Here is a 144,179-nt window from a genome sequence, read left to right as displayed (position 1 = left end):
ACAGAGACAATACCCCACAAAAATTATTGACAAGGCTATGAAAAGGGCCAAGAACAATCATAGGGGCGCACTCCTGGAGGACAAACTACCAAATCAAGACGACAACAAAAGACCAATATGTGTCACTACTTACTCCACAATATCCAATGAGGTTTCCAAAATTATAAACAAACACTGGAGGATACTGAATTGTGGTAGTCTTAATCTTGAGAAACCGATGCATGCACACCGCCGAGGTAGGAACCTCAAAGACCTACTGGTTCACACCAGACCCAAACCTAGTACGACAATGAGACAGACCACAATAGGGATACAGGGACATTTCCCTTGTGGAAATTGCAGTAGTTGTCATCTCACGCAGAAAAGCAACACCTTAACATTCAGAAATGGTACGACTTGGGAGCAACGACAATTCACAAATTGCAATACTAAAAATGTTGTGTACATGATCACATGTCCGTGTGGTTTGGATTATGTGGGCATGACCACGAGGCCTGTGAAAACAAGAATGGGTGAACACAAAAGCAATGTCCGCTGCAAGAAGTCCACAACTAAAATGGCAACTCACTATTTGGAGAAACAACACAGTGTGAACGATCTAAAATGGGCTGTAATCGAACACCTGCCATCTGAAACTGGTCTTTTCCAGAAATAACAACGGTGGGTGTTCCGTCTGGGCACACATACCCAAGGCCTGAATGATGATGTCCCCTGGGGTCAACTGTCCAGTTAATTAAAATGCCCCCTACAGTAATTCATCGGTCCTGATAATCAAAAGGCCCCCTGCAGCAATTAAGCTGCTCAGCCTACTGACATGCCCCCTCAGCTCTTTGGTTTATTGGAATATGCCGCTACCAACAATCCTCTTGCCCCCATAAACCTTTAACCAATTGCAAATACCGTTACCAATATGAGCTTATTGGAGGCCCACACATTGTGACTCAAGTGCATTATAATGATCTTTCTTAATGCATAGCTGCCAAAATCAACGTTGGTAGAGTAATCCCAATACGTATGCACGTTAGAACACACATCGCCGCATACAGCTCCAGGCGCAGCCGCTTCTCAAACGCGCATGCGCTCTTCAACGATCAGAACACTGAAAATCTAGTTACCACACGCGTGCGCAAGCCGCAGATCATTCGCGCATGCGGGCTTCTACCGTCCACCGCCGCACCTGGCCCATTTGCTAACACTACCTGCCTCACCGGACATACCATGTATGGTGTGTCCACTAAGTGAACGGATTACCCATGTATTGGCATCGGGCACATCCGACAATTAGCCTATGACTGCCGAACCATTTAGGGAATCGTAGCATAAATAGCACACGGCATACATCTCCAGTCACTACCAGCGGAGCAGCGTGTGGGGTAGCACGGAGGCGAACTTGTCCCAAGTCTGAGTATTGGGTAAACAGAAACACCATTTTCCATCCAAAAAGTGAGTAAAAAATACTGAAAACGATCCTTTGTCCCTCTAGATTGCAAAATTAGCAATCAACCCCAGACGTACTTGAATGCTCATGAAGCAAGACATCTTTTTATAATGAGTATGACCAACATGTTTCAAACAGCTTTATGTGTGTTTTCTATGTTGTGTGTCTTGTCTGTCTTTTTCCTTTTCAGGGCCAATATGCCATGTGGTGTTCCAGGTGACTGCACCTGTATGAGCCACCCTATTAAGGGTAACCATATTAATTTTCTTTTTTCCTCTTTGTATGTCATGCAAATGCATGGTCACAAACCGCTGTAGGCACATTATAGCCTTTATTTAGTATTAAATCACTGTATATAGTCCTGCACTTTTGGTTATTTACACAAATTATAGAGATACGTGAGTAAGGTGGGGAAGTTGTGCCCCCGTCCTGAAGAAGGAGCACATGCTCCGAAACATGTCGACGCACACCAGAGGTACTGTCCATAGTCACGACAGTTAACTACCTCACTCTGAACTTCTTTTAACAGTACCAGCCCGGGGTTGTGAATAAAGTTTTTTCCTGTACACCCACGAGCCAGGTACTTTTTAAACCTTCACTATATCCCACCACTCACATTTAAGTACCCCTACCACTTGCATCACACACACCACACATAGTCCAACCTTCAGTGCTCCCGCGTAGTCGTAGGTTGCAGCACGCGGCATCCCGTTAGAGGGGTGCGAAGACCCCGATGATGAAGCATGACACCAAGGGGCCTGTTGGTGTGTGAGGGGTATTTTACAAAACACTGTGTGTCCCCACACCTGTGGTAGACACCTTTTCCTTTCCACTGCGAGTAGGATTCCTTTTGTTTATGTAACAGTGCCCGTGGAGTAAGAATCCTACCCCTATACTCTACCTCCCTCCCATTGTTTTTTTCGTTTGAGTTTAAATGAGGGCAGACCTGTGGTCCACATTGTACTCGACCAAGCTGCAGCCTTTGATACTGTGTTGCACACTATTCTGATCAGAAGTCCACATGAGATAGGGATCTATAGTAAAGCTCTGACCAGGTTTCAGTAATTTCTGACCGAAAGAACTCAAGCTATCCATCTCACACCATTAAAATCTAACGTTGTCCTAATCTCGTGTAGAGTGTCACAAGGGTCACCACTTAGGCCCACACTTTAAAACATCTATATAGCCACTCTACCATGCACAGTGTTCTCCGTAATTATATAATTTGAGATGTAATACGTTTTATTATAACTGCTATGATTTCACATGTACAAGTCAAATATTATGCAAGGGAATAACCACTCCATGGAGAAAGATCGAGTTATAGTTAAGGACATTTTTAAGTTTGTATAGCTTAAGTTGGGCTTTTACAGAAAGAATAAATACATTTTTCCAAACTATAACTTTGCTTTAGCCTTTATTTATTTTTAATTCCTATTTTTTATAAAAATGTGTCCCATTGTAGTGTTGTGTCATTTAATTGATTGTTGTTAAGAGCAATGTCACAGCCTAGTGTTGTAGAGCAGAATGGAGTGGAGTAGAGTGGCGATGCCCATAGTTGAGTACAGCATTATACCGTGGAGTAGCATGTTGTGTTATATAGTGTATGTATGTATTCCAAATTTATAGAGCGCACTGCAACCCCACGAGCATCCTGGCGCGGAGACACAGCAAAGTTGGAATGATCCGCAAATGCTGACTGCCGATTACACTCTGGGGAACAGCCAGGTCTTAACTTTCCTCCAGAACAGCAGCAGCTCCTGTGTTTGCCTAAGTTCCAAGGGGAGACTGTTCCACAGGCGAGCAGCGGCCACTCCAAACGCTCTCCCAACCATTGTGGTTCGCTTGAACCGCAGGATGGTTGCCAGGATAGCTGCAGAGGATCGCAAGTTGCGTACAGGGGCATACCGGCCAAACCTACCCTGAAGTGGCTTGGGCCCGGTACTGTGAAGTGCCTTAAAGGCGATATACAGCGACTTGAACAGTATCCTTTGGCTCACCGGAAGCCAGTGTAGCTCAGCTAATGCCTGGGAAGTTGATGATCCCCGCGGTCTCCTTAAGACCAGTTTTAATGCTGCAGCCTGGATACTCTAAAGCCGCAATAATAGATACCTTGGGGATTCCAGCAGCAAGGCATTACAGTAGTCCAGGCCGCTAAGGATGACACTCCTGACCACTGTCCATCTGGTCTGAGGAGGTAACAGTGGTAGAACCTTTCGGAGTCCTTTGATAAGCATATAGCAGTTCCTGAATACCTTATTAACATGCGATTCCAGGTTAAGCTTATAATTAAAGCTAACCCCCAGATTAGGAACCATGCTCACAGGTACCATAGGGCCATCCGTGGGGAAAGGTCAGAAATCCGATGGTAAAACAGACAGCACACCGCCCACCCCACAGCAGCTCCGTGGATGTGGAGCTGCTGAAGGGTATGGAATGAAGCCAGATTAGGTATGCGGTCACTAACCAGTCAACTAATCACCCTGAGACGCAGGCTCATGAGGTCCTATCACCACGCTTCAAATAGACCATACTAGGTCATTTTTCATGACAACTTTTCATGATAACGCCTCACTAAGGGCCAACTCAAGCCCAGAGGCAAAACCTAGCAGCCGATTTTTGCGGTTAAGTTTTGGGACCATAGGCATTTTACATTTTGTTTAGAATTGAGCATTTTTGTAGGGATCAACAGAGGTCCTAATGAGTAGGCAGGAGGGGTCTGCCTATGAAACATGTCATGTCGACAAAGTAGACTACACTTGTGATTCTACTTACTAACCCCTTTTTAATGTTCCCAGCTTGCGAAGCCATTAAAATTAATTTTTTCGACTAGCCAGGGAATTTTTACCCTTTTTTACACCACTATTCACGTAAACAGGTCCCTACACTCCCTAACACATATCACTATCCTTATCACATCACATAGCCTATTGTCAAAAAATATAAGTGCTCCCGCGTCACTCGTAGTTTGAAGCACGCCCCGCCCCGTAGAGGGACGGGAAGACCCCAATGATGGGAGAATGACACTATGGGATTTATAGTGTGTGAGGGGTATTTTAAAAACACACAGTACCCTCATTCTGCCACCTGCAGAGAGGCCTAATTTTCACATTGTAGTTTTTCACAAGTTTAGAGAATATCACTTAAAATTAGTCACCACTCACATTGATAGAATCCTATTGTTTACAAGTCTAGTTCAGGAGGGTGATTCTATCATCTCCTCTACACTTCCCCAATTGATTTTTTGGGGTGATACCACTGCCATCTTCCAACAGAGAGGCACAACTTCACTGCTAAGTGATTGATTACATAACTGATGAAGCAGTGGAAAGACCTCTAGACCAAGCTCTTTCCAGAATTTTGGGGGGATTGGGTCCAGCGGTGAGACCCCCATAGCCCCCTTGATAAATTCTTCTTCCGAAGGCAGTTCCCAATGATCAAGGGTTATTTCCTGCCTCCGTGACTCAACCCCCACATCCCTGATTTCACTTAAATTAATTGTTGTTAATTCAACACTTTCAGTTGTGACCAAAGGGATATCAGGTTTTAGGCCTTCAACGATCCTATCTATCTTTTCCTGAAAGAAAGCTGCCAATCCGTTACACAGCTCTTGTGAGGGCACGATCGTATTACTTATGCACTCAGGGTTGATCAGCTCTCTCAGTATGTTGAAGACACATTTGGTACTATTGGAGGACTTGAGAATAAGGTCTGCAAAATATGCAGCCTTGGTCGTGACTATTGCTTTTTTGTACTCAGCTAGAAGTTCCCTCCATCTGACTTTAGCCTCACTGGCGTACACACTTCAGCATTGCCTTTCGGAATGCTTACATTCCAGCTTAAGCATCCTCAATTTGTTAGTATACCACGGGGCGGATGGTTTTCCCCGCATCCTAATATTCTTCAGAGGAGCAAGCTGATCAATCAATCGGGTTAAATGATCACAAAAAACAGAATAGTTCTCAGTAACCAACTTCCCAGGTTCAAAGAGAGACTCTAACTGATGAGCCCGAATTGAAGTGGTCCTCCTTAGAAAGGCCTTCCAGTCGCTGCCTAGAAAATACCTTTCCTCAATAGATGTGGGTCCGGTCCTTATAGCGTGGGTAACTCTAAATTCAACCAAATGGTGATCTGACCAGCCCACTAGTAGGACTCTGTCCATTATTATTGAGTTTTCACCGGCAATATGGGTCACATCTTGGACCCATTGTAGAAGGTTCAGGTTGGCACAGGATTGGATAAGATTAAAATAGGCAGTATCCATCCTCCCATTGGGCCACAGATTGAAATCGCCCAATATCATCAATCTATGATGAGTAAGGGCCATGTTACGAATCACGTCGACAACTGTTGCTGCTGTTGCACCGTGACAGTACCCGGGGGTCTATAACAGACAATACCAGTCAGGATGTGCCCAGACGGGTCTTTCATAGAGAACCCTAAAATTTCTATGTAAGCAACCTCATCAATATCTAGAGGGGTGATATCCCAGGAATCTTTAAAAATGATCCCAGTCCCGCCGCCTCTACCACTCTGCCTTGGCTTGTGGAATGCTTTAAATACTACTGGGCAGGCTAGCCCTAGCTCAAGCTCCATCTCTGTCCATGTTTCTGCCATGAACAGAGCATCAAGTTTATGTGAGTCAAACAGGAGTTGTATCTCCGTGGCATGTTAGGGGAGTGACCTTACATTAAGGAGACCACACTTTATTACCCCCCCCCCGTGTATGAGATGTGCAAATTTGTCCCCTCAGAGATCCAAAGCTAATGTACTGACACCGTTTATCTGCTTACCTATGTCGCACAGCTGTACCTGGTATAACTATATCTGGGAATCTCTCCATCTGTACGGTGTAATCCGGCATAGTGGCTGGCGCTAGGCGAGGCCGGAGCGTAGACAGGCGCAGACGGGCTTGCCTTTGGCGCGCCCCCTGTTTAATGCCTTAACGTTTAGGAAATGACGGAGGCAGGGGGAGGAGCCGCGTCCCTCCACTACAATCGGTCACTAAGAGACCGCGGTGGATCGGGGTCCGGCTCTGAAGTGCCATAAGCAACGCAAGTTAAAACAGAGAAAGTACCCCAAAATGAATTCCCATTAAAAGTAAGTAAATTAAAAAATGCCAAATGGTGCACAAAAAGTCGTGGGAGCGCACACTACAGCCGCCTAGCGATTTGCTTACTGTCTTTGCGCCGCCAGACTTCCACCCTGTTTAAATGCCTTACCGTCGACGGAAATGACGGAGGCAGGGGGAGGAGCCACGTCCCTCCACTACAATCGGTCACTAAGAGACCGGGGACCGGCTCTGAAGTGCCACAAGCAACGCAAGTTAAAACGGAGAAAGAAAGTACCCCCCGAAATGAATTCCCATTAAAAATATGTGAATTAAAAAATGCCAAATGCTGCACAAAAAGTCGTGGGAGCGCACGCTACAGCCGCCTAGCGATCTGCTTACTCTCTAGTGGAGTATCGTAGATTGGAGTGGAGGGTCATGCAGTGGATAGGTAGACCATGTCATAGAATGTGAAAAACTATTGTAGAGTGCCATATAGTGGAGAGGTATAGAGTGGAGTACAGTGTTGTAAGGTGGAGTGAGGTAGAGTAGAATAGAGTGTGGTATACTCCAGTAGAGTGGCATAGTGTGTAGTACGGTCTAGTGGTATAGAACGCCGTTGAGTGGAGCTGCATACAGTGGCATGGCATAAATTGGAATAGTGTAGAGTGGCATCCGGTGAAATCGCATACACTGGAGTGGCATCGAGTGGAGTACCGTACAGTGCAGTGGCATACAGTTGAATGCCACTGCACTCTCCAACCATAGAGCTGAGTTTAATTTAATTGACTGTTATTAAGAGCAATATCACAGAGTCAAGTGTTGTAGAGTGGCGTTGCGTATAGTGAAGTAAAGTGTTATACAGTGGAATAGCATGTTGTGGAGTATTGTAGAGTTGAGTAGAGTAGAGTAGAGTGGCGTATCATACAGTGGAGTGGTATGCATGTCATAGAGGTTGGGAATCTGTTGAAGAGTGCCGTATAGTGGAGTACTATGTTGTAAAGTGGAATGAGGTAGAGTAGAGTGTGGTAGACTGTAGTACAGTGTTGTAGAGTCTAATGGCATACGGTGGAGTGGCGTACAGTTGAATAGTGTAGAGTGGAATGGCATCCAATGGAACAGCATACAGTGGAGTACACTGGAGTGGCATCCAATGGAGTACTGTACAGTGCAGTGGCATACAGTTGAATGGCAGAGTGGCATACAGTGGGATAGCGTATAGTGAAGTGGCATACACTGGAGTGGGGTAGAATGGAATAGCATAGAGTGGAGTAGCAAATACTGGAATGGCATACAGTGGAATAGGATAGAGTGGAGTGACGTTGAGTAGACTGGCATAAAGTGGAATAGCGTATAGTGGAGTAGTGGTGAATGGCGTAAAGTGGAATATCTAAAGGGAATGGCATAGAGTGGAGTCAAATACAGTGGCACGTGTTAAGGTGGATTGGCGTAAAGTGTATTAGTGTACAATGGATTAGTAAATACTGTGGCTGTTTGACTGCGCGGACACATCGTCACATGGACAGTTTATTAATGTGCCAGACCAGTCATTTGGTGCAGGAAATGTAATCATTCTATAGAAACATTCAGCCCTCATCCTGCTAAATAACATCCGCGTGTAGCAGGAAGTTTCAGGTGCCAAGTATGAGTGTAATCCTGGGCCATGAAGAAGACGGCGATGAGAAATGATGGAGGATTTATTACCATCCAGATACCATCGCCTGTCTTCTAATAAATCTAAACACATTTCCTTCAATGCTTTTTTAGATGTCAAGGAGCATGAGGTAGGGGTTAAGAAAAATTCTGGATGGCCAATAGAATTACAAAACTTTTTTACATACTGAAGCCATGTGATCTTTCTGGCCGCGGCTAAATTCATGCAGTCCTGTATCACTTCTCTGTTGAAGAATGATTCATCGGATGTCCAGATTTTGTACCACAACATGATAGGTCGTATCTTAATTAGATCTACAATGTGTACGCGGGCCAGTTCACTGTGACAGACAGTAGTAGATATCGATTTTGGGACTGCTAGCAAATACTTCAGAAATGCATTTTCAGTTTGTTGGATTTGGTTGCAGTCACCTGTCCCCCAGATGCCAGCCCCATATGTTGCAGTAGTGACACATTTAGCCACGTAGACCTTCAGCAAGATATCAACCGGTTTGCCACCCAATCTCTTGGCGAACTGCTTGACTGCGCCAATGGTGCGGGAGTACGCCAAGTTGCGCGAAGTGATGGCTGTGGTCCAAGTGCCTCTGTTATTAAAAACAATGCCCAAATAAGAGAAAGTTTTGGTCAGGTCTATCTTTGTACCATTTACGAAAGTTTTACATGCTAGTTTGGAGTTCGGATTTGATGCGCAGCACATCGTGTACGTTTTTCCCACATTAATCTTTAGCCCTCTGGAGCCCATAAAGGAGGAAAAGCCATTTAGAGCCTTCTGCAAGCCCAGCTGGGTTCTAGACATGATAACGGCATCGTCGGCGTATAGTAAAATTGGGACCGACGCACCGTTGATTTTGGGGAAATCCACTTCCAGACTAGACAGATTATCAGCCACTTTGTTTATATAAAGGTTAAAAAGGAAGGGCGCTAGTATGCAACCTTGTCTCACGCCCTTCCCAATGTAAAATTTCTTGGAGCGTTCACCATTTTTACCATAGCGTACCGTAGCCCCTGGATCTCTATATAATTCTTTAATGAAGTTTAAAATAGTTGGGTCTATCCCCAGGTCATTTAGGGTGCTCCATAGTACGTTGTGACTCAAGCAATCGAACGCCGAGCTTAGGTCAACAAACGTCATATAGAGCTTCCCTTTTTTTGCCACAGTGTATTTACTAACGATCAGTGCCAGGTTGAGGCCCTGCTCTACCGTACCAAGCCCACTCTTGAACCCATATTGAAATTTGGACAGTACCCCTTCCATTGTGGCCCAAGTTTGTAATTTGGTAAGAATGACTCTACCCGCTACCTTCATCAGGGAGTCGAGAAGCGATATGGGCCTATAACATTTCGGGTCCTCTCTATTTCCCTTCTTGTATATTGGAATTACAATGGCTTCCTGCCAGGTGGCCGGGAATCCCAATTTACTGTAGGAGTTTAAAACATTTGAAAGGAGCGGGGCCCAAAGCTCCATGTTTTCCTTGAATAGATCAATGGGGATGCCATCTGGGCCTGGGGCTTTACCACTGGCGCTCTCTCTCAAGGCCTGCTCAACCTCGTGTGGAAGGAAGGTGATGTCTAGTGGGAATATAGCAGTGGTGGGTGTCTCTGTAGGAGGTGTAGGGAGGATAGTATGAGTAAATGCCGCGGGGGGACCAGCCGCGGTCAAAACATCGCGTGAGTAGAGCCCTGTAAAGTAGCTGACCCATGTATCCTCTGTGATAACTACCTCTAATAAGTCAGTTTTCCTATCTGTGAAGAAGGGAGCGTTGACTTCTTTCCAAAAAGAGGCTCCATCACGCAAGGAACTAGCCTTAATCAGGGCCTCCCAGGCGTGGGCTTTGATCTCTTCTTTCCGATTATGGATGGCATATCTATAAGTTGCCCTAGCTGATCTCACTACCCCAGGTATTTTAGGTGTAGCTTTTATTGCTTGGAGAAGGTCAGTGTGGGCCTTCCTACAGGCAATGTCAAAACACCCAGTAATATGGCTACTTTTATCGCCATTACTTTGCTTCTTTGTTAGTTTTGTATTAACAGTGTTTACTATGCTGTCGTAGGCTACTTTTATTTTGTGCGGGTCAGGACAAGCTTCTAAGCATATCATAATCTCCCCCAAATGCTCTGATAACACTTCCTTTAGGAATTTTTTAGGGTCTACCTTAGCCCACTTGATCGTATACCCATTTCGGCTTGCCAACGAGATGGAATGACGATATAGTGATTCAGATAATTTATTGTCGTTAGTGGCCATGGTGCCTGTAGTGAAGTAAGCACTGATTGGAAAGTGATCACTCATCGCCATTTCCTCTGTCGCAAAGTCCTGTGCTATGGCCTGATTACTATTGGATATTAGCATGAAGTCTATAATAGTCCCCTGGCCCCTACCATGGAAGGTTGTTTGAAAAGGAACCATCGGCTCACATAGTTTGTTTACAAAACCTAAGTCCCAGGTATGCATAAGTTGGTTCAAATGGGTGCCGAATGGGGTGTGCTCAAAGTGGGTGCTCGGTTCACCTTTTAGATTATAAATGCCACACCGGTCAGCACCACTGTGGGGACACAGATGGCAGTTAAAGTCCCCGACTATGAGGATGCCACCCGCCATCTTAGACCCGTTGTTTAAACAATTGTTTAAATCCTCTAAGAGCAACTCACCCTCATTTTGTATGATGTTATTATATAAATTGATTAGCGTGAGACTCACCCCCTTGCCCCGGAGGAGAAACCCTTGCCAGGGTTTAGACTTGCTATACGCAGGCCACCCGTGGTCTATTCTCTCTATGGTCAGGTTTGACAAATTGGACAGATAGGTACATAAGAAATGCGTTACTTACCTGTAACTGCAGTTATCCAGTATTAGTGTCTTTCATAGATTCACATGCCTGAATCATTCCCCGTCGTCGAGACGGGAGCCTCCGGTATATAAAAAAGTAATGTCCTAGAGACATACATAGAAAAGAATAGGCCTAAGGGTCTCACCTTAGTAGCCTATCCACGTCCTTTTGCAGGAAGGACCAAACAGAGCAGGCCCCAAGGGTCCCACCTTGGTGGCCTATCTGGGTCCTTTTGTAAAAAGGACCAAATAAAGAAAAACAGCCAATCAGCTACTACCTCCTTCTAGAACCTTCCTGCCAGGAGCCCAAGTCTCTCAGATTTTCGTACGCACCAAGCTAGTTAGGCGTAAACTCATTAGAGAGAAAGGTGAGCCCTGCCAGGGGAGGCGGGAGGGTGCATGTGAATCTATGAAAGACACTAATACTGGATAACTGCAGTTACAGGTAAGTAACGCATTTCTTATCCAGTATTTGGGTGTCTTTCATAGATTCACATGCCTGAATCAGAGTAGCGAGCAATACATTATGCACATTCTGTATGGAACATCAGGTATGAGTATGTAGGTAATACATATCACGTGATGAAAAAACACAAAATGCAATGGCATATAAATACAATAAGAGAATGTGCATACCAGTAAAGGATGGAGGGATGTAGGAGGGCTCACCTCACTGGAATAGATGGCGAAGCACTGCTCGGCCCACTGCTGCATCCTTCATCAGCTCAGTATCCAGGCAGTAGTGCCTGGTGAAGGTGTGCGGGGACTTCCAGGTCGCCGCTCTGCAAATGTCCAATATCGGCACTCCAGCGAACAGCGCCGCAGACGTGGACATGGCTCTTGTGGAATGAGCTTTGACTCGTGAGTCTAAAGGCTGTCCGGCCTTGTCGTGACAAAAGGTGATCGCAGAAGAGATCCATCTTGAGATACTCTGCTTTGTCAGGGGCATGCCCAGCCGTGGTCTACTAAAGGCAATAAAGAGTTGGGATGACTTCCGGAAGTGTCGTGTCTTATCGATGTAAAATTTAAGACATCTCTTCAGATCTAGAGAATGTAAAGTTCTTTCGGCTGCAGTGGTAGGATTCGGAAAGAACGATCGAAGCACCACTGGTTCGTTAAGGTGGAAGTCCGAGGGGACTTTTGGAATGAAGCGAGGGTTAGTCCGCAGAATGACTCTGTCCTCCCTGAATTGTAGGAAAGGATCCTGGATGGATAGAGCCTGCAACTCACTGACCCTTCTGGCAGAGGTGAGCGCCAGGAGGAGGGCCGTTTTCCAAGAGAGGAACTTGATCTCTGCCTTATGGATGGGTTCGAAGGGATGCTTCATTAGTTGATGAAGAACCACATTGAGGTGCCACGAAGGAGGAATTGGTCGTGGTCGTGGAAAGGATCTGAATAGGCCTTTTAGGAATTGTTTGATGAGTCTGTCCGCCCACAGAGATGGGCCCGTAGCCGTCCTTGTGAACCTTGAAATCGCCGCTAGATGTACTTTGATAGAGACATGCGCAAGGCCTGATTGCGCAAGATGCAATAAGTATGGCAGCAGCTGCTGTGGAGTGGCATGGAAGGGGTGCAAACCATGATCCACACACCAGAAACAGAATCGCTTCCATTTTAGTGAGTAGGTTTTGTTAGTGCTGTCAGCTCTAGCTTTCGCAAGGACATCTCTGCACTCCTGCGGGATGTTCAGGTGGCTGAATTCGCGGTATTCAGGAGCCAGGCTGACAACTTCAGAGAGCTCAGATTCGGGTGGAGGACCTGCCCTTGGGACATCGTGATCAGGGCCGGAAACTGCTGTAGGCGAAGAGGGGGCCGGGCAGAGAGGCGATGAAGCTCCGTGAACCAGTGCTGCCTCCGCCAAGATGGAGCAATCAGGATCAGAGTGCAGGGTTCTGATTTCATCCTCCTGAGAACCCTGGGTATCAGTGGGAATGGCGGAAAGGCGTACGCAAATACGTTGCGCCATGCAATGGAAAATGCATTCCCGAGGGTTCCTGCGTGGTGATGCCTGCTTGCGAAGCTTGGGCATTTGACGTTCTCCCTGGTGGCGAAAAGGTCTATTTTCGGAGTGCCCCACTCCTCGAAGATACGGTCCTGCACCTCCATGTCCAGTTCCCATTCGTGGGAAGGAGATCTCTCCCTGCTCAGTGCGTCTGCCAAAACGTTGTCCTTGCCCGGGACATACTCCGCCTTCAAGGTTATTCCATGCTGCAGAAGCCAGTTCCAGATCTTTTGCGATTCTCGAGATAACGAGATCGAACGCGTCCCCCCCTGTTTGTTCAGGTAGTGCATCGTCGTGGTGTTGTCCGTCCTGACGAGCACTGGGGAGTGTTGAATGCGTGGTAGAAACGCCTGTAGAGCCAGGAAGACCGCTCTTAACTCCAACAGATTGATATGGAGCTTGGTTTCCTGTGTCGTCCATTTGCCGTTGATCTGGAGTTCCTGGAGGACTGCTCCCCAACCTTCCAGGGATGCGTCCGTAGTTATTACATGTGGTTCTGCTGGGAGCAGGAACGGCAGACCCTTTGACAGATGGTTGAGTGATGTCCACCATTGCAAGTGGTGGATAATGGGTCGAGTGACTCGTATGCGATCCTCGAAAGAACCTGTGGCTTGCGTCCGTTGCTTTGTCAGTTCCTCTTGGAGTGGACGCATTTTCAGGCGGCAGTGGGGAATGAGCAATATGCATGAAGACATCATGCAGAGGAGGGACTTGAACGTGCGGACCGGTAGAGTCCTCCGCGAAGCCACTGCCTTTGCCAAGGAGATGAGTTTGACCTTTCTCTCCTGAGAGGGGAAAGCTTTGACACGCTCTGTGTCCAGAGTCGCTCCAAGGAACGTGATGACCTTGGTGGGTTTCAGAGTCGACTTCTCGGTGTTGAGGGTCAGACCCAGGCGGTGGAAAATATCCAGACAGGCGCTGGAGGATGAGGCTGCGGCGGCCGCTGTCGGTGCCTTTACCAACCAGTCGTCCAGGTATGGAAACACCTGGTGGCCTTGCTGACGAAGGAATGCTGCCACGGGTGATAGGCATTTGGTAAATATCCTCGGGGCAGATTTGAGGCCAAATGGAAGGACACGAAATTGGTAGTGTTGTCCTGCCACCGCAAACCTGAGGAACTTCCTGTGCCCTTTGAGAATAGGTATATGGTAGTAGGCGTCCTGAAGGTCTAAGGACGTCATGTAGTCCCCTTTCTCCAGAAGACCAAGGATTTCTTTCAGAGTCACCATACGGAACGATTGTTTCTTTAGGAACACGTTGAGTGCCCTGAGGTCCAGGATTGGCCGCCACTTCTTTCCTTTTTGGTGGATTAGGAAGAAGTGAGAGTAAAATCCTTGTCCCTTGCGGGCCCGTGGAACTCTCTCTATCGCTCCCTTCTTTAGCATGGAAGCAATTTCCTGAAGAAGTAATCGTAGGTGCCTGTGGGATCGATGGCGAGGTGGTGTCGTTGGGGGAATTGAGGTGAATTCTAGGGAATGTCCAAATCGAATGAGTTGGAGTACCCACCGATCCGTTGTTATAGTTTGCCAATTTTGTAGGAAGTATGACAGCTTTCCTCCAAGTCGTAAAGAATGTAGTGGTGGAGGGGCTAGCCGGGGAGACAAGTCATTGTCTGTTGCCCGCAGGTCGTTTTTGGCCCTTTACTCGGTAATTGGATTTGCCGTAGGAAGACTGGCATCCCTGTTGTGTTTGCCGCTGTTGAAATTGCGGCTTGGACTGTGAATATGAGTAGGAAGACCAATTTTGATAGGCACCTCTGTACGCAGGTTGTCCTCTTCCCCTGTTGCCACGAAAGGACTGGGTCCGGAATTGTAGAGTACCCAGAGCCTTGGCGGTGTCCGTGTCCTTTTTAATGGTGGTGAGGGCAGCGTCGATCTGTTCACCAAAGAGGTGCTGGCCATCGTAAGGCATATCTAATATCCTGGTTTGCACCTCCTGGCGGAAAGTGGTGGCCTTGAGCCAACCCTGTCGTCTCAGGACTGCAGCCCCTGCCAGTTGCCGGAAACCAGTCATGGCGGCATCAATGGCACAGTCGATGAGCTCTGAAGCAGAGGTCTGGCCCTCTAAGAGAAGTGAATGTGCTTCTTCTCTGAGATCCTCCGGCAGATTCGAAAGATAGGGCGCACTGTCCGCCCAGAGTTGGCGATTGTAACGGCCCAATAGTGCAATCGAATTAGCCACTTTCACCGTCATGGCCGACGTGGTAGTGAAGCGTTTGCCAACGGCATCCAGTTTCCTGCCCTCCTTGACAGGTGGCGTCGACAGAGGCGAGGCTGGATTTCGTGAGTTCTGCGCCGCTTGAGTCACCACGGAATCTGCCTTGGGGTGACCTGTCCGGCATGCTGGTGCCGATGAGGTGGCCTTGTATTTTTTATCAAGCCTGGGCACTACCACCTGTATAGAAGCAGGAGTTTGCATGAGTTGTTTGCCCTGCTTCCATATAAAATCAATGATTGGGATTGACCTTGTGGACTTCTTAGTGGGCTCCTTGAAATCGTAAAGGAAGCATTCAGTTTCCTGAGTTTCCATGGACATATGGAACCTCTTGGCAGCCCGCTCAATGATGTTGTGGAATCCACCGATGTCTGCGGGTGGAGACTCCGAGGTCTGTGGATCAGGAGAGGCTGGAGAATGTGCCACATAGTCCTGGTCCGCATCCGGGTCCGATTGGTCGTCATCGACTTCACCTTCCTCCTGTTCCCTCTCCTCTTCGTCAGATGAGGGAGCGTCCTGAATTGGTACCTGTGTCTTTTCAATGACCAGGGGAGCTGGCTTATGGCGAGATAAAGGAGCTGGTGCCTGTGCAGCTGGAAGTGCAGGCGTAGAGTGTTTCTCTGGGAACCTTTCCTTTTAATCCTTTATGAGGAATTGCAGGTCTGAGACGATGGATGCGGGGAGACACACCATAGGAGTAACCTGTGTCTGGGTAGGAAGTTGGACCGGTTGTTGTACAAGGTCTTCCTCCTCTTCCGGCTCCTCATCTGTAGTTTGGCATTTCAGTACCAGGTCAGATGGACTAGTAGCCTGCGTAAAGGAGTCCTCGTCCGACTCCTGACCTTGCAATAGACAGGCCGGAGGTAGTTGTTGTACCCTACCGGGCGACGTCTGAAGTGGCGTAATAGGCCGTTTAGTAATTTTCACCGTGACATGGCTCACTTGCGGTGGAAAGGCATCCATGGCGTGTGATGAGTGCAGACTCCTTCCATGGTCCTGAAGACGTCGACGCTGGAATCGACAGCGCCGTGGCAGGTATTTTCGCCGACGGTAAGTTACTCGTCGTCGACGGTGGTTGCGACGACGGTGTCTTCATCGATGTCATTTTCGTCGACCGCAAGGTCCCCGCCGTCGACGGCGTACCCGTCGTCGACGAGATGTTTCTCATCGACGAGGTAGACTTCGTCGACGGCGTTGTTTTCGTCGACGGTGTCGTCATCGTCGGTGTCTTCGACGATGGCCAAAGACGATATCTTCGTCGTCGATGGAGTGACCGGGATGGTCGACGGCGTAGGTCTACTCGCCGACGACGAAGGCGTCGTCCTCGTCGTCTAGGAAGCCGACGATGCCATCGTCGTCGACGTCGAGACAGTTTTCTGCGCTGAATGAACCATCGACGCGGTCGTCGTCGTCGGGACCAGCGGCTGCTTCCTGGGGACAGGAAGGTCCTTGCCAGACACGGATGGCTTGCCCTCTGAGGACTTTTTAGAAGTCTTCATAGGAGGGGTGTCTGTGGGGCTAGGGGAAGAAACGAATAGTTATCTTACCCGTCGGTGTAGTTTTGCAGCTTGAAGATCTTTCTGGATTCACTATGCTGTGCATTATTCCGCGGTCTTGTGGTTGGGTCCGGATTCGTAGTCTTTTCTTTTTTTTTTTTTTTGTAGCCCAGGTGGGCGTCGGCGTCACACCCCTTTGGGTGTATTTCCGGTGACGTCGGCATGCTTCCTGCGGAAGCTCCCACTCTTGGGCGCCATCTTCGGGTTCTTTTTTTCCGTGTTTCTTTCGTTTCCGAAGTAATGGCAATGTTCTATTCAGGTGATATTTTACCGCTTTGTACCTTCAAAGTCTTTTCCACTTTTCTATTTCCACCTCTTCTCTCTCCAGCCTCATCTTTCTGGCGGAGGTGGGTGGGTTCGCTAGTGAATCCAGAAAGATCTTCAAGCTGCAAAACTACACCGACAGGTAAGAAAACTATTCGTTTTGCAGCGTGAATCTTTCTGGATTCACTATGCTGTGCATAGATTTTGTAGCGGTTTCTCATCTCTGTGGCGGTTGGGTGGAAGATGAGCGTTGGGTATTGAATATGTGCTGTAGCACCTTCTGTCCAACTTGAGCTTCCTTGTTCATCTGTATGTCCACACAGTAGTGCTTCGTGAACGTGTGCACCGAAGCCCATGTTGCCGCCAGGCATATGTCTTGTATGGGTGTGTTAGCCAGGAAGGCTATTGTAGCCCCCTTTTTCCTAGTGGAGTGGGCACGAGTCCCCTCTGCTAGCTCTTGTCCTGCACGCTTGTGGCAGAGTTGAATCGTCTGTGCGATCCATCGTGCAATGGTCTTTTTGGTTACTGCCTTTCCCATGTAACTGTTGGCGAATGACACAAAGAACTGTTTTGTTTTCCTGTGTCCCTTCGTCCTCTCAATGTAGTGCATGACTGCCCTTCTGGCGTCCAGGGTGTGCAGAGCTCGCTCTGCAGCAGTTGTCGGTTTTTGGAAAAAACTCGGTATCTGTATAGACTGGTTCATGTGAAATTTAGATACCACCTTCGGCATGAAGTGTGGGTCAGTCCTCATCACAACTCTATCATTGTGTATTTGTATGTAGGGCTCTTGTAGCGTCAGAGCCTGAAGCTTGCTTACTCTGCGTAAGGACGTTATTGCAACCAGCAAAGCTGTTTTCATAGTTAGCATCTTTAAGGACGCCTTGTGGATTGGTTCAAAGGGCTCCTTCATGAGTTCCGTTAGGACTACGTTTAAGTTCCATGCAGGTGGCGGCACCCGCTTGGGTGGTGCGATCCTTTTCGCTCCTTCTAGGAATCTCTTCACCACCTGTGATGTGAAGAAACTCCTGCAAGTTTCTCCCCTTGTGTAGGCGACTATCGCTGCCAAGTGAACTCTCAAGGAGGATGAGCTAAGGTTCTTCTCTAGCAAGTGCGTCAGGTACTTTAGCACTGTGGAGTCCTTCTTCATTTTATTGTGAAGTCTTTCTTGTCTGCACCATATTGTGAACCTTTTCCATTTCGCAACATAGCACTTCCGAGTGCTAGGTCTTCTTGCCTCCCGAAGTACCCTCAGGGTACTTTCTGGCAATCTTAAATGTGCGAACTCTATGTCCTCAGGAGCCACGCTACTAGGCTCATGTTCTCTGGCTCTGGGTGGAGCACCTCTCCGTTCTGCATGGAGAGTAAGTCTTTCCTCCTGCTGAATCTGTGGGGTGCACACTGTGTCATCTCCATGATCTGCGAATACCATGTCTGCCTCGCCCACTGTGGTGCGACCAGTATCAGTGTCATGTTGCTCGCTCTGCATTTGCTCAGTACTCTGTGCATCAGTGGTATCGGGGGAAAGGCGTAGGCAAATGTCCTTGACCAATCTATCCATAGGGCATTCCCTAGTGATCCTTCCTCGGGCTGCCTGGATGCGAAGTTTTGGCATTTTGCATTCTGGCGTGTGGCAAACAGGTCCACCGATGGAGTTCCCCACCTGTCGAATAGGCGCCTTGTCTCCTGAGCATTGAGCTCCCACTCGTGGGATGCCGATGTCTGCCTGCTGAGCCAGTCTGCTTGTATGTTGTCCTTCCCTGGCAGGTGTATGGCTAGCAGGTCTATCTTGAGAGGGATGGCCCATCTCCATATCTCCTGCGCCAGCGTTGAAAGTGGGGCTGACTGTGTGCCCCCCTGCTTGTTGATGTAGAACATCGCAGTGGTATTGTCTGTTTGTATCAACACCTTGTGTTTGTACAGTCTTGTTTGAAAGGCTTTCAGTGCAAGGAAGATTGTCTTCAATTCTAAGTAATTGATGTGCTTTGTCGCATCTGTTGGTGTCCACAGACCCCTCACCTTGAGCTCCTCCATGTGAGCGCCCCATCCCTTCAGGGATGCGTCTGTCGTGATGGTCACTGTTGGTGTTGGGGGCGTTAGAGGCTTTCCCCTTGCTATGTTCTCCATGGTCCACCATGTCATCTCCTTCTGCACTGCGTGCGTTACAACCACTAGATCCTCCCAACTGCCTGTAGCTTGTGACCATTGCTCCTGTAGCCATTCTTGAATGGGTCTCATGTGGAGTCGTACATTCGGTACCAGGTGGATGCATGATGCCCTCATCCCCATGATCTTGCTCGCAGTCCTCACTGTCCGAGCTTGTCCCTTCCGGTAGAGGTGAGTTTCCTTCACCAGCGCCCTCGCCCTCTTCTCGCTGGGGAACACCTTGCCCTGTAAGGTGTTGATCTGTGCTCCCAGGAAGATCTTCACTTGTTCTGGCTCCATTGATGATTTCTTCCAATGGATGGAGAACCCCAGGCTTATGAGCGTGCTTGTCACTGTATGTGCGTGCAGCTTGCATTTCTGGTATGAGTTTGCTTTCACCAGCCAGTCGTCCAGGTAAGGGTATACGTGTATCCCCTGCCTTCTTAGGTGCGCTGCGACTGCTGCGAGGCACTTTGTGAAAACTCTTGGTGCTGATTTTAGACCGAAGGCCAGTGTTGTGAACTGGTAGTGGCTTTCTCCGACGGTGAACCTGAGCATGTGCTTGTGCTTGTGCTTTCTGTTCATTGGAATGTGCAGGTATGCGTCTTTGAGGTCTATTGTGACCATGAAGTCCCCGATCTGCAATTGTGGGAGCACCTCTTGCAGGGAGGTCATTTTGAATTTTTGCGTTCTTATGAATTTGTTCATGAACCGTAAATCGAGAATGGGTCTCATTGTTTCGTCTACTTTTGGTACCAGGAAGTACGTTGAGTATACTCCTGTGTTTCCTTCCTTGAAGGGTACCCGTTCTATGGCCTGCTTCTGCAGGAGTTCTTTTGCTTCTTCCTGAAGGCACTGCAGCTGCTTGCTTGCTAGTGGCTTTCTTTTTGGTTTTCTGCTTGTTGGCCTCCCCTCCAACTCTATGCAGTATCCGAATTGGATAATGTTGAGGATCCATTTGTCTGATGTGATTTCTCTCCACTCTTGGAGGTGGAATCTTAATCTTCCTCCCACTGGTGTCATGTGGTCGTAGGTGTCTAGTTTGTCTTGACCCATCTGTACGTGCTGCCCCCTGGGGTCTTTTTTGTGGGCGGGCACACGGATTTTTTTTTGAAGTCACTTGGAGGTGGGCTGCTGCCCCCCTCTTCTATTTTGTCCCCGTCCATTTCTCCCTCGAAAGGACTGGCCTCTTTGTTGGTACTGCCAGGACTGCTTCTGATGACCCTGCTGAGTCTGCGAGTCTGCCTGGTGCGTTTGCTGGAAAGCCTGGTGTGATGTACCTGGCTGGTTTCCGCCTCTCCCGCCGGGCCTCCGTGACGGGGTGCCCCTCTTGTTCCCTCTGAACTGCAATGCTCCCATGGATCTTGCTGTTTCGTTATCTTTCTTCAGTTGGCTGAGCGTTTCATCAACTGTTGATCCGAAAAGCGTGCTGCCGTTGAACGGTGTGTTCAGGATGCTGTGTTGCACCTCCGGTTTGAAACCGGATATCCTGAGCCAGGCGTGCCTCCTTTCCGTGACGCCCATCATCATGACCCTGCTGGCGGTGTCTGCCCCATCCAGGGCCGTCTTAAGGCAAGAGTTTGCTGCATTTTTTCCCTCTTCAACCAGCTTTTCGGCTTTCTGTCTGGCATCCTGGGGCAAGTCCTTCACCAAGTGCCCCAGTCCCTCCATGATTTGGTACATGTGCCTGTTTATCAGGGCGTTGGAATTAGCCATGCGCCAGTGGGTCGCGGCATTCCGTTCGATCCTTCTGCCCACCAGATCCATCCTTTTGCTCTCCTTATCCGGTGGTGGGCCCGAGGTAGTGGGTACGTTAGCCCTCCTCCTTGCTGTGGCCGTGATAATGGAGTCTGCGGAGACCGTGCCCTGAATGTAGGCCGGGTCCTTAGTGGCATGCTTGTACTTCTTCTCAGTTCTGGGAGTTACTGCCTTGCATGTTGCGGGCTCCCTGAAAGCTTCCTTCCCCTGAGCCAAGACGCTCTCGAGCATTGGAAGGAACTGGCTCCTCGTTTGTGTTGGGAGCAATGTTTCTAGAAGGAAGTCTGCTTTCTGCTTCTCTTCGTCGAGCTTGAGCTTGAAAGCTGCTGCGGCAGCCTGTATCACCGAGTTGTAGGCCCCGATGTCGTCCGGCGGCGAGGGCCTCGAGGGGTAAGTGTCGACCACCTCCTCGGGGCTGTCGGTGTCGACATCTATGTAATCTACCTCCTGTAGGTCAGAGGGTGTCGAGTCTGCGTCTGTCCTGCTTTCTTCCTCCCCATAGTTGTAACTATCGTAGGGATTCTCGTACTCCTCCTGGTCGTCGATCACCTCGACGTCCTGATCTTGTTCCTCGACTACTTCGGCGATCTCTTCCTCCTCCTCGGCTGCCTCCACCACCGGTGGCTTGGTCTTGTGAGGGATCGTGAAGGCCTTCATCTTTGCATCGAAATCTTTCTTCCGCTGCATGATGTTCTCCATTTCGGCCTCGAGGCGCCTTCTCTTCTTCTCCATCTCTGCCGCGTGTTCCGCGTCGGATGGGTCGGCCGTTCTTTTCGGCGGATGGTTCGTCGCCGTACCTTTCGGCGTCAAAGTTTTCGACGTCGACGTCGGACCGGATCTTGTGTCTCTGGTCGTCGTCGTCAGTTTCGGGTCTTTCTCCCTCGGCGTCGATCGATCCTTTTCGGGGACGATTTTCGACGTTTTCTGCTGATCAGCAGCCCTCGGCGCCGGGGACTCCTTGTCGGAGTAGTCGCAGACGCCACCTTTTTTGGCGTCGGCGCTTTCGGGGTCTTGCCCTCGATTTTTCTAGACTCAGAGTCTCTCGGGTTCTTGGGGGCCGAAGAGTCTCCTACCTTGTCAGAAGTCTTCGTGTAATCGGTCTCTACGACCGTGTAGCTGTCGTCTTCGGCGGCAGCGTTGTCTTCTTCCTCGGAGGACATCCCCAGCTCGTAGAGGGACGGAGTCGGGGCCTTCCCCTGCAGGGTGGCGTGTGCTACCCTCTGCCTCTCTCTCACACGAAGGGTCTTCGGGGCGAAGGCGGAACAGGCGTTGCAGTCTCCGCTTTCGTGGTCCACCGGTAGGCAAAGGTTGCATACCGGGTGCTGGTCCTTCTGCGTGTACTTGTGGTGGCAGTTACGGCAGAACTTGAACGGCGTGTTGTCCATCATCGAGTGTCCAGGGCCTCTCTGGTCGCGTGTTCGTCGACGGTCGTCGATGATCTCGATGAAAAACGCCTTCTCCTCGCCGGCTTTTCGTCGATGAAGTCCCCTTGTAGTCTTCAGATGACTTCTCCTCGTCTTTTCTGTATTTTCTTTCTTATTTCTCCAAAAATGTCTGGAGCCCAAACGGGAACAATCCAGACCCGACCGCGGAAAAAAAGAATCTGAAGATGGCGCCCAAGAGTGGGAGCTTCCGCAGGAAGCATGCCGACGTCACCGGAAATACACCCAAAGGGGTGTGACGCCGACGCCCACCTGGGCTACAAAAAAAAAAAAAACCAAAGAAAAGACTACGAATCCGGACCCAACCACAAGACCGCGGAATAATGCACAGCATAGTGAATCCAGAAAGATTCACGCTGCAAAACCCTTGGCCTCTTCAAAAAAAAAGGAGACGCTCCAGACACACTCTCACCTTCCGACACCAAGTCATCAGTCTTGGTCTTGAGTCTGTTGAGCCATAGTAGAAGTCGACCTTCTCGGTCCTTGAGGGTCTTGTTGGAGAAGATCCGACATATTTTGCAGTCCTTTGCCTGATGGTGAGGGTAGAGGCAATATAAACATGTTTCATGTTTATCCTCTATATGAAGTCTTTTCTTGCTGCATTTGGAACAGGCCCGGAAAAGACCCTTCTTCTGGCTATCAGACATAACTTTAGAAGACAATTAAATTCGGTTTGAGAAGAAAAAGAGAAATTCCTGAGGAGAACTCAGGTGGAGACTCCCTAGCACAACGTGCGGTAGAAAATCTGAGAGACTTGGGCTCCTGGCAGGAAGGTTCTAGAAGGAGGTAGTAGCTGATTGGCTGTTTTTCTTTATTTGGTCCTTTTTACAAAAGGCACCAGATAGGCCACCAAGGTGGGACCCTTGGGGCCTGCTCTGTTTGGTCCTTCCTGCAAAAGGACGTGGATAGGCTACTAAGGTGAGACCCTTAGGCCTATTCTTTTCTATGTATGTCTCTAGGACATTACTTTTTTATATACCGGAGGCTCCCGTCTCGACGACGGGGAATGATTCAGGCATGTGAATCTATGAAAGACACCCAAATACTGGATAAACCTCCTGAGCCCCTCCCCCGCTGCCCTAAACTTGGTGCTGAGAAGAGGGTACTATACCCCTCAATGTGGGTTGGCTCTTGATCCCAACACTCCTGCATACAGATTAGATCAAAGTTGTTAATGAAGGACAAGAAGGTTGGATCCTTTGCATTTTTCGAAAGGCCTGCGATGTTCCAGGATGTTAAGGCAATATTGCCTGTCCTTGCTACCTGTGTCGGGATTTTTGTTTGGGCAGTTGGGCTTGCACTTGCTCTCAGCCTCTGCATCTCAGAATTGTGTGAGTCTTCCCCACTAGCATCCGTATCGCCTAAATGACCTAAGTGGTTGTTAGAGACAGTCTGGCTAGAGGTAGGGAGTTCGTATGAACCTGATAGATCAGAATTAATGCATGGGGGGGGGCTGGCCTGTGCGATCAATGGGGTGTATGCTGATGCTCCCTGTAGATTTACTCGCTATCCTTGTGCAACATGACTGGGAGCTATTAATCTGTAGGGTACTGATTTGGGCCTCTCGTGGTCAATCGACCATGTCGAGGCACTCATATCTGTTTCTAGTGGTTAGCCCCCTCCAACCCTCTGTATTAAAATAATCCCTGCTAGGGGGACAGTATCTCGGTTCCCAGACCCTGGGCCTGTTCCATCGACCCACCTGATTCCAAGACCAGGCCGAGCCTTGATCCCAGTTCGAAATAGCTCCGTGGTCATGGGTGTTGGGAGGTGGGTAAAAGAAAGATAGGCGGAGAGCATCGACCCCTCCCTTTTTCTCTAAACAAGCCCATGAACAGATATAGTCAACTGCGGATGGGTCATCGCAGGTGACTATCACACAATCACCTTGTAGACTTTTCCTGGTGTCTCCAATCCACGGGACTCTGCGTACGGTGGAAATTCTACACGCGGGGTATGAATAGAGTGGTCTGTTAAGACCCAGCCATTGTAGCACTTTGTTTTGGAGTGACCAAGATGGTTCGTCCACGTTGTCTGCCAGTTCAGGCACCCCCGTGAGGACAACAGTATAGGGGGATGACTCTGGTGGCAGATGTATAGGGCGCCTAGGTCTCGCGCCTTGCATACCGCCCGCTGAAGACTGAGACGCTGCGGCATTCGGTGGTAACAACGGGATGGCTTTTTGTGGGCGGCCTTTTAATGCGACAGAGGTTGGCTGAGACTCATTTTGAGGTGTGTTCATCAGCACTTGACTGGCTTTTGGGGCAGCCTGAGGCGTAGCTTCAGGTATCCGGGGCTTTGGCTGCACTTTCGATACCTTTGCAATTTGGGGCGTTTTTTTTTGCAGGGGGGGGGGCAAAATAGGTGGGTTACCTTGGATCTTATTGGATTTTTGCTTGTCCCCCCCCACCTCCTTAGGACCCAGGGTTTTCTGCGTGAATGGCTGAACAGTCAGCTTGGCTAGCTGTTTTTCGACGTTCATAAGGCTTTTCTCTATAGGTTGGAAATAACGTTTGAGAAGCTCCCCCAGTCCTACTAAGAGGGAATTGTTGGCTACGCAAGTTTTACAAGAAGACCCCTGCGCCCCCGTACTGGTTGCTGTTTCCAGCATTTCTGTTGGAAGGATGGGGAGGTTAGAAGTTCTCTTTGACTGATGTGTAATTTGATCAGTGATGTCAAGCATGGGTGATATGATGTTCAAGGAAGTAGAATTAATATTATTTTTCTTTTTCTTGGTTTTTGTTTGTTTTCCATGTTTTGGTATAGCTCCCTCACTACACCTCAAAGGTTGGATTTCAATGTGATCGTTTTGTGTTTGATAATGAAGTAGGTCTGGCGTATTTTCCAGGTCTTCTGTCGAATGTGAATCGAGGGAAAGCTGAGTAACCGAGAGGTCCACTGTGCCAGGAACGGCGTGTATCTCTGCAGTATCGGTGGAGGGCGAAAGTAAAGGCACAGTTAACCCCCGCTGTGTAGGAGTTTGAGCAGCGGCGAGCGGGCCCAATGATGACCTTCTCGCTATTGCCAGAGCTCGGGAGACCCTGCGCTCCAGCAGGATAATGCTTTGGTCAATGACCTCATTGGTTTTGGAGATGAAGTGGTCTAAAGGGCCGGTAATTTGTGCGGCGTTCAGGGCGGAATAATGACTAGCATGTAAATCCAGAAAAGATTCAAGCTGCAAAAAGGGGCTGTCCTTTCTCTTTACATTCAATGGAGCATTGCGAGGCCATGCCAATGACTGTGTGTCATCCACATAACATAACAGAAGCCAACATCCAGGGTGACCGCATGCTGCTAAATGCATGCAGGGCAGAAGTGCAACGCGCAGTATTAGCACTGATGGTGTAGCTCGCAGGCCATGTCCTGAATGTTTAACTTATATTTTATTTCACAAACTCCTGTGGGCGATTGCTTAAGTCAATGTGTTATACAGTAACAGCAAGCCCCGCACCCCCCTAACTCTTGAAGTTGCTTGCTGTCCCAATTCTTCTTCCTCCTGCAAGTCACCAGAAAGCTTCCTGGGTACATCTTTCAGTGCAATTAAGTGTGGTACTACAATTTACCTTTTACTGGGCACACTGCATAATTTCAAAATCATTTGCTATTTCTTCCAAAAACGTGCAAATCATGCAGGAGAAGTCTGTCAATTTACTACCTTCAAGGAAAGGAATTATTAGATGCTAAAAAAATGTTCAATTATTAAAAGTGTGGTCTAAATGAGATGATTTTTCTATTTGCCATAGTAAGTATTAACAACCCGATCGAGCAGTAATGAGCTTATTGTACACAAATACAGATGTTTTAAGGCATCTTTAGACTACTGCGCAGGAGTTTCCAAAATGGTTTCACAATATCCAGATCCATGGCAGACTTCTCACTTTGTAAGTAATAACCACGCAAACATTTTAGAAGTATTTGTACCAGGGGCAGCTATTCTGAAAATCTAGCCTAGCTGCGCCTCATGGACACACAAGCTGGAAATCCTGCCCTATTATTATCCGTGATTTGCAGTGACAATCAAATTAAACCTTTTCCTTCATCATATTATGTTTAGGCTGATTTTGTATTTGGTAAGTGACCACGAGTTATTGGCTACCTTTAAAGGTCTGGCCTAGATACTAGCTTTAGTTTTTCACCAGACTCATGTAATCTTTTTAAAAAAATACAAAAAAGAGGGCAATGGGTCAGCAAACTACAGCAGTTACACCTCTTTATAGTTGCATGCGTACACATCCACCTAGAAAGTAGTCCATTTCAGTGCCAAGAGCTGTAGGCCAGTCTCTGCTTTCATTTCATTTTGCGGTAAGTAATTTTTTAAAAATGTTTTCTAAAAATGTGCATACCCATTTAGACATTTGTATTTTTCTACTTTTATTACTTTTCCATTTTTAATAATATTACAAATGTTCGGGGGGGGAAGAAGAACACAGGTTTGCCAGGCTTATTAGTTTTGCCAATGCTCGTTGTCAGTATGGTACCCTGTAGTAGAAATCCAAGAGACCTCTCTAAAGCGGAAAGCATCAAGGTATTTTTCTAAGAAAACTGGAAAAAACTGAAAATTCAGAAAAATAACAATCAACTTACTAGGAGTATTAATGGGTAACCCAGTGTGAGGGTTAATCCTTAGATGCTGCTCTCTTAACTTTATAAAAGAACGAAAAAAATGAAAGAAAGTTGTAAAGAAAGGAAGAACCGCGCACATTGAAGCGGGAAAAACAACGCCACACTCAAATCCAGTCAGTCATATTAGAATATTTTATTGACTACATAACTTCTCGTTACTGCACAATACAAGAACATGAAAAGTGACATTTTTGATCCCTTGCACACGCAGTGACCCTAAATACAAAACCACTTTCTGAAGTTATTTTCCTGAAGAGCTCTCGGCTGCGTTTAGTTGTAGGTCATGTATCTGGGCGTGGCGCTGAACTTGGCATACGATTTGATGACTTTATTGACAGCTTCGAGGAAGTCCTTCTCGGTGGCCACTTTTCGACGGGCACGAATAGCGAACATTCCTGCCTCTGTGCACACACTTCGGATTTCAGCGCCTTTGAAACAGGAGAAAAAAATAAAAAACACAAAACATGTTAAGTTTAGTTCGATTTCACGAAAATAAAGCGACGGGGAAAATCCATGGATCATAAGCAGGCTTACCGGTGCTGTTGGGGCAGAGTCGAGCCAGCAGCTCAAAGCGAATGTCTCGCTCGACACTCATGGAGCGGGCGTGGATCTTGAAGATGTGAGTCCGACCCTAAGATGCACAAAAACATTGTTTAAGGCACAGAATATTCTGTGATCAAAATAGGTTCCTAGGGCTCCCAATACCACAAAAATTCAGTCATGATTTTTTTCCTAAAGCAAATATATCCGCTTTGTTTCTGACATCACACCTTACATGTCAGTGAAAATCTCAACGATATTAGCAAAGCATACAATAGTCGCAGTCATTGACTATATTTAACGTTGTCCTATCTCAGGAGCTAGGAGAGCATTACAGTTTTATCATTAATGAGCACCAATAAACTAGACCGTAAACATAAGGCAAAACAAAGCATGCGAATTGAGTTTGTTCATGTAGAGGGGGGGAAATAAGACCTAGATGTTTAATTATTCTCTTGTGAGTACTTGGATCTTTAAAGATATCTGCTCTGTGGACTTCCTGTAAGGTTTCTTTAGTGTTTAAAAAGGCTGTGAACATCTCTGATAAAACAGATACAAGCGTGCCCACCACACAAGCATTTAACTAGACAGCCGACCCGTGGAGTCACTTTGCGGGTCTGGCAGCAAAGCGCCAAATCAAGATGAATAGTTCAGTCACTTGACACAAAGATGGCTTGAAAGCCTTGTTGTTTGTTATCCATTTCAAACAATCACCAATGAGAATGGAATTCCTAGTGTTGGTCATGTACCCTAGGTACCAGAGCAAGTCTATAAAACAAAGTATGCACAATCATCTCTGCTGGCAAATCCCTTCAGGATGGGTGAGGGATGCAACAGAAGGTATCAGAAGAGCATGCGCAGAATGCAGAAGAGTCATGTTTTACAGACGGTATCAAAGACAGGTCGCAGTAAAGAGCCATGAAATTAGGCAGGCATGGGAAATTAGTAGGATGCGCCAGGCATCACAAGTCTTAAGCCCTAACGAATAAAACTAAGTACCCAAAGATTTATTAAAGATATGTCAATGATCTTCCACTCTCTTGCTCAGATTAATCTCCAAATATATTCACCCTTTAAACAGAATACTCTCATAAATGCTCAAGGAACTCCAACTGTTGTTTAAACTGTTTGGTATTTAATGCCTTCCTGCGAGCAACAGGGCAGGAAAAAGGAAGACAGTTTAAAGATCCCAGAAAATTAAAGAGGTAACTCGGAGAAGAACAAGTTAGTTACCTTCGGGAAAGCTCTTTGTAGTAGAGACTCTAGGCGGTGGGAGGCGGCGGCATGCAGCTCAGCACTGACACCATTCCGACTTGGAAAGGACCTGCAGCGCCAAATAGGTGCCACACCAGTGTGCGGACGTCAGTTGCTTTCGTAGCTGTCCATGCTTCTAGACACAGAGCTCCAACAGCAAGTTGAGCTTTGGCCAGTGTGTAGATTAATAGACTCCGGATCTTTTTAATGGACAGAGTGCAATTCACAGAACAAAAAAAACAAGCTTATAGCCTGAATGCCCCGCACGTTCTGGGGGTAAGGCACATAACCAAACTGTGTCCAGAATGGCTCCAAAAAAAGGGAGCATCTGAGAAGGAGTCAGGAGTGACTTTGGCACATTTATAGTGAACTCCAAAGATGACAGGAGGTTCGTCATAGTCTGGAGGTGGTGTTCGACTGCCTGGGGCAAGCCTTCATTCAACAGCAATTAACAAGGTAGTGGAAGACTAGGACCCCTGACCTCTGAAGAGGTGCTGCTACCACAGCCAACACTTTAGAGACAACCAAAGGGACACTGGTGAGCACAGCAAACTGCTCCTGTCCCACCACGAACAGCAGGTAGCACCAATGGGCCTGCAGGACAGGTATATAGAAATAGGGATCATGCAAATCCAACGGCACCATCCAGTTTCCAGAGTCACAGGCAGACAAGACCTGGGTCAAGGTGAGCATTCAAATGTGTCCTTCCAGAGGAAGGCGTTGAGAGGGCACATATCTAAAACGGGACAACGGTCTCCATCCTTTCTTTGACACTAGAAAGCAGCAGGAATAATAGCTCCAACCAACTTCTGTCACAGGCAATATCTCCATAGCCCTTTGGCCAAAAGGGCCTCAGTTTCCTGGCTTAAGACGGACAGATGTTCCCCCTTCAGTCATTCTGGGGACAGTGGAATGAGCGGCAGAAACCGCTATGAAGGGTAGGTCGTACCCCTGCTGGACAATTTGCAGGACCCACCTGTCTGATATTATGGCCCGCCAACCCATTAAGAATCACTGAATCCTGCCTACAACCAGGCGGCTATGCTCCTACCAAACAACCTAAAGGAGTTTGGTAGGTGGGGCCACATTCAGTAGACTGACTGGTAAGCTATCCCTGAACTCAGGGGTTGGTAAGTACCATGGCATCAGCACTGCTGCTCACCCTGCGGAGGCTGGTGGTATGGAGCATCTCTACTGACCTGCAAAAGGTAGTGCAAGGTGGATGCGCCTGGGGAAAAGGGGCAGATAAGCCAAGGGAGCGTGTTGTAGCCTTGCTCTTTTTAAGCACTCCAGAGTGGAATCTGCCTGGTCCCCAAACAGATGAGTCCCGTCAAAACGCATGTCCTTAAGAGAGGAGTGGACAGCACCTGAAAAGCCTGTCGACCTCAAAACTACGTCTGGCGACAGATTTCAACACTAGTGCCAATGGCTCGTCCAATGGAAACCAAGGCCAGAATGGAGTTTGAATTTAGCAGCGTCATAGCTGCCCTGTACGGCTTGGGTTAGGACATCTTGAAGGTCCTCCGGGACTTGAGCTACCGAATCCCAAAGGGCATGGTAACAGTGGCCCAGCAGGCAACTGGCAATTCAGACTCGGGGGCCAACCTAGTGGTAGAAAATCCCAAAGGTATCTACCCTTTTGGACTCCCTATCTGAGGGAGTAGTTGGACAAGTATTAGGATTTGTTCAACTGATGGAAGTTGACACCTCCAAGATCTCAAGAGAGAGGTGCTAAGACAAAAAGGTGAGGTCACCGGGGGACAGTGAGCAGCACATTGCAATTTGATGATTTGCTGAGGGGCCACAGCAAGGTTTGGCCAAGCCCCTAGGAGGGTATCAGTAAGCGCCTCATTGAAAGGTAGTAGGGGATCAGTAATGGTTTGCCCCGGCTGGAGTACCTAAATCTGGAAATTGTTTTTGACCTCTAAGGAGGGGTGCTGGAGGCTGAGAACCTTTGCCGCCCTCCGCATTACCATTACAAAGGAAACGTTCTTCAGGGAAAGGTCCTCAGGGCGAGACAAGGCAGGAATCAGGAGGGTATCTCTGAGGTCATCACACTAGTTTTCATATTATTGGCCGATTTCATCTCCTGCATCATAGTTATTATCTGAATCCGTCCCAAACTAGAAATGTAGCGTGTGAGATCTGCCCTGTGGAGGTGGGACACTATGCAAGTCAGATGGAGATGGTTGCATTTCAACAGAAAAAGCGTGCGGCCTCAGTCGAGGTTAGAGCGGCACAGACTCGAAGGTCAGAGAGCACAATGGGCACTTTGTCTTCTGGCGTCAGTGGAATCCATGGTGATGACACTCCTGGAACCTGCGTGGAGCAGGAGTCGGTATGGGGGTAGGGAGCGGCCAAGTGATGGGTTCACAGGATCCACCTGGCCCCAAGGGCGAACTCACCTGGGGTGTCCCTAATGAATGGCTTCCGGGATCCTTGGGGCCCGCAGGCGAGCCAGAGGGAGTTGGAAAGGATCCAAAGATTCAGAGCTTGGTCATGCAGAAATATTTATCTGCCTCAGTGTCACAGTGGGTCTTGTAAACTTGGGTTGGTGCCAGAACAGGCTACAGGATGAGCAACAAAGTACACCGACTTTAGGAGCGCGATCAAGGCATGGTGATACCCATGCTCCTTCTCAGGAGTACGAGAGTGAAGGGAAGCGAGTCCCACGTAGATTTTTTATGTTTTTCTTGGAATCACCTGAAAATTTAAAGCGTGACTATGATCGAACTCTGCAACTTCTGGACTGGAACCGGGACCAAGAGTGACACTTGGAAGTGTAGTCTTTCGGAGCTTAGCGACAGAGTTTCACCTCGTTGTCCTATGAGGCCGTTGGGTTATCACTGCCACTCGCAGAAGGCATTGTCATCGTAACTCGAACCCAGGCACCACAGGCAAGCCTGATGAGGATCGGACACAGACATTTGCTTGTGACAGTTCTTCCAAGGTTTAAAATCTATAATTTAGGGAACTGACTTCAGCATAAGGGAGAGGCACCTATATTGGCTCTGCATGTCATTTGCAGGGCAGAACGGCATCTGTTAAGACCCACAGTGCTACCTAATGGCACGCAGATGTACTGCTAAAAAGTTTTCAGACCCAGTGTGACACCTGGGGCATATGTAAAAGGTAAGGAATCTACAGTTAGAAGCCTCTGTCCCAAATGGTGTTCAGTATTCAGAACACTGGTTGGTAATGCATCAATGCAGGAGAGTCACGTATAAACCCTCTTCTACAAGATGCCAATATGTTTTCCTTTTCATTACGAAAATTTGTTAGAAATCTCTACCCTTACAGGGTGAAGTGTTTTATAATATTTATTTGAGCATTATCAGACATTTATTTACACAGCATTACCATATCGCCTAGAATGCACTTCAGAGTGCTCAATTAAACATGGACAATTGTGGAGCGAGTGTCCTTTGTGAATAAACAAGTGTTAACAGAATTATACATTTGAGGTCTGACTTGGGTACAGTTCAGAAGGTTTCTGACATCCAATAACCTACAAATGGAGGAAAAGTGGTGCATGGCATTTGAAAAGGAAAATGCTACTTACCAGTATGCATCTGTTCTTAGCATGTAGAGCTGCAGGTTCTTACACTGTGCATTAGATCTCCACCTGGTGTTGGGCTCGGATGATTGCATGTTGTTGTCGTCTTGGAAGAAGTCTTTGTAGTCACGAGATAGGAGACTCCTCCCTTGGACGATAGTGCGCATGGGCATCGGCTCCATCCTTAGATTGTTTTTCGCCATGATGGGAAATGATGGAGTTTGTAGAAAGAAGGAAGGATGTCCATGCATGTATATCTAATTAAGATAGAACTGGAACAGATACAGGCCCCGGGGAGGCGGGAGGGCGTGCAAGAATCTGCAGCTCTACATGCCAATAACAGATGCATACTGGTAAGTAGCATTTTCCGTTCGAGGCATATGAGCTGCAGATCTTACACTGTGCAGTGATTGTACAGCAGTGTCTCTCCTAGCGGTGGTCACCTGTATCTGTTGCAGTAGTTTGAAAGAGGGTTTTGAGGACAGCTTGGCCTACTGCAGCTTGCTGCTTAGCTTGCTCATAAACACAATAGTATTTAGTGAAGGTGTATTTTGTAGACCATGTTGCTGCCTTGCAGATGTCTTCTAGGGGAATGTTCCCTAAGAAAGCCATGGAGGCTCCTAGTTTGAGTGTGGAATGCGCTCTAGGAGGAACTGTTAATGTACGTTTTGCCTTGTGATAGCATATTTGTAGCATATTTGTATACATTTAACAATCCACCTTGCAATTCCTGATTTTGAAATGGGGTTGCCTTTGTGTGGTGGAGAGAAAGCTGCAAACAGTTGCTTTGTTTTACGAAAGGATTTAGTCCTATCACTGTAATAGAGAAGAGTTATTTTTACATCTAGTGTGTGTAGGGCTCTTTCTGCTACAGAGTCTGGGTTTTGAAAAAACACTGGTAACTCTACCGATTGATTTAGATGAAAAGGAGTAATTACCTTAGGAAGGAATTTAGGATTAGTCCTTAGAACCACCTTGTTACGGTGTAACTGTAAAAATGGTTCTTGTATAGTGAAAGCTTGTATCTCACTAGCTCTTCTAAGAGAGTTAATAGCAATAAGGAAATCTGTTTTCCATGTGAGAAATTGAATATGCTACTTACCAGTATGCATCTGTTCTTGGCATGTAGGGCTGCTAACATTCATATCTAGTGCATAGATCGCCGCCTAGTGTTGGGTCTGGATGATTGCACATTGTTGTCCTGGAAGAGTCTTCGAAGTATCACGAGATAGGTGGCTCCTCCCCTGGACTACAGTGCGCATGGTCATCAACTCCATCCCCAGATTGTTTTTAGCCATTGTGGCAGAGATGGAGTGAAATAGTGTAAAGGATGTCCATGCTAATGATGAATGCAAGAGAGTATCTGCAGCCGCTACGGGCACCGGGGAGGAGGGCGGGCGATATGAATGTTAGCAGCCCTACATGCCAAGAACAGATGCATACTGGTAAGTAGCATATTCAGTTCGAGGCATGTGGGCTGCTAAATTCATATCTAGTGCATAGAATACACAGCAGTCCCTCCATTAAGGGCTGTTGCCCGTGCCAGCTGCAGAAGCTTGAAAAAGTGTCTTGAGAACAGCCTGTCCTACAGCTGCTTGCTGTTTGGAATGCACATCTACACAGTAATGTTTGGTAAATGTGTGTGGTGTAGACCATGTGGCTGCTCTACAAATGTCTTCCAAGGGAATGTTCCCCAGGAAAGCCATGGAGGCCCCCAATTTGCGTGTGGAGTGCGCCCTTGGGGGTATTGTTAAAGTACGTTTAGCCTTTTGATAACAGATTTGAATGCACTTAACAATCCATCTGGCTATTCCTGCTTTGGAAATGGGGTTGCCTTTGTGCTGTGCTGAGAAGGCAACAAAAAGTTGTTGTGTCTTTCTAAAGTGTTGTGTTCTGTCAATGTAGTACATTAACGCCCTCCTAACCACTAATGTATGAAGCATTCTTTCTGCTACTGTTTGTGGGTTTTGGAAGAATGCAGGCAGGTCAATAGTTTGGTTGATATGAAACTGTGACACCACCTTAGGAAGGAATTTGGGGTTAGTGCAGAGCACTACCCTGTTGGAATGTATTTGGATGAACGGCTCTTGGATTGTGAGCGCTTGCAGCTCACTAACACGTCTGAGCGATGTGATAGCAATGAGAAAAGCCACTTTCCATGTTAGAAACTGAATTTCACAGGAGTGCAGTGGCTCAAAAGGTGGCCCATCAGCCTAGTGAGGACCACATTGAGGTTCCACACTGGAGCTGGTGGTATTCTTGGAGGAATGACTCGCTTCAGTCCCTCTAGGAAGGCTTTAATGGCAGGCACCCTGAAAACAGAGAGGTGCTGCCTATTCTGGAGATAAGCCGCTATGGCGGATAAATGTATCCGAATGGAAGCGTACGCTAGATTGCATTTGTAAAGATGTAACAAATAGCAGATGATGTTAGGAATGGATGCATCTAGCGGGGTGATATTGTTGTCTGTACAGTAAATGACAAACCGCTTCCATTTTGCTGCATAGCAAGCTCTGGTCGTGGGCTTCCTTGCCTCCCGGATGATGTCCATGCATTCCGGAGGCAGGTTGAGGTAGCCAAATTCTAAGACTTCAGGAGCCAGATCGCCAGATTGAGCTGTTGCGGATCTGGATGCTGAATGTCGCCATGGTTCTGCATCAAGAGCCTGGATGTGAGATGCAGCCTTTGATGCGGTACCACGGAAAGTTCTAGAAACGTGGTGTACCATGGTTGGCGTGCCCATGTTGGAGCAACCAGGATGAGAATCATCGAGTGTTGCTTTAGCTTTCTTGCCACCAGCGGAATGAGAGGCGCTGGGGGAAAAGCGTACGCAAATTTGCCTGACCAGTTCATCCATATCGCATTCCCTTGCGATTCCGGGTGAGGGAACCTGGCGGCAAAGCTTTGGCATTTTGCGTTTTCCCTCGTGGCAAACAGGTCTATCTCTGGATGACCCCACTGCTGGAAGTACGGGTGGAGTACTGATGGATGTATCTCCCACTCGTGCATTTGATGGCTGTACCTGCTGAGCAGATCCGCCATCTGATTGTCCTTGCCTGGGAGGTGTTCCGCCATGAGGAAAATGTTCCTCTGAATGGCCCACTTCCACATGTCCTGAGCCAGATGAGACAGCTGTGGTGAGTGAGTACCTCCCTGCTTTTGGATGTAGTACATGGCTGTCATGTTGTCCGTCCGGATCAACACGACTTTGTTGCACAAATGTACTTTGAAGGACTTTATCGCCATGAAGATTGCCATCAATTCCAGGTAGTTGATGTGCAACTTCTGCTGCTGGGTGGACCACAGTCCCTGCACAGTGTAGTGGAGCACATGCGCTCCCCACCCTTGGAGAGATGCGTCCGTTGTTAGGATTATCTGTGGCACTGGCTCTTGGAACTGTCGTCCCTTGCGAAGGTTGTGTGGATTCCACCAAAGCAGAGAGTTGTATGCCCGACCGGTCACCAACACTAGGTCTGTCAGTTGTCCCCGAGCCTGTGTCCACTGATTTGCCAAGCATTCTTGGAGCGGACGCATGTGCAAAACCTCGCGTGCGGGACTATGAAGATGCAGGAGGCCATCATGCCTATCAACTGCATGAACACTCTCGCTGGTAGGGAGTGTTGCGGTCTGAACTTTTGGATCAGCGACTGAATGCTGTTGATTCTGACTGGGTTTGGCTGAGCCATAGCAGTCAGGGTGTTTATTGTTGCGCCCAGATACTGCCGCACATGGTTTGGTTGAAGGTGCGACTTTGGGTAGTTAAGCGAGAACCCCAGACTGAAGGAGTTGAATAGTGTGGGACATGTCTGCGGCGCACTGTTGTTCCGACTCTTTGCTTGAACAAGCCACTCGTCTAGGTACGGGTAGACATGTATGTTCTGTCTCCTGAGGTGCGCCGCCACTGTCGCCAGACACTTTGTAAACACTCTGGGGGCAGTAGTCACCCCGAAGGGTAGGACTTTGAACTGATAGTGCCTGTTTTGAATGGTGAACCTGAGGTATTTTCTGTGGGATGGGTGGAGTGGGATGTGGAAATAAGCATCCTTGAGGTCCAAGGTTGCTAGGAAGTCCCCTTGATTGAGCAGGGGAAGAATTTGTTGCAGTGTCAGCATGTGAAAGTGTTCTGACAGTATGTACATGTTGAGGGGGCGTAGATCCAGAATAGGTCTGAGGGATCCGTCCTTTTTTGGGATGAGGAAGTACAGGGAATAGACCCCTGTGCCTTCCTCTTCCACTGGTACGAGCTCGATTGCGCCTTTTTGCAGCATCACCAGGACTTCCTGCTGCAATAAGTGCAAGTGCTCTGCCGACATAGGACGGTGTCTTGGGGGAATGTTGGGAGGAGTGGATGTTAACTCCAAACAGTAACCGTACTGGATAAGTTTTCTCACCCACCTGTCTGTGGTGATGGACGTCCAGACTGGCAGGAACTGCTGGAGTCTCCCCCCGACAGGTGTTGTATGGTCGGGGGGCAGTGACAGAGAGTCACTGTTTGCTGGCGGCAGAGGAACGGGAGTTGTTGTTCCCTCTGCCTCTGCCCTTGGCACTGTTACCTCTGTAACCCCCTCTACCCTGCTTGGGGTACGAGGATTGTGCACCACCCTTCGTGAATTGTGTTTGTTGACCCAAGTGTCCTCTGGTAACACCACGTGCTCCTGAGCGACGAAAAGTGCTTCCCCTGAATTGTTGTGACTGAAGCGCCCCCATGGACTTAGCAGTCTCGTTGTCCTTTTTAATCTTTTCAAGGGTGGTGTCTACATCTGGACCAAACAGTCTGTCAGGATTGACGGGCTGGTTGAGTATTGTAGTTTGAATGTCAGGCTTAAATCCAGATATACGAAGCCAAGCTTGTCGCCTTAACATGACGCTAGTGTTAATTCCCCTAGCCGCTGTATCTGCCACATCAAGTGCACACTTTATTGCAGCGTTTGAGATAAGCTTTCCCTCTTGTATGAGCATTTCGGCTGCTTCCTTAAACTCATCAGGTAGGTGTTGAAGGAGCTGTTCTAGGGTGTCGTAATGCGCCCTATCGTATCGTGCCAATAGTGCCTGTGTGCTTGCTATACGCCATACATTGGCAGCCTGCGCAGCCACCCTTTTGCCGGATGCCTCAAGCACTTTCGACTCCTTGTCTGGGGAGGAGCTTCACCCGTTGTTTGGGAGTTTGCCCTCTTGCGGGCATTGGCGACCACCAACGAGTCCAGAGGCAACTGTCCACGAATATATGCAGGATCTCCAGGTGCTGGCCTGTATTTTTTCTCGATACGTGGGTTCACCACTCTTGCCCTGGTAGGTTCCTTAAAGATCTCTGGGGCATGTTTAAGGTCACCTTTGAGCATAGGAAGTATATTAACTGTTCTTTCTGAGACAGAGAAAGTGTCAAACAAAAAATCTTCCTCCACCGGGTCAGCATGCATGTCCACATCATGATTTGCTGCTGCCCGTTCTATTAAAGCATTAAATGCTGCAGAATCCTCTGTTGGAGATGTACGTGGCCAAAAACCCTGTGGATCTTGTACCACCTGATGTCCACCTTGGTCCCCAGTGTCGTCATATGAGTCCTGCTGAACATCAGGGTCATTGTCAACTGGGAAATTGTATTGGTCATCTTGTTCATCATCCTCTCCTCCTGATTGGTTGGGTGAAGGAGATGGACTTCTTCTTGGTGGTGGCAGAATAGGTTCAACAAGGGCAGGAATGTCCTGTGCTGGCCTCTTCTTCTTTAGTGGAATAACATAGGATTCCAGTGGTTGGGAAGTGATTTTCCTCTTGTAGAGGGTCAATTTCCCTGTGTGGGCATCGATGTAATGCTCAGATTGTTCTTCTGAGGCTTGATGCTGATCCGAGCGGGCCTTTTGCGTCGAAGGATCCGACGTGTTAGCGATTTTTGGCACCGATCTCGGTGCAAATGCTTTCGGTGCCACCTTAGGTGGCAGAGTGTAGAGAAGCTTGGTCGAGGTCTTTGGAGGTGTGTCCACCGATTTTGGAGCCGATGTCGTGGAAGCCGTTGACGACAAAGTCTTCTCCCGAATACGTTTGAGGGAGTCGGTCACCTGCTTTGTGAAGGAGGCAGAGGGTTTGGTAACCGACGGCCGATGTTCGGTGGCGTCGGAGTCCCCCGGTGTGGATGAGATTTGCGTCGACGAATCCTCGGCTGCAACGTGTCGCGGCTCCGTTGGAGTCTTTGGCGCCGACGCCATTGCTGCAGATCCGGCATCCATGTGCCGATGCGTAGTGCCTGCGGCCTTCGGGTCGTGGCCTTTAGTCGCTTTCGATTCGATTGCGCGTTTACTTGATGGCGCCGGAGGAGCGTCCGAAGGCGTGTCAACAGTCTTAGATGTCCGTGCCGGAGCAACTGTGCTCGACACTTGATGGACGGCCTTCTTAGAGGATGGCTCCTTGCGCACCTTTTGCGACGCTGTCGACTCGACAGCCTTCTTCGACTTCGGTGGGCCTGAGGGCGACGGAGTCGATGAAGGAGCAGGCTTCGATACTTTTTGTTGGACGTCGGCCATTTTAGGTGTTGTCGAATCCGATGGTTTCGGTTTCGATTTTGGCTGGACGTCGGCCATCTTTGGTGCCGTCGAATCCGAAGGTTTTGGTTTCGGTTTCGATATGTGAAATGGCGGCTCCGCTTGAGTGTCCGTGGCCGGGCCAGAAGGCGGGCCGGGGATAGCGGTGCAGGGTCGTGGGTAAGGCCGAGTGGCGATCCCGTGACCTGAGCCTGAGTAATGTAGACTTCGGGGCATAGCTCTTCCTCTGAGCTATCTTCCGCGGCCCCATAAACTTCTTCGTCGTCCCCTACCTCCTCGACGTATTCAAGGTCTTGGGCCTGTCCTTCGACGTGTTCCTCGGGATCGGCCTGGACCTCCGTCGGCGGTGGTGAAATCTGGAGATGATGGCTACCGCCTTCTTCCGCGGGGTCGTCGAATATGTCGTCGGGTGCCGGCGCCGCTCGCTGGGCCTCGAGGCGCGCCGCGCGCCGATGCTTGAGCGTCTTCTTGGACCTGAACTTAAAGCAGGCCATGCAGTTTTCTTCGTTGTGGTCCGGTGATAGGCATTTATTACAGACCGGATGCACATCGATATGTGGATATTTGGATCCACAGACGGGGCAGAACTTGAACGGGCTCCGCTCCATGTTAAGTTCGTCGGGTCTTGCTGCGACGAGAGGGCCTCGATGTCCGAAGAGTTACTTGACTCCGTAGATTTCCGGCTCAGAGAGTCGGACAACGCTCGAGACCGTTCGCAAACAATACCGACGCAGGTAACGAAGGCCTTTTGGCCTTAAGAACAAACTTTTTTCGGTTCCGACACGGAGACGTCGTAACCACATCCGAACCCAATGGCGGAAAAAAACAATCTGGGGATGGAGTCGATGCCCATGCGCACTGTAGTCCAGGGGAGGAGCCACCTATCTCGTGATACTTCGAAGACTCTTCCAGGACAACAATGTGCAATCATCCGGACCCAACACTAGGCGGCGATCTATGCACTAGATATGAATTTAGCAGCCCACATGCCTCGAACTGCAATTCACATTTATGTAAAGGTTCAAAAGGGGGGCCCATGAGCCTTGTAAGCCCAATGTTTAGGTTCCACACTGGAGATGATGGTAACCTAGGAGGAATGATTCTCTTTAATCCTTCCATAAAAGCCTTGATTGCAGGTACTCTAAATATTGACATATGTTGTCTGTTTTGTAGATATGCTGTAATGGCTGCAAGATGTAAACGTATAGATGAATATGCTAGATTACATCTTTGTAAATGGAGAAGGTAACAGATGATATTTTGGATGGAAGCATCTAGAGGATCAATTTGATTGTTAGTGCAGTAAATGGCAAATCTCTTCCATTTTGCAGCATAGCAAGCTCTAGTAGTAGGTCTTCTGGCTTCTTTAATGATATTCATACAGTCTGGTGGTAGGTTAACGTAACCAAACTCTAAGACTTCAGGAGCCAGATCGCCAGATTCAGTTGACTTGGATCTGGATGCCTGATGTCTTCATGGTTCTGCGTTAGCATTGATGGTGTCGGAGACAGTTTTTGGTGTGGAACTAGAGAGAGTTCTAGTAGTGTGGTGAACCACGGTTGGTGTGCCCATGTGGGAGCTACCAGGATCAGTTTCAGAGACTGTTGTCTGAGCTTGCGTACCACTAGTGGTATTAGTGGGGTTGGCGGAAAAGCATACGCAAATCTGCCTGACCAGTTCATCCATATCGCATTGCCCTTGGACAACGGGTGTGGAAACCTGGTGGCAAAGGTTGGGCATTTTGCGTTTTCGTGTGTGGCAAACAGGTCTATGTCTGGATGACCCCACTTGTGAAAGAATGGTTGAAGAACTTGCAGATGTAGTTCCCATTTGTGAATCTGTTGTGTCTGTCGACTTAACAGATCAGCTATCTGATTGTGAACTCCTGGAAGGTGTTCTGCAAGCAGATATATCTTTTGTGGAATGGCCCATCTCCAAATGTTTTGTGCGAGCTGGGACGGTTGCAGCGAATGTGTGCCTCCTTGTTTCTGTATGTAGTACATGGCTGTCATGTTGTCCGTTCGGATTAAGACAGCTTTGTTTTGTATGTGTACTTGGAAGGACTTCAGTGCCAGGAAAGTCGCCGTGAACTCTAGGTGATTGATGTGAAGCCCCTTTTGTTGAGCAGTCCATCTTCCCTGAGTTGTCTGGTGGAGCAGATGTGCTCCCCATCCTGTCAGGGATGCGTCTGTTGTCAGTACTATCTGTGGAACAGGCTCGAGGAACGTCCGCCCTCTGGACAAGTTTTTGGTGTTCCACCATTGCAGAGAGCGATGTGTGCGGCTGTCCACCAACACCAGGTCTGTCAGTTGTCCTTGTGCCTGATTCTACTGATGTGCTAGACATTCCTGCAATGGACGCATGTGTAGTTTTGCATATGGTACAATAAAAATGCAAGATGCCATCATGCCTATTAGTTGCATGAATACTCTGGCTGGAAGAGAGTGTTGGTTTTGAAACCTTGAGATTAAGGTTTGAATGCTCTGTATCATGGCTGGACTGGGATAAGCTAGAGCTGTACTGGTGTTTATGGTAGCCCCTAGGTATTGATGTACATGAGAGGGCTGTAGATGTGACGGTGTGGTTTATTGTAAACCCCAAGTTGTGCAGTGTCTGAATTGTTTGAGATGTGTGTTGAACACACTGGTTGAATGACTTGGCTTTTATAAGCCAATCGTCTAAGTATGGGAAGACATGGATCTGTTGTCTTCTGAGATGTGCTGCTACTACTGCTAAGCACTTTGTGAACACTCTTGGTGCTGTTGTTACCCCGAATGGAAGGACTTTGAATTGATAGTGTTGTCCTTCTAGCACAAACCGGAGATACTTCCTGTGAGAAGGATGTAAGGGAATGTGAAAGTAGGCTTCTTTGAGGTCTAGTGTAGTGAGGAAATCGCCTTGTTGCAATAATGGGAGCATTTGTGGTAAAGTGATCATGTGAAAATGATCTGAGTGTATGTACAGATTGAGAGGCCTCAAATCTAAAATTGGTCTTCGTGTCCCATCCTTTTTGGGTAATAGAAAGTAGAGTGAGTAGACTCCTGTTCCTTGATGTTGCAATGGAACTAGCTCTATTGCATCTTTTTGTAGCAATGAGAGAACCTCTTGTTGGAGCAGCGTTAGATGGTCTGTGGACATTGGATGCTGTCTGGGTGGTATATTTGGAGGGGTAGCTCTAAGCTCTAGGCAGTAACCATACTGGATAATCGGTCTTACCCACCTGTCTGTTGTGATGGAGTTCCAGACAGGTAGGAACTGTGTTAATCTCCGCCCTACAGGAGTGGTATGCTGTTGGGGGAGTTGAAGGAAGTCACTGTTTAGTGGTGGAAGAGGATCGATTGTTGTTGTTACCTCGACCTCTTCCCTTATTGTTATTAACTCTGTACCCCCTCTGAAGTATCCTTTATTAGAGGATGCTTGTGTATTTGTCTTGAAGGAAGCTGCTCCAGCTTGTTTGGAGCCTCCTCTGTAGAAGGAGCGACGAAAGGAGCCTCTAGCTTGGGTGGACTGCCGAGCTCCCATAGACTTGGCTGTGTCAGTGTCTTTTTTCATTTTTTCCAAGGGCTGTGTCTACTTCTGGACCAAACAATTGTTGTTGGTTGAATGGTTGATTTAAGATAGTGGTCTGTACCTCTTGCTTAAATCCTGAAATGCGTAGCCAAGCGTGACGTCTAAGAACGACACTGGTGTTTATTGCCCTGGATGCAGTATCTGCTACATCTAGTGCGCATTTAATGGAGGCATTAGATATAAGCTTACCCTCTTGTATGAGGTCATCTGCTTGTGCCTTATATTGATCAGGTAGATGTTGTAGGAGCTTTTCTAGCTGATCATAGTGAGCCCTGTCATATCTTGCTAGGAGGGCCTGTGTGTTAGCAATGCGCCATGCATTACTAGCTTTGGCAGCTATTCTTTTCCCTGAAGCATCTATGATTTTGGATTCTTTATCAGGAGGTGGTGCTTCTCCTGCTGTTTGTGAGTTTGCCCTTTTCCTAGCATTTGAAACTACTAGGGAGTCTAAGGGTAGCTGTCCTTTAATGTAAGCAGGATCCCCAGGAGCTGCTCTGTACTTTCTCTATCCTTGGGTTTAAGATTCTAGCCCGTACAGGATCTTTAAACACTTCTGGTGCATGTTTAATGACTGCTTTAATCATTGGCAGTATTTGCACAGATTTTTGGGATAGTTCAAAAGTGTCCAGTAAAAAGTCCAATTCTGCCTCATCTAAATGCATGGTGACATTGTGGTAGATGGCAGCCCTATTAATTAAGTGTCCAAACCCAATATTGTCTTCTGGAGGAGAAGGTTTAGATGGATATATATGTGGGTCAGGAATATCTGGTATATCCTGTGGGTTTGGATACTCCCAGTCTGGTAAACATGTAGGGTAGGGAAAGGGTCGTCTGGGTCTTTCCCTCACCCCATGCTATACTGATCATCAGCATCCTGAGGAGGTGTATGTTGTGGAGAATTTTGAGGTGAAATGTTTAAAGGGAGAGCAGGAGAGGGAGATACAGGATAAGAAAGGTGCATAGGAGATGTGGCAGAGTCCTTCTTCTTGACAGGCACTGGAGGTGTAGGTGCTGTATCTGACTTAATCTTCCTGTGTGGTGTGGTGGAAACATGTCCTGTCTCTGGGTCTATGTATATGCTCTTTTGCAGAGGATCAGGTCTGAAAAGCTCTTCTTCAGAAATTGCTTTCGGCGCTGATTCTTTCGGCTCCGGGCCTGGTTTTTATCTGTCTTTAGCCTTAGGAGTTGTTGTATAGTCCTGTGGCGTAGTTTTCAGCACCAAAGGTATCATTTTCGGAGTCAAGGCCTGGTTCAAGGGCTTGGAGGCTTCGGAAACAGGTTTAGTGGGTTTCGGCACCGAGATTTTGGGGTAGAAGCAGGTTTATTGGTTTCGGTGCCATATTGTCTTTAGGAGTCGACGGTTTCTGGGTCTTTTTTGGAACCCGGACTTCTTTCGGTTTCGGTGCCGAGGGAGCTGGTCGTATCGACACGTGCGGTTTGCTCGGTAAGGAGCTACCAGAAGGCTTTAATATTTTTTCGGAGCCGGGCTCGATGGCGGGGCTTTGGAAGCAATGTCTCAGTCTCGACTGGGCCCCGAAGGCGGAGTTTTGACCTTAGCCTTAGGTGGTTGGGCTTGGGTAGCAGCAGTTGTACTCACGCGTTGACCTGATGGTATGAAGTCATCGGAGTCATCTGCCTCAGATACGATCTGGAGATCTGAATCATCCTCGGGGACACTTGGACCTTCATCCAAGATATCCACCGGTTCCGGAGCTGATCTCTGCATGTCGCGTCGACGGGCCCTCTGATCTCGAATGGTCTTCTTGGATCGGAAGGACGCACAAGCTGTGCAGTTCGACTCGTCGTGTTCCGGTGATAAACACAGGTTACACACCTCGTGATGGTCGCTGTGTGGAAATTTTGCTCCACACTCGGGGCATCTTTTGAATGGTGTTCTTTCCATGAGGTGTAGGCCTCACTGCATGGGTAGGCCCGACGGCCCGCGTCGACGACCGGAATCGAAGTGAAGAGGTTGAGTCTATGTATATTAAAGTTAAAGTTAGTTTTAGAAAGTTTTGCGCGTCAAAGTCTTCGAAAAGTCGATTTTCAAAGCGGAGCGGAAAAGTTTCATCCGAACCCAGTGGCGGAAAAAACATACTAAGGATGGAGCCGATGCCCATGCGCACTATCGTCCAAGGGAGAAGTCACCTATCTCGTGACTACAAAGACTTCTTCCAAGACGACAACATGCAATCATCTGAACCCAACACCAGGTGGCGATTAAATGCGCAGTGTAAGATCTACAGCTCATATGCCTCGAACAATAGGTTTACCTTACAGGGATATTGCAGATGGAGTCACGTCAAGGGTACAATGTGGGTTTTTTGATTGGCCGAGGTATGTGTTGTGTTCTCTGCACTCCCTCTAATGGCTGCTGTCACCAATTTTCTTAGCTCTTTGAGACCTGGATGTTTGTTGGTGACCTTACGAGATTTAGGATGAGGTCAGATTGTTGACTAGGCCTGCCATGCGATGGTCTAGTGACTGTGGTTCAGCCAACCCCAATTGTAATCTGCAGGCTGGATTTTGAAAGGGTCAATGAATCCACTTTAGAGCTGGACCAGATATTTTAATAGACTCTTTTTAACTTGAAACCAGAAAGGCTTGGTTCACAGGAACAGAGAGTAGCAGTGTCAAATGACTGCATTGCTTTTAGGAAAATAGGAGGTCCACTGGATTGTTGTCAATATAGTTTCTGTGCCTCTTTTCAGTCTAATACCGACCACCATCTGTGAATGTGATCGAGTGGTAATTTCACCTTCAAGAAATCTGCTGGAATACAGCAAATAGGAGGCTGCTTCTTAGGCCGCAGATACCTTTGCTTTGGAAGAATGTTGGATTTTTTTCCAAAGGCGAGACAATAATTGAATGCTTCGGGGGATAGAGGACTGTTCCCTCAGGTAAGGAAACACTGCCACGGTTTAGGCTACCAGTGGCGAAAGCTGGGAGGTAAAATGAGTACATGCTCTGTGGGAAGCACAACTTCGCTGTAAAAAGGGTAAAGATCTATGTTCTGCACCTCTGCATAGCCGCAGCATGGGTCTGTGTGCCTCCATGATATATACTTAATCAGAGGTTTAAAATCTACATGGTAAATAAGTCAGCACATGGGCATTACATATCAAAATGTTGTGCCAGTCTATGAGAATGTATTACTAATCTAGATGAACTGTAATCTGCCCACGGTCGTATTTATTTAATTATAGGTTTTGTATAGTGCCCATATCACCCCCAAAGGGGTATCTCTGCGCTTCGAACAGTGCTGCAGGAAGGCCGACAGGGCAGATTTGAGAACAGAACGATCTTGAGATGCTTTCTGAATGGGAGATAGTCAGAACATTGTCTCAGATTGAAGGGGAGCTGGTTCCAATAAAGGGGAGCGAGGCAGAAAAAGCTTTCCCACCCAACCTTTATTTCCTGACCCGGGGTACCAAGAGAAGAGATTTGGTTCCTGAGCGAAGAGTCCTGGAAATTCAATGGTAATTAAATTTCTCCGCGAGATAGGAGGGGTCATTGTTATACAAGACCTTGTGAACAGCACAGCAGGTTTTAAACTTAATCCGCGTACGCACCGGGAGCCAATGAAGCTGTTGGAGGAGAGGAAGGGAGGCAGTTTTCGGGGGGGCATTCAAGACAAGGTGTGCTGCTGTGTTCTGAACCACCTGCGATCTGCATAACAAGGAATCGTTGGCTGAGACCAGGCGAGCGTTGCAGTAGTCTAAGCCGCTTAATACCATTGTCTGAATAAGGGTTTTACGTGTGGAATCTGGGAGAAAAGGAAAAACTTGCCGTAACAAACCCAACACATATGCTAAAATAACCATTATTCCTGTTGAACCTCACAGCAAACCAGCATGCTTTGCGAAATAACATAACAACGTATGCCTCAATATCTTTTGCAGTAATGATTAAATCATTGAATTAAGCTATAGACATTCAACCAGACACCCGAAATCTAAACCTCTTTTGCGTGCTGCAAGTCATTTTCAAGGTGCGACTAAGTATAGGATGCATTACTTAAAGCGTGAGCAAAGAATCACGCTCTGACCTCGAGGTCCGGCAGGCTAAATTCAATCTTCCTGTCCAGCCGTCCAGGTCGCATCAGAGCAGGATCCAATGTGTCGGGCCTGTTGGTTGCCATAAGCACTTTAATATTTCCTCTAGGATCAAAGCCATCCAGTTGGTTGATCAGCTCCAGCATAGTACGCTGCACTTCATTATCACCACCAGCCCCATCATCAAAACGAGCACCTAAATGGGATAACAAATACAAGGCTTGTTTCACATCAAAATACTTTGTAGACAAGAGTGTAATCATTCCAGCACAAAAACTTAAGTACACTGCAGAACGAGAACATTTGCTGTAACAAGGTAATTTTACCATGTCATTTATAAGACACTGGATACGAAGGATGTGAAAATAGTCATTTGAAAACATCCTAGAGTACATCAAAAAATATCCCAATGTCCACATGTGGTCCAACTTCCCCAAGGACTACAATGTGCGTATATTAAGCTGCACTCAGATTTGTACAGAACACATCCAAAAACATACTGACAGTGACACACCCTAACATACAATACCACAGGATGGATCCTTAGGTTCAACGAGTTTTGCACTGCCTTTAGAATTCCACTTCTTGACCTCAGATAATAATGCTATGTACTAATTTGGCCTAAGGACAACCTACTGACAGAGTGTACACTTGGAGTCCTCTATAGATTGTGGTTCTCACACTCCCTACTGGCATCGATAACTCCACCCGTTGTTAGGGGGCCATTTTTAGGTCTCACCTAGGCAGCGCTTGCGCCGTCTTTTCGAGATATGCTGTATTCAGGATTTGAATACAAAAAGGGGGGGTTTGGCCCAATGGACAGGACCCAGGTAAGGCCTTGTACGTACTAAAAAGAAGAAAACCTGGTATCCTAATTACTTATATAATGTTTTTACAACAACCACCCTATATTCTTTCGGTGATTAGGTTATTTATTCACCCTATTTTTATCAACTCTTTCTTTGGGAAGGACTGTAGGTATGTTGCGCATATGCAAGTCCCCCGTGATGGCAGCTGTATAATGCGTATAAAACGTGGGCCATATGTTTACGGGGATGTCGATTCTCCCTACAGAGTCAGTTTGCATTCGTGCCCAAAGAAAAGCGGATCATCAGAAACAGCGTATCACCACTATTCGGATTTGTTGAAGGTATGTTTGTCATTCAAGAATAGCAGTACCAAGCCATAAATAAGAGTATTTGTTCCGTTTTTTCAAATTCAACTTTATTATTCACAGACAATCACGAAGAGTAGATCTACTATTTCACATTGAGAGAGACGCATGATCATTGAAAATATAGCTAAAAAGAAAAGTGTTCACGACATTGGCAGGTATGTGCATAAGTTCCAGTAAGGGGCACAGGAAGTAGTAAGAAAAGGGTTTTTGGTCTAATAAGTCCTTCCTAAAGAAAGAGTTGATAAAAATAGGGTGAATAAATAACCCAATCACCGAAAGAATATGGTGTGGTTGTTGTAAAAACATTATATAAGTAATTAGGATACCAGGTTTTCTTCTTTTTAGTACGTATTCAGAATTTGGGCACCTGCCACATACGCTTTGTTAAACATACACAGTTACACTGCTAAACAGGCAGATACAGCTAGAAACACTTAGGTACACATACTGTACTTGCATTATTGTGTGAAATTGTAAAAATGCGCTACTATATGTTTGTACATGAAATGTTTTGTAAAACTGGAGCGGAAGCAAAACCATTTCACTGCCAAGAGATTAAAAAGCTACATCTGTGACTCACTACGAGAACTTGGGTTAGATTTCTGGTCGCTCTGCACTCCGTATAATTTGAAAGGCAATAAGTGACACTTCCTAAGCGAACATGGAAAAATCTACTGCTTCCAAAATAAATGGATACTAAACGTACGTAAATCAGCGAGGGGAGACGTAAGATTGTCTGCACAAGAGTGTAGGTAGCTAAAAATATATACAAACCCATGCACCCATACACTTAAGCACAATAACAGATAAGGTCTACAGTAAAAATTAAATTCAAAGAGGTGCGCTATATCCAAAAGAGCCAAACTAAAAATGCCTTTCTTTTCTTGTGGCTGTGTTACATGTACGTATTTAGAAGGGATGCAAATTAGTAACTGGCAGGAAGGTTAAGCAGAGGGAAGCCTACCCCCAATGGCATCAATTTCATCAAAGAATATCAGACATGCTTTCTTTGTTCTGGCCATTTCAAAAAGCTCCCGGACCATTCGCGCTCCCTGTGTGAAAAAGATTTAAGAGAAAATCAATTAGGGAAGAAAAGTGACATACTGTATTTTAGAGATTACACTAAATGGCTCCTTGGTTTACTGAGTAGAAGAAATACAATCAGATAAGAATGTCTACAAAAACATGGAAACAGGTCATTTTATAAACCGTTCGGACAACTTGTTTTCAGAAAGAACAAAGTATTAATCTGTAGTCTACCACTGGCAAAATTCTGCTAGAAGCAAACATGGGACCAGTGATTATCGACGGGCATGTAGACAAACATTAATGAGTAAAAAGAGTAGAAAAGGTTTTGAGGCAATTTAGCTGAACTGGGGTTTGTTTACTTCCACGATTAAAAATGACATGACATTACCTCACCAACATATTTCTGCACCAACTCTGAGCCAATTACTCTGATGAAGCAGGCATCTGTTCTGTTGGCTACAGCACGAGCACACAAAGTTTTTCCTGTACCTGGTGGACCAAAAAGCAGAACACCTTTTGGAGGTTCAATTCCAAGATTAACAAAGCGCTCAGGCTGTAAAGATACAAGAAATCGAATTAGAAAATAAATAATAACCCACATTTCAACAAATCTGCAGCTGTCCAACCATATCCAGCACATAGCAGTTGTCACAAATGATCTAGCCCAAACCCAACGACAATGAATCCAGTTTCAATTATCTGTGCCCATGGAATTAGGAGCACATCGCTAATAAGACACTGCTCAAACTCCACTTTGTACCTTTAAGTTTTGCTGAGGAGCAACTCTTCCAAGCACCGGAAGATATGCTTCTCATTCAAGGAACAGATCATAGCAAGATGTCAAATTCCTTCTCCATATGGGGCTTTTTAATAAATTACTAATCACAGGTAATGCATTTGAGACTCCAGTATAAGATGATTACTAATGAGGAAAAACGCTGCGTACCTACAAAAATGTTACCAGCTTCAGGCTATTCTAGTTTCACATGATGTGCATCCTCCCATTATCTAGCGGCTGGGTTTTGAAAAACGTCTTGTTATCTTGAATACATAATTTTGGCCAGGCACTGATCATAGGTGAAGTCAGTACAAGCCATAATGAGGGCAATGAGAAAAAGTACAGTGTCACACACAGCAGACATCTACAAAGTCCATTCTCCTTGGCATTGTGTAATGTGTATAGATCTTCTGCAGCAATGACACAGATTTGATTCTTTAGACCAGAAAGTAAATATGCCTCCAAATTTACAGCTGAAAAATTATCTACTGATGTTGTCCACTATGTAGGACCTTCTCGGTTTCTGATCCATGTAATAATGAGTTATGCTGTATCCACTTTCTGTCGACATCCAAAACATTGGATTCAAGTAAACTAAAAGCTTTTCCCAACCACTAAATGGAGGGAAGATGCACAATATGTCAATCAAGAACAGGGTAACAGACCAAACTCTTAAATATACTGTCTTTTATAAAGCTTCTCAACTAGAGGCTGCAATAAAATCTCCACTACCACTCGGTCTGTGCTTTCTTCAAATCTTTTCTTTCTTCTCGAAAGGAAACATTGTGCACTGAACATGTAACTTACATGAAGCAGAGGTGTTTCAACAACCTCCCTCAGTTTCTCTATCTGTTCTTTGCATCCACCAACATCGCTGTAAGTGACATCAGGCTTCTCCTCCACCTTTGTGAAAAAAGGGAGTACATATTTCATCAGTTGTGAAACTGAACTAATGAGTTCCCACCATTGTTACGACACAAGTACAATATACAGGCACTTACTTGCATCATTGTGACTGTTGGGTCAATCTTCGGAGGCAGCGGTATGTGGATCTGATACTTATTTCTGTCTACACTAGAATACAAAAGAAAACAAGGTAAAGAAATGATTCACCCTTAAGACGAAACTACTTTAGTGTGCTAAAAGCTCATTCACAAGAGGTACAATTTCCAAATTATTACTGGATGTGGCCAAACGGGACCCAGTATCTAAATCCTGAAAGAAAAAAGCAATAGCTGCAAGCTCTAAAACGAGGCAATCCAATATGTGGAAGCTGCAAGATTTATCAAATCTTTGTTGTTGCCCCAAGACCTATGACATCCCCAGGAATGCAGTTTAGTGCAAGAGTGGTACAGAGGCTCCTCTTCAGAATCAATGAGCGCTGCCCTGGTGAACAGCATTGCTGGCAAAGAAAGATGGGGAAGACGGGCAGTAATCCTGTAAGTGTTAAGCCACCGAGAAGTAACCCAGGTTCTTCGGCCTGCAGACACCCCAGGTAAATGTGGCACTGCCACTGAAGTGAATGCCAATTTCACAAACCACTTCCCTTCGTCAATCTAGCAGAAATCTAGACTGGACAGGGAAAACTGCCCCTTTACAATTGTTTTGCACCCTCTAAACATTTTTGTGCGTAGGCAAGTATTATTTCCTGGCGCTATTTAGGGGTCTGCAACCATTCAAGGAGTCTGTGTGATTCCAGTGATGCCAAATATGTTCTACTAATCTCTAGGGCATCTTGTGCACTTGTGGCCTTCGTTTAACGCAGACCACTTTTATTTTGAATGCTTCGATACTGCCATTTATTTAAACAGAAGGGAATAATTGAAAATGCATACCAAGAAACAATACCATTGCAAGAACCCAGATAGTTATAAAACATTTGCCAACAACGGTTTGACCAGAGGGGCCAGGTATCCCAAAGCAAATTTAGTAACTATAAGGTTGAAAACAGGAAAATATGAGAGCACCTTTCAAGGCAGAAGCTCCATGTTTACAACTGCATCAGAGAACCAACAAGGAGAGACTGAACAGGGATACCACAATCCGCTAAGTCATCGTTCAGTCTGGAATAGCTATGTGTCAACTGCATGTGGACTCCCTCAGCGGTTGTTCACTCCAGTAGGTCCCTAATCTAGTCTTTACATTTACAGCACAAACCCCTTACAAAGATCTAATCTTTTGCACATGTCAATTAATTAGGTTTGTGAATATAGGGTAGAAAATTAGGTTAGCGGACATTCAAACAAAATTAGTATCTAGCATCCAAAGCTTCCACACAAGCCTATCTCATAAGGCTTCGGTTTTTGGAACGTGGGAGTAAAGAGTTAAAGTCTGGTGTAACCATGACCCTTTGCACAACATTGGTAGGAAACTCTCTACCTCCAGCGGTTAACACAATACAATATTTACCTCTACAAAGCAATTCTTACCCAACTCGCATTCCTTCTTCAATGTCAGTGGGGGCCACCTGATCACTGAGATCCACCACAAACTTGGCAAACTGTTTGACATTGATGATATACTTGGGATCCTCGGAGTCGGCATTGATTATCTTTGTACATCTAAAACAAGAAAAAGAAAAATGTTAAACAAATAAATTAGTTGTAACCGAATAGGAATTTTTCACAGTGTTAATGCAAAATCGGTTTAACATTCAAATAGGGGCAGAGACTTCTCAGGGTGGGTGGGGATAGAGGGAAACTGTCCAGACAGCATTTAACGGTCTCCGCAGCTGGATGGACAGACACATCAGGAGGTTCGAGACAGATAAAAGGCGGAAGCTGCAAATCCAGCAAGCTTCTGCATGCCAATTAGTTCTACACCATGCTCTTAACAAGGTAATGGAAACTAGAAATGGAGCTAGAGGAAAAGCTGTCTGGGAAGAGGTTAAATAAACAACTAAGATGGTTATCAGAGGTGTTTCTAAAGAAAAGAATTTCAAACGAACAGAAAATATCTTTGCGAAATCTAGTTTGAAATGAAGGGAATGTGGCAGGAATTTCGTCAGGTTTCATACTTGAGGTGTCTGAATGTGAATAGGATATACCCAAGCAAAGGATGTTAAGCCCTTTGACCAACCAAAGTTTCCACTGTTTTTTTATTTTTATTTAATTTATGGCAATTTGATCAATAGTAAACCTTAGAGAAAAAACCTAAGCAGGTTGAAAAAGACCCTCCAGCAATGACCTCTTTTATATTAGCAAATGAATGGTTAATATTTACGACTGCTATTAGTGACAGTCTTCACATGAGGGCACTCACTGACCTCTGACTGTTAGTCAGCCCTCATCTCACACACGCTGCATGAGGGATTCATCCGACCTTCCTATGGGTGTGTCAGGGGAGCCAGCAAGAATCGTTGTGGTTTGAAGGAAGGTATGTAGTGGAGACCAAATCTCTTTGGATCAGCTGGTACGAGGTAGCATGGAACAAAAGCAGTCCAACTGCTCATAACAATAGAGTAGATCTAACAGCCAACCTTGGATTGTTGATGAGCGGTTTCTTCCCCATACACATGCCACCCTCCTCTTAGCGAATAAGAAGCCCACAAATGCTAGACGGCACACACCCACAGGGAAAAGGGCAGCGTACCCAAGAAGGGCAGTCAATGGTGAAAGAGATACATCTAGGTCCAACTGACAATATCTGCTTGAATATTTCCAAAAAGTCTGCCTATATCAAGGGACAGAGCCAAGCAAAGTGTAGAAAGTCAGCATGCAGATCATGACATCTCACACAGGTGGTGTCCTCCGCCAACATTCTTCTATGTATAAGTACAGGAATTTTGTATAACCGATGCAAAAATCTGAAGTGGAGTAAACATAACCTATTCTTCTTTGGGGAGTTGTTTTAACTCAAACCGAAGGTATCAGAGCACTTTACATGAGTTACAGACGGACACATACATTTTGTTAGGCACAGGGAGATTAAGTGACTTGCCCAGTATCACAGGATGTTGAAAGTCCCGCCAGACTCGAACCCAGTTCCCCACCTTTGAGGTCGACCACTCTAGCCGTTCGGCCACATCCTCTTGTATTGTTGGGAGAGATTGCTCCTGTTTGAGCACAACAGTAAGGTCTTCTGTCAGCTGAGTTTGGCCATCATGTTCCCACTTTTCATTCGTGCAGGATGTCCCCAGCAGGGTCCTCAGTCTGCATTGACCTGTAGAGCCTAGTGATACCCTTTTCCCTACCCTTACTTCACATAAACAAGTTAAGTGTCTTGCATGGCCTTGGTTTCTGCTGAGAAGGCTGTCTGCATGTTGCCCATAATCTAGTATAGATGAAGCAGTCCATGGACTTGGTAGGGTGCATGGTCTCAATGTCAGGAAATGTGATGAACGAACCCTGTTTGGGATTAGATCAGTCATTGTGAACAGGCCCCATTGCATGAGTCTATCGTGGATCCCCTGTCTGTAGTAAGTGAGTTCAGGGGGGGATAGGACCAAAGACTGCTCCGCTGCTTACAGTATAAAGCATGCTGCTCTCTTATGGAGTCCGTCCCATGTCAGTTGAGTTAAAATAATGGCAGAAACCGGTCCCCGGAAGCTTGTTTCCTTCCCAGTGTAAGAATTGGCTTTTGTAGTCTGGTCTGCCCTGTTCCCATGATGCACTGGGCCAGGGACAGACTAATTTGCATACAGCCAGGTTCTGAAACTGGGATGGTGCAATGAGCTAAAAAACGGTGTTGGATCTAGCCCTGATCTCTTGACTGGGTGAGAGTACTCTGCTTAATTCAGAGACTCTGTCCATCACCACCCCTTGTTGTAAATAATTTTGTCCACCCTAAGCGTGGAAGGGTATACTCAGATGTGAGTCCCTTGCTCATTGCACCATCAGGATTCAAGCAAGCCGGGCCGAAGACGCCTGAAATGGCAGAAACCGGTCCCCGGAAGCTTGTTTCCTTCCCAGTGTAAGAATTGGCTTTTGTAGTCTGGTCTGCCCTGTTCCCATGATGCACTGGGCCAGGGACAGACTAATTTGCATACAGCCAGGTTCTGAAACTGGGATGGTGCAATGAGCTAAAAAACGGTGTTGGATCTGGCCCTGATCTCTTGACTGGGTGAGAGTACTCTGCTTAATTCAGAGACTCTGTCCATCACCACCCCTTGTTGTAAATAGAGTTAAAATAACTGGCACCAGATAATGATCCGGCTTACATAGATAAAGCGTGATGTCATCAGCATATAAGGAAATGACCAAGTTTCGGGAAGTGAAGTTGAGATGTCTATGTGCATGGCACTGCCTAGTACCACAGGCTAGTGGCTCTAATGTCAGTGCAAACAATAAGGATTAAAGCAGGCACCCTTGACAGATGCCTCTATGGATCGGAATCGGGGCTGAGAGTAGTCCATTCAAACGGACTTGGGTTTGCGGCTCGTAAGAGTAATCGGACCCAGGAAGAAAGGAGGTCAGGATCCCCCATTCTAGTTTAAATATCAAAAGGGAAATTCTACTCCAGGGAATCAAAGAATTTAGTAGCATCCAGTAAGACTGCTACAGTCCTCAAAGTCGGGTTTAGTTGATGCATGAGAGCAAAAATGCATTTCAGTTTGTGTGAGGCTGATCTAACCGGAATAATGGCAACTTGATCAGGACGCACCACGTCAGGTATTAGGTGTAACAGATTATTGGCAAAAACCTTTGGCCATGTTTCTGCCATCTATATTTATGAGTCTGTGGTCTATAGGATTCACTCAAATCAGGTGATTTGCCCAGTTTTAGAAGTGTGATGATCACGGCTTCCTTTAAAGACCGAGGGAGGGAACCCGTACTGTGCACCTCTTTAAAGACTTGCAGAAGTCATGGGGTTAGGACAGAGATTGCCTTAAAAAATTTGCTAGGAAACCAATCTCCTCCTGGCGCCTTGCAGGTAGGTAGTCCAGAAATGACTCCTTTAATCTACTCTAGGGCCAGAGGAGGTGTCAAGGTGCTGACGTGTAGCACCGTGTAGCAATATCATAGCATGTCTGTCCAAAGAATTTGGTGACCACTTGGGTGGAGGGAACTGATGTATAGAGATCAGTGTAGCAGGCACTGAACTCTGCTAGTATTTATACAGGGTTATAAAGATTTACCCAATTATTCTGAATCTGGATTACATCGTTGGCAATACCAGCTGGTGGCAGTGTTGCGGCTAATGTTCTGCCCGGTTTCTCTCCCTCACTATAAACTCTGGCCTTGGCGTGGTGACTAAGGGCCATATGTATCAACACACTTCTCCATAGGCACAGAATGGGCAAAACCCTTTTAAACATCTGGCCCTAAAGTGCTTAATCTCCCAGTCTGCCACCTCCATGAACTGAGTGAGTTTTGCTTTAACATCTCCTAGTGTTCGAGTTGTGGGAATCCGTTACCAATCTCTTCAGGTGATCATAAACCATTCTATGAATGCCGTGCTGTTGGAAATACAGGGAGTCAAGCTAGCCGGGCTGAAGAGAGGTGTTACCTCGAAACCGGTCCGGTCCTCGGATGCTAGATTCCGGTCTGGGAAAGATATGGCTGTTGTAGTTCGGACTGGACTGTTCCCATGGGGCAACAGGGTCAGAGCTGATTTGCATAAAGCCATTATCTGACCCAGGGTGGTGTGGAGTGCAAAAAAACGATGGATTTGGGCCCAGATCTTTTGACTGGGGGAGTGTGTGACATTGATCCACATTCAGTCCATCACTTGTTGTTTTTTGCAGTTGGAAATACATACAACACATGTAACTGCTCTAAATGCGCCCCAGAGTAAGCCTGCACTATCCGTTGAGTGTTCTTGGAGCGTAAAGCAGTTACATATCTCAGTCCTTCTCTACTCTCGAAATGCTGCATTGAGTAGGGCCTGGGGTGGCAAGCCCCAGGTAAATGCATGGTGTTGAGGTACAGGCAATATAATGGCAGGGAGCACCGGAGCGTGATCAGAAAGCATGCGGGGAAGGTGGTTTACCTTCACCGTCCATGCACATGTATGATCTGGGAGAAGCGGGTATTCCTGGAATGCTGCCGGGTCCCCCACACATGCACCGGAATCAGCCTGTCAGGTAGGCCCATCTGAGGTGGATGATGGTGAATTTTGAGCCCCGGCACAAGGTACCACACGTTATACCTTCTCTCTTTTCGTACATTCACTGGCAACTGGAGTAAGAACAATGTGGGCTAAATACTCTGGAGTACAAAGTCTTAGGGACACTGGCATGCTAAAGATTTTAACAATCTTTCTTTTGAAGTTTTACTATGTTGTTTGTCTCCAAACCCCACATGACCAAGACACCAATAACAGGATACTGAACATGGCACAGCTCCAGGGCACCGGTTGCAATAATTCAGCTTCATTCTTCCTTTCTATACAAATCGCTAGAGCTCAGTGAGTGTGGTTTAAGGACTGCTGGACAATGCACAGGGATACTAGCAATACTCAACACTTCTATGCACACGTTATTCACGGATTTCTTATTTCCGTGTATGCTGCAGATAGCTTTAGTATGTCATTTTTTTTTTAAACTTTGTTTATTGAGAGCAGTTTGTTCACAAGGATGATACCAGATACAGTGTCATTTTTATAGAACAGTAAACTGTAACTGAACATTCACACCCCCGAAAACCCGGTCTGCACATTCTGCCAGTTAGGACATGTTGCATAAATAACATATACCACTCATGCAAAGCACTTAAGATGTACAAAACTACGATCACAAACGGAACCTCCAGTGTCAATGCCCATGGTGTCCCGATCCTACTGGGCCACAGCTGCATTGCCCAGCTCTTCCTCCACATTGTCCCCTTCGCGGTCACAGCATGCCATCAGATAGTCTCTGAGCGGACCCCATATATCTTTAGGGCTCGAGCTCCTGGGGAGTTCCTCTGAGTATGTGTTTAGCTGCTCTTGGCAGTATACCAAGTCTTTAAGCCACTGGGACGCCCTGGGGTATCGCTTGCCATCCCATGTGAACAATACCCTCCTTTTCGCTAGTAGCAAAGCCACTCTCACAAAGCGGCCCAGCAACCCTTTGGTCTCTGGCACGTGCCCCAGCAGACATATAAGCGGTGTACAATACAGAGTGAGGCCGGTCATGGTATCCAATATATGCAGGACATCAACCCAGTAGGAGTGAACAGCGTGGCAGTGCCACGATAAATGTAGGAAGTCAGCACCAGCTCGTCCACATCTCCTGCAACAATCAGTATCCCTATACCCTATTCGATGAAGTTTAGTGGGAGTGTGATACGTCTGATGTATGAACTTCAGGTGTATAATGCGTAGGTTGCTATTGGGTGATAGCCTAACTGTGAGCGAGCAAATTTGAACCCATGTGTCCTCCTCCAGTTGTGTGCCCAGAGCAGTGTTCCACCTAGCTAAGCTACGGTCCTCTGGAAGGACCAATTCCGAAAACACCACTTTGTATAATCTAGTGAGCATATGCTTCCTACTGGCGGCAGTAATCACTAGTTGCAACGCCTTGGAGGTGAGAGGCTCGCAAGGGAAGCTGGGGTAATGGTCCCTCACAGCCCGGCGCAGTCTATAACAAGTGTATGTGAACAGGGGCGATGCATTGAAAATATAATGCAGATCTTCTCCGGAGATATACGTCCCGTCATTGAATAAATCACCCAGGACGGAGATGCCAGCGTCAGTGAGCAGTCGTATTAAGCCCCGCTCTTGTGCCACGGAAATGGCACCGTGACCCGCGATGCACATGTACGGTGCATATAAAGGTAATCGGTCCGTCAGTCTACCAATCGACTGCCAAGCTGAACACGTGGCGCCGGTCGTATTGATCTCCGACCTAGGCGTGTGTCTCTGCGTATGCGTTAGGATATTCTGCAAAGGAAGATCACCCGCATCCGCCTCCTCCACAGCTACGTGCGGGACAAAGTCATGTGGTCTGAACCAGAAGAACGCGAAGTGAGCGAGGCCACAAATAATAAATGTAAAAATCTGGTGCGCAGAACCCCCCTTAGTCAAATGGCAATGTTAGAGTCGCCCAGCTGATACACGGAGGCTTCGTCCCTCACACCAGACGGAGCAGCTGAGTCTGCAACGTGGTGAAAAAGTGCTTGTTCAGACGAATAGGGATGTTGCAAAATAGATACAAAAACTTGGGGAGTATCACCATTTTAATGACGGCGATGCAATCCGCCAATGACAGAGGTAGAGCCACCCATTTATCAACCTGCTGTACCAGGTCAGCATAGGCCCTTCCATAATTCTCACAAATGACTGTCTCTGGGTCTCTATGAACCCAGACCCCAAGGTATTTCACGGGGTCCACAGTCCACAGCAACGGGTACTCCAGCGTGGGAGCGGTAGTGGCCAGTGTGAGAGGGATCACAACCGACTTTTCCCAGTTGATACACAACCCTGAGAGGAGGCCAAAGCGGATATATTCTCGGATGATATGTGTTAGGTGGGTGTGTGGTTCGCGAACATACACAACCATATCATCTGCATATGCAGAAATACCCACCGGTCTGTTGCTAAAGTTGAGCGCGGCTTCCCTGTGGTGCTGTCGGATTCTACACATCAGTGGTTCAAGTACAATGGCAAAAAGGAACGGGGAGAGAGGACACCCCTGCCTAGTACCACGCTGTATCGATAATGGAGGAGAGGTGAAACAACCAACCCTAACCCTTGCCGAAGCGTCAGTGTACAGAATCTGTATCCATAGGACAAAGACAGGAAGAATCCCATCCTGCGCAAGATGAAAAATATATACCGCCATTCGAGCGAGTCAAAGGCTTTGGCCGCATCAAGTAACACGGCCACAGCTTGTAGATCTGGGTTGAGAACATAGAACATCGCAAAAATCGTACGGAGGTTCCAAGATGTGGAGCGATCGGGAATAAAACCCGATTGGTCAGGCAGGACGAGCATCGGCATCAAAGGGTGGAGTTTAGTAGCAAGGATTTTTGCAAGAATCTTGGCATCAATATTTATCAGGGATAGGGGCCGATAGGACTCGCACTTGGAGGGGGGGCTTATCTTTTTTTAGCAAAGTGATAATGAGTGCTTGACGTAAAGACGGAGGAAGATAGCCCAGCTCATGTGCCTCAGCGTACATGGCCAGAATATGAGGCGCCAGAAGCTCAGCATAACGTTTATAAAATTCAGCTGTCAGCCCTCCCGGACCGGGAGCTTTCTTATTCGGCAGGGATAGTATCGCCTCTTTGATGTCGGCCTCATCAATAGGGATGCTAAGATATTTCCTATGGGCGTCCGACAGCCAAGCGCAGGCAGTGTCCCGCAGGTAGTCGTCTAGAACAGTCAGACACGTCGCCGCGGGACGAGTATAGCTGTCTGTAAAATGCTTGGAACTGACCCAATATAGCGTCGGACGTGTAATGACTGGTGCTGACCCCATGTCTATCCAGGTGAGAAAGCACCTGCCTAGTCTTTCTGGGTGTGTTGAGGCCTCGTACGTTCCAGGTGACACAAGTGTAATTCTCACCCACCATCATAGAGGTTCCTGACAAATCTCGAACCAGCGTCGTCTAACATCACAGTACACTTACATAGTGACATAGTCCGTGCAGTTGGGTGAATGGCATCTGCAGAGCATGCTCTGAGGCAGAAAAAGAGACCAGGCCCCCCACCCCCCACCCACTTTGGCAACCCCAACCCGCCAAAGGACCCAAGGACCTCCCCCCCAACCCACCCAGCACAGAACAACAAACAATTCAGTGAGTGGGTGATACCCATCGGGGGCAGTGGAGGCAATGAACACTTCTGGCACGAGGCAGAAGTGGGCCTCCGCATAGAGCAGTTCGTGCCCCCTGAACGTGCCAACTATCAGGAAAAGAAGAAGTACATCAGGTGAGGTGCATGGCGTGCCGTCTACAGCGTATAGCTCTGTGCATGAGCCAGCAATTGGTCCCATCTCCAGTTATTAATGAGGGCATCATATAGGGAGGAACATCAAGAAAGAGACGACCCAGCCAAGGAACCGTGATAGTGTCCCTCTCCCCCCCACCTCCTTCGCTCCCAAGCTCAAATCCACCAATCTCATCAATAGAGGGAGTACCATGGCATATCCGTGTTCAGTCATCCACGTCAGACGAGTCAGCAGGGGATTTGCGACATTTTTGCAGTGTCTTAGCATATGCCATCGCTTGTTTGGGGGTGGTAAAGATTTTTCCTCCCTCGAATTCGCCGATTCTAAGTCTCGCAGGATATAGCATGGCATATGGAATTTTTTCCCGCTGAAGCAGTTTCTTTACTGAATGAAATACCTTTCTCGCCGCCTGAACGTGAGCAGTGAAATCAGGATAGAATGACAGCTGGTTATTCAGGTAAGTAATCTTGCCCTTCTGTCTTGTAATGCGCAGCACAGTGTCTCGATCTCTGTAGTTCAACAGCCTTAGGATTATAGGTCGCGGTGGTGTGCCAGGTGGAGGCCGCGCCGCTAATGATCGATGGGCCCTCTCGACCGCGAACATTGGAGACAGTTAGTCAGTGCCACAGATCTCTCTCAACATAGTCTCTACGTAATCCTCTAGTCTCCCCACATTGGTCGATTCCGGCAAACCTAGGATGCGGATGTTATTGCGCCTGGCACGCGCTTCAATGTCCTCATTCTTAGCCTGAATTACCTCCAATAGCTTAACCATCTCTGAAGTCTTGTCCGCTACATTCTGTAGACCGCCCTCGGTGTCCGTGATCCTCTGTTCCGCCTCCCCCAATCTCGTGGCTTGTTTATCAAGCTTGGCAGAGAATTGATCCATGCGCGTGTTTAAAGCCTCGATTTTCCCGTCTATAGCCTGGAGGCTCGCCTGTATCGCAACCAGTGTGGTTTCCAGCGTGGAGGGGCCTTGCGATGAGGGATCGTGATCACCGTCAGCTGCCCCTGCGTTTGTCTGCTTGTTGTTCTTGCGGAGCTCAAAGGACAGTTTGGGCTGCAACTTGCGAGCTTGCCCATTGTGAGTCTAGTGTCCCGCACTCCACACACTGCGACACTGGCCGTACGCTCCCACTCAACTCCCGAGCAGACGAGGAGTCTCTCCGCACTGCACACTTGGCCCTCTCCAGAACCACCGCATACCAGCTAGATGTCGCACCACACTTCACAACCTGAACAGCAAGTTGTTATGTCGTCCCGGAGGGTGTAGCCCTTATTTTCTCCGGCCAGTGGTATGAGAGTTCAGCACCTCCCGAGCGCCTCCAGCATGCAGAAATTATCGCAGTTCCCAGCAGGCTGGCTGTGAGGATGGCGCAGATCGGTAGGTAGGGTAGTCAGGCAGGCACAGCACAGCGCGCAAATTCAATGTCCTCCGCGACAGGGGAGCAGCAGCCGTGTCCCTGCGGAAGGTCCCAACCAATCACTCAGTAGCTGTGGCACAAAACAGTTGCTCCCAATGCCCAGCAGGCCACCCCGGTGTCCAGCAGTCCGCAGCCGAGGCCCCAGGCGCGCAGTCACCACCGCCTCTCTGGGCGCCCCTCCACAAGTATCAGGCCAGCGAAAGCAGGGGTGCAAAGATGAGACAAACGCAGTAGGCTTCACAATTGTCTCCCACACACTGAGCCACCGCCTCAGTCCATCGCAGGTGCTCCCGCTGTATTGCTTACCCACTGAGGCAAGAGCTTGGTTCTCCCGGTCTCACGGCCCACACGCGGCCCACCAGCCGCCTCGCAGCCGTCCGCTCGATTTCCAGGCTGCCCAGTCGCCGCTCAGCCCCTCGGCGCCGCGAAACTCGAGAGCCGCTCAGAGCCCCGCTTCTTCTGGTGGTGGACCGGCAGTGGGGGATGGGGCTCACCGGCGAGCGCTCGTCGGCTCCCACAATTAATTCTCCGTCTCCGGGGCTCCGGGAGGGGGGCCAAGCAGGGAAGCGCCTCACCGCGCCAGTCGGGCCGCGAGCTCGGACCTCACCGTAGCCGAGATCGCAGGGGCTGATTCCAGCGGCGTCCGACGTGCGAGATCTCTGAAATTTGCACGGGCGACAGAGGAAGACACCAGCAGCTCGGCGCTCACCGCAAAAGGACTTTGATGGCACTAGAAGGGCAGGATAATGAAGGATATCAATGCGGCGGCCGGCAGAGTAGCTCTACTGTGCTGCCATCTTGCCGCGCGCCAAGCCATGCCCCCCTAGTATGTCATTTTTACATAATAAAAACAGTTCAACCTTGATCTCGGGAACTTGTATGTCTGGCATCATTCAAGAAAAATTGCGAAACTTGCTTTTTCGAGCCCTCTCTTGGTTCAATGAAACAAAGGGTTCTACTTTCCTCCCTCAACTTCTCTGGAAAAGAAGTTGCAATGTCGAATGCACTCTGGTGAAGATCACACCCAATTTAATCTCTGGGACATTTCAGAGTTTTGTACCTTGCTCCCACAGAAATAGAACTGGACATTAGTGTTGATGTGCCCTGCTCAACTGCAGCAGAATTACAAAGCAAGTGCAATCACAAGCCAGTGCTTTACAAAGCAATTACCAGAATGCAGAGAAAACAAGAATTAGCAAAGCCAATTGGTCTGGCATTGACTGCGGACCTTTAACTTTCCTAATGTTTGCGAGTGTTTTTTGTAAAGCTCAATAAGGGGACACCTTTTGTATTAAAGCGCATACAGTGCAAGAGTAAAATGGCATCGCGCAAAGAAATGTTAGCGAATGGCTGACATGAGCTGGCCCTGTACCACGCTATATGCTGCGGTGGAGGGAACAAAAGGAGGAATCACAACTGACAAATGAATAAAGAAAGCAGATCTAAAGACCATATATATGTAGCAATAATTAAAATGTCTAATCTCCAGAACTACAAATCACAAGCAGTGGCAAAGCTAAGAGGTTCAGATATTCAAGTGGTCAGAACCATTTCCTGGGCAGGCTTAAAGCGCTTATCAGCAAGTGTATTATATACACTTTTAGAAATTAAAAAGTCTTGGCTAACATCAGACCTAAAAGACAACGGGAGCTCTATGATAAAATATAGAATGCAGCAATACTAAAGAGCTCCATTAAATGACCCATATAGCATTTTTTTTTTAAAACCTTTATTAATTTTGTGCACAATGAACAAAAGACTCAGTTCCATCAATATGGCAAATGCAATAACAAATGGTGATCAGAAATCATACAGCACAACTCCAAAAAGGCAGCAGACAAGTTATATTCCATGACATTTCGTTATCTGTCCGTACCACCCACCAACCCATGACCAACCCCCTCGCCCTGGATCCACTTGCAATGATGCCCAGGGGATATCAAACGGGCGCTCTCCTCATTGCATGAGTTTGCTGCTCCCATTCCCTTTTACCACTATCAGGCCAGTCCCTGAGCAGCTATACATCAGAGCTGGTCTCTCTCGAATCTTGGTGCACAACTTCGGTAGATGTACCGCCCCATCCTTAGTCGCTCTATGTTTTAAACAGCGCCCAAAAGTTCTTAGGTCTACTACGTGGAGAGAGAAGGTCACTATAATTCTCTGTTTGAGCGCTACAGTACAGCATGTCGTTCACCCACTGAGCTATCGTAGGGGTCAGTCCTCTCGACCAGCAAATCGCCACTGTGTTTGGCTAGCAGCAATCCCTTGTCCACCAACCTGCGCAACCCCCTTAGGTATTGGTTCAGAATAGTCCAGCAGAGCCAATGCAGACTCCAGTGTGAGTTCTAGCTCAATCACCTCTCCTAACTCCTTAAAAAACAGCTCCAAAAAGCTGGCTATCCCTGGGCAAGTCCATGCCAGGTGTAAAAAGTCAGCCAGCTGTTCACTGCAACATTCACAACTCGCCCCATCTCTGAGGCCGTATCTGCTCAATCTCTCTGGTGTATAGTAGACCCTATTTAGATATTTACAGTGAATCAGAAGATGTCTACCATTTTGGGAAATAAGTTTCGTGCTGTTGCAGCAGTACGTCCACATAGTGTCATCTATGTCCCGGTCTAAATCTCTCTGCCATGCTAAACGGGCTTTAGTGAAGTAGTTCTCCCTATAGGACATGGTCAATTTATATATTTTAAACACTATTCATGTTGGTGCATTCGTTTTAATGACGTAGGACAAGGCGGACAACGCCTGTGGTTCCATCAAGTCACCCCCCAAGATACGCAACAACGCTTGTCGAGTCCTGTGCAATTGGAATTTAGTAAGAAGGGTGGGTGCGACATCCCCAGACCCAAGTCCTCCCAGCTTCTTGCTGTGCCGCCTTCAAACAAGTTCCCTATGGCCCAGACTCCTATTGAGTTGAGCGCTCGTGTAACTCCCCCATCTTTACACGGGGTTACCAGTGGCACCAGTCCAGCGGAGTAAGAGGGGAATACAAAATAGCTCCCGACTGTAACTTTAGGAGGTGGTGCCAAGCATGTGTTGTCGTATTGACGGAGTCCAATATCCCCATCCTACGGTCTGCAGGTGTAAACATCAGAGCAGGTAATGGGAGAGAGGAGGCCAAAACTTTCTCTATAAGCAAGTGGGGGTGTCCGGCGAGCCATGCATCCAGTGGTAAGCATGCGCACTTTGTGCTGCCCTATAATATAAATCCAAATCAGGTGCCCCCAGCACCCCATATGGTACAGAAGTGTAAGTATTTGCCATCTGACCCACGCCTGTTTGCCAGCCCAAGCCAATTTAACCATCAATGCTGTGAGCCGACTAAAGAATGAGCTTGGAAATACCAACGGCATATTAGAGAAAAGGAACAAAAAACGGGGCAGTATCACCATTTTCATAATAGAAACTGCCCATCAGGGACAGTGATAATCGGATCCAGCCTTCCACTTCATTCTCTGATTTTTAATTGCTACTCCGTAGTTTTCCCAAAATACAACTTCAGAGTCCGTGTGAACCTGGATACCTAGGTATCTCACCGATTCGGTTGACCACTGCAACGGGTAGTCAGGATCGAATGTAGTCGTGGCCGGGGTAAGAGGAAATATGATAGACTTCAACCTGTTTACACGAAGTCCAGACACCACACCGAAGCGCATCACTTCTCGCAGAACAGGGGAGAGGTTACGCTCAGGATCCCAAATGTATAGGAACGTATCGTCCGCATAGGTAGAGACGATCAGGTCGTAACCTGGGAATCTTATACCCTTATATCTATGGTATTCTCGGAGCGCACAGGGTAAAGGTTCTGCCACCAAAGCATACAATATCAGAGACAGCGGGCAGCCCTGCCCCGTGCCTCTAGTAGTATGTATAGCATCCGTCACCAGATTACGATTTTGATCCTGGCTGTGGATGCACTGTGCAATACTCCTATAAACTGTACAAAGACTTCCCCCAAGCCCATCCTCGTCAATACCTGTTGCATAAATGGCCATTGGACAGAGTTGAAGGCTTTCTCCATGTCGAAAAACACAGCCACCGCTTGAATCTCCGGCTTAGTGTGCGGCAACGCACCCAACTCTATTTGCAAATTAGAAGTTAGGTTTCGACCTGGAACAAACCCCGCCTGTTACGGGGCTACCAGAATCAGGGTCAATGAGACTAACCTGTTTGCTAGGATCTTCGCGAAAATGTTCGTGGCAACATTAAGCAAGGAAAACTAACGATAGGATGCTCACTCATCAGGGGTCATGCCGGCTTCAAGATAGCAACAATGATCGCCTGTATCTTCGAGGGCGGCATAGTGCCTGTCACACACATCTCATCAAAGAGAGTGGCTAAATGTGGCAGCAGGTCCAAGAAAGCCTTGTAAAAAGTTACTGCCTTCTATGCCTGGCGCGATACCCGATTTCATGCTGGTTAAGGCCGTAATAATTTCATCTCTCTCCAGGGGTCGCATCGGGAATTCACGATGTGCGTTTGTTAGCCACGGCAGATTTATATGAGTAAAGTAGTCCAAGATTTCCGCCTCCGTACCCCCGCTATGAGTAGAGTAGTAAATAATATTGTCTAAATCTTTCCGCAATGGCAGCTTCCTCAGTTACTATGTCCCCCTCTGCTGTCTTGATCTCTGCGACTATTGTTTTTTCTTGCCGTTTTTTTGAGTATTTGGGCCAGTACTGGACCCGGCCTTTCGCCTTCTCCGTAGGGGTGAGCAGTGGCATATTCACTGAGGTTCTTTATTTCAGCGTCAGCGGCGTCATGATATTCTTCTGAGTTTTGAACTCCTGTACTACATCGTCGTCAGCTCTAATCTGGAGATGGTCTTCCAGGTTAGCTAGTGTCTTTTCCAGATCTGTGAGTCGCTTTCGTATCGCTCTAAGGACTCCAGAGTGCTTAGTCATGGTCACTCTGCGGATATAGACTATGAACGCCTCCCAAACCACCTGAAAGCTGTCCACCGATCCCACGTTTGTGGCGAAGAACGTTTCAATCGCTTCTGCCAGTTCCTCTTTAAAAACCGCGTCTAGCAAAGAGTAAGGTGGGAACTTCCAAGTAAAGGGGGAGGAATAGTCTTCTGGGGCGTGTCTAGTACTAATAGTATCGGCGAATGGTCCAAGAGCGTACGGGGAAGTACTTCGCAGGCCCGGGTTCATTCATGTAACTGCCTGGTTGCTAGCCAATAGTCTATTCAGTTGTGCAAATCACAATACGCCGAGTAATGCGTGTATCCACCTTTTTCTGGATACCTCTGATGCCACACATTGCACAAGTCTAACTGAACCATTATGTAAGAAAGTGGCTCTATATATACTGGACCAAAGTAAGGTACAGTGTGTATAGAGTCCCCAGTCTCCAGAGGTATGGCAGATTTTAAAGTTAGATATAACCTCACTCTCTAAAGTGGTAGCTTGGCCGAGCAGTAAGGCAGTATCAGAGGATAGTGTAAAGCATTTGTTGTACACACTCAGTCAGCAAATGGTCTCACACACTCGAGAACTGAACTCTAGGCCAATTGTTTTATATCAAAAGATATAGTAGTTTTATTTTAGAACCAACAAGGTATCAGAATATACTATTCTCAATATCAGTTACTTTAGGTATTTACTTTGCAAAAAGGCAATAGACTTTGTAAATACAATAGCTACAGTGGTTGCAGTAGGCAACACCATTTCAAACACAATGTAACATTGAGCTCAATGGGTTTTTCTAGATAAATGCAATTGATTACTTTATAGATTACTTTTCTAACCACAGGACTGGATCCTGGATTCAGTCCCGGGACATAAGCTGTAAACATTTAAGTAAAAGTGTTTTGGTTACAGTTGTGATTTTTAAAGAATATAAGTGTATTTTCAAAGGTGACAGAAACTTTTCAGTGAAACCAAGCAATGTTATCCTATGGGAGGAAATTCAAGTTACTGGTAAGTACACTTATAATTACTTTTACGGTTCAGTGCTGGGCTAAAAGGTGTGGCACTGGCTTCTCTCCTGATCACAGGTGAGTAATTCGGAATTCGTTATTCAGCTGATTTTAGATGAATATTTTAAAGTTTCAAAACTCCACACTTAAAAGAAATTTCAAGTGAAACCAGTCAATGTTATCCTATGGAAGGAAAATGAGTTATCAGCTTTTAGGTCAGTACTCGACTGGTAGAGTTAAGGTTCTGGGCATAGACTCAGGGGTCTCCCAGGGTTGGAAAGGTACAGTAGTTACACCCTTAGCGGCACAAGGGCAGCCGGGAGTAGAGAGAGTAGGCCCAATGCAATCCTGTGGAGGGTAGGGGGCCTTCGGTTGGTGGCTGCAAGCAAGCAGGCCACGCCGTTGTGGGAGCTGAGCTCCTGGTCACTTACTAAGGGCAAGTGGGGAAGTAGAGTGGGGTAGTAGTTGCACTTCCAGCGGCACTCAGGCGGCTGGGAGTGCAAGGTGCTTTTGAGCCGTCAGGCGCTCAATGTTATCCAATGGGAAAGTTAAAAAGTGAACAAAGGCTGCAGGCTCGGGGGTGGAGATTCTTCAGGTGTGACCACCATTCGGGAGGTAAGTTGGGATCTTGGAGAAGAGGTAGGTACCCCAAAGGAAGGCACAGGGGGCCGCAGGGCACCGGGTGCAGGGGTGGCTATTGGCATCCGGAAATCTTACCCTCAGCTGGTTGCGGTTGGAGGAGTCCCTGGTTCTGAGGCTGCAGGCGTCGTCGAGGAAGGTCTTTGGGCACTGGACTCCGGGTCACAGTCGCCAGGGGGACGTCCTCGTGGTCTTGGATCACTCAAGCACAGGCCGGGCTTGGCGGGTACAGAGTGTGCTGGATTCGCGGTTCCTGGCTGGCACCAGGGTTATTGCTGTTTGAGCAGACCCACTGCTTGTGGGAGTACCAGTCTTTTTAGAGGTTCAAGGCAGGCAGGTCCTCTGGTGTTTTCAAGGTTGCTGACCGCAGGAGACGCCGGAGTTTCTCAGGAGCAGGTTCAAGGTTCAACAGGCCTGTAGGGTTCTGGGGCCAAGTCAGTTGGTGCCGTCCTCTTGTTAGCAGCTGCACGGCAGGTCTTCTTGTTTCTTGTTCTTCTTGTTGCAATCGGGATCTGAGGGAGGAAGGTTCAGGATGTCCCTAAATACTAAATTTAGTCTTATGGAGGGAAAGGAGACAGAGGGGCGGGAACTCCATACCACTTGATTGCAGTGAGGGACTCCTCTACAGTATATGACTGCAGAAGCAGCAAACCAAATGGTCGTGGAGCCGAGTGCATACAACAGACATATGATACCCTAGACCGGACTAGGACTTTCACAGCCGTTGCTTGTAGTATCAATGACCATGTGTAATGACTTCATGTTCATGTTGTTAATAGTTACTATATATAAAATTAGACCTATATGTTTATACTCTCTGATAATGACACGCCTGCATAAGTATAATGTGACGCCGCTGCACCTTTGGGTTGGCGGCTCATGGGCTGTGTAATGTCTAAACATGAAAAGTACGTGAGATATGATGGCGGCCGGCCCCAGAGGTTGTAGGCCAAAAGCTGTGTGAATGTGCAGGTGAAGAATAAAGGTCTTTTACAAAAAAAAAAAAAATACTAAATTTAAGGGTGTTACAGGTAGGGCAAGGGCAGGGACCAATGGGTCCCTGTCCTGGGGGAGTACACCCCCTAGCCTGCTCCTCTCCTGTGGGAGGGGGGCAGGAGCCTAGCTGTGATTGGGCAGGGCTCCCCATCCTCAAGATGCCCGGAGTCGTGCTTCACCTCGCCCCTCCCACCAGAGGGGTGGAGTTGGCATAGGCTGGCACACCCCTTTCCCTAATTAGGGTTTCCCGCCGTTCTTACCGCCAGAGTGGGGGTCAAAACCGGTGGGGGCCAGTTGCTGAGTACAGCAAGTGGCCTGGAGAAGCTCACAAAGGCAGTATGCCTTTGAAGCTTCCATTGCCCATCCTGGGGGAGGAGGCTTGGCACCTCGTCCCAGGATGTTCATTGTTCCAGGCCCCCGAGAGCGGCAAGCTCTCGACCCAGGGGTCAAGAAACATGTCTGGTGGTGGCAGCCTCGCAGTCAGTACAGGAGTTGGTTAGGTTTCAGGGGGCATCTCTAAGATGCCCTCTGTCGTGCATTTTACATTAAATTCCACACTGGCATCAGTGCGGGTTTAATGTGCTGAGAAGTTTGATATCAAACTCTTCAGTCTTCAGTGAAGCCATCATGGTGCTGTGGAGTTCGTAATGACAACCTCCCAGCACCATATACTCTTAATGGCAGCACTGCACTTACAGTGCCCAGGAATGGCCCTGGGTACTGTAGGGGGCACAGGGCTCATGCACCTGTGCCCACACCACTGGCATAGGGCACCCAGCTAGAGGGGTGACTGATGGATGCCAGGGCAGTGAGCTTGTGGGCATGGCACACAGGGATGTGTGCCATGTTGACTCTTTGTTTAGTTCTGTACATAGACACTCAGCAAAAGCAGTGCACGGGTGTCTGGGTACTGGGCCTCTAAGGGTGGCACAATAAGTGCTGCTGCCCTTAGGGGTCTTCTCTGGTCACCATGTCCTGGGTACCATTTACTAGGGGCTGACAGGAGGCCGGAGATGCCAATTGGGTTTCAGTTTCAACACAGTTTTAGGGAAGGAGCACAGGCCCTGGGCACCTGGTTGGCAGGAGCCCAGGGCACACTCAGTCAAAGCACATCAGTAATTCAGCAAAAAGTGGGGGCATACTTATTCAAGAAAGATGGCACTCTCTCACACATTACATCTATCACAGTTCGGGCAGCCGCCCTGATGTGTCTCTCTGCCCCCTCTGTGGGTTCATAACTAAAGTGAGGTCTCCACCCCAAAGCTTTTGCCCCTCCCCGTAAATCCAGACCTTTTCTGACAATACAGCATAAAACTTGGGATTATCAAAATTCGGGCCGTATATATTAACTATAAGTAGGTCCATTCTCTTTCCCCTACACCGAGTTATCACAAATCGTCCATCCTTGTCTGTGTCTAATGGTTCGAGTTTGAGAATTGACTTGGGGTTCACCTATGTAAGCACTCCCTGCGCATGTGTGGTAAAACCTGCTGCGTGTAGGTTTCCTTTCAATCCCCTGCTGCGAAACATGGGGCTATTGCAGTAGTGCAATGTCAATGTCATGTCTCGTCAGGTAGGCTAGGACCTTAAGGTCATTAAGACCCCTCACATTACATGTGAGTGCTCGAAGCCTACCATTAGTCGCATCACTATTGGACCTACTGTGGACTGTCTTGTGGGCGTGTGTTATCTGTCTCGCTGTACCTGCCGCTAGAACATACAAACTGTGCAATCACCATGCATGAAAATGCATTGAACAGGAAAATTGTCATGCTTTCCGAGTCTCCATCCCCACCCACCTTCCACCCATGCCAGGCTTGTCCCAACTGTGCCTCAGCAAAATACCATCAAACATTCCCTTTTTTCCAATCTGAAAGTTCAGCAATTGAAAACTACTTAACATTAAACCAAGAGAACCCACCCCCCTCCAACTGTGCAATTACCCAAGTGTGTGTTTCACGCGTGGGCGGATGTTGCTCACCTAGCAGGGTAGTACGTCCAAACCTGACTAGGTATCCTCTCCGCTCACCATCAAACAAATTTAGTGCATCTGCAAAAAGAACATCCCCAGCCCCACATCTGAATATTAAGTCAAAAAGCATTGTAACAGAACTCCCACCAAGAGCTGACCCCTCCGCAGCTAACACCGTATCACAATCGATCCTGGAATGCTCTTCAATTGTCAGTATCACATTCAATCTTGTTCATTCCAAGCGACTACATGAATTCTCATGTATGGCCCCCCGGACCTCCCCAGAAGTAGCATTCTTATCTGTAACTAGAGTAGTCCAGAGTCCAGTCCTGTTCGTCTAGTCGTCCACCTTCCGCTCCCTCCAAGGAACCTCGCTCCGGGCTGCAACACTTCTCTTTAGACCATTCCTTCAGGGCTTTCTGTAGGACTTTTGGATCAGTGAAGATTTGTGAATGGCCCTGCCTATTGATACAGAGTATAGCCGGGTACAGCATGGCATTGTCTATGTTTTGATCTCTTAGTTGCTGCTTCAGTGGAGCAAACTGTCTGCGCGCCTCTTGTACTCTTATCGTAAAGTCTGGGAATAAAGCTATATTGGATCCCTCATACCTGTAATGTCTGTTCTTCCCTGGCTACCTTCAACGCCGAATCTCTGTCACGATAATTCAGCAGCTTCGCAAATATCGGCCTTGAGGGAGCACTAGGGGTTGGGCGAGGGCACAGGGAGCGGTGTGCTCTCTCTACGACAGATATGGGAGAAAACGTTTCACTTCCGAGTAGTGTTACTAATAATTTCTCAACAAATTTTTCCATGTTGCCGGTCTGGGTCGATTCCGGAAGGCCCGTGATCCTTAAGTTGTAGCGACGGGAACGCGCTTCAAGGTCCTCTGTCTTATCCTGTAAAACTTGCATCACCCTTCCTAGTTGCTTGTGTTCAGTGTCCATCGTTGTCTGTGCTTCCTCTATCTCCTTTACCCGGCGCTCCGTCATATCCAACCTTTCTGCATGTTTATCCATTCTCTTTGTCATTCTGTCCATCCGGTATGAGAGGGAGTCCATTTTAGAAGTCTTGGCTGATTTGGCAGGAGTTTAGTTACCTGCACGCCGCAGGAGGACTGTGGCCGCTGCGTTTGAATATCCCATTGTAGATGTGTTGTGCATTTTCCTGACCACGGGCCATTGAGCGCCTTCCTCTTGGAGATTGGATTCATTTTTTTCACCTCCCCGTAGCTGAACCTCTATTCAAACCGGGTCAGAGGACTGTCTTGTATACCTATCCCTCAGCTGTATACATTTAAGGTTTCTGACCTTGTATGTTGAGCTATTCGCCAACCGATCCCTTCACTGCCACTGGCATACCTAGATGCCCCCTGTTCAGAAGCATCTATTATTGGGTCCCACATTTGAACTGACCGCCTTAATGAAGTTGAGACCCACATTGGGTTAGACACCGAAACGTGTGTTGGCCCTGGAGAATCTCGTGCCTCTGTTTAGTTTCCACCTTCTATACCAAGAAGACACAATAATGATTACTGATTATTTGATGTCTACTATTGTAATATGTATCATGAATATGAACAAATTTGAATTTTGATTGTACCACAAATTATGAATTTCCTTGTGTGTGGAGTGTATGAGCATGTATGTATGTGTGTGTGTGTGTGTGTAGGTGTGTATTGAGTGTATAAATGTGGGACCTTATATACATCTTTGTATGTTGATATGGTATCATGTCACATGTATTTCTTATGAATTTTGATGAAATATAAAAAATATATATTTTCCTTATTTTTTGGTTTTGTTTTATTCATTTGGGGGCATGTCTCTGTTTGTATAGCGATGCTTTATAGTATCAGTGACTTTGTTAGCACCTTTGTATCAGTTTCCAGGCAACTTGGGTCTTTCTAGACTGTTGTTTTGGCATATTCCCCTGTCCAACCTGCCTGCCATCTGCCTTCAGGGGCCCTCTTGTGTTGTAGAGGAGCCCATTTTAGTGCCCAGAACAGAGAGACTGCTCTGCAAGCCTTTTTCCATTGCAGCCAGCATAGTGCGGACGTCACAGTCTGACTCCTCTTGGGGCAATTCCTGTGCATTGTCCCCATCTTCAGTAGCATTGTCCCACACCGGAGTCATCCTTTGATCAAATGGTAGTTTAGGCTGAGTCTTATCCACTCGGCCCATCGTGGCCGATCTGCAGCAATAGTCTAGATCCAAATACACCAACCACCCAGGCAGGTAGCCACTGCCACACAGACCGCTCATAGGTATAGTCGGTGTTTCCTCCTATGATCACAGTACTGTGCGGTGACCAGAGCCAGACCATAGCTTAGTGGGCCCGCAGTCGTTCCCCCTCACAGAGCAGCCGCTGTAGGTCACCAAGCCAAAGACGTCATTCAAGCACCTTGCGCTCTTCAGCCACACAGGGAACTAGACCAGCCTCAACCTGCCCGTGGTAGAAACTCTGCTCCAAAGGGCACATTCTGCTAGCCTCTGCCGCAATTGGTACCTCCCTGTGGCTTAATCCAGGGATATTGCTTCCCTCAGTCTCTTCTTGCACAGTGGCACACAGCAGGGGAAACAGAGCCGTTTCTTAATCAATACCACCAGGCGCGGCAACAGTAAGCACCGGCCCGCTGTGCTCCACACAAGATGTCGCCACAGCCTTTCGGGCTCTCCCTCAGACTCTGTTTGGGTAGTGGGTACTCTCCTACACTTGCCACTGGCGACTGCGGCAGTAGGGTAATTCACGGTGCTCCACGCTCCTTCAAGTTCAAAACCACCCCCAGACAGAGATTGCTCTAGTTTGCCATTGGAACCATGCCATATGGCAGGGAGTCCCTCGTACATTAAGGCTTCAAGATGGCCAGCCTCGCCTGCCGCACCTTCACAACGAACAGAGGCCCGTTGCTCAGCTCTGCATCCAGGGAACGCATGCAGTTTTCACTCCCCTGGAGAGCGCCTCAGGGAAACGCAGCAGACAAGCTGCATTGCCGCGTCTTTGCCGCTAAGGAATGCCTCCGTCCTCACCAGCTCCCGATGGTAGTCCCACGCCGGCCCTGCCGCTGAGCGCACCAGGACCTCCCGTGCTTTTCCGGCTTTGCGAGCAACAGGCTCCGCTATCCAGGGGGCAGGGCACACCGCAGTCGCTGCCAACACCGGCCTCTCAAACGGCCTCCGCTCCTACACAAGAATCACCGGAGACAGTGTAGCCGCAGGGTCGTGGGCCGCCTCACCCCGGTCACGGCAGCCCAGGAATCGCGGTCTTATGCAGGAACTTTACCGGCAGAGGCAGACCGCTCGATAGTCCGGGGGAGTTCAGGGACCCGAGACAGCTTCTTTCACTCACAAGCCCTTCCGGAACTAGGAACAGCTCCAGTCAAGCCGTATCAATCGCACAGATGGCGGATTCTTGAAGGATTATGCAATGGCGACGCGGAGCTTTCTGCTCAAGCGGCCATCTTCGTTGTGAGCAAGCTCTGCCCCCCTGACCCAAATACCATTTATCATTCTATTAACAATGATGAAGAAGCCATTATGAGACACAGTCAAATAATGAAACTGCATAAAACCCCTAACCAAAAAAGTGGCCTACTACATAACACACAACCCTCACTAATAATCCTCTCCCCATTTATTACAAGAAAAGAAATGCTTATTTTTCACCACAATAATAATGTGTTATAGCTTTCTTTTTTTTTAATGGTCCTCGTTATTGGTTTCTTTATTTTCATGTATCCACCTCAGAGAAGACATGGGTCAAGCAAAAGGGTCCACATGCCGCGAGAATTGTCATGGGGATGAGATGATGGTGCACACCACAGAACATTTCTCTTTTGCTTACCTTGCTACTTGCAATGGCTGCTCACTTTGAAGTGTCTGCTTATCGGCAGCCAAATCCCAGAGTGCTGGTGGTGCCAGCCCTGTGTCAGACTCCTTAATTCCTTAAAACAGAAAAGCGACAACAATGTAAGCAAAGTACTGTAACAGAAAGAACACAGCCACTTGTTCCTACAAATAACCACACCAACAAAATACACATAAGTATTCAAATGAATTTTCTGGGATGGGAGCATAATCAAACTTGTTATCCCAAGAAACATGCCCTTACAAAAAATAGAATATAAACTGTATACAGCTGCCAGGGTAACACAAGTAATATTGGCTTCTCAATTGTGCTGTACCATCTGAGTAACATTCTCAATTAGCAGTTAACCTAGACTCTGCTATCATTTGCTTTCTGAAGGCAGGTGCCTACGACTCATCTTGAATGGTTATATTGGAGTTGAAAACCTTTTTATACAGTTAGACATGCGAAAAAAAGTGGTTTCACATTTCTCAAAGCACAGGGTAGCTCATTTATAGGTTGGTCAGGACACTAGTACCTATAAATGACACGTCTAAATGGATTTATTTTTAGCAGAATTTATTGGAACATAAACGCTGACAGGATAGTAGAAAAAAGCACAAATCATTAAACATAGATAACTCCTGGTGTCGAAGCAAAGATTCAAAAACAGAACACCTTAATTATTATCTGTGTACTTAAAATGAATGGCAGCTTCTCCAGAACTACGGTGGGAGGTTGGGAACCCAGAATAGAAGGGGGAGGAGGAATAGGAGGGACATAGACCGACACAGCATGTAAAAACCGCCTGGCTTCAGACCAGACAGAGGCAAGAGTCAGCGATCACATCCATTTGGGATTACCTAAAATCCGCAGTGGACAAAAACGGAGTAGACACTCTATTGCTTCTTGATTTATCTGCTGCGCTGGACTGCACACTACTACAAAGACTTCATCTAGACATAAGTGAAAATTCTTTAAAATGGATTGCTTATTACCTCAGAGAAAGTGTAGTTTACCTACTACTTTTCACAACAGCTCCTAAAACCCAACACTTTGCTGTCCCTAGAGGTCCGTCATATCCCCTCTGTTATTCAACATCCACCTAGCCACCTTACTAAACTGATTAAATCATTCAACCTCACCTGCTGCCAACTATAACGAAATCCCCTTACACTTAGAAAAGACACATCTGCTACAGGTCTTGCACATCACCCATTAATGCACCAGCCAGTAAAGCTGCTATGACCAGTTGAGCATGCATGGAATAACAGAAGAAATATGTCCCTGCTCGCTAATCTGACTCTAATCTAGTCTTCCACTGCAGGTCCTAACTGGCTACAATCTAGGATATAATGGTTTCTTCACATCTCACAATGACATTCAGACATAGGATGGTAGTAAAAAAAAAACAAGCATTTGCAATGCAATAGGTCTCGCATTAGGACATTTTGAGTTATTTGTCCTGTACATGGCAAATTTGTTATTTATGTGTTATTTTTGAAAATTGTGAAATTAATAGCTTTGTTATTTACAATGGTAATACTTTTATTTTTTGACAATGTGACACCTATAGCATTTTTAATGCAACATGTTTTGTATTTATGTGACTTAGAAGTATTGATTTTACAAATAATGTTTTTTTTAAAAATAATTCATACTGAGTTGGAGGGTGGATTTGGAGTTGGAGGGTGGATTTGGAGTTGGAGGGTGGATTTGGAGTTGGAGGGTGGAGTTGGAGGTGGAGTTGGATTTGGAGGGTGGAGTTGGAGGGTGGAGTTGGAGGGTGGAGTTGGAGGGTGGAGTTGGAGGGTGGATTTGGAGCGTGGATTTGGAGCGTGGATTTGGAGCGTGGATTTGGAGCGTGGATTTGGAGCGTGGATTTGGAGCGTGGATTTGGAGCGTGGATTTGGAGCGTGGATTTGGAGCGTGGATTTGGAGCGTGGATTTGGAGCGTGGATTTGGAGCGTGGATTTGGAGTTGGAGGGTGGAGTTGGAGGGTGGAGTTGGATTTGGAGGGTGGAGTTGGATTTGGAGGGTGGAGTTGGATTTGGAGGGTGGAGTTGGATTTGGAGGGTGGAGTTGGATTTGGAGGGTGGAGTTGGTGGAGTTGCTGGAGTTGGTGGAGTTGCTGGAGTTGGAGTTGCTGGAGTTGGAGTTGCTGGAGTTGGAGTTGCTGGAGTTGGAGTTGCTGGAGTTGGAGTTGCTGGAGTTGGAGTTGCTGGAGTTGGAGTTGCTGGAGTTGGAGTTGCTGGAGTTGGAGTTGCTGGAGTTGGAGTTGCTGGAGTTGGAGTTGCTGGAGTTGGAGTTGGAGTTGCTGGAGTTGGAGTTGCTGGAGTTGGAGTTGGAGTTGCTGGAGTTGGAGTTGCTGGAGTTGGAGTTGCAGGCTGGAGTTGGAGTTGAAGACTGTAGTTGGAGTTGCTGGCTGGAGTTGGAGTTGCAGGCTGGAGTTGGAGTTGCAGGCTGGAGTTGCAGGCTGGAGTTGGAGTTGGAGTTGCTGGAGTTGGAGTTGCAGGCTGGAGTTGGAGTTGGAGTGGCTGGAGTTGGAGTTGCAGGCTGGAGTTGGAGTTGCAGGCTGGAGTTGGAGTTGCAGGCTGGAGTTGGAGTTGCAGGCTGGAGTTGGAGTTGCAGGCTGGAGTTGGAGTTGCAGGCTGGAGTTGGAGTTGCAGGCTGGAGTTGGAGTTGCAGGCTGGAGTTGGAGTTGCAGGCTGGAGTTGGAGTTGCAGGCTGGAGTTGGAGTTGCAGGCTGGAGTTGGAGTTGCTGGCTGGAGTTGGAGTTGCAGGCTGGAGTTGCAGGCTGGAGTTGCAGGCTGGAGTTGGAGTTGGAGTTGCTGGAGTTGGAGTTGGAGTTGCTGGAGTTGGAGTTGCAGGCTGGAGTTGGAGTTGCAGGCTGGAGTTGGAGTTGGAGTTGCAGGCTGGAGTTGGAGTTGCAGGCTGGAGTTGGAGTTGGAGTTGCAGGCTGGAGTTGGAGTTGGAGTTGCAGGCTGGAGTTGGAGTTGCAGGCTGGAGTTGGAGTTGCAGGCTGGAGTTGGAGTTGCAGGCTGGAGTTGGAGTTGCAGGCTGGAGTTGGAGTTGCAGGCTGGAGTTGGAGTTGCAGGCTGGAGTTGGAGTTGCAGGCTGGAGTTGGAGTTGCAGGCTGGAGTTGGAGTTGGAGTTGCAGGCTGGAGTTGGAGTTGGAGTTGCAGGCTGGAGTTGGAGTTGGAGTTGCAGGCTGGAGTTGGAGTTGCAGGCTGGAGTTGGAGTTGCAGGCTGGAGTTGGAGTTGCAGGCTGGAGTTGGAGTTGCAGGCTGGAGTTGGAGTTGCAGGCTGGAGTTGGAGTTGCAGGCTGGAGTTGGAGTTGCAGGCTGGAGTTGGAGTTGCAGGCTGGAGTTGGAGTTGCAGGCTGGAGTTGGAGTTGGAGTTGCAGGCTGGAGTTGGAGTTGGAGTTGCAGGCTGGAGTTGGAGTTGGAGTTGCAGGCTGGAATTGGAGTTGGAGTTGCAGGCTGGAGTTGCAGGCTGGAGTTGGAGTTGCAGGCTGGAGTTGGAGTTGGAGTTGCAGGCTGGAATTGGAGTTGGAGTTGCAGGCTGGAGTTGCAGGCTGGAGTTGGAGTTGGAGTTGCAGGCTGGAATTGGAGTTGGAGTTGCAGGCTGGAGTTGCAGGCTGGAGTTGCAGGCTGGAGTTAGAGGCTGGAGTTAGAGGCTGGAGTTAGAGGCTGGAGTTAGAGGCTGGAGTTAGAGGCTGGAGTTAGAGTTATTCCTCACCTCACCTCCCTCTTGCTACCATGCATCTGTTCTACGTGGAAGACAGAGTATCGAAAAAGTTACCAAACATAAGTATTTTTTATGTTTCCGGCACCTACACGTCGAACACCGAGGACCAATAATCATAGACACCACAGCAAATCAGAGCTTTCAGCATCCCTAAATGTATTTCCCAACCTAGTATAAAATCTAAGCCAGAACCCGACCCGATACTTGATGCAATGCAGACATCTTTGCATTTCCTGCTAGGTACCTTGGAAACTTAACTGTAAAGGTCCTCATCACAAGCCAGGCAGCCTGCTTTCTTATGCTTGCTACTCCACCAGCCACTATGCATTGATCCCTTAGGTACGCACACCTACCTTCTCAATCCTCTGCTTCCCAAACATCCACAAGGTAATTCCCCTTTCTACCTTCCCAACCGTTGATGCCAACCAAAGCACAACGCTCTCATAAGGTGACACTCCTTTCTGCATGCCCAAAACCCCAGGCCTCTACTCCTTTGATCAACAAAGTTTCTATCTACATTTTAACAGCAAAACAGCAAGACAATGCGTAGAGCAGTGGTCATCACTGCCCCCCCCCCCACCTGTATCATTACACAGCACCACCTTACAGAACTACTTCTGAGATAACAGTCGGGGAAACACAATGGCTGCCACAGGAACACAGCAGTGGCAGCTTAGTTTGGCTTTTATGGTGCTTCGGACTCAAATGCAACATGAAGTTGTATGCTTGATGAAGCAGCAATTGTTTCTCTATAATCCATCCGTTTGGGCATTGCAAGAGCCTCGAGTAATGAGCATAGACTAAAAACTGAAGTTCTGCTGTGCCAAGAGGGATGCAATGCCATCTACTTGTCAAAATTGAAACGGACTAGCAGATAACTCATTTGACCATTTCTCTAGTCTAGTGCATTTCTTCAACTTCTGTTTTTTCACTTTGTGACCTGGATACCCTTAGCCAAAGCTGGGTCCAACACTCCGCTTTAGAGCAGTGGCAGCACAAGTGTATCAGTTACCTCTGTGCCGCTTCTTAGTGCAGGATTTAGTGTTACTCGAGGAGTCAGCAGCCAGAAGACGGTTCACTAGCTCAACAAAGGAGCCGCGTCCAAACAGACAGAATTGCTTATAGTATTGCACCAGCTGCCGCACTTCCGTATAAGATTAAATCCCACGTTCACACTTCACTGCACACAGGGGTGTGTTCAGGGTTAGGGTCTGCGTTTTGTCTGATGGATGAGACACGCTCGCCTCGCTCCCAAACAAAAAGCAGTGTTGGTTGGTTTGACATGGGCGCCACGCATGCCACCCACTGCACGGGTGGCATATTCGTGGTGGCCTGGCGACTACATAACTTAAACTAATTTAACTCCTTCAAAAAATCAGTACGGTGTTACTGTTTTGTTTAGTAAAACTTAAATTACTTACTGGGTTGCTTCGTTCTTTGTGGGCTGGGCGGCCGTCCCGGCCGGGAGATACTGTAGTGCGCTGCCTGAGGCTGCTGCAAAGCAGTTTAACTGATTTGCCGAAGTCATCCGGCCGGGTCGCGTCACTCAGTACTAGGTGCAGCTGTGGGGGTATGCTGGGGAGTGGCAATAAGGAGAATGCGTGCGCACTGCGCAATCCACAACCTGAAATAATCTGCGCACGCTAGCACACACCGCCCCACCCCCACCCAGAGAACCAATATCCAGTCCTGCTCAACTCAGTGTCCCGCCCACTGGGCCGGCGGCGACACTGCATCAACATTTTACATATCATTATCAACTTAGAGGTGAGCCGCAAGCAGTCAGTGAGATCACAATTTGATCATAGACAACTTGAAGAAGTCATACTGGCAGAGTCTCCAGACGAGAGAAGTAGTTGTTAAACACTGTCTTGAACACAACAAAGTACAACAGTAACACTTTGCCCCTGCCAAGTCCCGTAGTGATAGCGAAGCAAAATAAATTAATATAAATTAATTACGTGCACCAGCATGTGTAGACCCGGCCCTCATAATTAGGTACCGGTGCTAAGCACAGGCACAAATTAAGCACTGGATGCATTCCTTCTTGCCTTTACCACGCCATTCCGACTTCCGATGTAAAACCACACTACAACTAGCGGAAGTCAGGCAGCCTTCGTTGGGACGTGGGCGGGGCCTGCAAACAAACAGGAAGGAACTGCCAGGAGAACGTCCTGGAACCCTGCACGCTGAATGCTGGCTGCCGAGGGACACGCAGAAAGAGCCCGGTAAGGGGAGGGGGAGGGGAGGGGAGGGGAGGGGAGGGGAGGGGAGGGGAGGGGAGGGGAGGGGAGGGGATGGGTGTACGCGCGTGTGTCTGTGTTCGAGTGTGTCTGTCTGTGTGCGCATGGGTCTGTTTAAGGGGGGTACGTGTGTGTATGCAGTGTGTGTGTGCCTGTGTATGCGAGTGGCTGTGTATGTGCGCATGCGTGAGTGTGGCTGTGTGAGTGTGTTTGCGCATGGGAATATGAGGCACGAGAGGGGCACGGCGCCGTACGTGCCCACGAGGTAAAATCTGCGCTCGTGTCTACATTCCCAGATACGGGCAGCAATAGGTCTCGAGCAGACTAAAAAGGTCATCTGAGCAGATGGTCTCCACCATTTCCCGCCAAAAACTTTATATAAACTACCGGTGTGAACAATCTAGTGAGGTTACCACATAATTAGACTGTTATCATAAGAAATATCATAAATGGACCTGCAGAAGTGATAGCTTACTAAAAACTATAAACTGAGTTTTTCTTTCGCCCCTCTTCATTCACTGCACTGCTAAGCCATGCATCCTATAACATGACAATGGATGTCAATGGTCATCACACATGACATGGAAACAGTTCCCTCATATGGTCAGAAACAAATACAACACCCTTCCAGCCACACACACTTCGTTGCGTAGTGTGCTGCCCATGTGTAGGGAAGTGCCCCTTTTTGACATGGTCACCCCCACTATTTGCCTGGTATCTGCCCCAGAAATGCAATGTGTTCATGCTATCCAGGTCCCCAGGGTCAGATCTCTTTACCCAAAAACGTACAATTGTTCCCACAGTTGGAAATACATTTAGGACCCCTTGTAAGTCCCTAGCAAATGGTACCCCTGGTATCTAAGGCAAGGAGGCTAACGAGGGCTCCTAAAGGCTGCAGAATGTATTGTGCCGTCCTAAGGGACCCCTCAGCACCAACATGCAAACTTCCATTGCAGGCAGCGTGCCGTGGTGCAGACAAAAATCAAGGCAAGACAGGGAATACCTCCTTTAGGCCATACCTGCAGGCACTGCTTGCCGTACAGGTAAGCTACCCCTCGAGCAGGCCTTACAGCCCTAAGGCAGGGTGCACAATACTAAGTGTGGACATATCTGCAAGCAGATATGCCCCTGTGATGTCTAAGTCAATTTCCTGCAAATTACAGGTGACCAAGGAAGCCATTTTGAATACATGTTCTGGACACTGGTATTTACGAGTTCCCCAGCTACATGATGACTTCACTGAAACTAGAGAAGTTTGGTATCAAACATCTCGTACTGATAAACCCACACTTATTTATTAATACATGCAACTAGAGGGCGCCTCAGAAGTGCCCCTGAAAACTTACAGACTACTAGGTGTAGACCAGTCTGCTACCACAGACCAGTTTATGACGACACTCCCCCCACCCCACCTTTGCAGGTGAGAGCTCTCTGAGGGCAGATACAATGCTTGGTTCGGCCAGAGGTGGTGTCACCTCCTTCAAGCAGGATGGCTAAGTGATCAGCATATCAAGGCAGGAGGCTTCAAAGGCCACTGCCACCTTTGATACGAGACCCGAGACAGGAGAAATGCCACCCCCTGCCCGGGCCCATTTGGCACCAGGACAGGTGGGAAAATTAGCTAGTCAGGAGGCATGTTCCCGCCTCAGGCTAGTTCCAACCCTATGGTGGGCTACCTGAATACGAATTTTAGAATATCACCATATTTGTTTCAATGGAATTAGACTCTCTGGGGCAGGGATATGCCCACTTCCCACAGGAAGTGGTCATACACAAGGTGTGATCACCTTAACGGTAAGTAGACCATTGGCTACTACTTGTCACTTCCTTTAACTCCCCCAAATGTAGTATTTAGGTGGCACCCCTGACACCAAGAACTTGGATCAGACAGATCCAGAAGAAGAGGACAAAAAAAAGCCAGAGAACTGAAGATCTGCTGTGGACTTTTGGTGCCCAACTCTGCCTGCACCAGTCTCGACCTTCATAACCAGTGGCTAGTTCTGCAGCTGAACAGCTTCCGAGAACCCCAGGAGACTACCAGCCCTTCACAAATTACCAGTAAGCTACGCTGGAGTAAATGAGCTACTCCCCTGTAGTCCACAGGAACCAAAGAAGCAAAGTTTGGGTCACCGAATTGCTGCTCCTCGGGCAGCCGGATGCATCTGACCCCCTTGGAAGAGGTACCTGTGCTTCTGAAGGTCAGCTCAGTCCCACTACTGGATGGGATTACTCCAGAACTGACCGGAGGGGAGCCACACAGGACCAATACCTGGGGTACTGGAACCCTTTGAGCAAACAGAGACCGTAAGAGTCCAATCCAGACTCCAACTACATCGAGACCAAGCAGCTGTCGAGGAATGTCAGCACTGCAGAGACCCACCTTCAGAGTGGTCCAGTTGTATGAATATTATAAATATTCGGATGGGTGGGAGAGAACTGGAGTTTGGGCTTAATGGACTGATCATTGTGAAAATGTACTCTTGTTAGCAAGAGCTGATTAGTTTTCCTGTGGCTATCCGTTTCCCACAATACAGCCATCATCTCATGCCATGGCTTTCTTTTTAATGAATATTGTGCTGCAACAGTCCTCTATTTAGATACAGCGGATATCTAGATTTCAACTTTCTTGGGCAAGAGTCAACCACCATTGCCTCTAACTCAGGAGATACAAAGAGGAGGGGGAAGTGGACCCACTTTTCTAATTTCACTCTCTGAGACGAAGCACTTGTTTCTTTAATTACACTCAATTTATTGCAGGACTACTCTGCACTCACACTTCCTGCAATGTCATTCAATTATAATAGACACAAATCGCTGTTAAACGAGCTACAGGAAAAAGAGCTGCCCTTCAGAATGTGCTTTCACTTCCAGTTCAAAGAGTGGAATTATTCAATTTGCTCATAGACCAACACTGAGATTTGCTCCTTGTCACTGAAACCTGAAAGTATGGCACTTCATCGCGTGACCTAGAATGATCTACCCCAGCAAATATCACAACCTATTGTACTTGGGACAAAAAAAAAATCAATTTGACTTAAGATCTTATAATCTTTAGTCTCTCTTTTAGGCCATAATAGAGTTTAATGATAAGCTATTTCACTTTAATTCTGTTCTCTCAGATGTACCAGATCAAAAAGTCAACTAAGATCACTTAAGGTTCAAAATCATGAACCACATAACAAATGGCACTCTGACAATATAATACAGAAGCAATTGGTCCTCCAAAACAAGAGTGCAAATGGCGCAACTTGTACTCTAAAGAGCAAGGGATTCGCTACTAATCTCTTCAAGGCCTAAGCAAAATATCTCTGTGACTGCATTCATTGTTCATCTACTATGGTTAAATATTTATTTCAGATCCTAAAAAACCTTTTGGAAGCAAGCTTGTATGTTAAACATGCACATAAAATAATTTCTCCTAAGAGATTGCATACTTTTTCTGCATGAAAAAAACTAAAGAATTAAGTAAACAAACACACACAAAACTTTCACTGAACCCTCAATTTGAGCCTCTCACCTCCCTCCCTTTCAGCAAATCCCAACAAGAATATGGGACTGTTTTACTGTGACTAAGGTTGAGGAAATAACCTATATTTTTAGCCTGGTAAAAACCCAACTCCACAGATGATCCCTGTCCAGGCCCCCTTCTCCACTCATCGTATCAGTTCCCGCTTTCTCACTTTCTAATCTAATAAATCTCTCCCTAGGTTCCGGCTCAGTCCCTTCAGCCAAGATGGCGGGGGTCGTCACTCCCACACTGAAGGACTATCTAGAGTAGCAGTGGAAAATTATCAGCCCATTGCTCTGCTTCAGGCCCTTGTCAAACTGGATGAATAAATATTAGACAAACATTTACCTAATCATCATCATCATCAACTCTGGGCCCTTGTTCCCTCAGCTTTAGACAGGGTCAAGATATGGAGACAGCGCGACTACAAGGCTCTAATCCTTTTGGATCTTTCAAAGGCCTTTCACGTGTTATTCTGCCAATGTCCATTCAACTAAATCATGGCACCATACTTCAATTTTGCTGAAGCCATGGGCTTGCCTAGTGCATGGCTATGCATTGTTTCGCGAGAATCATGCTGAGTGATGTCAGTGTTCTTTTCATTTTAAAATTGTTTTTGGCTGGAAATATACCCAATAGGTACTGCTTATTACTTTAAACAGGTACGGTTTATATATCAGAGTATAAACAATTTACCACTTTCTATCAGAAGTGAGCTATTTTGTGGAATATCCACACTATGCATAGGAAGTCTATTCCCCTAGCTCTGCATCAGCCACAAGCAGACGGTCTACCTGGGTAAAGCATCTGCTACTTTTCAGGAGTAATGTACGTCATGTGTACATAATACAATTGAATTAACTTGCATTAGATGAAATACATATGACCTGGTCACACACTTTGTTCCAATCAGAATCTGTTAAGGGCACTTATGCAGCCATTTCTCTCACATTAAATCAGTGTCTCTTCCCCTATCATGTACAGTATTTGTTGCTCTTCTCTGCATATCTGCAGGTGGTTCTTGGTGGGAAATCCCACTTTTGCCACTGAGCCAGCAGACACCTGGCAGACAGACACACCAGCGGCAATGCAGCTTCCCCGATTCAGACTAGGCAACTGTGTCCTGCAAGCATTGGCGAGCGTGCAACCGAAATAGGGCCTTGCCAGCAGCGACAGTCGCCAAGGTCACCTGACCTGGAGCATGGGATCCATGAAAGGAAACTGGCTTTAGAGGCTGCTGTATCCATCCAGGCCGCTGACTGTGACACAGACGCTAACTCTAGCCCTCGGCATCCTTCTGACGAGACAGTGGTTTGTCACGATCCTGCTCATTCCCACGGAGCTCGGTTACACTGTCAGCGGTTACGCCACAGGAGGCAGATGATATCTTTTAACTACACTGCACTCTCGCTCCCTTCTTTTCATTTATTCCCCTTTATACTCCCCCCCCCCCCCCTTCTTCCATTTACTCTCTTGCATTGCAGAGTGACTGAGTCCCCTCTGCCCTCCACGTGCTCCCCTGTTTGCATTTATCAAAGGTATTGGCTTTCCTTGTGGTGCTGGTACATGCATATCTGTCTCAGTGCACACTAGGTGCCCTACATGATGTGTTATTGCCCCCGGCATTCTCCTGCTATATACACAGTACACTTCTAGCTCTCCCCCTGCTCAGACTGCCGCCTCCAGTGCACTGCGCGACCTTTGCCATGCATCCTCCATGCCTTAAGGTGCCCTGCCCCAGCGCTGGTAGATTCCTTTATGACTACTATCCTCGCATGTCCCGCCTGGCAGCACTCTTTCGGGCTCATCAGTTGGAACCCTTTTACTGCACTGTTTGCATGGTGCTCAGTGCTACAAAGGTTGGACGGGCACAGTTTGCGCCCTGCCTGTAGTATTTCTGTCCCTGATCTGTTTTACACCACACGCCGACCCTTGCCCACAGATGCTTCTGCATGCGCAACCTAGACCCTGTTGCCCTTGCGGTATCCGGTACTGGCCTTCAACCCCAACATGACACTTTCTGAAGCAGACCTTAATGTGATCACACGAAACATCAGGGGGATGCACTCCCTCTTCTGACGCTATTCAATATACTCTTACTTGCTTCGCTGCACCACGACATAGCACTCCTTCAGGAAACACATATCACTCATACTGGGTTTGCGTGCCTCCTTGGAGAGGTCCCGTTTTTGCAACTAACTATTCCTCTTTCTCTGGGGCGGGGTGTTTATCATCTGGATTAGAGCAAGGATTCCCTTTGAAGCCACTGTCTCGTTTGTCGACCCCCATGGGTCAGCCTTTACAACTAGGTTTTTACCACGTTGTACCTTGCATGTTTTAAGAACGCATATGCGTTTACAAGATATGCCTTTGCCACTCATTTAAGGTAAGTTCTTGGATGTGAGGAGTCCCACCCCACACATTAAACAATGTGTGGTAAAGGCATATGTTGTAGAAGCATTTGCGATCAAAAACAAAGCAGGGGGAAAAATGTGTGGTAAAGGCATGCAGAGTATTTCCCTGCGCTGTTCCGTCGCAAAACCCTTTGTGGAGGTCACCCTAGAGTGCCGCCGCTTGCCAATCGGATGATATATGATCCGAATACGGAGAATCCCGCTTTCCTTGCCGAGCTTTCTAGGGTCCTAGTGCACTGGGGAGTGGAGGGGTTATTCCCTGGTTGCTGGGTGGGAACCTCAACAGAGTTCTAGATCCCCTGTTCGACTAACTCCAATGCTTTACACCTAAGCATGTGATTGCACCACTGGACACCAGTAGAAATATGGCGTCACGCGGTGGACAGGGAGTACTCCTTTTACTTCCACAATCACGACCTACATGTGCGCTGTGACTGTATTGTCTGCTCCACTGAGCTGGCCACGTTTGTGAAACACATTACCTGGGGAGGATGCACTCAGACCACAACCCTCAGTGCATACAGAATTGCTGGGACAAGCGTTCCTTGAGGAACTGGAAGACATCGCTCGGCGAGACCCTAAATGCCTCCAGTCTTGAATTCTTTGACACAAAAGCCAGCAATGCGTCGTCACGCCTTGTGGAATGAGACACATTCGAATCGAGCATCAGGGGTCAGTGTATGAGTAGCGGGCATGAGAAAAAACTGTACTTGGCCGAGGAAATGCACCGGCTTGCCATGGCGTGGCTGGAACACACATCACTGCTGAAGTGCCTACGTTGCCTAACTATGCTGTGCACCCCGCTCTGACTCATGCCAGAGTGGACAAATCTGGCACCCTCCTGGCATGGAGCCCGGCTCTTTCCCTCAATGAGTCTTCGGCCACGGAGCTGCATACACAGCGTGAGATGCCCGTTGCCTTTATTCAATTTTACGAGCGTCTACACACCGGTGGTGGGAATTACCGACTCGGCAGTCAAGCCTTTTTTTTTTTTTTTTTTTTTAAATCAGGCGTGGACCTCCTTTGGGTTCCACCTGAATTGCCATTGGAACTCAATGTGGCAATCACTCCTTTTGAGATCCACTAAGATGTATGGTCCTGGCGTCGGGCAAAACTCTGGGCCACAATAGGCTCCCCCAGGATTTCAAAAAAATCTATGCCAAACTGCTGGTGCCCTTCCTCCAAGCTCTGTATGATGAGGCAATCACATGCTCCTGCCTTCCGAAGTCCCTCTGGGAAGCGCAGATTGTTTCCACTTCTAAAACACTGAGTGTCCCATCTTACCTCTGTTGCCACAGACCTTCGCAATGCTTACGGCAGATAATAAAATCTTTGGCAAAATCCTAGCGGACCAGCTGGCGCCTGTGGTCTCGCTGCTGATCCACAAGAACCAGAATGGCCATGTGCAGGGTCGCAGATTGTCCCTGAACCACTGCGGCCTCTTCTGGGTGCTGGAGCAGGTGCTGAGCCGACGGGCTCGGTCTGGCTGCATGGCACAGGATTTGGAGAGAGCCTTTGACTCCTTGGAGTGGGGCTATCTTTTTGATCTGTTTATCAGTTTCAGACTGGGTCGCCGCATACTTTGGCTTATTAAACTCTGCACCACTGGCCCAAGTCCAAACCGGAAGATATAGCTCTGAACGCATATGTATTGCCTGTGGCACCCGCTGGGGTGGTCTCCTCTCTCCCCTTCTTTTCTCGCTGGCTATGGAGCCCCTAGTGCATAAACTGAGAGCCAAGGCACGAGACGGAGGGATGCCATTGAGGGAAGGTGTACATGCTGTATCTTTTCCCTCTCCTTTTTTCCTGGAATTGTGCGCACGCACTTGCCTATGCTACACGTTTACCTTTTTTTGGAAACGCCTGTGTTCTTTGCACTGTTACATTGCTTTTGTCATTGTCAGAAATCCATGCAGTGCCCTGTTGAGATAACAATGCTGTTTGTAAAACGCTAAATAAAAACATGTTTGAAATTAAAATCTACATGTCAGGTGATACAAAATGTCCACCCTTGCGATCTGCCCGCAAAATGCTCTTTTTAGGTTTTGCCTAGCGAAAGCTGCGCTCTGCGCAGCTTTTTCGCGCAGGCGAAATCCTGTTGAGAACTGTAGGGTGCTTTGGGTCGGCCCTCGTCATTGATTGGCTGGCTCCGTAAACGGAGCCTTGCCATTGGACGAGGGGCCTGTCCGTCAATGCCGGACCAGACACGGGGGCGTTCCTGACATTCTTTCCCTTTTGCCGACGTCACGCGACGCCGGGAACGCCCCCGAGTCTGGTCCGGCATTGCCGGCACTTCTGCGTCTCTCCTGCCCCGTGACTGGCCGGCCGGCCAATCCTAGCGCGGCCGGCCGGAAGTGCCCGCCCCCCGCAGCCCGGGGAAGAAGGAGAGGAAGACGGCAAGCACTATGGCGGCGCCCGCGGGGAGACCGGAGAAGTGCCTCTCCAACCTGCCGCTCTAGCTGATTCACAGCATCCCTCCAGCTCTCAGGTCGTGCAATCAGGCTCTCGACGCTGCCTGCCGCAGGTCACACCGCCCTCCCGACAGCCCAGCCCGCCTCAGATCGGAGTGAAGTGCAAATCAATATGGTAATTACATTCCCATGCTGAACCGCAGCCAGGCTGGTGTGGCGGGAGCTCCGAGCCTCAAGTCTTCGCTTCCAGGCGCTGCATTGCGGTTACACCTTTTCTGATCCATTCTCGGCAGGCAGCGCTTGGGGACATCTCAGAGTCCCCGGTCTCGCTTCAAGGCGCTGCATTGCATACATCCTCTCCTTACATAAGTATCTTTCGTTCCCTTTTTGTAGGGGAGGAGGTGCGAAGCCTCTCGAGGCGCTATGTTCCCGTCCTCCTGCGCTCTGAAAGTTGGTGATCTTCGCCCAGCCGAGCCCGTTTCGAGGCGCTGTATTGCCTTTTCTCCTTGCCCCCTCTTCTCATGGGCGGGTTGCGGCCGCTTCTCGAGGCACTGTGTCCCTGTCATTCTGTGCTCCGAGGGATAGTGATGTAGACACAACTGAGCCGGTTTCAAGGCGCTATGTCCCTGTCCTCCGCCTGTACTCTGAGGGTTGGTGATCTGCGCCCAGCTGAGCCGGCTTCAAGGCGCTGTGGCACCTCCGCCTCTTCTCTCGCCTCTCCCCCGTCCGCTCCACCCTCTCGGGGGTACCTCGGGGGTGGGGGGCGGGTACCCCCGAGGCCCGGAGCCCTCCCAGAGCCCTCCCGGAGCCCGCGGGGCTGGCCCGGCTCCAGGCACACCAGCGCCTCACAATCGCGGCTTGTAGCGAAGTGCCTCTCCAACCTGCCGCTCTAGCTGATTCACAGCATCCCTCCAGCTCTCAGGCCGTGCAATCAGGCTCTCGACGCTGCCTGCCGCAGGTCACACCGCCCTCCCGACAGCCCAGCCCGCCTCAGATCGGAGTGAAGTGCAAATCAATATGGTAATTACATTCCCATGCTGAACCGCAGCCAGGCTGGTGTGTAATAGGCTTCAACACATTGACAAAGCCAACAGCTCTTACATAGGCGGGACCTGGCTTGGCCAATGCTTGCTATATATTTTCAGTTTTATATAGGCTATCTCGACCGAAGGTATTGGAGCGCTTTATATGAGCAGCGGTGACATCACACGCGGTCACATCCTATTTCAGGCACAGGAGATATAGTGGTGTGCCGAGGATCACAGGATGTTGAGACGATGCGAGACTCGAACTTGTTTCTTCAGTGCCACAGTCAGCCGCTCTGGTCCTTAGGCCACGTCCTCGCGGTGTTGCCTTCCCATCCGATATTACTCTTGTGGATTGTGGGGTACGCTTCAAAGCGCTGCACGTACCCCTCCCCCCCCCCCCCCCTCTCCTCCATGTCGTCCTGTGGATGTGGGCGACTCTGAAGCCCATGGTCCGCTTCAAGGCGCTGCACCAGGGTCTACAGACATGTCCAAGGTCAGAGTCAAGGTGACCCCGTTGAACCCGGCTCCCTGGCCGTCCTCCGCCGAAGCCTTAACCCCAGCCCTCTCCCCCCGCCCCCACCGCGTTGACAGGCCAGAGTCTGTCTTCAAGGCGCTGCATTAAGTGTATACCAACTTTGGCACTTTCTATGCAGAGGGTGGGTGTGGCGGGAGCTCCGAGCCTCAAGTCTTCGCTTCCAGGCGCTGCATTGCGGTTACACCTTTTCTGATCCATTCTCGGCAGGCAGCGCTTGGGGACATCTCAGAGTCCCCGGTCTCGCTTCAAGGCGCTGCATTGCATACATCCTCTCCTTACATAAGTATCTTTCGTTCCCTTTTTGTAGGGGAGGAGGTGCGAAGCCTCTCGAGGCGCTATGAAGATTAATAAATGTTTTATATTTTTTTACTTTCTATGTCTGTCTGTTACATGGTTACAAGACGGGGGATCTTAAATGATTTTATATCTATGTATTTTATGGTCCCTGCCCTTTCCCAGCCTGTCCTCTCCCAGCCTGTCCTCTCCCAGCCTGTCCACTTCCAGCCTGTCCTTTCCCAGCCTGTCCTTTCCCAGCCTTTAAACTTCCAGCCTGTCCACTTCCAGCCTGTCCACTTCCAGCCTGCCCTCTCCCAACCTGCCCTCTCCCAACCTGCCCTCTCCCAGCCTGCCCTCTCCCAGACTGTCCCCTCCCTGCCCTCTCCCAGCCTGTCCCCTCCCTGCTCTCTCCTAGCCTGTCCTCTCCCTGCCTGTTGTCGTGTCCCGGCGGCAGCAGGCAGCAGCGTGCACTGCGTCCCCGAAGTAACAGCCCTAAAGCAAGCAAGAAGTACGCCCCCCTCCCACCAATCCCTGTTAGGTAGTGGAAACTGTCCAAACTGGGGTGCAGACAGCCCCTCTCACCTTTCGGCCTGGTACCACTGCACCAGCCGCACTACTTCCCGAACTGACCGTTCTCCACTTCAGCCCCGTCTAAATTACAATTCATGCTTGTGACCCTTTTGCCTGCTTGTGCTTGTTTTCATGACCCTGTTGCCTGCTTGTGCCTCCGTGTGCCCCTGTTGCCTGCTTGTGCCTCCGTGTGCCCCTGTTGCCTGCTTGTGCCTCAGTGTGCCCCTGTTGCCTGCTTGTGCCTCCGTGTGCCCCTGTCGCCTGCTTGTGCCTCAGTTTTCGTGCCCCTGTTGCCTGCTTGTGCCCCTGTTGCATGCTTGTGCCTCCGTGTGCCCCTGTTGCCTGCTTGTGCCTCCGTGTGCCCCTGTTGCCTGCTTGTGCCTCTGTGTGCCCCTGTTGCCTGCTTGTGCCTCTGTGTGCCCCTGTTGCCTGCTTGTGCCTCCGTGTGCCCCTGTTGCCTGCTTGTGCCTCCGTTTTCGTGCCCCTGTTGCCTGCTTGTGCCTCCGTGTGCCCCTGTTGCCTGCTTGTGCCTCCGTGTGCGCCTGTTGCCTGCTTGTGCCTCCGTGTGCCCCTATTGCCTGCTTGAACCTCCGTGTGCCCCTATTGCCTGCTTGTGCCTCCGTGTGCCCCCGTTGCCTGCTTGTGCCTCCGTGTGCCCCTGTTGACTGCTTGTGCCTCCGTGTGCCCTTGTTGCCTGCTTGTGCCTCCGTGTGCCCCTGTTGCCTGCTTGTGCCTCCGTGTGCCCCTGTTGCCTGCTTGTGCCTCCGTGTGCCCCTGTTGCCTGCTTGTGCCGCCATGTGCCCCTGTTGCCTGCTTGTGCTGTGTGGGTGTGTGTGGAGGGCTCTGTGTGGCTGTGTGTGTGGGGGGCTCTGTGTGGCTGTGTGTGTGGGGGGCTCTGTGTGGCTGTGTGTGTGGGGGGATCTGTGTGGGTGTGTGTGTGGGGGGGGCTCTGTGTGTGTTTGTGTGTGTCATTTGCGAGAGATAAAGCTAGTGGCATTGTAAATGACAATGCCATTATTTATGTTAAAAAAACATAAATAAAAATAATGTCAAGAGCAATGCCAATAGCTCTAACTTTAACAAAGGCAAAACCATTGCATTGTAAATGCTTGTTGTATCTATTTTTTTCAAGATGGTGCTTGGTGCACCATGTTGGGTAAGGGAGGCTGCCACAGCAAATTTTTCTGTGACAGCCAGCAAATCAGAGAATGGCGGATTCACAAAGCCACAGCCAGATTCTCAATAGACAAAAGCTCCCTCATCCAAATTTTGATGCAGAAACCAGACCAATGTTTAAACACTAATTTTTGAAAAAATTATGAACACATTTACACACATTAAAACAAAGGCACTTTCTTAAGTAAAGGTAAACTTATATATGCCATATTTGGTGTAATTCTAACCACCCATTGTTTCTGTATTGAGGAGCAAACAATTCTATGTCTGTTAAAATGTGAACGGTCACTTAAGCAGCCCCTATTCGATCCGTTTAGTGGCCCCTGCTTGATTGATCTGCACCTTACCATGAAGACCGAAAAGTGGATGAATGTTTTATTTGACTGTTTCGTACAGACTCAACATCTGCAATAAAGTTATCAAGAAAACAAAAACACCTCTTTCAATGAAAACTCTAGCCTAACCATAACTACAGCTGCGCTATCGCGTCTCTGATTGATATATATATATATATATATATATATATATATATATATATATATATATATATATATATTTCAAGCACAAATCCCCTTCGTTCAAAGGAAAAAAACAGCACTCCAAAAATTGCTCTACTCGATCTTTTATTAACTCAGTGATTGCATTATCACGCGTTTCAGCTGCCGCCCGCAGCCTTGGTCACAAAATATATATACACACACACGCCTATATAGATACAAGTTAATAACAACAAACTTAGGGGTCTATTTGAGAAATCCAATAGTGATTCTATATTCTCATGTACAATTGACATGGGTACATGAGAATATAGAATCACTATTGGATTTCTCAAATAGACCCCTAAGTTTGTTGTTTATTAGTTTAGTTCCAATGGGGGATAATACTTAGGCTTGGTCTCTAAATATCCCTCTAGCCCTGTGATAGTGTTTGGTTTTTCCTATATAGATACAAGCACAGACATTGATTAGTACACAATGCAATGAGTATAGCAAACACAAATCATTAACTACAAGCCATAAAGCATACCTGTGAGTTCATTGATTTTCTTAAGTAGCTGCTGAATATCATCTTCCACTTGCTTGATCTGTCTTGAGTAAGTGCTCTGACCCTGAACAAAAACAACAAAGAGTACATTAATTAGCACACATGTCAACAATGTGGGCACACTAACCATGCAGGGCTATAACTGACTTCAGGCATCTTTCTCTTGTACACAGCAGCAACCTCACTATAAAACAAGCATTGAAAATGCAATAGGTCTCGCCTTTGATTAAGTTAAAGCCATTTGCTTTGCTAATGGCATTGTATAGCAAAGCAAATGGCTTTAACTTAATGAAAGGCGAGACCTATTGCATTTTCAATGCTCGTTTTCGAGGCTGCTCCACTCCGGCAGCTTTGGTCTCTCACTGTCCCAGCTCCAGCCGTGGTCCTCCCCATCAGGTGTCCTTGAATTCAACGATCCAGCGACCTGGTTACCAGCCTTTTATACCACAGACACGTCCCAGTGGAGCATTTTCAACATGTCATCATACATCACTACTATGCGGGATATACCATGTGTTTCAGGTGACCAGGGAGAGCAAGCAATGCACGTTTTAATGTGTCTTGAGAAACTTCAAATACTTAGCCACAAAAATGATCCTGTGATGAACCTGAAAGACTTCTTTTTTCCTACCCAACAAAGTACCCCAACAGTGAGCTCTCCTTTTCTATCTGGTGCAGTGGAGGCCTCCCCTTTGCTGGTACCGTAGGCCTTGTGACATCACATTGCAGTGTCTGTGATATCATCCAGTTCTATTCACAGAATTCTTTTGCTGCTGGGATGGCGACACCTTTCAGGTGAATTTTAGAATGTGAGATTTTCTCAGTCTTCGTTTAAAATTAATTACATTTTCACCATAAGGCTCCTCGTCAGAGCCTGCCTCACTGCGCTCCTTCGATGTATATTCTGAACGATTTTACAGGGCCACATCCTGTCAGCCTAGCTTCTCCCCTCGCATCGAGTAACGTCCGATAATCCCCATTACTCCTTTCAAGAAGCGTACATATCAATAGCAACGAAACATGTAAAAGTACTCACCCCAGTGAACAGAAGGGCGCTCGCTCCATGGTGCTGGTGGATGCGGTGCCATGGCTGCCTCTCCCGTGGCAGCCATGGCACCGCATCCTGCCACTGCCCCGTCCCCCGTGTGCTCGCAGAAGGCTAAGGCATTGAGAACAGAGGTGGGCTCTGCACTGGCCTGTCTGTGCCTTGTTCCTTTCTCCTTCAAAGCACGGCTTGCATGCACTTTCACTATTAAATTTGGAGAGCAAATGGGCTCATTCTCCCCCGTACACCCAAAGCCTATTTGTCATGTAAACGTAACACCGTGTCCCGATCAAAGGAAGAAACACATTCCATCTTCCATGAAAGGACTATCGGCATGTTCTCTCTTTGTACCCTATGACTTGGTTGTCCCCTCGAATATTGTCAAAAACAACAAAGCCTTGTTAGCAAGTAAATGGTCTTTTAAAGACCTGTGAAGTACTCGGGTGCGGCTGAGTGCGCGCCCAGGAAGCGGTCTCAGCCTGGGCTTCCACACACGCTGGGGTGGGGGGGGGGGTTTAAGGGGGACTATAGCCTGTTGAGCCTTATCGGCGTTGCGAGCCTGGCCCTGTCCATTGTTATTTTGCTCACCATTTCACCTCAGTTTGGCCCTACTCATATATGCAAACATGTCTTGACCCTGATGCAACACAGCCCGGTGGCAGTGGGTTTGAGCAAGCTGTGGGCGCACGCTGTGGCTCGCCTTTGTTCTTTTCTAACCTAAAATTTTAAATTGTATATGTTTGCAACTTTCATTGAGCTGCACGCTCTCACCTCTGCTTGCCAGCTCTCCTAGCCTTGTTCCGGCACGGCTGAGTGCCGCTTGTAACCGGAGGGCTGACGGGGTTGCGGGCGCCATCTTGAAAGGGGCATCACAGGTCAGCGCTCTACTCCTCGCGCTCTAGACCTACTTAAGGGACGCCCCATGCGTACGCGTAGCGGATGCAACACAACCCGGTGGCAGTGGGTTTGAGCAAGCTGTGGTCACGCGCTTTGGCTCGCCTTTGTTCTTTTTTAACTTAAAATTTTAAATTGTATATGTTTGCAACTTTCATTGAGCTGCACGCTCTCACCTCTGCTTGCCAGCTCCCCTAGCCTTGTTCCGGCACGGCTGAGTGCTACTTGTAACCGGAGGGCTGACGGGGTTGCGGGCGCCATCTTGAAAGGGGCAACGATTCAAAAAGGGGGGTGGTGATGGACAGAGTATCTGAATTAAGCAGAACACTCCTACCCAGTCAAAAGATCTGGGCTTGATCCATCACCGTTTTTTAGCTCACTGCACCATCCCAGTTCAGAACCTGGCTACATGCAAATTAGTCTGTCCCTGGCCCAGTGCATCATGGGAACAGGGCAGACCAAACTACCAAGCCAATTCTTTACTGGAAAGGAAACAAGCTTCCGGGGTCCGGTTTCTGGCATTACAGCCATCTTCGGCCCGGCTTGCTTGAATCCTGATGGTGCAGTGAGCAAGGGACTCACATCTGAGCATACCCTTCCACACTTGTGGTGGCCAAAACGATTCAAAAAGGGGGGTGGTGATGGACAGAGTATCTGAATTAAGCAGAACACTCCTACCCAGTCAAAAGATCAGGGCTTGATCCATCACCGATGCAACACAACCCGGTGGCAGTGGGTTTGAGCAAGCTGTGGTCGCGCGCTGTGGCTCGCCTTTGATCTTTTTTAACCTAAAATTTTAAATTGTATATGTTTGCAACTTTCATTGAGCTGCACGCTCTCACCTCTGCTTGCCAGCTCCCCCAGCCTTGTTCCGGCACGGCTGAGTGCCGCTTGTAACCGGAGAGCTGACGGGGTTGCGGGCGCCATCTTGAAAAGGGCATCACAGGTCAGCGCTCTACTACTCGCGCTCCAGACCTACTTAAGGGACGCCCCATGCGCACGCGCAGCGGGGGCGCGCCGAAGGCAAGCCCGTCTGCGCCCGTCCGCGGCCGGTCGGGGCTAGGGGCACCCCCTTATGCCTGTTTTTTAACTTACTCCTCCGAGCAACTTCACTCCTGTCGGGGCCTTTGGCCACTCAGTACCCCTACCCTTGCTCATATTAGGAAACTTGGCTTATGCCAACCTAATCCTCCCCCCCGCCCCTTCCCCCTGAAATGCTGGAGCTGGCCCCTATCCCAACTACTACCTTGGGGTCTCCCTCTCTCCCCTGCCCTGTCCCTGCAATCTCTGCCTTCCTCCTAAACACTCGTTCTGCTGTTAAGCACCACCTTGAACTTTTTGTTTTCCTGGACACTCATAAACCCGACCTGTTGTTTCTTACAGAAACATGGTTTTGCCCAGACTCCCTACCGAATGTGTTGGCGGCTCTCCCTCCCTCTTACTATGCCTTGCGTGCCGATCGGCCCGCGGGGAAGGCCGGAGGCGGGGTGGCCTGGATTGTTTGCTCCCCCCTCCACTTCCAACTGTTATCATTCCCCTCCATTGTGGCGGTCTACTTTCTGGTCGTCCGGTCGGCCTCTTTCCAGGTTCCCCTCACTTGTGTACTTATTTAATCGCCCACCTCAGCAAATGTCGCATTTCATCCCTGCAGTCCAGGAACTTCTGGCAACTCTACTAGTGAATAACTCCTCTGTTCTGGTACTTGATGATCTCAATTTCTGGCCTACTGATCCTCTAGAGGATTCTATCTCCAAAAATTGTACAGAATTGCTCCTTAACTTAAATTTTACCTCACTAGTCTCTACTCCCACTCATGTTCACGGTCACATTTTAGACCAGGTCTGGTCAATTAACACTTCCATCTCTTCTCCCCTGGTTATTCCTTGCTCTTGGTCGGAGTGGGAGAGGTGTGGCGCCGCGGCCAGGGCGACTGACGTTGGAATCTGGGGACCACGGTTCGATCCCCGGCTCCGGCGGCAGGTCAGCCCAGCACCATGTGACTCTGGGCAATAGCTCGCTTAATCTCCCCGACGGCCCCCCAGCGCCTAGAGACCCTTACGGGTGATTGTGCGCTTTACAAATGTGGACTTTACTTTACCATTCTTTTGTCTCTTTCTCCCTCAATCAAAGTTCCATCAAGAAACCTCCTCTTCCTAGGAACACTTGGGCACGTAACTGGAAGCGTGCAGACCTAACCACACTCTTCCTCTCTTTCTGCCTCCCCCCCCATATCTGGTAGGGCTCTCTCCCTCTTCTCAAGTAGCTACCATCAACAAATGGCTCTAAGAAGGTTGTGACAAAGTGGCCCCCCTTAGACGCGTCAGGACAAAACGCGTTCATGACGCGAACAGATGGTTCAGTGCTGAGCTTAAAGACAAAAAACTCACTACGGCAGGCAGAGCGCGCCTGGAGACGCGACTACTGTCCTACCCTAAAAACACAGTATACCTCCCTCCTTAATGATTATAAAAGAGCCATCCTTCATGCTAAGACTGACTATTTTTCCTCCAAGGTTCTCCTTGCTGAAAACAAACCGAAGGACATCTTTTCATTAGTCCACGAGCTGGCCTCATCAGACAGAGCCAACCTAAAATCAACCCCTTCCCAATCCCTGTGTGATTCTCTAAACAATTATTTTATCGAGAAAATCGCTATTATCAAGTCGAACATCCCATTGCCTTCCCCTTCCTTTCTTAACCCTCAACCTCCGCCTAACCCGTTGCTCCTAGATCAATTACCTATGATCACTAAGGAAGTTTTTCTGACCCTGCTTACTAGGGTTAAATCAGGATCTCCTTCTGATGTTTGCCCGGCACATATACTGAGAGAGATTTTCTCTGCTGCCCCTCTCCCCCTCTATCTTTTCTTAACAATTCTCTGATGCAGGGTATTGTTCCTGATTCACATAAATCTGCCACAATAATAATAATAATAATAATAATAAAAGCAACTTATATAGCGCCTGGTTACACTAGGAAACAGTGTGTCCCCGCGCTATCCCTATCTTAAAGAAACCTGGTGCTGATTCTGCTTCCCTTTCCAACTTTCGGCCCATTTCCCTTCTTCCTTTCTTGGGAAAGATCCTAGAATGTCATGTCACCAAATCCCCCAGTGCATTCATGGAGGAGAGCTGCTTCCTAGCCCCTTGTTAGGCGGGCTTCCGCCCTTCACATTCACCGAATCAGTAGTTCTTTCCGTTTTGGATGAGCTCAGAGGAGGGGCGGATGTTAACCAGCCGCAGGCGCTGGTTCTCCTTGATTTGTCCGCCGCCTTTGACACGGTCGATCACTCCATTCTTCTCACCCGTGTCAAGGCGGCCGGCATCAGGGGTCCCGTCCTGGCGTGGCTCGCCTCTTTCCTGAAGAATCGCACTCAGGCTGTCCATCTGGCTGACTTCTCGGCGCCCCGTGCAACATTCAATTTGGGGTCCCACAAGGTTCTTCCCTTTCCACTCTCTTATTTAACCTATATATTTTTCCTCTCATGTTTGCTTTAAAGCAAATGGAGGTCACGGTATTCAATTATGCCGATGACCTCCAGTTGATTTTCAATCTTTCTTCTTCCCTGGCGTCTGCCCATAATTTTCAATCTACTATGATTTTTATCAGGGACTGGATGAACTGCAACCACCTTAAGCTTAATCCGGATAAAACCGAATTAGTGCTTACAGGTGGCAGCTCCAGTCCCTGGACCCCCCTTTTTTGGCCTCCGTCCCTGGGCACTTCTCCTTAGCCGCCTTTTTCTGTTAAAACACTAGGGATCAATCTTAATACCAATCTCACTATGCATTCTCAGATTAGTTCTGTAATCTCCTCCTGCTTTTTGACCCTCCACACAATACGCAAGATCTCACGTTTCTTTTCCTTCTCCGCCTTAAAAATTATTCTTTTGGCCATGGTCATGTCACGCCTTGACTTTGGCAACATTTTGTACACCGGTGCTCCTGCCTACGACCTTCGGCGCCTCCAACTTATTCAAAATCAAGCAGCCCGGCTTATCTACAAACTCCCCAAGTCCCATCACGTCACTCCCCTGTTGCAAACTCTGCACTGGCTCCCTATTCGGGAACGTGCATTTTTCAAAATGGGCTGCATGACCTTTTCAGGCCATAGCAGGAACTGCACCAGCTTTTGTCAATTCCCAAATTAAAGCATATGTCCCAAGCAGGGATTTACGCTCTTCCACTCAATTTTTACTATCTGTTCCCCGTTTCAGGAACAAGAAATCGGGGGGCCTGAGGTTTTCCACCCTGGCTCCCACCTTCCGGAATACCCTCCCTTTCGCCATTAGGTCTTCCCCCTCCTATTCTGACTTTCGTAAAGCTCTTAAGACCCTCCTCTTCTCACGAGCCTTCCCGTCCTAAGCTGTTTCTTCCCACTCCCATGGGTATGTGTCCCCAGCGCCAAGAAACCGTCTGGTGACCGAGCGCTTTACAAGTCTTTTAACTTCAACTTCAACTTCTACTCCAAAGGGAACAGTCCAGCCCAAACTGTCAAGATTGATTTGCATATGTCTGGGTCCAAACTGAGGTGGCATGGTGATGGAGTTGGGTGTGACCCGAGGAAAAACCAGTGGCTGAGATGAATTCAAGCATTGAATTCATCACTTTTTATTAAACTTTTATTCTCAATTCTGGGGCACTATCACTGACAAAATATTTTGTTTTTACAAAGTGCGGTCCTAAACTCTGTGTATCTTAGAAACGCTGTGTCTATACTCTCACCCCTGCGCACAACTGCACTCGACTCGCAACAAGGTCTATAGTGGCACTAACTAACCGGCATAACTGTACTGAAGGGCGCTGGTACTGAAGGCTATGAGCAGCACCAAGGACAAGAGACTCAAGAGCACTGATGCCAATTACTACACAGAACATGATACCAAAACTAAGCAGAAGGTATCCCCATGCGTGCATGTTTTTTTATTGTGTATATTGAGTCGATCTCCTTGCAGTCCCACCGACCTCTGAGGATAAACAGAATGCGTAGTCTATTTTAGCCTAAAGCTCTTGAGATAAAAGCACCCTGAGGCCCTGTCTCCGGGTTTCAGGGCTTGTAACGCATCAGCTAACACCCCGGGCCCGCGAGAGCTCGGTGGTGTCACCGAGCGGGAATGAAACCAATACACAGAACACGGATCAGACAGAGAGCCCTCAAAGGCCCTAACTGAACACCGCACACCAAAAGCCTTCATTACAAGCCAGCGGCTGGCATCCCACATTCGCCGCCCTCAGTATTTTAATGTGCTCCGGAACAAAATGAAAGAGTAACTTACATAATTAAACAAGCACTCTCTCCCCTGCGCACTACAGCACTCAACTCGCAACAAGGTCTATAGTGCCACTAACTAACCGGCATAACTGTACTGAAGGGCGCTGGCACTGAAGGCTATGAGCAGCACCAAGGACAAGAGACTCAAGAGCACGGATACCAATTACTACACAGAACATGATACAAAACATACCAAAAGTAAGCAAAAGGTATCCCCATACTTGCGTATTTTTCTATTGTGTATATTGAGTCGTTCTCCTTGCAGCCCCACCGACCTCTGAGGACGAACAGAATGCGTAGTCAATTTTAGCCTAAAGCTCTTGAGATAAAGCACCCTGAGGCCCTGTCTCCGGATTTCAGGGCTTGTAAGGCGTTCGCTGACACCCCGGGCCCGCGAGAGCTCCGGTGGTGTCACCGAGCGGGAATGAAACCAATACTCAGAACGCAGATCAGACGGGGAGCCCTCGACGGCCCTAACCGAACACCGCACACTAAAAGCCTTCATTACACGCCGGCGGCTGGCATTCTGCATTCGCCACCCTCTGTATTTTTAATATGTTCTGGAACAAAATGAAAGAATACCCGACATAATTAAACTGGCACTAGAAAAAAAAAAGTATACATAAATAAATAAAAGAAGTGTGGTGACCCTAAATCGGGCGCTGCGCTCCGAAATAAAGTAAACTAGCACTGGGAAAAAAAAAAATCAAGGTGCATTAAATAAGCGCGGCCAAGCTGCGCACGAGCCGATGCAAATAAAAACAAGAGCAGCCAAAGACGACGGAGCGGACAATATAAAGAAAAGAGTGCTTATTGTCTTTTAAAGGACAGTGTGTAAAGCTACCAGCAAAAGATCAAATCCCGGTGGGCAGGGCCAAAAGCGGACAGGGTGGCAGCCCTCAGTGTAATGATTGCCTCAGATGCAATCATTACACTGTGCCCCAAATGAGTAACCCGTCAAGAACTATCTCCTATTTCCTTCTGTTCTGACACTACTACACGTCTAATTGAGCCAAATGGTAGAAGCTAGTGTAATAACTCGTTGAATGCAAACCAAACCATCAAGCTAAGTGACTTTGTAGGGAAGCGGATCTACTAGTCAGGGCGCGTACCAGCAACCACAAATTGCATGGGGTAGAATATACATTAAAACCACTCAAAAATGAAACACTGGATATCAGACCTAGTTGTGATCACACACCTGCTCTCTTTTTGATGATAAGAAATGAGGATCTGATGAACAGTCAATTGCAATATAGTTTGTGCCACATTTACACTAAATCGTGGAAAATGAAATTTGAAGATTTTTCTGAATCAGATCCAAGGTGTATTGCATTACAGAACTAACCAAAGCAAAGAGAGCACAAATAGCCCATAAATTGTAACAAACCACAATTTCACAATAAATGTAACAAATATTTTTAAACATCTTATATATGCTACTTCCAACAATGCTGAACAAACTGTGGTCACCTTGAAAAGGACTTTAATTAAATTTGACAGGCCTTTTCTTTTTTTGCCAGACTTTGAGGGCGAGTGAGTGAAAATCAGAATATCAATTGAGAAAACAAAATTTCATGTCTTTAATTTTATTTGTAAAATATTGCCCACTTGGTTGTGGATTTTCTACTATTAATTCCCATAGAGCGATATTTTTGTACGTGAAATATTGTACACAATATTTGTCAAGAGGATATTTTGGTTATTATATTCCAGTACCATAACGGCCCAATGTGCATTTCATGAATCAATATGCAGCAGTTCAAGCAGGAAGAGTTGATAACCATCAACAGGAGCAATGGGTTAAAATCCCACATTAAGTACTTTTTTTCTCATCTCTGTTTATTAAACTTAGGTAGTCATACAGCAGATGTAAAGTATAGCCACAGTTTTGAAAGGTGAGCCAAATATAAATTACTTTTCAACATTCAGTTCAAACCCTCAGTGACCCATTACAATTCTTATGCATTTTCCTCCGTAATATTCCCTTCCCAGCTGGATCCGTCCACTCGACTGGAAGGCGACATACAAATACCCCCCCAATGGGCATTCCATTTGCCCCACACCCGGTCAGGCTTCCGGGGGCACCCCCTGCTTTTGTAGACCACCCTTTCTGTTAACATGCACCAGTCAATATCTCGTTCCCATTCCCCCCAACGGTGGCTTCTGCACCGCTCCCCTTTTTCGGGCGATGTTTTGTTTCGCAATTGTCAGTCCCAGGGTGACCCAGAGCTGCTCCATGCGAGTCATGTCTATTGCCTCACACACATTGAGAACATAATTTAGGCAGCGGATGAAGTTCCCCACCATACACACCTCGCATCTGAGACACCACAGCCTCCCAATAGAGTTTGATGGCCGGGCATTCCCAAAGTAAATGGTAAAATGTAACCTCCTGCAAGCAAAGCCTTTTACACTTAGCATTGTCCCTCCTTCCCATTTAAACCAGGGTACCAATGGAAAAATATGATCTAAGAAGTATTTTAAGATGTATCAGTTTCAGTCGTGATGTTACGGCTACTTCCCGTGGGGAGCAGAGCGCTTCCTGACAATCCTCATCTTCTAGGCTCCCTAAGTCTCCATGCCAAAGTTCACAAAGACACGAAAGGAGGTCAGGTAGGCTATTAATTCGTTTTGGTATGTCATGGAGATAGCCTTTCGGTTCATGTAGTCTGTTAGGAGTCTATCTTCCAGAGGGGACGCCTCTGGTAGGACTTTGTCAGGTTGGATGACTGCCATCAGAGCGTGTAGTATTTGTAGGTATCTAAATGTCTCAGTGTCTGACATTTCGTATTCTTTCTGTAAATCAGAAAATGGGACTATTTTTCCCCTTGCCCACAGGTCACCCACCCTTGAAATACCTACAGTAGCCCATTTTTCAAAGCCCAGGAAGGAGCTGAGTCTGCCCAATCTCTCAGCCTCTCATAAGAGCCTAACTTCACATCCCAATCTCTTGGTCACTCGATACCACAGGGCGACTGTTTGAGCTGTTGTGCCAGTGAGGTGTTGATGTTTAGGGTTCAAATGTAGGGCCTTCTATAACCCATCAGCCATCTAACCATCCGACATGATGGTTCATTGCGGTGTGGGAGAACCCATTGGTTTGTAACCAACAGTTGGGCTGCCCAGTAATATGCTCGAATGTTGAGTAATGCAATCCCACCGTCGTACCATCCCCCAACAAGTGTATGGGTCACAACGCGGGTCACCCATCCCAAACTAGAGTCCTAGCTGCACACTCTATTGTGTTAAAATAGGTGTCGGGACCTTGTATGGTGTATTTTGCAGGGAGTAAGGGAAGTGTGGCATGGCCATCCTTTTTAAAAGGGTCGCACAGCCAAGATAAGGACAGCGACAGTGATCTCCAGTGGCGCAAGTCACTTTGTAGGCGAGTCAGTGGACCCAAGAGACTGCACGTATAAAAAAGTGCAGGATCTGCTGTAACAAATAGGGAAAACCCTCTGCCACCATCATCGCTCCACCACACCTTAGGTACTTATTCAAACGCTTCAGGGCAGACCACTTTACTTGGCTGTGAACGAAATGGCTAGTGGTTTTAGCTATAACATCCCTTCAGCTGCATTTGTGCTAATGGAATTACAGTTCGCAAAAGTGACTCTGTAGTTATGGTTACATTTCCACAGAAAGTCTTTTTCTGTTTTACTTATAATTTCAAGGCCATTTCAGGAATATGCACAAAACTTTCCAATCAACTAGCTGAAGTTAACCAACCATTGTCATGTCAGGTTGCATGGTCTCCATCTCAGGGGCTAAGAGCTCGATTAAAATAGTGGTGGGCTGGGGGGAGATGGTAAAAAAACGACAACAACAAAAACACTGGCAAAGCCAATAGGTCTCGACTATTAATGGCACTACCCAACCTTTTTGCTTCTTACTGAAGCAGTTTGCTAAAATGTGTGCCTGCCAATGTGAAACAGCAACAGCAACACAAAAAAAAAAACAAATGTCCACCCCAGCAGGATAGCAAATACGTGCACAGGCATCACCATCCATATGCACCTATAGGCCATGATGCAAGGGGCTTTTTAGGGCTCGCCTGCTGTGCGCATGCGCATAGCTGGCGAAGCTCTATAGGGGCTTAAACAGCGTTTAACCAAGCACGATTACACTGGCGATTCCACGGAGTGCATGTGCTTTTTAGGTCATTGCGCAAGCCCTAAAAAGCGCGTGCACAATGCCACCAGCCGCCTGCCTGCCTGGCATTACCACATCAAAGGCAGCCCTCCCAGCGCATTTCTCACCCCCTAATTATTCACGGCCGGCCGTAGTTTCAGTTTCACGGCCGCAGGCCGTGTCTCCTTTTATGCTTTTCTCTTCGTCTTTTTTCTGTCTCTGATTCTCCATTTCTCTGTGCCTTTATGTTCTCCTCTCTCTCTCTCGGTCTGCTTTTCTTTTTCTTGCAGCCGCTCTCACTGTCCAGCTTTCTCCCTCAATGTCAGTGTAAGTCCATAATTGTGCGGTAAACACAGCAGTCACAGAATCTTCTAAATCCAATCACCTCACCATTTTTCAATTACCAATTTATTAAAGGAGAGTTAAAAGAAGTTAAACATTATATATACTTCTAATCAAATCCCAGTGCCAACTTCACTTTTTAGAAAACTGCTTTTTCAAGCTAACTTTCCCAAACTTAATGTATACCATTTAAAATACACAATGGGTACCATGCGTACATAATATGGCCCTACATTGCCATCTTAGGGTTCCTGTGACATTTATAAACCACTCTGCCTCGTCACCTTGTGGTTCATGATATTACTAGAACCCCCTCATGGCAATATCGGGCCACATTACCCAGTTACATGCTATGTTCTCTCTCTCTGATTTTCTCTTTCTTACCGCCTCTTTCACTCGCCAGCTTTCTCTCTCATCGTCTCGCTATCTTCCTCCCTCTCTTTGGCTCGTTTGTCTCTGATTTCTGCATTTCCCACCTCGACCATATATGTCTCTCTTTTCGAGCCCTGGACCTGTTTTTCAGTGCTACTCTCTCGGTGCCTCTCTAAATCACTTATCCAGCCTCAGTCTGTCTCTCTCTTCTTTGTGATTCTTCCCCCCTCCCTCTATTTCAGGTTTTCAGTCTTTCTCTCCATCTTTCTCTCTGGCTTCCGCTGTTCCCGTATTCTTCTCTCGTCGTCACTCTCGTTCCCTCACTCATTTTCATACCTGTCCATTTTATTTCCCCCTCTTCATCCTTTCCGCTTATCTCCACTTCATTGTTTTCCTCTTTTCCTCCCTCTTTTCATTTTCCCCGCCAATTTTCCTCCTTCCTCTCCCAGTTCATCCTTACTGCTAACCCTTCACCCCAACTAATTCTCCTCCCACCTATCTTCGTTTTCATTATCACTTTCTCATACTTACTCATCTCTCCTCACTACAGCACTGCCTCTCTGTCCCCCATCGTCTCTCCCACTCTCACTTTCTTTTCGCAGTCTCTTAAAATCTCTAATGCTCTTTTGCCTTCTCACTTCCTTCCCACACCCACGCACCTGTACTCTAATCTATTGAATTAACTCCCCACACACTCTTTTTGTATCCCTCTCCTGTTTTCTCCTCACCCTCTGGCTTCTCTCTACCCCAGCCCCTCTCCCTCGCTCACTTTTAAAGTTCCCCGCGAGCCTTCTCTTTGGCTGCGGCCAGTGCCTCGCAGCACCCCTTCTCGGCGCTCTCTGGAGCCACCGTCACACCGCTGTGCGGCTCATGGCTGCCGGCGCAGCCTTACTACCCATTAGCCGCCTGGCACAGTCATTCTTGCACTCATGGGCCACGTATAATTGTCCGTCTCGGCTACAAATTGCCTCTCCCCGCAGGCCCATTCGCATAAATCCTGCAAGCTCGTCCAAACCTGCTCCGGAGTGCGCGAGAGCGCCGCACGCGCGCCAAGAGCCAATAATGGGTAAATCTCCACTAAATGCTTCCTTCAATTAAGGCAGGGAAAAAAATAATAATCTCCCGGTTTTATGTCACAAAACATTAGCAAATGCAGAATCATTTGGGGGGAGCGGAATGGGGGGTCTTTTGGCAGGGACGCCGTGTTACATCATGACGCCAGAATGCAGGCTCGTGAAATTCATAGAGGGTTAGTGCACGTTTTGGTGATTCTCCTCCCCCCAGTGTACTTTTTAAAAAAACTTGTTTAACTTGTTTAATCACATTAACCTTTAACATTTCTCCCCGTTTGGTGCCCTCCCTCTTAACACCAAAATCTACACTCCTCCCACCCCCACTTCCGGGTTAAGTAGAGTGCCCTTCGTCATCGGCCGCCCGGGGTCAGCCTCTCCCAGATCCCCTCTATAGCCGCAGGGGCCACGGTGATCAGCCCACCTCTCCTCCTCCCCTGCAGCAGCTGATCTATCACTGCAGTTCACACCGCTCTGCAGGTAAAGCCCTTTAATGCCTTTGTGCATTTAGAGGTGACTCATTGGTTATGCAGCATTTTCCATTGTTGAGAAAACCAGCCTGAATGCTGTCCTTTTGACCACAAAAAACCCACCCAATAACAACGATTAAGCTGTTAAAAACGTTGTTTGCGCTTTGAAGGTGCTCTCCAGCATGTTCAAGAACTATGAATTCATAAAGATTATTAACACCAGAAGGATCACTTCTGACATTTGATTGGTTTTTGCACTTCACTTTACTCATTCAGTACGGCTGTTGGATAGATTTTTAGGTCTCGCCTATCCCACTCACCCTCACACCCCCTCACTCACCCTCACACACCATCACAGCCCCCTCACACTCGCACCCCCTCACTCACCCTCACCCTCACACCCCCTCACTCACCCTCACACCCCCTCAGCCTCACAACCCTCTCACCCTCACACCCTCTCACCCTCACAACCCTCTCACCCCTCACCCTCACCAGCATAGCATAACAAAACATAGCATAGCATAGCATAACAAAACACAGCATAGCATAGCATAAGAAAACACCGCATAGCATAACAAAAAAAAGCATAGGATAGCAAAACATAGCATAGCATAACAAAACAAAGCATAGGATAGCAAAACAAAGCATAGCAAAACAAAACATAGCAAAGCAAAACACAACACAACATAGCATAACAAAACACAACAAAACATAGCATAGCATAGCAAAACACAACAAAACATAGCATAACAAAGCATAGCATAACCAAACATAGCAAAACAAAACATAGCAAAACAAAACATAGCAAAACAAAACATAGCAAAACAAAACATAGCAAAACAAAATATAGTATAGCATAACAAAACCCAACAAAACATAGCATACATAACAAAACATAGCAAATGACAAAGCTATTAATTTAGCTATTTTAAAGAATAACACATAAATAAAAAAACTTTGATTTATAAGACCAATAGCTCAAACTTTCCTAATGCGAGCCCTATTGCATTTTCAATGCTTGTTTTTATTTTTTTACTTTTTCTCCTTCAAAATAGCGGATGCCAATCCTGGAGTTGTAAATTAAACAAGCATTTGCAATGCAATAGGTCTTGCATTTGCAAGAGTTTAGGCTATTGGCATTGAAAATTACGATGCCTTTTATTTATGTGTATTGAAAACCAACACATATATAAAAGGCATGGTCATTTCTAATGCCAATAGATCAAACTCTCACAAATGCAAGACCACTTGCGCCCCTTTCTTTAGAAACTGCGCGCCGTATTCAGGTTACAGAGAGCCGCGTCGAAAGAAAGAGACGCGGTCGCCAATGAAGTAAAATAACTGCATGGGGCGCTTTTACAAAAAAAGATATTTTTTTGAACAAATGTTTTTTTTTCGTAAAACCTGAATACGGCGAGCAGCATCTAAAGAAAGGGGCGCAGCCACCGTGAAAGTACAGTATGGGGCGCTTTCACCCCCCAAAAAAACAGAGAGGTTTCATAGTGCGCCCGCTTAAGTTAAAGTGGACTGCACTGAAAATTAAAATAAATAAAGAAGCGCTTGTGTTTAAAAGTCTGACGAGACACAAATTGTAGATTTCAAGTACTTAATCATGTTCATGATACTTACATATGTTTTCAGCAATGCAATATCCCCTTCATCCAGCGCTAAAATACAAACAAGAGTACATAAGTACCTGAACATAGATGATAGGAAGAAACATTATGGCTTGGCAGAAGAAGAAATAGTATAGGACAATAGATCATCTTACAGATTCTAATATCAAAGCATACAAAAAAATCTGATTAGAACGTCAGCGCAGTCAACATTTCTTTGATGTTATTCCAAAGCCCAATGTAATTGTTATAAGATGAAGAATATTTGCTTTTTTTTTAATGCATTGATTCTTTTATACAAGTGCTCAGCTTTTTTGCATTTAACAAAAATATTCATAACAGAATTAGCTTCTAAGGAAGAGCATTTGATTAACAGACTACAAAGCTCCCGAACTCAGTCTGCTGCATTTAATTCATTTTATCCCAAGCAAACACAAGGAGATGATGGACGGAGCGCTGAAACTTTTCAGACACTCACCACCAGTCACAGATCTGGGTTGAATCCATCATCGTTCTTTAGCTCACTTTGCCACCCCCGTGCTGACCCAGCTATATGCAAATCAGTCTTCACCTTGTTCCTCACAGTCAAGCCTGAACTTCCAAGCCATGGCTTCCCTGGACCGGAAACAAGCATCCTGGGACCGATTTCGGGGTAACACCCCTCATCAGCCATGCTAGCTTGAATCCAGTGTAAAAGTGAGCAAAGGACCAACGTCAGGGCATACCCTGCCAAAAATTAGGGCAAACAAAGCAAACGCAAGGAAATGGACTGATTACTGAAATCCACATATGCAATTACACTAGCTTAACACTGCTATTCTGCCAAAGAAATCAAACAAATTCAGATTTTTTTTCACTGTTTAGCAATAAGAATTATTTTATTTGAACAGTGTGTTCTATTGCTTGTTAAAATAAACTTCCTTTCAAGAGCTTCTTTATGGGGAGTGTTTTGGTTCATATTGTATTGCAGTGACACAAGTATCTCAGTCCTCTCTTTAACAGCATCCAAGAGTCACATACAATGGTTAACAAACTGGCTTAAAGGTTTAGACAAAGAAATTCCTTGGTATCCCTACGGTTGGTGTATATGTACCCCAGAATAAGAGTTGAGACCAGCGCATGGCCCGGGTGCCGTATACTGTAAAGGTTTTCCTACACTTAAATATCCTGGACGCCCTGCACTCCTGGCGAGCTTCTGTGGCTGCACCCGTCTTCATCCTGGTGGATCCTCTCTTCGGGCCGTCTGTGGGTGTGCGGTGTTCCGTTGCCCTTCATCGTCCTGTGCTGTCTCCTTTGCCGCTGGTCCGGGGTCCGGATTCCGTCTGGCCTGGACTCGATGACTTTTCCTGCCTCCTTTCGCCTCGACCGACCGGCCATGGTTCCTGTGCCAACCCAGCTGGGTCGGCCTCTCTCGAACTGTCTCTGAAACTGTGCCTGCATTGTATGCGATGTTCCATGACTTTCCTGGATCTTCCGTGTTTTCCTCCACGTGTCTTATCTGGACTGCCGTCTGATCTCCCTGTTCTGTGCCTTTGGTTTTTTGCGGTCTGGTTCTTAGTGGATCGGACCGCTATAACTTTGGACAAACAAGGACAGGGCTGATATAAATTTGCCTCTGTGTGCGGTAGTCTTGTACTGGTTGGATGATCGGCATGTAACGGTTTGCTTATATGTGACTTTATGGTACTCCTGGAGTGTATCCTGTTACTTTTTGACTTCCCGAGGGCTCTGCCCTTTGTCTCAGGCGGGTGGGTGGGTGCAGATAATACTGTCTCTTGGCCCTCCCCCGTGTGTGTTCTTTTCCCTTTTCCCTTCCCCTCCCTTCCTCCGTTTTTGTCTTTTGTTTCCGTCTTTTCTTTGTTCTTTTATATTTCGGGTTCTAATTAGGGCGACAGGCACGCTGCTGGGGGGTAGGCCATAGCCTTCTGCAGGGGTGCAGGGTGGGCTTGAGGGATGGGTGGGGGGGTCTGTCACTTTGGGGGGTCTTTTCCCCCCCCCTTTTTTTTCTCTCCCTTTTTTTGTTCTATGGCTCTTGAGTATTCGCTTTTTCGGGACCCTGTCTCGTCATGTGTCCCCCTGGGGTGTTTCTGATGCATTGCCCTTCCGGTCGTATTGTGATTATGGTTCGCTATGTGCTCTGTCATCGACCTTTAATGTATGCCGTGTACCGGTTTCTGTTTTCCTGCTTTGTCGCCGGGGGGCGCGTGGTTGGGTAGGAGTCCCTTCTTTTTCTCCTTTTTCTTCCTTCCCCTCCCTCTTTCATGGGGGGCTTCCTTCCTTTTGTTGGGGTGCGTATCGTACTGTCTTTTATGATGGGGTCTTTTTGCTTATGTTTGTTTAAGTTGGGTTGTTGCTGTGGTGGGTGGGCGCTGGACGGCAAACGCTATTGCCTCTTCTTGTGGTACTCCAATTGTGCTTGTATTTATTGATATGTTTATTTCGTGTTGGCTTTATCCTGTATTTTTATAATCGCCGGATCGCGGCTCACCACGGCCCCTCCCTTGTTGTTTGACTCACTGCCCATCGTGATCCTGTACTCCCCGTTCCCGTAAAAGAAAATCAACCTTCCACTATCCTGTCCCTGCTGATTGCTCTATGGCTTTTGGTTTATATCCTGTGTTTTTGCTGTCATATCCTGTGGACAACCTCGTATTGCAAATTTTGCTTCTACTATGTGGTGGCCAGCCCGTTGGGTTGTAGGCCCGTATTTGTGAGCACTCTTTGTACAATAAAGGTTTTAAAAATAAAAAAAATAAAATAAAAAAAAAATAAAAAAAAGAGTTGAGACCAGAGCAGACCTGGAGGGATCCAAGCACTGAGAAAATACAAAGTTACTTTTACTAGACATGGGGAAGAGAGAAAAGCGTGCCTAAAGCCCAGCTCTGGCACACTGCATCTGGACAGTAAAATGAATGAGAAAAACAAGTAAGCTATTGCTTTATTGAGAAGTAAACACACTACAGCAATTCCTGCTGCTTGTTTTAGAACAACCAAGATTATCCCAGAGGGAGAGAGACATTCTAATTTATGTTCATATTCTCTGCATGGTCTAGTCATACATTCCCAGGATACCTTAGACTTCCACCACATTATAAGCCGTGAGCATGTAATAAAGAGATCACTCAGAATCGAAACACTGGGGCAGTCTAAACGAATACAATACAGAAGTAAATAGGAGGTATGAACTGCCAGGCAAAGTGTGATCATCAGTTAGTAGGTAAGGATTTCTGGCAACAGTTAAATGTTTACAAACATAAATGAACAGGAGCTGTCAATGGCAGAGTAAGGTTACACAGCTGGGTCTGTGGCAGTAATTACTATATAACACCAAGAAGAAGGAGAATGACCACCTTTAACTGTATTATCATTGCCTGTCTGAGGATAAATGAGTTTTAAGCACAATGCCAACAGAAAAGCATGCACTGCATTTTGGGGACTGGTAATAATTAAATAGACAAAGAAATACCATAGGGGGGGGTGATGCTGCCAGGAAATATGACAGAATAACTCAGCATAGTAGTTCTACAGAAGTGAACTAAACCACGATCTTCAAGATTGAGTGGTACATGTGAAAGTGGAACCAGCAAACAAATAGGCAACAATGGCAAGTCTTTTCTTAACAGACCACAAGAGTCATAGGAACCATTAGGTCCAGCTACTCACAGTCCTGGGGAATCCCAGAAAGTCTGGTTAGCCTATGGTTTTCATCCACAACTAAGTGACAGCTGGTGACCTCACATTAAAAAACAATAACAAATTTTAAAAAGGGTAAATGTATATAGATATGCCCTGATTAGCACCATTATATTCTAATTTTACGTGATTGAGGCAAATTAATAAAGGCAAGTAAAAATATATCCAAGAGTACTCATTTCCATACTATAAAAAGCCTTTGTGGGTAAGCCCCTGAATACTCAAAACTGTGATAGACATGCATTACTATTGGATGTGTTTAAGAAAGAGCTGATTGCAGTTGTTTGTGTTCGTCTAAAGTGGATCTTTTTAGTAGATAGCATGCACAATCTACTTCCCAGTGTGAGAAGTGTGGCTCAATGGTTAGAGCGGCAGACCCTGATGCAGAGGTCTGGCCCAGGACCAGGGTTCAATTCCTGCCTCGGCAGGTCTTGGGCTCAATTTCCGCGGACCTGATAATTCTCGCCTCGGTGCCTATTCTAATCATGGGTCCCACTCTGCAACTCTGGGCAATAGCCTGCTTAATCTCCACAACGGCCCCAACAGCGCTGGGATGCCTGGCCGCACCTGGGGGGTGCCCAGGAGTGGACATTTCACAGGGAAGCCAGGAAGGGTTCCTAAGCGGTATACGGACTGCGCCGGGACACTTCCTGCGGAGGTAGCTGTGCGCTTTACAAATGTCGGTATTATTATTATTATTATCCATGGCAATGTACCATATGTATCAAACTCTTTTAAAGTGCCAATTTGGCCAAAATTAGGTGCTATTATTCTGCCTGGTCAAAATGTTCTCCAACAAAAACACTTCAGTTTCAGTAGGAAGTACATGGGAACCCAAATTTTGCACAGTCATATCTCTAAAAAAAGATTCAATTTAAGATTTCTTGACGATTCTTCTTTAATCCAATGGTCATGATTGAACAACCATCAGATAACATGCCGAGTCGAGAAGGTCACCTGACACTGTCATGAACTGGTAAATTTGATAACTTTCATTGAAGATGACACACTGCATGGCTCAAAAGTCATGTCTTGGTGGTTTACTATCCAAATTCAAGTTTATACCATTCTGGGCAATTTGTTTGGAACATTAACAGGTGGAGGAGTAGAGGTTGCATTAAAAACAGGTAATCTTCCTTAAAATAGCTTTTTTTTTTGTAGACATGGCCCTAATTCAGAGGGCTAGATTATGGTTGAAACATCAATCCTGGTCTGATTGGAGTGTAGGAACTTTAGTATGAATCATAGTGAAGGGAGTTATTCACTCACTTAAAAATGACATCTTGAGGAGGAGCCAAGATGGCGACCGAGATGGCTGCGTAAACGCTCGGCTCCGTGAGCCTTCTCCCCCCGCGCATACATCCTGGCACTTATCCTGGGCCGTAACGGCATATTTATGTAGGCGGAGGATAGTCTTCACTTACCGTTTGCTCCTGAGGCTTCTGCTTGCTGCAGACCCGTTGAAGTGTCCCCGAATGTTTTGCGGCCTTCACGGAGCTGGGACCGGGGCCTCGAGTGAGAAGAGTGGCCGGCCGCGACTATAACAACAGCGGCCTCTGGTGATGGTGAGGAGTCGGCCGGAGGGAACTGACGACCTGCTGGCCGATGGCGACAGTGCCGACCCAGCCCAACTTGCGGAGAACCATGTCGAGAGTGCGATGCAGCTGGGTCGAGGGGAGTGCATGATACTTGGCCCCCACTCCAGTGTTGTATCCGGGCACACTAACGACTTTTCCCGGTGTCAGCGTGTGGCCCCCAGGGAGCGACGGAGTTTTTAGCCTTTTGGTGACTCTCCGCTGAGAAACCTGCCTTGACTTTTGAGATTCCCGTTGTGAATCCTGTCCCTCCCTGGTGTGGGGCCCGATCCCGAAGTGAGGTGGAGAAAGACGGGGCCGGATCAGCTAAGATGGCGGATAGCACCCTCTTACGCACACCCCATCCGGGCAGAGAATCCGTTGTGTGGGAGAGTCCTGGGGTCTGGCACAACGAGAAAGAGCCCACGTCCAGAGATATATTGGCTGCCTTAACAACCCTGTATATGACCCTGAGCCGGGACGCCTGGGATCTGGGAAGAAGGATGGCCGCCATTGTTGTCCTGCCGCTCCACATGGGCATGATTCTCTCTCAAGGAAGTGCTGATGTGCCCGCCTCTGTGTCAGTTGCAACCGTCCCAGCTGCGCCTACGTTCGTGGAGACGCCGACAGACCCGGTCCGTGATACCGCTTTGGATTGCCCTGTTGTGTGTGTGAGTGACTCGTCGGGGCCCTTATCTATACGGCGGCTGAAGAAACTACATCGATCCATAGTTTGGGCTGCACCGGCGGCGTTCCAACGATTACTGGATTGTGTGACTCTCTCTTCCTGGCTGGTGAGACTGTATTTGGGCTGGGGGATGTTTCCGGAATCGCTACTGACACTGACGGATTTCTGCCATACGTATTCGGCTGGGTTTTGGGGGCTAAGGTCCCATGGAGTAATGGCACTGCCCGGTCCGCCCGGATCGATTGGATCCTCCGCACGGCTCTGTATGCCGCTTGATGACTGGCTGCATGGGGGTACTATTGATAGAAAAGGCCAGGGGTGATACCGTCTGGGACATGGAGGAACGCATTGTCGGCTGACGGTGTTTAGGGGGGGCACTCAACGGGGATGTTATTGAATGAATTGATAATTCTTGCCTACTGTGGTTATTCTGACCTTGCTTTTCTGATGCTTATAGTGCGCGATGGGTGAGGGGGGGGGCGGGTGGTTTGATCGAGGGCCCTTCTCCACTTTTTTTTCCTTCTTTTTCCCTTTTTCTATTATTCTATATTTCGGGTTCTCCTTTAGGGCGATAGGCACGCTGCTGGGGGGGGGGGGGGTAGGCTGTAGCCTTCTGCAGGGGTGGGGGGTAGGGGGAAGGGGGTTGTTTATTTGTTCTTTCTTTGTCTCTATGGCCCTTTGTCTTTTCTTCTTTATGGTGTCGTTGTTTTTCATGTTTCCTACAGTCTGTTTTGTTTTAGGGGCTGGGGTGCTGTTTGACACGTCCTGTATGTGTTGTTTACATTTATCCTGACTCGTATTCCTTGCCCCCATGCCTTTCAGAGTGTTTGCACTCTTTGCAGATTTCTGTTTCATGTTGCTATTGTAGGACCATGTATGATCGTATGGCAATTATTCTGCTATTTTTTATTTTTTATTTTTCTTCACTGTAAAATGAACCCTATTGAATCCTGATTATCACGCTGTATGCTTGAATACGAGTTATATCCTGGTTACGTATCTGACCCCGAATTACGGGTTGCTGTATCTTTCTATATAGCTTTGCTGAATTTCCGAATTGACTAGCGGCCGGCCGGAAGGGTTGTAGGCCCATGCTTGTATTTATGTGAAGTGATAATAAAGGTTCTCAACAAAAAAAAAAAAAAAAAATGACATCTTGTGATCATGCCAATTGTGACGAAAGCAGTTTGTTCTATGCTGTGGTTTAGAGAGCTCGGTGTATAATAAACACGCAAACTTGTTTGTTTTGGGTTCAGTCAAGCTCATTTGAAAAACCTTGCTCAGTCCTGGGTAACTGTGGCTTCGAGCAGTCAAAGGAACAAGTGCAAAGCATTTAGAAGTCCCCGAACTGTTGGATAAGAAGGAAATGAGACACAAAGGAAATCCAACACCACTTCATAAAAATAGCTCTATTTTTATTAATTTTAGACACCAAAACAAACCAAATCCACAGGAGGATTTTGGAGATATACATTATTAAGCAAATAATAAATCGCTGCTTTTCAATCCAATTGCAAACAAGCATCGACAACTACTGCGGATAGCGGTTACTTGGAAAACTTTATAAAGTTGAGGGCGACTATTACGGCCTGGTTTGGGAGACCAACTATGACAGAGAGCGAGTAACAGGCTGTAATGAGGCTTGGCAGGACAGTTACATTGGAGTCAAAGTTATCTCCAGTCCAGTTCAAGCTCTATGGGCGAACCGCTATAGACATTAATGGAGGGGTCCTGATGTAAGGGATACAGGATGCTGATCTGGTAAGAGGGTCTTCCTGGGGCCATCTCTTCTGTCCAGGGCTCGAGGCTGCTTTTCCTCAAGCAGGGCATCCCGTAACAGTCCTCTCTTTGCTAGCCCAAGTAGCACCAGGTACAGCCCAGTCTTTGGTACAGCCTCTCTTTGCTGGGTCCAGGAAACTGCAAGGGAGTCGTCCTTTGGTCCTCTCTCCTGTGCAGAAGTGATCTGAGGTCTGAGTTTCAGGGGTGCCACTTTTGTGTCCGGGACTTGCCCTCGCGGGGTGCGGTAAGTACTAGCCAATTGGTTACCAGGTCCCTTCCCACCATATTACAACTTTCTGCAAAGTGTGGCATCTAGCTATCCCGGAACACAATATTCTGCTTACTCCCAAGAAGGCAGAACCCTTCCCTTGGTATGTGGAGCTTGGCAACCCAGCCTACAGTTGTAGCTACCTGAGTGCCAAACGCCAATGGGAACTTGTTAGGACAACAGTTTCTCCCTCTCTGTCCCCAAAGTCAACTTCACCACCAGAACAAAAGAGCAGGCCCTCTTGTGCGCATTCCTCATTTGTCCTTCATAGGTGGTCTCCCCTTTGAAGCTCGCCTTCTGGGCTCTAACCCCCTTTGGCCTTCATAAAAGGGAGAGGGAGCACCTCTTCCAAAGGCAAGCCTTTTGTGTTCCTTTCCTGACAGTCGTGCACATCTCCCACAGGAGGGCAGAAGGCTGTCTTGTAGCCAACAACCATAAACAGTCAAAGGAAAACGTGGGCAACAGAGTGGCAACTTTCTAGATTTGCCATTTACTTAGAAGGTACATTAAAATCAACTTGGGCTTTAAGTCAGGTTAAATGTAACGATTCTTTTGATACCCTGAAGTACCAACCTTAGTAGTCCCATTCAGAAGTTAGCACAGCTTTGTTGTCAGGACGTAACCCTGCACTCCCAAATGGGGATACTATTGTTGGCAGCGCGTAACCATGTACTCACAAATGAGACTACTAGCCTTTCCACAGCAAAAACACAAATTGTTTTTTTTTTACTGCTAAGCCATGTAAAAACGTGTCTTACTTTTTAGGTCTCGGCTTGGCGAAAGCAGCGCATGCGCTGGCTCGCTATGCAGAGGGGTTCTTGGAATCAATATGGATTCCGAAAGCTGTGTCCCAGTTCCGCCTTCAGTTTTGATTTGTGCGCGTTGTTTGGCGTCACAAATTATGCCAAAGGCAGTGCAATCATTGCACCGAAGGCATGTCAATCCCTCCTGGTTGCCACCCTGTCTCCTTTTAGCCACGCCTAGCAGGATTGGATCCCTTACCCGCAGCGTAACACAGTAGGTTTATTATTAGCTTACAGCACTTTTTTTTTTAAACAATTGCGTGTTTGTGTGTGGAATGCATTGTATGTTTGCATGCTACTTTCTATTATCGGTGTGCTTCGGATCTGGCACTTGTGGACGGTTAACTTTTCCTTGATTCTGAAATACAGTTCAATTAGTTGATGTGCCTTTCCGTATATCCATGCCAAGGGTAATGACGTTCATGAAGTCCGAATTTTGTTACCCAACTGGGAGAGCGCACTCGACTCAGACATTATAAAAAGCTCCTAAAAAGTCCATTGAAAGCGCTACAGCGTGTTCTCTGTAGTGTGAAACTCTATATACATGAATTCACTGTTGTTCTCAGGCTTGTGATATTGTACTTAAATAATTAGGTGCATTCTGGGAGTTGTAGTCGGACTAGTTGGGCTCACAATCGACAAATTGGAAAAGGAAACCAAACCGAGGGCTTGCTCTCCACGGACTCATCTGGCAACCCAGACTGTGCGCAAAGTACGCGTTATCATTATTTGTGCTCTCAAGATTTCTCGAAGAATAGCAAAACTACTAGCCCTGATTTTTAGGTCTCGCCTGTCAATGCGCATGCGCATTGAGCAGAGCGAGACTATGGGGGCTTAAACAAAGCTTACCTACACTGGCGATTCACTGGCGATTTGATGAAGTGCATGTGCGCTTTTAACTCAATGCGCAAGCGCAATTAGTTAAAATGCGCGTGCACAGCATCAAATCGTCAGCTTAGTGCCGCCAGCAGCTCTTCCCGCTCCGCCCCCTGCTGCATCAAAGGCTTGGCGCTGTGCCTCAGCCCAGCCATTCTCCTCCCCTAATTACCCCCTGCGGCATCAAAGGCTTTTTTACGGCCGGCCGGCCATGCTTTCAGTTCACGGCCGGCCGGCCGTGTCTCCTTTTCTTTTTTTTTTTTTCATTAATTGAATGTCTTCCAGCAAGCTCTCCTCATCCGTAGCTTTAGGTGTGATGACAGCATTTCCTTATAAGATTACTGCTCTCTTGGGAATATATGAGGGCAGGAAGCCTTCTGAATTCGGCTGATCATTATCAGAGAGTGTTTTGGTGAAAATACGGGACTTTTCTTATGCGTGCTGCTACAAAAAGAGCTGAGCTCTCCTTAGCTACGGGAAAGCTGTTTGGCTTACTTCTGCTCGCTCAGCCAGCAATTGTGCCATGTGGTGTGTTTTTAGCTTTACTAGCTCATTGGTGTGTACTGGCTTGCCACTTTGCTGAAATAAAGTACCGGCCATAACGCTGAATACGACTTTCTTTTAATTAGTTCACCAGTTTGCTGCCAAGTGAATTTGAGAGTAATAGTGGCAATCATGTTTGAAACTGCATAACGTGAGCGGAATAAGCTTGCAAGCCGCAATCACCCCACATCCACCACATCCACCACCACATCCACCACCACCTCCACATCCACCACCACCGCATCCACCACCACATCCACCACCACATCCACCCTCACCCTCACCCTCACTCACCCTCAACCCCTCACTCACCCTCACTCTCACTCACCCTCACTCACCCTCAACCCCTCACTCACCCTCACTCTCACTCACCCTCACTCACCCACAACCCCTCACTCACCCTCACTCTCACTCACCCTCACTCACCCTCAACCCCTCACTCACCCTCACTCTCACTCACCCTCACTCACCCTCAACCCCTCACTCACCCTCAACCTCACTCACCCTCAACCCCTCACCCTCACTCACCCTCACCCTCACCCTCCCTCACCCTCACCCTCCCTCACCCTCAACCCCTCACCCTCCCTCACCCTCAACCCCTCACCCTCACTCACCCTCAACCCCTCACCCTCACTCACCCTCAACCCCTCACCCTCACTCACCCTCAACCCCTCACCCTCACTCACCCTCACCCTCCCTCACCCTCAACCCCTCACCCTCACTCACCCTCAACCCTCACCCTCACTCACCCTCAACCCCTCACTCACCCTCACTCACCCTCACTCACCCTCAACCCCTCACTCACCCTCACTCTCACTCACCCTCACTCACCCTCAACCCCTCACTCACCCTCACTCTCACTCACCCTCACTCTCACTCACCCTCACTCTCACTCACCCTCAACCCCTCACCCTCACCCTCACTCACCCTCAACCCCTCACCCTCACTCACCCTCACCCTCACCCTCCCTCACCCTCAACCCCTCACCCTCCCTCACCCTCACCCACCCTCAACCCCTCACCCTCACTCACCTCAACCCCTCACCCTCTCTCACCCTCACCCTCTCTCACTCTCACCCTCACCCACCCTCACTCACCCTCAACCCCTCACCCTCACCCTCCCTCACCCACCCTCACCCTCACTCACCCTCACTCACCCTCACTCACCCTCACTCACCCTCACTCACCCACCCTCACCCTCAACCCCTCACCCTCAACCCCTCACCCTCAACCCCTCACCCTCACTCACCCTCAACCCCTCTCACCCTCACCCTCTCACCCTCACTCACCCTCAACCCCTCACCCTCACCCTCACTCACCCTCAACCCCTCACCCTCACTCACCCTCACCCTCACTCACCCTCACCCTCTCACCCTCAACCCCTCACCCTCACTCACCCTCAACCCCTCACTCACCCTCAACCCCTCACCCTCACCCTCACTCACCCTCTCTCACCCTCACCCACTCTCACTCTCACCCTCACCCACCCTCACTCACCCTCACCCTCACTCACCCTCAACCCCTCACCCTCACTCACCCTCAACCCCTCACCCTCACTCACCCTCACACTCACCCTCACTCACCCTCACCCTCAACCCCTCACCCTCACTCACCCTCAACCCCTCACTCAACCCCTCTCACCCTCACCCTCACTCACCCTCACCCTCACTCACCCTCAACCTCTCACCCTCACTCAACCCCTCTCACCCTCACCCTCACTCACCCTCACCCTCACTCACCCTCACCCTCACTCACCCTCACCCTCACTCACCCTCACCCTCACTCACCCTCACCCTCACTCTCACTCACCCTCACTCACCCTCACTCACCCTCACTCACCCTCACTCACCCTCACTCACCCTCACTCACCCTCACCCTCACTCACCCTCACCCTCACCCTCACTCACCCTCACCCTCACTCACCCTCACCCTCACCCTCACTCACCCTCACTCACCCTCACCCTCACTCACCCTCACCCTCAACCCCTCTCACCCTCACCCTCACTCACCCTCACTCACTCACCCTCACCCTCAACCCCTCTCACCCTCACTCACCCTCACCCTCAACCCCTCTCACCCTCACCCTCACTCACCCTCACTCACTCACCCTCACCCTCAACCCCTCTCACCCTCACTCACCCTCACCCTCAACCCCTCTCACCCTCACCCTCACTCACCCTCACCCTCACTCACCCTCACCCTCACCCTCACTCACCCTCACTCACCCTCACCCTCACTCACCCTCACCCTCACTCACCCTCACTCACCCTCACCCTCACTCACCCTCACCCTCACTCACCCTCACCCACCCTCACCCACCCTCACCCACCCTCACCCTCACCCTCACTCACCCTCACCCTCACTCACCCTCACCCTCACTCACCCTCACCCTCACTCACCCTCACCCTCACTCACCCTCACTCACACTCACCCTCACCCTCACTCACCCTCACCCTCACTCACCCTCACCCTCACTCACCCTCACCCTCACTCACCCTCACCCTCACTCACCCTCACTCACCCTCACTCACTCACCCTCACCCTCACTCACCCTCAACCCCTCACCCTCAACCCCTCACCCTCAACCCCTCACCCTCACTCACCCTCAACCCCTCACCCTCAACCCCTCACCCTCAACCCCTCACCCTCAACCCTCACCCTCACCCTCAACCCCTCACCCTCACTCACCCTCACCCTCACTCACCCTCACTCACCCTCAACCCCTCACCCTCAACCCCTCACCCTCAACCCCTCACTCACCCTCACTCTCACTCACCCTCACTCACCCTCAACCCCTCACCCTCAACCCCTCACTCACCCTCACTCACCCTCACCCTCACTCACCCTCAACCCCTCACCCTCACTCACCCTCTCACCCTCCCTCACCCTCACTCACCCTCAACCCCTCACCCTCACCCTCTCACCCTCAACCCCTCACCCTCACTCACCCTCAACCCCTCACCCTCACCCTCAACCCCTCACCCTCACTCACCCTCAACCCCTCACCCTCAACCCCTCACCCTCAACCCCTCACTCACCCTCAACCCCTCACTCACCCTCAACCCCTCACTCACCCTCAACCCCTCACCCTCACCCTCACCCACCCTCAACCCCTCACCCTCACTCACCCTCACCCACCCTCACTCACCCTCACTCACCCTCACCATCACCCTCACCATCACCCTCACTCACCCTCACCCACCCTCACCCTCACCCTCACCCACCCTCACCCTCACCCACCCTCACCCTCACTCACCCACCCTCACCCTCAACCCCTCACCCTCACTCACCCTCAACCCCTCACCCTCACTCACCCTCACCCTCAACCCCTCACTCACCCTCAACCCCTCACCCTCACTCACCCTCAACCCCTCACCCTCAACCCCTCACTCACCCTCACTCTCACTCACCCTCAACCCCTCACCCTCACTCACCCTCAACCTCCCTCACCCTCACTCACCCTCAACCCCTCACCCTCACTCACCCTCACCCTCACTCACCCTCAACCCCTCACCCTCACTCACCCTCAACCCCTCACCCTCACTCACCCTCACTCACCCTCACCCTCCCTCACCCTCAACCCCTCACCCTCCCTCACCCTCAACCCCTCACCCTCACTCACCCTCACCCTCACCCTCACTCACCCTCAACCCCTCACCCTCACTCACCCTCAACCCCTCACCCTCACTCACCCTCAACCCCTCACCCACCCTCAACCCCTCACCCTCACTCACCCTCACTCACCCTCACTCACCCTCACTCACCCTCACCCTCACTCACCCTCAACCCCTCACCCTCACTCACCCTCAACCCCTCACCCTCACTCACCCTCAACCCCTCACCCTCACTCACCCTCAACCCCTCACCCTCCCTCACCCTCACTCACCCTCAACCCCTCACCCTCCCTCACCCTCACTCACCCTCAACCCCTCACCCTCACTCACCCTCACCCTCACCCTCACTCACCCTCAACCCCTCACCCTCAACCCCTCACCCTCACTCACCCTCAACCCCTCACCCTCACTCAACCCTTCACCCTCACTCACCCTCACTCACCCTCACTCACCCTCAACCCCTCACCCTCACTCACCCTCAACCCCTCACCCTCACTCACCCTCAACCCCTCACCCTCAACCCCTCACCCTCAACCCCTCACCCTCAACCCCTCACCCTCACCCTCACAACACATATTGTGTTACAATAGGTGTCACATTTGCGAAAGATAAAACTATTGGCATTGTAAATAACAAAGCTATTAATTTCGCTATTTTCAAAACAAGCACATAAATAAAAAATGTGTCCTTTACAATACCAATAGCTCAAACTTTCCTAATGCGAGACCTATTGCATTGCTGTGCTTCTCTCCCCTGCTGCACTCTCCTGCTCTCTAGAGATGTGGCCTAACCACCAGAGCTGCCATCTAAGTCACGTAAATACAAAACATGTTGCATTCCAAATGCTATAGGTGTCACATTCGCGAAAGTTATAACTATTGGCATTGTAAATGACAAAGCCATCAATTTAGCAATTTTAAAAACCAACAAATAAATAAAATATGTCATTTACAAGACCAATAACTCCAACTTTTCTAATGCGAGACCTATTGCATTTGCAATGCTTGTTTGTTTTTATTTGCATTCCAGCTCTCGCAGTCCTTGTTTTAAATGTTAGACAAGTATCAGAAACGAAAATGAAAAGTGAAGTCAAGGTTGCCAGTGCGTGATTGGGAACCTTGCGCCCTCCGGTGCCTCCCCGTCCCTCGTATCACAGTGAAACACGCTCAGCCAGTCCTGGCCTGTCGAGACGCCCGGCCGAACAGAGGCGATGACGAGCCATGGTGGAGCGTAAAGAGCAGTAGAAGAGGCGGAAATGGTTGTTGAGCTATTCACTTGATGCGATACTTACAACAACAATGTAATATCTTAGTAAATAATGCGTCTCTTGTGCTACTTAAATGGGGCTTGTTTTATTTACCTCGGGAGAAATTAAAAACCTGAAAAACATGTAACGCAATCGGTCTCTCTGCTAAAGCGCTCTAATGTCCTCGGGCAAAGTAAGTGCTATGAAAAAACATACTGCAGAGTCGGGTGTCTCGTGATTTTCTACATACACCCGACCTCTCAACTTGAGGCAATAGTAAATAAAGTTGTAATGCTACTGCCAGCCTTGCTTTAGACAACGTAGGACCGAAGAAGAGGGTGGTGAAAGGGGAGGGGGAGTGGCCGGACAGCAGCGGGTTGGATAGAAAGAGTGGAAAAACATGGGGAACAGAAAGAGTGAGTGGATGGGGGGGCAGAGCTAGAAGTGTGGGGGAGGGTGGGGCTTCGTAGAGTTGTTTTGAGCCCCTCGAGCTCTCCACACATGCGAGCAGTGAATGGGAGTACACATACCCCGCGCAGCTTGCAGGCATGGACCTCCACCACTGCACCGCCCCAGCCCCCTTCCGCTCCATGGTCAGCGCGAACTGACACTACCAGTTCCGAGTGATCCTCCTGGGGGACGCCACGGCGCGGAAGACGTCGCTGGTGCAGCGCTGCACCGAGAAATCCTTCCTGGAGCAGACGGTGTGCAACCTGGGCGTGGAGTTCCATGTCAAGATGCTGACGCTGGCCCCTGGTCAAGCTACAGATGTGAAACTGTGGGACAGTAGTGCTTCAGGTGAGTGACTCTCCCAACCCTACCACCACAGCCGCAGTGATGGTTCACGGGTGTGACCTGCCGTGCGCACACTTGCTTCCCGACCCCACCACAAAAGCGGCAGGGACAGTTCAGTGGAGTGACTGACCTGCAGTGCATGCTTCTACTGCAAGAAACCAAATTCACTAATTTATTTATTTATCCTAATGCTGCGTGGCAAGAGCACTAAAGGTGTGTGACTCTCCCAACCCTAGCACTATAGCAAGCAGTGGCGTGACTGCAGGATACTCTCGCAATGCACATAACTGCAGAAGCTCTTCAGGTGATTGGAGCTTCACTCAACGTTTCAGAGCAGCAACATTTCAGGCGAATGTAATCCGCCGCGCAGGCGTACTAGACTCCAGATGAGAGAGTGTCTTCTATGTGTGATCTCGGTTCACACGTGCATTTCCTCCCCTGAGGCCAGTGCTTTAGCTGGGCATTCATGGCAACATTTAAATGCTACAAGGGGAGATTTTGGAAAAATTAAATCGTAGGACTTTACTTTCCATGTCCCTTTAGGTTGGAGACTCTTAAAAAGAAAACACATTTTGGCTTAAAAATCAGGAGTCGCCCGCCCGAATAATTGGCCTGTAGGTAGGTGGGTGTGGTCCCAAGGAAGAGCGCTTGATTCCCAGTGCACCCCCACACTGCATCATTCTGCTCCCCATGCACAAGCGCTGAATCCATCAAGGGGACACAAGTGCTTCTCGTTAGCACATCACTGGTGTGCACGCATTCACGGAGTCCTCAATGGACACAGTACACACCTGGCAGAGGCACATAATGGATCTAGTGTACACCCCCACGCTCCATCATGGACATCATTCAGGGGTCGCATGGGCTGCTCCTGGCTTGCCTCCTGCGGCCCCCTAGCACTGTGCTTGTGACCCTCGCCCCTGTGGCATGTAGCAAAATTGTAAAACAATCATTCGTTATTGCAGGTGGTACATACCTTAGTAAACAAGCATTAAAAATGCAATAGATCTTGCCTTTCATTAAGTTAAAGCCATTTGCTTTGCTATACAATACCATTAGCAAAGCAAATGGCTTTAACTTAATCAAAGGCGAGACCTATTGCATTTTCAATGCTTGTTAATATACAGTGCCCTGCCTTAGAGCTTGATAGGCCGGCCTTAGGGTTGACTCCTATATATTAACAAGCATTGGCAAAGTCAATAGGTTTTATCTCTGTGAAATCTATTGGTTTTGCTAATGCTTTTTTCACCAAGAGGGGCGTGGTTTCGGCGCCGACCGGGATGGCTGCGTGAGCGAGTTGCTCCGCGCCGAGTCCCGTTTCTTATCCTGCTAGACTTGGCCCCGAAACCCCTGGCAGCATAAATCGAGCTCCGGAGGGGTCGCTGACCCAGAGGGGAGAGTCTGAATCCCGTCGGGACCCTGGGTGACGCGCACGGCCGGACCTGGCGGCCTGGCCGGCCCGACTGGCGAGCAGAATCAAGATGGCGGCGCCGTCGGAACGGGAGCGCTAGAGGCCGAACACCGAGGAGCCACGAACGCGCTGGAGGCTCCTGGGAGGCGCTAGCAGGGCAGTGCACCGGGGCGAGGATCGTTGGAGCTGATCCGGAGCGGCGGGGTGATTGGCGGCAGAGAATCGGTAGGAGCGGTGCCCCTCCCCCCCTGCTCCCAGATCCCTGGCTGGAGGGCCGGGCCTTGAACTAGGCGAGTGACGGCGCTGTTGGCCTGTGAAGCCAGCCCATCGTTGGGACTGCTGCTGCTGGAGCTGGGCTGCCAGGGTTGGCACTGTTTGGAGGCCCGAGTGCCTGGCTGAGGACCGCTGCTGAGTGGAGGTGTGTAGTGGGCTGGCAGCGTGTTGGGGGTTCAGCCGCCCATGGTTCTTGAGTGCCCCGGGGTGCGGACGGACCGGGCAGTGGACGGCAGATCTAACACCGGAGGCAGGTCTGGCCCGGTGGGGGACAGTGGTGCACTGGGCTGATGGAACAGTGAATGGAGGCTGGCGAGTGCTGGGGCCCACGTGGTGTGATACTACTGTGAGCGGGAAGCTCAGTTTGCCCGGACATACAGACTCACAGAACTACATCTGCCGGTCTTTGTAAGGGAGGCGCACTGGGCTTGCTCCCCCGACCGTTGCAGAATCTGGAAGCGCCGTGAACGTGGTGGAGGAGCTGCGCAGGGCACACCTGTGAAAAGGCGGTGGGCAGCTACACGTGGAAGGGGGCCTAATGGTACTGCGTGGATAAGCTGGATCTGGGGCAAGGAGAGCTGCCAATATCATAATCTGCCATTGGGCGGTATCGGGTGGGGCCGGGGACGGAAACGGCTGGAGGAATTGCCACGGCAAGCTGTATTCGGTGGAGGCTGCTCGAGTGGCGTGTTTCCCACAATCAAGATGGCCGCGCTGGGAGCTGGCCTCGCCGCACCTCCTGTGCAGGGGGACGGGAATGCCATGGCCAAAGATGGCGGTGCCCCGGCCCCAGTGGAGGCCTCGCCACAGGAACAGCGGCTGAACCTACGCCTCGACGCTATTTTGGACGCGATTACTGCTACGAAAGAAGAGTTGCACCAGGACATTGCGCAGGTGGCGACGGGACTGGGCCTGCTGAGAGCGGACCACGCTAAGCTCTCTGATAGAGTGAAATCGAACGACCAACTACTTCAGGAGCTGAAACCGGCGGTGGTCACCGTGGAACATAAACTGACTGACATTATTGGCCGACTGGCGCTCCTGGAGCGTCGAGCGGAGGATGTGGAAGGACGTAATCGGAGGAACAACGTGAGGGTGGTGGGGCTTCCAGAGAAAATTGAGAAAGGTGATGCGGTGTCCTATATGGAGGACTGGTTCCGAACGGCGGTGGCGCCGGAGGGCCTGTCCCCCTTCTTCTCTCTGGAACGAGCACACAGGGTGCCTGCTAAGCCGCCCCTAGAGGGCCGACCGCCTCGGCCGATGGTGGTCAAATTGTTGCACTTTAAAGACCGGGATCTGCTGATACAAAGGGCAAGATCCCAAGGTCCCTTCCAGGTGGACAATAGTAGGGTCACGATTTTCCCAGACTACACGCAGGAAGTGCAGCGGAGCAGAGCCTCCTTCTTGTCAGTGAAGAAGGAACTGAGAGAGGAGGGGATCCAATACTCTTTGCTTTTTCCCGCCAAGCTGCGGGTGATCATTGATGATAGGACCCACTTTTTCCAAACGCCCGACGAGGCATGGTCCTGGCTGGAACTGTATCGTGCGGGGACGGATCGTACACACAGAGCCAACGGGGATCGGCAACAACCAGTCAAGATCAGGAAATCCCAGCGCATCTGCTCCCGGAATAAGCGCCAACGGGCTGAGCGAGAGGCACAAATGCTGGCCAACAGGAAGTGCGCGTTGGCGGCTACGGCATCCATCACGGGATCGCAGCAGGAGACCACATCTAGGGGCTCGGCATCGGAAGAGGAAGGGGAGAAGACTGGAGAAGACGACTCGGATGTGGGGGGCGCCCAGGGGCCGGAGGTCACCCCACAGACATCGGATGGCATGTTTAACGAGTGAGATTCGAGGCTACTGAACAATTCCGGGATGCCTGGCGGTATGGACTTTCCAAACTTATACTGGACTGCCAGGTATGGGGCTGCGTAAGCAGTGTGGGACTACGGGCGCGGGGTGGTAGCTCTGCCGACCGGGTTCGGGGCTCCACTGCCCTCTTCAGACCCTTAAGGTCTTCTGTGGTGACGACCACAGGTTAGTGTGATGTGTGGGGTGTGGGGTGTTTAAGGTTTGGAACGGGGCTGAAGCTGGGTTATTAGGTCCTGTCCTGGGGAGGGGGGTTAGAGGGAGTTTTGGGGAATGTTTTGCAGGGGCTGTACAATTGCTGCAATGCGGGAGTCATTTACTGGCTTGCACCACTGAGTGGAACGATGCTTTATGGGGACGTTACCTAAATTGAAATGTGTCACATGGAATGTCCGGGGTATTCGAACGATGGCGAAACGCCACAAGGTACATGCCTACTTGGTGTGACGGGGCGTTCAGATTGCAATGCTTCAGGAGACTCACCTGACACAGAAGGAGTGCGGGGCTTTACAGAAGAGGTGGCGAGGTCAGGTATTTGGCACGACATACTCGGCATTCGCCAGAGGGGTGTTGATATGGGTACGGGCGGGCACACCATTTCAAGTCACGAGTCAGAGAATAGATCCAGAGGGTCGATATGTAGCGGTTGAGGGACGGCTGTATGGTAGGGAGGTGGTGCTGTGTAACATTTATGCCCCCAACTCTGATCAAGCTCATTTCTTTGAGGATTTATCGCGCTCACTGGCGTATTATTTAGCGGGTCCTATCTTACTGGCGGGGGATTTTAACTCCATCTCTGATGTGCTGTTGGATAGATCACACCCACCTCTAGTAGACTCCCCGGTGCGCCGCCTAGCGACTCACAGGCGGGAATGGCAGGACAGGTGGGGTTTGGTGGATGTGTGCAGGGCACAACATCCTGAGGTCAGGGATTACTCTTATTTCTCCGCGCTGCACGACCTACACGTTAGACTAGATTCAGTGCTGTGTAGCAGCTCATTGGCGACCGTAGTGACTCATTCTGAGTATCTGTCCAGGACCATTTCGGACCATAATCCCCTGTTGCTTTCCATGCAGTAGCAGCTGACGAGATCGGCAGTTCCATCATGGCGACTGCGTCCGGATACGCTGGAAGATCCGGCGTTCAGCGACACGGTCCGCCAGGGCATAGACAGCTATTTTGCGGACAATGCGGGCTCAGCAGCGACTAGATCGATCGAATGGGATGCAATGAAAGTGGTGGTGAGAGGGGTGTGCATGGGAAGGTTTCTGACTGTGAGAGGGACGGTGTTGAATGACCTTACGAAAGCACAGGAAGCGTTGAGAGGGCTGGAACAACGAAGACCCGAGAGGCCAGAGTTGCAGGAACGACTGCTGCAAGCGAAAGAGGTGGTGGCGACTGAGACAGAAAGACTGCGGTGTTATGACTATAAGTTGTATGCTATTAAGGTGCATGAGGAACGGGATAAAGTGGGCACGCTCCTTGCCAAGCTGGCTGATCCAGACCCTAGAGGGTGCCCGATCATGAGTATAAGACGCGAGGATGGGGAAGTGATCTACTCTCAATCAGCGGTCCTGGGGCGCTTCAAGTCCTACTATATGGGACTGTACGCAAGCCACCTCGAGGCAGAGGCTTCGGAGATAGGTGACTACCTAGATCGGATCCCCTTACCGTCAATGGATAAAGAGGAGGCGAAGGACCTGGGGGGTCCCATCACCCTAGCAGAAATAAGAGGGGCAATTAAACATATGGCACGAAACAAAACGCCAGGGGTAGATGGGTTGCCGATTGAGTTCTACGCTAAATTCATGGATATCTTGGCGCCCAGACTGCTGATAGTGTATGCGGAGGCGAAACAGGTGGGGTGGTTACCTGACTCTATGAGGGAGGCGCTGGTGGTGCCGCTGTTGAAGCCGGGCAGGGACGCGTTGGACGTATCCTCTTACCGTCCATTGTCGATGTTGACGGTAGATTATAAGATCTTAAGTCGTATCCTGGCTACCAGGCTCCTACCGCAGATGACCACCTTGGTACATAGGGATCAAGCGGGATTCATCCCGACCAGGAGCACCTCGATGAACATCCGTCGATTGGTCAGGGTCATTGATGATGCCGCCACGACGGAGCAGGACCCTGTGGTATTGGCAGTTGATATCGAAAAGGCGTTCGATAGTTTAGAGTGGGATTATCTAGATGGAGTGCTGCTGAAGTTTGGAGTTGGGGAAGGGTTTCGGAGTTGGACGAGAGTGCTTTATTCCTCGGCTAAGGCGCCGGTGCGGCTGGGACCCATGGTCTCTCCGGCTTACCCGGTTTGTAGGGGCACACGGCAGGGCTGTTCGCTGTCTCCTCTGCTATTTGCCTTGGCAATGGAGCCGTTGGCAGCGCAGGCGAGATCAGGCACCGTATATGACGGGATAGCGCAGGGACCGGAATCGCACTATATATCGCTATACGCTGATGATCTGTTACTGTACCTGGCTGATCCTGGGAGGGCTCTAGAAGGCGCGGTGGACATGCTGGGCAGGTTCGGGAGGCTATCAGGCCTCAGGGTGAATTGGACCAAGACCTGTGTATTTCCTTTGCGGAAGACTGCGCTCTGCCCACAGCTCACAAGGCCGGTGGTGTGGGAACCCTCCTGTTTCGTTTATCTGGGGGTGCGCATCGACCACGACGCGGCGGACCTCCTAGAGGGGAACGTGGAGCGCTGTGTTCGTGCGCTGAAGGGCTGCATGGATTTCTGGGCCTCTCTCCCACTGTCCGTATTGGGTCGGGTAGCACTGTTGAAGATGGTGGCACTCCCGCGGCTACTCTATTATTTCCGGACGCTGCCGGTGTGGATCCCGCAGAGGATCTTTAGGGAGTTGAAGACGTTGGTGACTGGCTTCCTCTGGGGCCATGGACGGCGAAGGGTGGCACTGACTACCTTGACCCGGCCCAAGAGCGTGGAGGGGATGGCCGTCCCCGACTTCGAGTTATATTATTTGGCAGCGCAACTCCAGGTTTTGACGCAGAACGTAGCTAGAGAATTCAGGGGGCCAGATAGCGACCGAGGGATCGGCATCCAGAGACATGTCTTGTCATCTATCGTAATGCAACAGAAACTGGATGGGAGAGATCTTACAATAGAGGAAAAGACGCTTAGATTGTGTTGGAATAGGAGCTTGAAAAGAGCAAAGAAACATCGGCCGTATGCACCAGAGATACCGCTGGGAATGCTAACCGCACTACCGCACGGGGGCGATTGGTCCCAATTACTAACGTGGGAAGAACTAGGCTTGCAGATGGTGGGAGACCTCTATATGGACGGGACGCTAGTTCCGTACCGGATTCTACAGGAACAATTTGGCTTGCCAGATGGAACCTTCTTGCTACATGCGGCGGTGGCGACGGCGATGCAGCGGCATTGGGGAGGAGGGCTGGTGGAGCCGGAGGTGACCATGGCATGCCAGTATGTGGTAATGGCCGCGGGCACCGTCAAGGCTGTGACCTGCCTCCACACCAGAATGCTAAATGAGGGACTAGCGCCCTTGGTGGCGCTGAAGTCGCGATGGGAGGTCAGCATAGGTAAGCAGATACCAGACACCACCGGGGGCCAAGTGTTGCATAGGACCTGGAAGGGTACGAGGAATGCGCGGTTTCAGCAGGTGCATTTTTTCATTGTCCATAGGGCATACTTGACCCCGGAGAGATTACGACGGCACTTCCAGGTGCTTGACGCCATGTGCCCGAGATGTTTGGAGCCAGAGGTAGATCTAGACCACATGCTGTGGGGATGCCCGAAGTTAGGGGAATACTGGCCGGAAGTGGGTGAACTCCTGAACGCTATCACGGACAGGGAGATAGACTTTGATATGGCTGCATGTTTGCTCCTCTGGTTCCCGCATACCAGGAAGACTAAAATAACGAGCAAATTCATTGACTTGGGAATCATACTGGCACAGCGTGAAATTACTTGGCATTGGAAATATAAGGAAGGCCCGTCAGTGAGGAGATGGAGGAATGAGCTGTTGAAGTGGTCGGGATGTGAGAGTGTGCTTAGGATGCGTCAGGCAACTAGAACTGGCAATGAGAAATGTATGGAACTGGCGCGGTCCTGGGAGCTGGTAGTACAGGCATTACGGGACTATATGACAGACGGCGCGGAGGAAGATCAGTGATAGGAAGGGATTCCATGTGGATTACATGTTTGTCTGAATATCCTGGTGGATGACATGCCTCAGAGCAGGGAAACTTTCTTGGAGCCCGCATTAGCAGCAGTTGTGGGGAGGGGGGGGGGGGGAATTAGTGTAGTGGAGTGGGTGGTCTGACACCGCGAGGCAGTTTACCGGACCCGGATGGCCCAGTGAGGACATAGAGTAGATTTGCAGGGAGCGACAGTGGGTGCAGTCTGGGGCTTGGCGGTGTGGGGGGGGGTTGGTTGTTGTGGGGTAAAAGCGGATACTATACGACATGACTGGCCTGCGGCCCGGACAGGGCATGCACTGAGGCATCTCCCGAAGAATGGTACATTGAAGCGCCGCCCAGCCTCCGGGATGTGGGCCAAATGGCTGTGTATTGCATTTATATCATACTGAATGTTGGGAACCTTAAGTGTGCAGGTTGGCCTATTGAATGGTTTTATTTCTGATTCTGCAATAAAAATATATTTAAAAAAAAAAAAAATGCTTTTTTCACCATGTCACACAGCAGCGCTAGCTGCCATACAGCATTTTCTAAAATTTAAATAAAACAAAGGACCGTGATGCCGTCACCGCTGTCCGTGTCATAGCTCTTTTTCCCCCCAAAACTTTTACCCATGTTCTACAGCAGCCAGTGCAGCTGTGCAATATGTCTTAAAAAAAGTTGTCAAAACCAATAGATTTCGCACAGGCAAAACATATTGGCTTTGCCAATGATTATTGTGTTTATGCACAGAAAGATTAAGTGATTTGCCCGTAATCACAAGAAGTTGAACTGAGGCCGAGGCTAGGGAAAGGATGTGGCGTCCTCTGGGGAGAGGATGAAGCATAGGGGTCAGAGCTACTGACAATGGAGCTGGTAGATCGTTCGAGTACTGGCATTGGCTCAACAGCCTGTGATTCTGGGCAAAGCACGTAATCTCCCTGTGCCTACAAAAATGAATGTGCCCTTGCCTAAAATAACAGGTGCTAATGTAAAGCCCTCCAATACCTTAGGGTGGTGTTCGCACTATATAAAACTGCACACCAAAAAAAACACAATGGGAAAAGCAGAGGGAGGATCTCTAGACAGCAACAGGAGTTCAGCGGGACAAACAGTGACATCAAGGAGATGGTGGTGGGGGACGGGCCTCCAACAACAAATGTGGCCAGGCTGGAGAGGGTTAAGTGATTTGCCAGTAATTTCAATATGTCGAGTTTACAGTTGGAACAATGCATTAAATAAAATGCTATTTTAAAAAAGTACCTCTGCAAGTAAAGGGGGAGGAACTGCAACAGGAGAGGAGGGCAACAGTAAGCTGGGAGGAGAGAAGACAGCCTGCAGAGGCACTCGTATGGAGCACTTGCAAAAATAAAAACATTTAAGAAGTACCTTATGTGTGCATACCCAGTAGAAGGCCATTGGCCAGTAGCAAGTGACTGGAAGCTGTACTTGGGCCTAGCTCCAAGGCATGGATGGGCAAGCAGAAAACAAAAAAACAACGTGCTGACCAATCAGAAGCATGGAAATTAGAGTAGCGTTGGAATGAACGAATGGTAAATTCAGGTAAATATTGGGCGGGTTCTAGGCCCCTCAAGATTTTTTATTTCTTTTAAATACAAAGAGATTTTGCCAGCATTGTGCAAACGAACCCTAAAAAGGAATGGCTGAACTTTGTCATTAGTTTAAATGGCAAAGGCGAGTCAGTAGTTCGAAAACTGCTCCCCAGCCAGCAATGATAGGAGGAGAGCCGTGCTTTGTGTGGTCACGCTTGTGGTGGCACAAATAGTGCTGCAGTCCACAAGGGACACTTTAACTTACAGGCCCTGGTACCATATACTAGAGACTTCTAAGTAAGTTAACTTATGTCAATTGTGAACCAATAAGACATATAACTTTTCAGGGACAGAGCACTGGCACTGATGTCTGGTTAGCAGACCTTGCTACACCTTCAGAGTTGAAAAACCAGCAGCATCAGTCTAAAGCTTGGGGGGGGTTGGGGTCATGCGAAAAGAGGCATTATCCTACACCGATGAAGGTCTATAATCCAGAAAAAAAAATTTAAGAAGAACACCAAACGTACAATCAATCAATCTGGATTTGTATAGCGTGGCTAATCACCTGTGAGGGTATCAAGGCACTGAGAACACTGCTACAGGGATGCTCAATTGAACAGCGAGGTATTGAGTCCTTTTCTGAATTCCAGCAGAGAGGATGAGGTCCGGAGGTGAAATGGGAGGTCGTTCCAGGATTAAGCAGCAAGGTAGGAGAAAAAGCATCCTCCACTGTTGCTACGGTGGATGCAGGAGGTGTGGGTGAGGCAGAGGGAGGAGGAGCGCAGGTGTATGGAGTAAAGGGGGAAATTAAGGTGGTGGTTGATGTATGCTGGTCCTTGGTTAGGGAGTGCTTTGAAGGTCTGGATCAACATCTTGAACTAGCATTTCTTCTGAATGGGGAGCCAGTGGCTCTTCTTGAGGTGTAGGGTGATGTGGGTGTGCTTCGGGAGGTCTAGCATGAGTCTGGATGCCGAGTTCTGTATGGTTTGCAGTATCTTGAGGAGGTGCAAGGTGACTGCTACGTGGAGTGCATTGCCGTAGTCAAGTCGGCTGGTGACAAGGGCTTGTGTAACTGTCTGGTAGTGATGGGAAGCCACTTGAAGATCTTGTGGAGCATGCGAAGGGTGAGGAAGCAGGTGGATGATACTACGCTGATCTTTCTTTTCATGGTGAGCTTACTTTCCAGGATGATGCCAAGATTGTGGGAGTGATCGTTCAGAGAGGGTGAGGGTCCTCGTTCAGGGTTCATCAGGCATCATTTCACAGGCAGGTGTTATTCCCAAAGATTCGCACTTCGGTCTTGTCTGTGTCGAGTTTTAGGCAGTTGTCTCATCCAGTCGGCAATGCTCGTCGTGCACATGGAGAAGTTGGTCAGCTTGGCAGAGGGGTCTTTTGATAGCAAAATGATGAGCAGGATATCATCCACATAGGATAAAATATACGGTCCATGTGATCTGACGATGTTGGCCAAGGAAGTCATGGCGGTGTTGAAAAAGGTGGGGCCGCGGGACAAACCTCGAGGGACGCCACAGGTGGTGCTCTTGGGTTCCGAGGTGAAGTAAGGAAGGCAAATTCTCTGGGTTCTTCCAGGGAGGAAAGAGGCTATCCACTTTAGGGTGCCTCCTTTGATTCCAGTGTGTTGAAGCCTCTTGGCTACTATACGCGGACGACGTAGTCCTACTCAGCCACAAGGCAGTTGGCTTGCAACATCTTCTTAATGGTCTGCAGGTCTACGTAGAAGAAAATAGCCTTTCAATAAACCTAAAAAAAAAAAAAAAAAACATGACAATCAATAGCAAACGAAAAAAGAGCTACCTATGGCATCTGGGCGACAAACACATTGAACCTGCGGAGGTTTATAAGTATCTGGGAATCTACTTAGACAAAGAAGGATCATTTACCCGACAACAAGAAGAGATCAAAAGGAAAGGGATGATCCTTGCCTTAACCAGGAAAGGTTTATCAGCCAAACTACTGGCCCCAACGCTGAGCCCTCTCCTAGTGGTAGCACGGGCCAAAATCCTAAACTTCTATTACGTATGGTGGCGAAGCACTGTGCGGGAGAGATACCAATCTTCTGGACAAAACGCTTGTAAAAGCATACAGAACTATGTTCAGCCTCCCGAACTAGACCTCACTGGCGCAAATCCGACTGGAGTTTGGTCTGATAAAGCAAACCCGGGCCAGCTATGGAGTATACATCAATGGTTGGAACAACATCAGAACATCAAAACCTAACACATTAAACCACCTCCTGTGGCAAGATCTACAACAGAGGGAGAATTTGCACGCAAGACTGTACCTTCAGGAGGCTGTGACAAAAACAGGCCTATCGCCCTTATTTGGACACACATTGTCACCATTCAGCTTTTAAAAAATTAGTGTGGAAGTCACTGAAAATACAGTCACTGGTGGAGGATAAAGCTGCTTTTTCTGTCAGAGCACATGCTTAGATGACTTTAAACTCGTACAAGACCCTCGCCCCGCAACAATATTTTAACCTGGGCTACTCAAAAGCACTGAAATAAAAATTCCTAAAGTTACGTCTCGGAGTGATACCATGTACGCAGCACCTTCCTCCATGGAAAAGGGTGCAGACTTTCATAGTATGAAGACTGTGCAAAAAACGGACAAGGGGACATCATTCACACCATCTGCTCTTGCACGGAGATGCTTCAAGAAAGGAGGCATCTGCTATAGATTCACTTTAATCAAAGGGGGATCCGGAAAAGGAGGCAGGCAGTTTTAGCCTGCTTCAACCCCGCATCACCACAATCGAATACTAGATTAGTCCGATTTCTCGAAAACGCCCGGGCAAAAATGCCAAACTGACACTAAAACAGTTGGGAATGGGATTATTTGGTCTATTAATCTACGCAGGGGGAGCACTAATCAATACAGGCGACCGTGTTACTTACATAGGTTGCTCTCGTATGGCTAAATTTGTATTTTAACATTGTAAAGCTACAGAAGCGTTTTACATTTTAGGTATAATTGCATTTTATTATGGTGGTTGAATATTTTTATATATGGTTTTATTTTGCATGTATTGCAATGGTTTTAAGTAACTCTGCAAATAAAGAAAACTGTCAAACAATTGCCAACAATGTTAGAACAAGCATTTACAATGCAATGGTCTCGGCATTATTAAAGGAAGAGCTATTGGCATTGCTCATGAAATTTTTTTTTTTTTTAAATCATAAATAAATGGCATTGTCATTTACATTGCCAATAGCTTAATCGTTAAATAAATGGCATTGTCATTTACAGCTCCTTTTCCATGGTAGTAGATCTAGAAAGGAACACCGTGGGCAGTTCAGAGAGTTTGAAGCCGGTATTACAGAACCCTTTCCAAGAGTGCCTCGACAGACCGCAGTTGCACCGGATATGGAGACAATCTGTAGGTCCGGGCCACACGTGGGTAGCCGGGATCTTGGTCAGGTCAAATTGTGTACCTCTATCAACATGAGCTATGCTTGTATAAGCCTAAAAACTCAATTGTGAGAAACCTGTTAAGCAGGACATATTCCAGTCGGGATCAGAGGTAACACCATGGCTGATTGTAAACAGTCCACAGATACAAGGTGCATAAGAGTTTGCAGAAAATCACACGCCTTGCTGTATAGTGCCAATAACAACCACTGTTTTCAATGACAGCGAGTTCAAGTTTCAAGAACCCATCTGTTCACAGGCTTTGGGGTCAGCTGTGATAGGCAGTGGTGGAAAAGAGGGGCACCAGCCCCATTCCGGAACACAGCAGCTGATCCTGAGGCGAATTTCGGGCCAGACCTGCCCAGTGAAACGTGCTGTGACCCGGTGAATCTACCAGTACCATCACACGTTCACTGGGGCCCGCACTGTATGTGCTTTGCTTTCAGAGGAGCATCTGCAGCTTTTATTTTGAGTTCCAGCAAAGTAAAACACAAATGCCTCGATTAAAGAGGCATCAGCACTCCTGTTTGAGTGTCGTCCTGGCTGGAAGCAAGCCACATACCAATGCCAATGAAGGAACAAACACACTAAGTTGTCATCTTATAACGACTTAAGAGATAAACCTATAATCTGGAGGCAGGGCTTAGCCTTTTCCAACCTCTGTATGTAAGAAATATAAGAATGTCGCACATATCTGTCTGTATGATTAATCACTCTAGTAACCACTCATACAGCAATTTCTCATAAGTGTTTTATTACTAGCAAAAGGAACCCTTTTTAGCTATCTCAGAAAATCGAAAGATTGAGAAAAAACAGTACGGTTCTAAACCTATGCCTTCCGTTTGCATGAGGCTACTAACGCTGATTTACTAAGCTACATTACAAGGATTCTATCTTACTAGAGACCTGCACGTAACACAGGGTTCTCTGCAACAATAGAAGTAACCCACTGAACAATTTACATTACATACAAGTCTGTGACCTGGATGTTATTCGCTGCACTATGCAGCAGGCACATTAACCCTCTAATTGAATCAAATTTGCGCAAAGACTGGATTTAGATCTCAACAGCAAGTGCGCGAACGACCGGAATTATCTTACAGCTGTTACACTCCAGAACCTCGAGGGTACACAAAGAGTTCTGCAGCGGGTGCAGTCTGTGTGTGACCATTTAAATAAACCGCACGTTTACCATCACGTATCTCGCTGCCAATGTCTTTGGGGGCAATGTTTGGGGGGGAAATTAAATATGTAGGTTGCCTGTCCGACGCTGCTCCTGTGACTCCCCCCTGCTGACCACCCTTTGACCCACAATGTATAGGCACTCAGTCTCAGAGTAAATGTCTTCAAGTGCGCCCTGGCCGTGTCAAAAAAGTGCACCAATGCAAGGTGCATTCCGATGGCATTTGAAAGCACTGGTTGAATTTCCGTACGAATGACGCTCTTTTATGCGGACACGGTCTCAGCAATCAAATTTCTGTGAGTTTGAAGCACGACTTTGCCCTCATAAATGCCTATATCTGCGGACCTTAAATACCGCAGACAACTCCGAGAATTGGACACATAATTATCTAAATATAGTGATTCATAACCACCACACCTGTTGTCATATTTATCCAGCAAGTATCAACACAATTGCAATAATATGGGGTCGTGCAGACGCACTTTTCAAAACCAATTAAGGCGCGGGGAGCGGGCTGCTAGTTGCCATGGAAAACTCAGAGGCACGAGGACTGGTCATATGGTTTCTCAGCTTTTAAATGGATTTGCACAGCTGCACGTAGGGAAAATGAACCCATCTCATCTCTGTAAATAGAAATACGATTCGCACAGATTGACCAATACCTGGGAGGATCTGTGCCGGATTGCTTTAAAAAAAAACATTTAACAGACTGACCCAGTGATCAATAAAGCGGGCTTGAGAGCTGCACTGAGTGTACTGAAAATTACCCAGAAAGCAACTCTTAAATATAAAATTCCTTTGAGGGCTCCTCGATGAATTCCATAAGCAGGATATCCTGCCTACCTGTTAGTGAACGGAGTACCTCTGTGCTATCCAAGAAGTAGCTGATCCCAGGGCACTAGTCCTAAACAAGAAAAAAATGGCGGCCGCAAAGCTCCGCAAATTTCAGATTTGGGGCATGTTTTGGCGTTCTGAGTGACGGATGACGACACAGTCGAAAGAACGCAAAAAAACACGCCCCCGAATCCGAAAGAGACGGGGCTTTATTGGAGTGACTCCCCTCTCCTCCAATGGCTGGCCTCCGTTTAGGAAGCCAGCCAATGGAGGAGAATGGAGGAGAGAGGCGGGTTCCAAGCCCCCTAACTCCAAAGCATAAAGTCTTCGGGACTACGCCCTCACTGCTTCGCAGTGCAACGGTCCCTTGACCTAAAAAGGATTAAGAGGCTGAGTCACAAAAGTCATTAAGAGCAATACCGCAGCAGCTGGGAAGCTGGCCCACATACCACGAGGTGGAGGATCTCCTCACTAGAGACGTGCTGCTGCCTCTATAAATAAGTCCTGGTAGTTGGGGGGTGCTGGGCTGAGAAGAAGTTGGGATGGAAAGAAAATGGCAGGAGTGGCGCAAAGAACAAACGAACAGCAACAAATAAAGTCAAAAACAGATACTGTTACTGAGAGAATAAAAGTTACAGCAGTAAAACCCAATTGCCAAAAGTGTTAGAAAATGGACTAAGAGGCTGAGTCACAAGTCAGCAAGAGAGATACTGCAGCAGCCGGGGAGCTGGCATCAGACCACGAGGCCGCGGCAACAACTTCAGCTTGTAGCTATTAACCTGAAAAGGTGTCTGTGACATTTGTCAAAGCTTTCACTGATCGCAGAGGGCTTTGCGGTACAGGGAGGATATCTGCACATGGCTAAACCTTTACACATTTACCCCAAGGTTTATGCCCTTGGTGCTGTAAATTTGTTCTGCGTTGATTGTAAATTTCAACAGCTGTAATCAGACAACAAATCGCTCATCTTCAGAGGTATGAGAATTGGTGATTTACCTTAGGAAAAATCACTCCAAAAGTATATTTTTATCTCATATTTACTTCAATTAATCTTGTTTAGTTTGAAGGACAACGGAGAATGGATGTTTGTACTCTAAAATATTGAATTCTCCATTCTCCGCCTTTTACCATTAAGTTGAGTTGAAAACACTCTAAACAGTTACAATCTTTAATAGTGCAGACATCTTATGGCTGTGTTCTATGTAGAATGCTTCTTGCAATTTCATTTTAGATTATGCTACATGTTTTATCTGTCAGTTGAAGATTGAGTACCAAGTGCAGTTAGCATTATATATTTTACAGTTATGAATTGTAGCTACTGTTTTTTAATAAACCTGAGTTTAAAATGTTATCTGGAGCCTCTCCAGTACAAAATAAGAAAGAGGTTTGATCCTTATCTTGTCTACAGCCTCTTGAACCTGCAACAGAGAAGTGTTGAGCTTCCATCACAGATTTCTTTAGGAAGTACACCCTAGACAACCGCAAGAATTGGAGCATGACCGGAAAAAAATGATGTTACAAATATTTGAAAATAACTGCTGGTGTCCTAAGCCCAGAAGATAGCAACATATCAATTCTTCATTTAAAAAAAAGTCCACATGGTGCTCCAAAAACAAAAAGTACAGCTGAAAACGGACATGCGTTTTCCCTGGAGGGCAAGTCTGGAACTAGGTGCCAACCATAAAGTGGCATTACTTGCGAATAGAAGATGACTAATCTCCAGATCTATTCATTTTTGAGGACTAATCTCCAGATCTATTCATTTTTGTGGTACTCCGGTTCAGATAGGGAAGGGTTTAGCTAGGGTAGCGTGGAGTCCAAGAGAGATCGAGTTAGCTATATTTTGGGGATTGGTGACTTTAGAAATAAAAGAGCAGTCTGTAAACATGATGAACGTGTGCACAGAAGCCAAGCAAGATCTACCATGATGTTTATGATGTGCCCGTATTTCTGTTAACCTTTTCGCAGACGAGCTGCTGACTAGGAACACTGTTTATTGTGATGAAATTAAGGGGGCTCAGGTAGGTCTGTCAGTAGACACTTACCCTCATCCAGGTGGGAAAGTACAAAGGTCTGGACTGAGGCGCAGACAGTTTTGGATAGGCGTTTTATGTTTTTTTAAGGGAGTGGTGGTGGGGTGAAACCTGGCTGCCTTTTTTTAGGCACAGTAAACTTGGAAGAGGGGTATGCAGTTGCTTTGCTTTGACAAGTAATTTCCAGCTTTACTTTGGTTAGGCAGCCCCCAGTCAATTCAGACGGTTTGCCCACTCTGTACTATCCGCTCAGTCACTGAATGTTAGAGGAGTAGAAAATTATGTCTTAATAGCCCTATGGTGTAATGATGTTAAGCAGGGTGGGGGTTTAATATTACCACCCCTTTATTAAGGATTTTAGGTCATAAAGGGGGGTAACTGGTAGTAATTTGACAACATATATGTGCGGATTCACCACAGGTTTTAAGCCAGTGGTAATGTGTCAGACGTTTCTGCCTTATCACTAAGCGGTAACAATAAATCACTTTAAGTGCATGGTAACAGAAGATTGTGCAGAAGTACAGAATCTCCACATTTATACCATCACAGTGGAATGTATGACGTTACAACGAATTCCGTTGCAACGCATGCCTTTACCACGCATGCGTTACAACGGAATTCGTTTACCACGCATAACCTTTACCTCGACTACTTGCGTGGTGACGTCATACGTCGTTAAGAGGAAACTGAATATTTTTTCCGATTTCTCTTAAACGACGCTGATTATGTGCAGATCCCGACGTGACTTCTGGTGAGTTTTTTTATTTGGGGGGGGGGAGATCCCCCCGTTTTACTTTTTACCACATATGCCTTTACTACAAACCTCGTAGTAAAGGTATGCGTGGTAAAGGCTTTAGTGGTAACCACGCATGCGTTGTACTGCATGCGTGGTTAAAGATTTCGTGGAAACGGCTTCGTTGTAAAGGCCGTTTCCCATCACAGTGGCACCCTAGTCAAGAGGCTTCATTATGAGCTGTGCCTTGTCCTTTCATCCTAAATAGAATAAGGGCCCCACTAACATCAAGAGCCCTGGTACTCCCCTTCACTTCACATGATCAGAGAGGACACCCTGCTTATCCAATCTACCTTGGAACCGGACATCCTTTATTGATTACAACACACCACAAGTAGGGTTGTCGCCTGGAAGGTTTTCTACCGTCAACGCCGCTATTTTTTTCCCGGCGCAATACAAAAATTAAGATAAATCGCCTAAAGTCGGTATTTTTAGCCCTTATGTGCACATGCTTCTAACAGCAACTATAAATAGAAACTACATTTAATGTGTTCTAGAGCCGCGTCATAGATCCCTGGCTAATAATTTAAATAAACAAAAGCAGAAAATTCATATTAGAAAGGAATACATACGATTTTGTTTAAAGTCCTATTTAGTATGAAGTCCGGGCCTTAACAGACTCTTTAAACAACAGCAAATGTCCGGTATTTTTCTCTTGGTGGCAACCCGAACCCCAAGACATGAGGGACACTGTTGGCACCGCTGAAACGTCATTCTATAAATCACCGGTGACACGTGTTTTAGTCGAATAAGAAAGTAAACTGAGAGTACAACACCTAGAATGAAAGAGGCTGCCACAAGAAAGCTGAAAGTTCAAAACAATTAACTTGATAACGAAGTGATAAGACCACCCTGGTCTTGATGGCCCATTCCAAGTTGGATGACCCTTTCCTATCGCATAAAAACACAATGTTATTACGTGAGCACTTTTCGCCCACTCCCATGACTTGAATCGTCCCACCACAAGGTGAGTACCGCCCATAATCCCCCCCTGCCTGATCTCGCCCTCCCCAATGAAGGATGCTGCTTAACTGACTAATCGCATACACAAATAGTTAACGATGGCTCCCCCCTGACCTCGGATGGGCTGATCCTCCTTTTCCTCCTCCTTGGTCTTGCGCTGGTCCTCCCCTAGGTAGTCGGGCATGGTGAGGCTCCGAAGACGTCGTTCGTGTCACAATACTGCTTGGACTCGGGAGTCTGACTCTGAACTCGGGCACCATAGGATTACACAGCAGCTTCCCACTTCCGGTACAAGCTACAATCCCAGTGCACCCCGCGCGCACACTCGCCGGAAGCGTGCACCAGCGAAACCGGCCGACTAGAAACCAAATAGCTTTTCAGCGTGGCCGTTGACAGCCCGCATGACAGAGCGCTTTGTTAATTGCTGCCCGCAGCGGTGGCCATTGCAGAGTTGTGTCCAGCCACCGCCTCTGAAGTTTATTTTATTTTTATTTATTTATTTAATTTAATGCGATTTTATATAGC

The 144,179-nt window shown here is 48.2% G+C and overlaps 1 protein-coding gene across 1 annotated transcript; it reads right to left on the bottom strand.

Annotated features, from left to right (window-relative positions):
* Window positions 1-27,104: 27,104 nt before the first annotated feature.
* PSMC2 (proteasome 26S subunit, ATPase 2) lies at window positions 27,105-143,971 on the bottom strand. The gene is made up of 12 exons (XM_078679460.1): window positions 143,769-143,971; window positions 109,281-109,318; window positions 94,037-94,118; window positions 75,097-75,196; window positions 51,912-52,043; window positions 50,484-50,556; window positions 50,290-50,385; window positions 49,093-49,257; window positions 48,640-48,727; window positions 46,492-46,694; window positions 27,525-27,621; window positions 27,105-27,418 (listed from the first exon to the last, which is right to left on the bottom strand). The coding sequence occupies exons 1-12, from the start codon at window positions 143,836-143,838 to the stop codon at window positions 27,261-27,263; spliced, it is 1,302 nt and encodes a 433-aa protein (XP_078535586.1). The 5' UTR covers window positions 143,839-143,971; the 3' UTR covers window positions 27,105-27,260.
* Window positions 143,972-144,179: the final 208 nt, after the last annotated feature.

The sequence above is a fragment of the Lissotriton helveticus genome, chromosome 1_1, assembly GCF_964261635.1.
Source record: "Lissotriton helveticus chromosome 1_1, aLisHel1.1, whole genome shotgun sequence".
Classification (NCBI taxonomy): Eukaryota; Metazoa; Chordata; class Amphibia; order Caudata; family Salamandridae; genus Lissotriton; species Lissotriton helveticus.
This window is presented reverse-complemented; position numbering and strand designations above follow the sequence as displayed.

What these genes read in the sequence shown, in the direction of transcription:
- PSMC2 (XM_078679460.1), bottom strand. Translation starts at nt 143,838, where the DNA reads ATGCCCGACTACCTAGGGGAGGACCAGCGCAAGACCAAGGAGGAGGAA. An exon ending in GAAGAAGGAATGCGAGTTGG is followed by an intron (nt 50,557 to 51,911) that starts GTAAGAATTGCT and finishes TTTGTATTCTAG; the next exon opens with TGTAGACAGAAATAAGTATC. An exon ending in TTGAAACACCTCTGCTTCAT is followed by an intron (nt 49,258 to 50,289) that starts GTAAGTTACATG and finishes GTATCTTTACAG; the next exon opens with CCTGAGCGCTTTGTTAATCT.